Source organism: Vicia villosa, linkage group LG4 (assembly GCF_029867415.1).
Source record: "Vicia villosa cultivar HV-30 ecotype Madison, WI linkage group LG4, Vvil1.0, whole genome shotgun sequence".
Lineage (NCBI taxonomy): Eukaryota > Viridiplantae > Streptophyta > Magnoliopsida > Fabales > Fabaceae > Vicia > Vicia villosa.
The window spans coordinates 71,596,649-71,740,827 of NC_081183.1; the positions used below are offsets into that span (position 1 = coordinate 71,596,649).

Below are 144,179 nucleotides of genomic sequence, written 5' to 3' on the forward strand. Positions count from 1 at the left end.
CTCAGGTCCATCAATGTTTTCAAATTAGGGTTTTGACCAAAGTCAACCTTGTTGACTTTTTGGTCAAAATTTAATTAGGAGATGATTTTTTAGTATGAAAATATGGTTGCCTCGAAGAAATATTCAGTGGATTTGTGTTGGTGGAAAACTAATTGAGAATTGGATCGGAAACTGATTAATCGAAAAAATTCCTCTGGAATCAGGAAATCAGGAAAAATTGGCTTTTTGGTCAAAGTCAAAGTCAGCTGTCAAATATTGACTTTTGGTGGAAAATCAGGAAAAGAAATAAATAAAATCAAGAGATAGCCAAAACTTTCCAAATGTGGAAAGTAGCTAAAATGTGAAAATGCCAAAAATGGAAAGGGAAATAACGTGAGAATTTTTGGATATATTGAGAATTGGTTGATCAGCCCACTTCAGATCCATTTTTCACAAACTTCGAGGCCCCAATTCAAGACAAGGTCAACACCAAATATGTTCATCTCATGGTCTTCAATAATGTTGTAGTTGGGAGTTTTTTCATATGAGGCATGGATCAAGAGATATAAAAGTTCAAAGTTGGAAGATTATCACTGAATCAGGTCAAGCTTCCAGGCAGTTTTTTTCGCTAGCGCAGGAAAATGATCAAGCAGATGGTGTGCCACTTTCAGAAGCCGTTATGGAGCATTACAAGAGTCCTACAAATGCAAACTTGGTATCAGTCTGTCATACCCCAAAATTTGCCCATATTATTTCTCCTATTCAAATTCAAATCAAGGTACAAAGCTCAATGACACCCTCTCCTAAACAAGACTCAAAGATTTAGGGTTTTGTTTGTTCTGAAGAAAAATCAATGGATCAAAAGATTATAGGTCCTTTTTGAAAGTCAACCAAAAGCAGTTTTTGTCAAAGCCAATATCATCAAGATAAATTCTTCAAATGGAAAAAAGCTTCCAAAGTGGATTGTAGAGGACATCTTGAGGTTTCTAAAAAGTCCTAGTGTAACTCCCCGAATTTAATTAATTATTTAATTAAATTGATCGATTTCATTGGAATTAGTTGAAGTCGGGGTTTATCGGTATTATTCTAAAGGCGTAATTTGGATTAATATGTTAATTTGATCAGTTAAGTTTATGGTCGGATTAATTAGTCGGAGAGATACAATTGCGAGTTAGTATTGTTAAAGTTATGGATCGATGGTAAATGTGGAATATTTTTGGAAATAATATTCGGTTACGTTGTGTGGTTAATTAATTATGTGTGTTATTTGGCTTAATTGAGTAATTAGAGGAATATTATGAATTGGGCCAAAGTGGAAGAAATATAACAATGAGATTGGATTGTGGGTTAAGCCCAATTAAGAAAAGAAGGATAGTAATAGAGTTAGGGTTTTAGAGACATAACTCTCATTTGGTGAAAGAAGAGAAAGAATAGAAAGAAGAGAAAGAAGAGAAAGAAGAGAGGAAGAGAAGAAAGTTATGGCATGAAGAGGAAGAGCTCCATTGAAGGAAGTGAAGATTTTGCTAAGGTAAGGGTGGGGTTCTTACCTTCTAAGGGTTGGCATGATGATGTATATGGTGGGTTAGATTGTATGTTATTCTCCATGGAAGTTGTGTGTAGAGATGTTATGGTTTATGAACAAATGTGTAAATTTATGATTTGAAATGTGTTTTAATTGATGTTTGATGATGTTATGATGTTAGAAGATCCATAATAGGTGTTATAATTGTGTTTATAACATGTATCCTATTGTTGTCCGTGATGTTTGGTGTTTTCCAACTTGATTGGGTTGAGTTTAGGGGTTTTGGGATGAGTTTCGTATGCTGTTTTCTGTGTTTTGGGGGTTTCTGAAATCGCCAGTTTGCGCCGCGAACCTCTGTTGGCGCCGCGAACTGCTTGGCAGAAAGTTAGAAATTTTTGAATTCGCTCAGTTCGCGCCGCGAACCCTGTTGGCGCCGCGAACCCTGTTTTGCAGAACTTTTTCTAAATTTTGAAATGATGTAACTTTTGATCCGTAACTCCGTTTTAGGCGCCGTTCGAAGCGTTGGAAAGCTAACGTAATGAACTATACCATGATGCAATAAAATGATCCATATGATATAGTTTCCTATTATGTTTATTTGGATTAAGTGATGAACTATGTTGTGTTAACAAATGAAGTATGCTCTTTGTGATGAATTGACATAATTGTGTTGTAGTATAACTTGACGTATGTTTTCTTATGATGATGCAATGTTATTGAGATGATGATAAGTACCTTCCTTATGATGAATGATATAATGAAGTATTTGATGATATGCATGATTAACAAAGATGATGTATGCTATATGCGATTAATTGTGCGTATTTGATATGTATGAGTCGACGAAGATTGTCATGCGATGACTTAACAATATATATGAGATTGAGTATAACGTATTATGATGATTACTTGAATTAAGGAATATGATGAATGTGTTGATGTTGTTGTGCAATATAATGAATTGTTATTGTTATAACATGATGAATTGTTGTTATTGTTGTAACATGTTGGTGTTTGTTGTTGTTGTGCAATATGTTGAATTGTTATTGTTGCTATGACATGATGAATTTGTCGTTGTTGTTGTAGACCCTATGGTCACTATTGATAAGTTGTATTATGTTGATAAGAATGAAGTTGAATAGATGTTGTATGTCGATATGATGTGATGATGTGATTGAGATGTGGTAAATTACTATGATACGGTTATTGCCATAGAACCTTGGCATTGAGTTGATGTTGTTTAGTTGATGTGGTTATGTTGTTTAAGTTGATTATGTCGTTCAAGTTGATTATGTCGTTTAAGTTGATTAAGTGGTTTAAGTTGTGTTTGTGGATGTGCATCATTTGAGTCGCATCCATTGCATTGTTTGAGACGGCCCTTGTGGCAAATGTTTGAGACGGCCCAATGGAAAACTGTTTGAGATGGGAGTTTTACTCCAATGGTACCACATGCATATGCATAAGTTTGAGTCACATTCAGTTACATTTGAATAGCATTTGAATTGTGTTTGGATTGTTGAGATGACGAGGTGTTTGTTGTGACGTGATAATGATATGTTTGTTGTGACGTATTTGATATCATACTTGTATATTTGAATATGTAATTAATGACATCGTTGCGGTGAAACGTGTTGTAAGATGTATGTGATGCAAAGTGGTGAAATTATGTATGATCTATATCTCCTATATTATTTATCATGCATTCCTTTATATTGTAAGATATCTCACCCATTTTCTGATATTTCCCCTACCATGGGAAATAGGCAGGTACTCAAGATTAGTCGTGGATGTCCGAGGTTATCTATGTGAAGTCTTTATGTTTCTTTATGGCTAGTCGAATTGGTGTCCGTTGCTCTGATACGTAGCACTCGGGGGGATTAGTTGTTATTATATGATTATTGTATTCCATGACGGCATTTGTGTTAAATTGAATTGAAAGGTGTTAATAAGTTTAAGTTGTAAATGGTGAATAAAGTTTTGTTCCGAATGCTATGTTTTTTTTAATAAATGAAATATAAGTATGTTTGTTTGGTTAAGTCGAATTATGACATCCCATCGTTTGATGAAGATTTTAAATGCACTCTGATTTTCGCTTATAATTGCGGGGTAGTTTTGGGGTGTTAGACCTAGAACTCCTCCATACCTTAAAAATTGAGGGAGATGTTCCTTGTCAAAGTTGGACAAATTTGGATGAAAAACGTGAAACAAAAGAGGTCCAAAATAAGTTTTCTTGCAAATGGGCCCAAGTTCTTAAGATCCAATATTCTTCCTTGTGGTATCCAAGGCCCCAAATTCAATTGCCATGATTTATTGATTAATATTGGATTTTTATTGAATTTTATTCATTAAAAATATAATTTAATCAAGTAAATTGAAGAAAATGTGAAAGGTTAAATGGAGCAATTTTTGAGTAAATAGGCCCAATTAGTGGGGTGTGAACATGAATATGACATAGCAAGAGATCTCCAAGCCCATTTGTGCATGATCTTGATTTTAGTTCTATTTTGTTTTTTTATTTTTATTTAATCTAAGTCAAAATAAATCCGAATAAATTAAAACAAATCAAATGAAACATGAAGTATGATGCACGTGAATCTTTTTTTTTAAGCTTGCTTGATACATGATTGAGCTAAAAATAGCAAGATTCAAATCTCTTCCAAATCAAATCTCCAATTATTCAATCTCAAGGATTCAATCAAGATTTCCTAACCTAAATAATTCTATTATAAATGCATAAGTATTCCAGACCTACGAGGGAGTTTTTTTGGGGACAAGGTTTGCAGCTCAAACAAAACCGTGATAAAAGCTTCAACAAATTAAAAAAACGGTTCTGGAGATTGAGAAAAGCCACACATAGTCTAAAGGATGGCTATTTAGATCATTAATTTACTCGCATTCGCAATTTCTTTCCTGTTTGTTTAAACATTCGTCTTATGTCAGACTCTATTTATTTTATCATAATCATTAATGCATTGCATATGTTTGTCTTGATTTATTTCTCTTCCTATTGATGTATTAAACTTTGTTTTTACTTGGTTTTCTTTATGATATTTAATTCTCGCTAAAGCTGTAAGCCTTTTGAGGGAGGATGACGAAAACGATACCGCAACCTCATACAATATGCTTTTGACCGGACTATGCGGACGATGTACAGGCATTGTTTCAATTCCTAAACAGTGGAGATATAAGGATGTTAATCCCTCGTCAACCCTTTCGAGCCTAAGAAGTAGACGTTTTCTTTCTCATACAGATTAAAACCTTTAATCATAACCTAGGGCAGGGTAGTTACTCAGTTACCTCAATTATACCAGGTGCTTTACACAAGTGATGGATTCTCGTAATTCTCAAGTCAGGCGGTCAATATCCATAAAAGAAAAAGAAAACTGTTAAGTCAAAACCTATGAAGGAGACTTATCAAAAATCAGAACATCCCGCTAACTGTAATCTCAAAATAAACAGTTCAGGCAAAAGTTAGGGATAATAAAGTCAAAAAAAAGAGGTTACTACAAATCCTCGACAAAAAGAAAAAAAATTACAAAAAGGATGACTGGGATGACTGCCTTTTCAAATAAACTTACAGTGCTTCAATCATCATCAAATGTCAACATTACGACTTCAAGACCTGCTAAAACTTAAATGCAAATTTAATTGACCATAAGATCGAAGAACATCACGAAGATTGGGATGGGTACAAATAAATTTTGAGCCTTTATCCTTTGTTTCTTAAACCGTGAACCAAGCCACGTTACAACCCTTGAAAGTCCTAACTGAAGCATGGTTAGTTCAAAAGCGTACTGTCACAAAAAGGGTATCCTGACTCCTTAAGGTTTACCAAAAATCCTAAGTAGATATCATGTTTTTACAAACATTTCTTTCTTACATCTTTTGTTTTACTAAAAACCATTTTTTAAACTTCAAGACAGACATATGCATTGCATTTTACGAATGTCATTATAAAACAATTTTGTCTACGTAATTTCAAATGTTTGACAGCAGGAAGAATCTGCATGGGGCATAATTACTGACTAAGAGTCCTCCCGACAAATAAATTTTTAGAGACATCTCATATGCATGACTCGATCAGCTAAAAGCTTGTTTATACAAGGGGCATGGCATACTATTATCCCATCTACTGGGGGGAAAGCTGGTCACGATTCATAGAATCTCTCAGAGGCACTGAACAACCAGAGAAGCTAGTCCATCACTGGGGGCATGTCACATCAGTCACAAATCTCAACAAATGCAATTTAGCTACTAGCATCAGACGATGTCAGTATCTGTCTCTCCTTTGAAGTTCTAATTCCAAACTCTAGTATCAAGCATATTAGGCCACTGATTCCAGGGGCAGGTATATGCACGCAAGCAAAAGACCATATGTGGTTAAAAGTGTTTTCCAACAGCAAGCACTCAAAGACATGGGTCAATAAAAAGATGAAATCTATGGGAATCTGTCCTACAGAGCAGTTTTCATAATATATCCCCCACAAAGTAATCCTCGAAAAGTCATCGAAAAAAAATATATTCCCAATATGGATTTAGTTCCACAACGGATTTTATACCTCTGATACTGCCGGTTCTCCCACACAATCTTCTTTTCTAGCATGGTTTATTCCAAATCGCTATTTCCATTTAATTTGAAGCTTAGAAATCTGGTATCTCTTGTCCCTAGGATACATCAGGATCATATCATTCAAGTCACTCTCATCTCCAAGCGAAGATTAAAAATCCCCAGCTGGATATCATCGAACGAAAGACAGGAATTCTCTTGTCATTATCTCCAACAGCATACAAGGATTTATTTTCTCAGTCAGCAGTTATCAATATGCTTCAACTTTATAGTCCATCCCTGCATCATTCATAAATGCATAACATACAGTACTATCGTTTATTTTGAGAATCTCAATACACGCATCATGACCTTGCATAAAACTAATCTTTCCTTTTCAGGATATTTCATAATCAAAAGAATATTTTCATCCAAGTGCGGTGTGTAACACCCCAATTCTACCCAAAGCATTTAGGCAAGAAAATATCAGAGTATTAAAATTTCATACAATACAATTAGGATGTTACACTAAGTAACCAAACAAACACCTAGAAAACAAACGGACATCAGCGATGCCAAAAGCATACACACCTGCCAATAAAATGATACATAACACACGGAAGATATGAACATAAATATATACGTATAGTTCTCACTCCCAAAGAGGAGTTTTCCAAAATAAAGCGTTTACTATACACATCAGCACATCATCACATATACATGTTCAAAGAGTCATATACAATTAAATAACAACAGAATCCCGACTCCCCGGTGTTACGTATCAGAGCGACCGACAAGACCAACTGGAGAACTACCTCTTCCAAAAGACTCCCAAAGCGGCTAATCTGCAGGACGCCACTCAAGCATCAAATCAGCAGAAGGGTGGGAATATAATTCATAATGAAAGCATGACAATTATAGTAATGCCAACAAGTATCATCAAGAATCATACAACAAGGTAATTCACTAAGTCAACCACAAACAATATATAAGTAATGCGACACATGAATGATAACATAAATTATACAGACAGACAATGATGAATGAGACTCGACTATGCATATGCATGTGGTACCAAATCCGGAGTAAAACTCCTCCTTGTCATTATGACAAATACACCTGCCGAGCATTATGTTGGGACTTTATTCCACTCAGGAAGCCCGCAGGCTGTCGTCGTCGAGCACGCAGCTCCCACTGATGACCTCTTGCAACTCAGGCTAATATACCGTTACCGAGCATTAAGCTCCTACTGGTAACCAATGCCCGCAGGCCATCTGTTAATAACATTCCGCCATTAACGTATTGAAATGTTATGTTGTGCAAATATACGACTCTATTACACGACAACAACATCATCAACAATATAACACGATCATACACTCACGTTACATCGTTTATATTCTATCCAAAAGGATACATCACCGATTAATAGCATCGTTATCAAATACATCACACCATAATTACCACACAGGCATTAACAAGCACACAGCACACATTCACCGTCAAAACATACTGGCCACATCGGCATAAATGATCGCATAATTGCATCACCTCAAATTAATATTGGCCATTGGCCCACAACTCCATCAATACATCATCAACAAGTTGTAATAACAACAATTCAACAATGATAATACATCATTCTCATAACAACAATTACTTGCCATAAGGCCACACATCATGTTAATAACAAACAACCAAACATTGTCACATATCAAGAATGAACATTCATTAATACATAACACATATGAACATGATCTCATGTTATCGACAACTAATCACATACCTCGTACCAATACGATAACATTCACACAACACATCATCATGATTTATCATGCACTAGTTCACAAAACCATTTATGAAAATCAACCAACCACTACTACATCCAACATCATTAACAATTACAACCAAGCACTATGATTATTTACCAATCATATCGCGCATATAAACAATTATGTGTTTTCATCAACAACACCTCATAACTAATTAATAACAAGCTAACCAAGCCTATACTATCATATAGAACATCCAACTAGCTTCCTAACACTTTGAACGGCGTACGACACAGAGCTACGGATCAAAAGTTACAAGGTTTCAAAGTTTGGAAAAACAGAAAATGCTGTTGTCCGCTTCAGCTCCGCTCAGCGGACCATCACAGAGATTTTTCTGCAAAAGAACCTCCGCTCAGCGGACCCACCTCCGCTCAGCGGACCTGCGTAAACCCAGAAAAAAACCAGAACGAACCAGAACGGTTCCAAACCCCTCATACTCACCAAAACCACTCCAAAACATATTTATAACACCAATACAACACATACAAACCATAGAAACAACCTAACATCAAACTTTTCATGGTTGATTCATCAATCTATCTCAAACCTAACTTTTTAGTCAAACTCAATCAAGCCATGGAAAAGGAAAACAAACATGATCAATCACCATAACACAACAAGGATATCATTTAATCATCATACAATCATTCTCAAACAAACTTAGATCTAACAAAGACCACACAAGAAAATTGTGGAAATTGGAACAAAAAGAACAAGAACAAGAACAAGACTATAAGAATCATACATCCAAGATAAATTAGATTCACCCCCTTACCTTGCTATTGTGACGATCGGCAATCGATTCGGTTGAGAATCCTCCACTTTCTCTTGTTTTTCCCCTTTGCTCTTCTTCTTCCTCTCTTCTCTTTCTTTCTCTTCTTTTTCTTTCCATCCCTTTCTCCTTTCTCACAATATTTCTTTTTTATAAAGAAAATATCTATCCCGCGGAAAAGACCAAAATGCCCCTACGCTCAAATATCGTTCAAACGCCCCAAAACGCGGAATATTACCTTACTAATATTTCTAGTACCAAAAATATGAAAACCTTCAATTAAATATTAGTCCGCCATCCCGAACTAATACCGACTGAAACGACTCCAAAAATGGTAAAATTCCAATAAACGTCACAAACGTCCAAATCAAGTATATACTTATTTTTCCGGGCGTTACAACTCTCCCCCCACTTAGAACATTTCCGTCCTCGGAAATATCCCAAACACAAACAAACCTGGATACGCTCTCGCCTCCGACTAACCAACTATCAAGCCACGAAAGCAACGACACAATCAGCGCCAAACAACGAACCACTCTAGCTAAAAGCAAAACAACCAAAACACAACAACGACAACGAGATGCGCAGCCCATACAATGCACTCATCGACTAACACCAAAACACAAGAAATAACCAAGACACAACCAACAAGAACAAGATGCAATGCCCATACAATGCACTTGTCAACCAAACCGCAACCATATTGTTACCGTCATCAAAGGCAACACACCTCTAATCCCCCATCCAAGGAATTAGCTACATGTACTCGAACCATCACCATGGAAACGAGACATCATCTTAGATAAGGACATAAAGCTCCACGACATATACAACTTCTGAACATCCTCAGCAAAACTAGAATACCAACAACCCGGTCGCACAACATCCAAACACATCCTTGTTTCACAACACAAGCCCTCATAGATCCTTAAGTGACCAAATAGTCCTCTCAGTCTGACCATCCGCTTGAGGACGAGACGCCAAACTCAACGCAACTTTGTACCCAAAGTACTTTGTGAACCTTCTCCAAATTTCAGAAATAAACCTCGGATCTCAATCTAAACAATACATTTCGAAACACCATGCAAACAAACAAACCAACAAACAATTTTATCAACATACCACTCGCCAGTACTCCCATCGGTTAATCCATTCTTATCGAAATAACGTGAGCAGACTTCGTCAATATATCCACAATAACCCAAATCACCTCACAATTACTCGACGTCCTCGGCAAACCAGAAACAAAATCCATAGAAATGCTACTCCACTTCTACTCAGGAATGGATAACAGTTACATGAAACCAGACGACTCCTGACAAGTCAAACACAAATAAACAAATCCCTTCATATCCTTCTTCATTACCTTGCCACAAAAATGACCTTCTCAAATCTTGATACCTCTTAGTAGCATCAGGATGAATACTCAAATCACTACGACGCACCACATCCAAAGTCCTCTTTTCAAATCCGAACATTAGGAATACAAACTTGATCATGACATCCCATGACATTGTTCTTATCAATCCGAAGATCACCATATTTATCTTTGACTAATAAATGTCATCTTATCAACCCATTCAAATCTGATTCCTGGCCTTTTTCTAATCTCATCAAGAATACCATAAGTAAGCTTTCACATAAAAGCTCAACACTTGAAGAAGTCGCTTTACGAACCAAACTCAAATCTCACAACTGTTTCAACAATCACAATACTCGAATCATCAACATAGACGTATGCAATGGTTTCTCATATTCAACTCGTTATGATCAAACGAATACTTCAAACTCTTGTAGTCACTTACACACACAAATCTTGATCCAAATAATTAGTGCCTTCAAGTTTCCCAAACAGAAATAACAACTGCCAACTCTAAATTTTGTGACAGATAAATCCTTTCAAAAATCTTAACTTGCATAAAAGCATAAACTACCACTTACCCCTTGAACATTCACTTCACTCGACCAAAAACTCACATAAGGAGACTTAGCAAACAACTTCTTCTTCCCAACACGGACAAAACAATTCTCAAATACTTAGCATGATCATCTTCACATTGATGATACCTATACCTCAAATCAAACTTGCAAAACAAACAAGCTCAAACCAACTTGATCCATCAAAATATCAATCCTCGAAAGTGGATACTTTTCCTTAATTGTAACTTTTCTCAATTGTCTAAAATCGACACAAAGCCTCATAGAACCTTCCTTCTTAACCAACAAAGCACGTGCACCCTACGGCAACATGCTCGAACGAACAAACCTCTTCTCAAGAAAATCCTTAAGTTGACTCCTCAACTCTTCCAACTCAGAAGTTGGCATCCGATACGGAACCCTCGACACCACAATAGTTCTAGGAACTAAATCCGTCAAAACAGAACTCCAAGACAAAATTCCTCTTTTCGACGATGAATCAATTAAACCTTCAAGAAACACTTATACAAATGCGCAACTATCCGCAATCCCAACAATTGCTATTCCTCAAGAACATCCAAAGTCGTCGACAACATAAACAACGTCGTACCACCTTGCACCAACTCATTCACATCCAATATTATCAAACTAGCCAGATAAGCCTATCACGTCCAATACGATTTCGTCTACTATCAACAAGAGATTAAGGGTGATCAAGTCCTCAATTTGTCAATAGGTAGCCGACAATCATAATAGATTATAAACTATCAGTACCAACATTAATAATATTCTTTTCCAACTTTTGCTCATAGCATAGAAGCACTATGATTCCATAATTCACAAATCTCTCAATATCATCTGAACCAGCCAACACCGACGTCTTGTAGCTACGTACCAAAACACTTCTAATAATATCTCAAAACAAAATACCTGAGATCCTATTCATCTCTTCATATTCCTAATTCTTACTCGAGTTTCAGAACATTTCTAACAACGTCAATAACTCCTACAACAAAGTCTACCATAATAATTTCCTTAATCATTGATCCAACAACGACACCTCACACAAGGCTACTCAAACAACAACTTCATAGTCCATCAGTAGCGTTAGAGCATCATAACTCTCTAAATTCCATTCTTTAGAATTAACCAACATCTACTCCGTGACACTCCAACTTGATTAACAACCAAAGTCTTAAGTCCAAGTCGCCTTCACTTCAGAAAACAACAAATTCCAACAACACTAGTACTGCTGCCCTCAGTAGCATACTAACATCTTGCAACTGAAACATATCCGAGAAGCATATGTTCTCCCCCACTTAGCTTCAAACCATTCCTGCATACAACTGACTAGAGGCACAACAAGTACTGACAGTGCTCCACACACTTATCACATACTGAGGAATTAAACAACATTAGACAACACTGGCCGGACAGACCGACCTTCTCTGATACCACTAATGTAACACCCCAATTCTACCCAAAGCATTTAGGCAAGAAAATATCAGAGTATTAAAATTTCATACAACACAATTAGGATGTTACACTAAGTAACCAAACAAACACCTAGAAAACAAACGGACATCAGCGATGCCAAAAGCATACACACCTGCCAATAAAATGATACATAACACACGGAAGATATGAACATAAATATATACGTATAGTTCTCACTCCCAAAGAGGAGTTTTCCAAAATAAAGCGTTTACTATACACATCAGCACATCATCACATATACATGTTCAAAGAGTCATATACAATTAAATAACAACAGAATCCCGACTCCCCGGTGTTACGTATCAGAGCGACCGACAAGACCAACTGGAGAACTACCTCTTCCAAAAGACTCCCAAAGCGGCTAATCTGCAGGACGCCACTCAAGCATCAAATCAGCAGAAGGGTGAGAATATAATTCATAATGAAAGCATGACAATTATAGTAATGCCAACAAGTATCATCAAGAATCATACAACAAGGTAATTCACTAAGTCAACCACAAACAATATATAAGTAATGTGACACATGAATGATAACATAAATTATACAGACAGACAATGATGAATGAGACTCGACTATGCATATGCATGTGGTACCAAATCCGGAGTAAAACTCCTCCTTGTCATTATGACAAATACACCTGCAGAGCATTATGCTGGGACTTTATTCCACTCAGGAAGCCCGCAGGCTGTCGTCATCGAGCACGCAGCTCCCACTGATGACCTCTTGCCACTCAGGTTAATATACCGTTACCGAGCATTAAGCTCCTACTGGTAACCAATGCCCGCAAGCCATCTGTTAACAACATTCCGCCATTAACGTATTGAAATGTTATGCTGTGCAAATATATGACTCTATTACACGACAACAACATCATCAACAATATAACACGATCATACACTCACGTTACATCGTTTATATTCTATCCAAAAGGATACATCACCGATTAATAACATCGTTATCAATTACATCACACCATAATTACCACACAGGCATTAACAAGCACACAGCACACATTCACCGTCAAAACATACTGGCCACATCGGCATAAATGATCGCATAATTGCATCACCTCAAATTAATATTGGCCATTGGCCCACAACTCCATCAATACATCATCAACAAGTTGTAATAACAACAATTCAACAATGATAATACATCATTCTCATAACAACAATTACTTGCCATAAGGCCACACATCATGTTAATAACAAGCAACCAAACATTGTCACATATCAAGAATGAACATTCATTAATACATAACACATATGAACATGATCTCATGTTATCGACAACTAATCACATACCTCGTACCAATACGATAACATTCACACAACACATCATCATGATTTATCATGCACTAGTTCACAAAACCATTTATGAAAATCAACCAACCACTACTACATCCTACATCATTAACAATTACAACCAAGCACTATGATTATTTACCAATCATATCGCGCATATAAATAATTATGTGTTTTCATCAACAACACCTCATAACCAATTAATAACAAGCTAACCAAGCCTATACTATCATATAGAACATCCAACTAGCTTCCTAACACTTCGAACGGCGTACGAAACGGAGCTACGGATCAAAAGTTACAAGGTTTCAAAGTTTGGAAAAACAGAAAATGCTGTTGTCCGCTTCAGCTCCGCTCAGCGGACCATCACAGAGATTTTTCTGCAAAAGAACCTCCGCTCAGCGGACCCACCTCCGCTCAGCGGACCTGCGTAAACCCAGAAAAAAACCAGAACGAACCAGAACGGTTCCAAACCCCTCATACTCACCAAAACCACTCCAAAACATATTTATAACACCAATACAACACATACAAACCATAGAAACAACCTAACATCAAACTTTTCATGGTTGATTCATCAATCTATCTCAAACCTAACTTTTTAGTCAAACTCAATCAAGCCATGGAAAAGGAAAACAAACATGATCAATCACCATAACACAAAAAGGATATCATTTAATCATCATACAATCATTCTCAAACAAACTTAGATCAAACAAAGACCACACAAGAAAATTGTGGAAATTGGAACAAAAAGAACAAGAACAAGAACAAGACTATAAGAATCATACATCCAAGATAAATTAGATTCACCCCCTTACCTTGCTATTGTGACGATCGGCAATCGATTCGGTTGAGAATCCTCCACTTTCTCTTGTTTTTCCCCTTTGATCTTCTTCTTCCTCTCTTCTCTTTCTTTCTCTTCTTTTTCTTTCCATCCCTTTCTCCTTTCTCACAATATTTCTTTCTTATAAAGAAAATATCTATCCTGCGGATAAGACCAAAATGCCCCTACGCTCAAATATCGTTCAAACGCCCCAAAACACGGAATATTACCTTACTAATATTTCTAGTACCAAAAATATGAAAACCTTCAATTAAATATTAGTCCGCCATCCCGAACTAATACCGACTGAAACGACTCTAAAAACGGTAAAATTCCAATAAACGTCACAAACGTCCAAATCAAGTATATACTTATTTTTCCGGGCGTTACACGGTGCAAATACAATCGTATCAACGATTCAATCTCAACACTCATTCAATACAAATACAATTCTGACACTTCATTCCGGGTCTTTCTTCAAAGATAATTCAGAAGCAATCAAAGAACTACTCATCCTTTATAGGAACCTTTCTAGGTAATCATTTCTAAGATGTATCACAACCTTTCTAGGTAGTCTTTTCTAAGACATCTATCATCCTTTCTAGGAACCTCTCTAGGTAATCTTTTCTAAGATGTTTCATCCCTTCTAGGAACCTTTCTAGGTAATCTTTTCTAAGATGATTCATATCCTTTCTAGGAGCCTTTCTAGGTAGTCTTGTTTAAGACGTATTATATCCTTTCTAGGAGCCTTTCTAGGTAGTCTTGTTTAAGACGTATCATACCCCTTCTAGGAACCTTTCTAGGTTAGTCTTGTTTAATACATATCTCATCCTATTTAGGTAATCTTCCTTTAAATATTTATCCAACATTTTCTAAGACATCTACTGCCCTTTCAAGGAGCCTCTCAGTTAATCTTCTACAAGACAGTTCTTCCCGAACATTGGTTAAAGCCTAAACTCCTTTGCACCAGCCAAGGATCTACCCTATTCAAGAACCTCTTCAGGTAGTCTTATGTAAGACATTACTTCATTTTATTGAATATCCTTCAAATACAATCAATGCATATGATCCAGTCTGAAAAACATCTGCTTTAGACGAACAACTTTTCAAATATCTGATGGCATCTTTAAGCCCGTCTCACACATCTTTTCTAACACTTGGACGGCATCTTTAAGCCCGTCTCCGGCAAAAGTCCCTGCTTCAGCTAGGGAAAATTCCTGGGTATTCTAGTGTTCAATCCTTTTCTACCTTCAGATACCGACTGGCATACAAACCACTCTACATCTTCAGGTTCAAGAAAATTGAACAGGGGCAGCTGTCATACCCCAAAATTTTCCCATACTATTTCTCCTATTCAAATTCAAATCAAGGTACAAAGCTCAAAGACACCCTCTCCTAAACAAGACTCAAAGATTTAGGGTTTTGGTTGTTCTGAAGAAAAATCAATGGATCAAAAGATTATAGGTCCTTTTTGAAAGTCAACCAAAAGCAGTTTTTGTCAAAGCCAATATCATCAAGATAAATTCTTCAAATGGAAAAAAGCTTCCAAAGTGGCTTGTAGAAGATATCTTGAGGTTTCTAAAAAGTCCTAGAACTCCTCCATACCTTAAAAATTGAGGGAGATGTTCCTTGTCAAAGTTGGACAAATTTGGATGAAAAATGTGAAACAAAAGAGGTCCAAAATGAGTTTTCTTGCAAATGGGCCCAAGTTCTTAAGATCCAATATTCATCCTTGTGGTATCCAAGGCCCCAAATTCAATTGCCATGATTTATTGATTAATATTGGATTTTTATTGAATTTTATTCATTAAAAATATAATTTAATCAAGTAAATTGAAGAAAATTTGAAATGTTAAATGGAGCAATTTTTGAGTAAATAGGCCCAATTAGTGGGGTGTGAACATGAATATGACATAGCAAGAGATCTCCAAGCCCATTTGTGCATGATCTTGATTTTAGTTCTATTTTGTTTTTTTATTTTTATTTAATCTAAGTCAAAATAAATCAGAATAAATTAAAACAAATCTAATGAAACATGAAGTATGATGCACGTGAATCTTTTTTTTTTAAGCTTGTTTGATACATGATTGAGCTAAAAACATCAAGATTCAAATATCTTCCAAATCAACTCTCCAATTATTCAATCTCAAGGATTCAATCAAGATTTCCTAACCTAAATAATCCTATTATAAATGCATAAGTATTCCAGACCTACGAGGGAGTTTTTTTGGGGACAAGGTTTGCAGCTCAAACAAAACCGTGATAAAAGCTTCAACAAATTAAAAAAATGGTTCTGGAGATTGAGAAAAGTGTAGAGGGTTTTGAAGGTTCAGAGATGATCATTGAAGGTCCGGGAGGCTCTTCCAATCACCTTCGACGCGTGGGGAATCCGAATCCGTGTTCACGTTCTTACGGTTTGTTAATATATTTATGGATTCAATTTCACGATTTCATGCATTATAAATTGAATTTGGTTGCATATTTGTGTTTAGATTGATGTTTATGGTATTGCTGGAGGGTTAACTCGATTTTGATGCTTGCTTGAAAGAATCACCGTGGATAGGGTTTCAAGTTTTTGATTTGGGGTTGCACAATTAGAGAGCCAATTAACCAAAATTAACAATGTTTTCTCGCTTAGGGGTTAGTTCTTGATTGATCTGGGCTATTAGTTGTTATTTTTTGGCAAGGATTCGCAGGTTGATTGAAGCTGGGTTGTAGCCATGGGGAGAAAATGTAGCGTTCTTGCGAAGAAGAAGACACTGGCTGGCGCGTTCAGCTCTTTTTTTTTTATTTTGAATTGTTTTGTTTTTTCCTATATTATTTGTCTCAGGTGTTCCCTAAACAACGAGTGAAAGATGGTTCAGTGGTAAGCTGAAGGAGTTTAAAGGTCATGGTATGTAAAGGGGCGCGGGTTCAAGTCAGCCATGCTGCATTATTTTTATGAAATAACCTTCTTATTAATTAGATACGCATGGCCTAAAGGGAGATATGATGCACCCTCATTCCAGGCCATCCGATTCTCATCTCTTTCAATCCAACGCGTGTGAACCCGCGTCCTCACCATAGTCCTTCACAGGCAGCCCACACTCAATCACAGCTAAGTGGTTTACAATTTTTTTTATTTTATTTATATTCTCTTGTTCCCTTTTTTATTTTATTAATAAAATTTCCTTTTAATTCACATACTTTTAATCTTTTTACAAAAAAAAAAAACATTTATCTTAATATAAATATATTTGTTTAATTATTGATAATATTTTTTATTAAATGTTTAATAAAATTGTTTATTTGTTTAATTAATCATTAAATTTTTATTAATTGATTAAAAATATTTTAATGCTAGATATTTAATCGATTTTTTTTCACCGATTTAATTAATTAGGTTGATAAACCAATAATTAATTAAATTGAATTTATTTATTCTATTAATCACGGTTAACTTGCGTCCGAATCAGGGTTTGCGAGAATTAGCCATACACTGAAAAATATTTTTGTGTATTTTTTTTAGGGTTAGCAGCAGGGTTTCTTCCGACTACGTGCCACGCCTTTTACGAAGCTAAGTCCCGATTCAACTTTCTTTATTATTTATTTTTCCTTTTCTCTTTATATTTAATACAATATGATTTTTGCCTCTTAATTTTCTAATTATGCATTTTGCCTTGCTAATTTAAAAGAACTTTCATACACTCACTTCCTATTATTTTCCTGTTAATTCTCAGATGTTCAGAGTCAATTCTCGAGGCTATCTCCGACTACAAATCATATCAGATCAAATAAAAACCTAAGTCCTATTTCATATTTTATTTTTAATTTTCTTTTGCCATTTTTATCAGATTAGGGTTAGTTTTAACCGTTAATGAATTGATAATGCACTCACCCCATTATTTTCTGTTAATTCTCAAATGATCAGAGTCAATCAAGGGTTCGAGGAAGATCAAGCCTCAAGATCAAGATAAAACTAATTGTTGATTCCTCTTATTCTTCCGCCTTTTAATTTCCCCCATCCCCGCAGGTGTTTGTTGTAATAGCGTAGGACATTTAAACTGCTTTACTTTTCTGCTGTGGTTAGTAATCTTAGGGAGTGCAAGCCTTGAATTAACATAGCTCACTAATTACAAGATAAATAACTAAATTGAATCACGTGATTGTCGCACCCACACACCTTTAGGGTAATCCCTCTCGTTGCCTTGTTGCCTTATTTATCTGTTGCCTGTTGCCTCTAAGTATACTAAATAGTCAAGTCCTTCGATTCCGAGGATACCTAAAGCAATGTTGCCTGTTGCCTTTGAAGTTATTGAAACTCCCTCGAGGTTGCCTTATAAAGGATAATTGTCCCAATTGCTAAGGTATCCTCGCATGATGCCTTAAATGACTATTATATCCTTCCCTAAGACTACCTGCCCTCTTTATGGCAAGGGACAGTCTTGTGGCGAACGATAATTTCTCGATGACCCTTCAAACATCCAATTGAAAGACTTTCTGCCCTCTTATGGTATGGATAGACTCTTTCGCCCTGAAAAGCTAAAAGAACAAATTTCTAAACTTAGGGTAGTTGCTATTAATTGCTTACTTTTTTTTCGAATTCAAATTCAAAATATTTTCCCACTTCTTTTCAAAGAAAATTTTCAAAAAGACTACGCTTATTAACAAGCTAAAGTTCTTATTCAAATTTCTATTCACACCCTACTTTTCAAACAAATCAAACATTTTGAAAACAAAGTGAGCGAAGCAATTAAGAGCCCATGGATAACCATGGATGCAAAGGGTGCTTTACACATTCCCTTTGTATAACTTACCCCCCGAACTCCAAATCTTTTTAAAAAGGTCTTTTCCTGTTCTTTTAGCCTTTCCTAATTGGATAAAATAAAAGTCGGGGGCGACTCTTGCTTACCGCGACATTTCTTTAAAAGTCAGTTCACCATATTACAGAACTGGCGACTCTGCTGGGGACGCTTTCAAATAAAAGAGGGGTTACCTTAAAGTTTAGGATCACTTTAATTGTTTGCTTGGTTTGCTTTATTTTTAAAGGCTGTTTTGGGTATTCTGCTGTGTGAAAGATCCTACACCCAGATCTAGTGTACCTTAGGTATGTGGCAAGAGACCAAGGAGACTGTACGACATGTATCGTTATGGTTGAACTGGTGGCCACCGTCAGTGCGACGCTTTGGTTTGTCCTGATGTCCCTTGAATATGATCGAGGAGACATTTGGCTACCGCGTGGTATCATAAGCACTAATTCGCCCTTAGAACCCTAGTTGAACTTGACTTTGGCCTATAGGAAGTAGCGAGATAGCTGGCTTTGGATTCCTGACTGAAGCCGGTTGATACTCGATGCTACACTCATTGAGATTGGACTCTAGGGATGCTTTTGGCTGGCCGATCGAGTGCCATGTTGAGACAATGTCCGCGAGAAAGATCATGGATATGAGCACCATAGAACTCGGTTACTATTCTAGGACAGGTTGAACCAACTTAACTTCAGTGGGGAGGGTACTTACCTACGAACTTCACGCAAGCCTTTAAACCTAAGGACACTTGTGTGACTTGTCTGTGCTTGCTACTAACCCTTTGGTTTTCTTGCAGGTTTTTCTTGTAGGACTTGTTTGTCCTTATTACCCTATGTTTTGCTTGATGCATTGCATTCGCATAACATGACATCATGACATCATAAGCATAACATGATTTAACTAACCCTTTCAAGGATCTTAGGAATTTAGGGCGCATAATTTCAGGTGCTCTTATCAAGGACTGAACTCTTATCAAGGGGCAAGAGGATTTACTTTCCTCTCGCCACATACCTTCCAATTCAGAGACGCTGTACCTATCAAGGGGCAAGAGGATTTATTTTCCTCTAGCCATGTACCTTCAAATTCAAAAGATCCTGAATCAGAGGCTATGACCCACTGGATATGGTGAGCTTGATTCCCATAGAAGAACATCCAAAAATCAGAGTTCTTCAAACGAAGAAGCGACCAAATCATTTTTTGACATTGCTAACTAAATTTCCAGAGATCCTTGAAAATATTGCATCTGCATTCATAACATTGCATCATAGGTTTCCACAACAGGTTTCTCACCTCCTCGCTATTTATTTCAGCATCATGAATCTCGAGCAATCAGTCAAAGACCTTCAAGCTCAGAATGCCCAGTTTCAAAATATGACCCTGAACTTGTCCAAGGGGCAAGATGAACTGAAAGCACTCCTTACCAAGAATAAGAAGAAGAAAGGCAAGAAGATTCTAAGGAAAAGGCTTAGACCGATCTTACAACTCAGGGATGCCGAAGCCTCTGAAGACAGTGACGAAGATGAGCAAGATGATGATATTAGTATCAAGACTGAGGAAAAAAGTAACCATGATGCTACCAAGACTTTTGAAGAAGAAGAAGATTATTACCATGAGAACGAACATCCTGGTGACAAATACAAGTTGTTGGAAGAACGTATGAAAGCTATGGAAATTCAGAAGGTACCCGGTCTAGATTTTGAGGAGCTAGGACTCATCTCTGGAGTTGTTATCCCTCCGAAATTCAAGATTCCAACTATCGCAAAAATACGATGGAGTCTCTTGTCCTAAATTGCACTTGAGGTCTTATGTAAGGAAGATTCAACCTCATATCGCCGATAAGAAGCTATGGATCCACTTTTTCCAAGAGAGCCTATTTGGAATTCAACACGAATGGTACTATCAACTGGAGGATGCTAACATCCATACATGGGAAGACTTGGCTGTTGCTTTCTACACGCAATACCAATACAATGCTGATCTTGCGCCAACTCGTACAAAATTACAAAGCATGTCCATGGGACCTAATGAAAACTTCAAAGAATATGCTCAGAAGTGGAGAGACTTGGTTGGCAGAGTCCAACCTCCCATGGCTGACCGAGAGTTAGTTGACATGTTCATGAATACACTAACTGGTCCTTTCTACAGCCATTTACTTGGTAGCTTCTCGTCTGGTTTCACCGACCTCATACTGACTGGAGAACATGTTGAAAGTGGTATCCGAAGCGGAAAAATTCAGGCGGCTACTTCTTCTGGTACTGCAAAAAAGCCATACAATGGAAAGAATGAATCCAACACTGTTGGGGCAGTCCTGGTCTCTAGTCAGGCTCCAACACAACAACAATAGAAAGATCAACGTAAACAACAAGGTGGCCAACGTACTTGGAAATCAAAACCCAAGAGGTCATTTACCCCACTACACATGTCATTGGCTCAAGCTTTGCAAAAATTGCTCGATCGAAGTCTGATAACTCTACTACCTCCATACTCAACTCCTGCTAGTCCAGCCCCTAGGTACAAGCATCATGCGAGATGTGGTTACCATTCAATTAGTCCTGGTCACGATACAGAAGATTGTGGGCCATTTAAACATAAAATTCAAGACTTGATTGAAGAAGGGATCGTTGAATTTGGCCAACCAGAAAAGCCACACATATTCTAAAGGATAGCTATTTAGATCATTAATTTACTCGCATTCGCAATTTCTTTCCTGTTTGTTTAAACATTCGTCTTATGTCAGACTCTATTTATTTTATTATAATCATTAATGCATTGCATATGTTTGTCTTGATTTATTTCTCTTCCTATTGTTGTATTAAACTTTGTTTTTACTTGGTTTTCTTTGTTATATTTAATTCTCGCTAAAGCTGTAAGCCTTTTGAGGGAGGATGACGAAAACGAAACCGCAACCTCATACAGTATTCTTTTGAACGGACTATGCTGACGATGTACAGGCATTGTTTCAATTCCTAAACAGTGGAGATATAAGGATGTTAATCCCTCGTCAACCCCTTCGAGCCGAAGAAGTAGAAGTTTTCTTTCTCATACAGATTAAAACCTTTAATCATAACGTGGGGCAGGGTAGTTACTCAGTTACCTCAATTATACCAGGTGCTTTACACAAGTGATGGATTCCCGTAATTCTCAAGTCAGGCAGTCAATATCCATAAAAGAAAAAGAAAACTGTTAAGTCAAAACCTATGAAGGAGACTTATCAAAAATCGGAACATCCCGCTAACTGTAATCTCAAAATAAACAGTTCAGGCAAAAGTTAGGGATAATAAAGTCAAAAAAAAAGAGGTTACTACAAATCCTCGACAAAAAGAAAAAAAATTACAAAAAGGATGACTGCCTTTTCAAATAAACTTGCAGTGCTTCAATCATCATCAAATGTCAACATTACGACTTCAAGACCTGCTAAAACTTAAATGCAAAGTTAACTGACCATAAGATCGAAGAACATCACGAAGATTGGGATGGGTACAAATAAACTTTGAGCCTTTATCCTTTGTTTCATAAACAGTGAACCAAGCCACGTTACAACCCTTGAAAGTCCTAACTGAAGCATGGTTAGTTCAAAAGCGTACTGTCACAAAAAGGGTATCCTGACTCCTTAAGGTTTACCAAAAATCCTGAGTAGATATCATGTTTTTAGAAACATTTCTTTCTTACATCTTTTGTTTTACTAAAAACCATTTTTTAAACTTCAAGACAGACATATGCATTGCATTTTATGAATGTCATTATAAAACAATTTTGTCTACGTAATTTCAAATGTTTGACAGCAGGAAGAATCTGCATGGGGCATAATTACTGACTAAGAGTCCTCCCGACAGATAAATTTTTAGAGACATCTCATATGCATGACTCGATCAGCTAAAAGGTTGTTTATACAAGGGGCATGGCATACTATTATCCCATCTACTGGGGGGAAAGCTGGTCACGATTCATAGAATCTCTCAGAGGCACTGAACAACCAGAGAAGCTAGTCCATCACTGGGGCATGTCACATCAGTCACAAATCTCAACAAATGCAATTTAGCTACTAGCATCAAACGATGTCAGTATCTGTCTCTCCTTTGAAGTTCTAATTCCAAACTCAAGTATCAAGCATATAAGGCCACTGATTCCAGGGGCAGGTATATGCCCGCAAGCAAAAGACCATATGTGGTTAAAAGTGTTTTCCAACAGCAAGCACTCAGACATGGGTCAATAAAAAGATGAAATCTCTGGGAATCTGCCCCATAGAGCAGTTTTCATAATATATCCCCCACAAAGTAATCCTCGAAAAGTCATCAACAAACAATATATTCCCAATAGGGATTTGGTTCCCCAACGGAGTTTTTACCTCTGATACTGTCGGTTCTACGACACAATCTTCTACTCTAGCATGGTTTAATCCAAATCGCTATTACCATTTAATTTGAAGCTTAGAAATCTGGTATCTCTTGTCCCTAGGATACATCAGGATCATATCATTCAAGTCACTCTCATCTCCAAGCGAAGATTAAAAATCCCCAACTGGATATCATCGAACGAAAGACAGGAATTCTCTTGTCATTATCTCCAACAGCATACAAGGATTTATTTTCTCAGTCAGCAGTAATCAATATGCTTCAACTATATAGTCCATCCCTGCATCATTCATAAATGCATAACATACAGTACTATCGTTTATTTCGAGAATCTCAATACATGCATCATGACCTTGCATAAAACTAATCTTTCCTTTTCAAGACATTTCATAATCAAAAGAATATTTTCATCCAAGTGCGGTGCAAATACAATCGTATCAACGATTCAATCTCACCACTCATTCAAGACAAATACAATTCTGACACTTCATTCCGGATCTTTCTTCAAAGATAATTCAGAAACAATCAAAGAACTACTCATCCATTCTAGGAACCTTTCTAGGTAATCTTTTCTAAGATGTATCACAACCTTTCTATGTAGTGTTTTCTAAGACATCTATCATCCTTTCTATGAATCTCTCTAGGTAATCTTTTCTAAGATGTTTCATCCCTTCTAGGAACCTTTCTAGGTAATCTTTTCTAAGATGATTCATATCCTTTCTAGGAGCCTTTCTAGGTAGTCTTGTTTAAGACGTATTATATCCTTTCTAGGAGCCTTTCTAGGTAGTCTTGTTTAAGACGTATCATACCCCTTCTAGGAACCTTTCTAGGTTAGTCTTGTTTAAGACATATCTCAACCTCTTTAGGTAATCTTCCTTTAAATATTTATCCAACATTTTCTAAGACATCTACTGCCCTTTCAAGGAGCCTCTCAGTTAATCTTCTACAAGACAGTTCTTCCCGAGCATTGGTTAAAGCCTAAACTCCTTTGGATCAGCCAAGGATCTACCCTATTCAAGAACCTCTTCAGGTAGTCTTTTGTAAGACATTACTTCATTTTATTGAATCTCCTTCAAATACAATCAATGCATATGATCCAGTCTGAAAAACATCTGCTTTAGACGAACAACTTTTCAAATATCTGATGGCATCTTAAAGCCCGTCCCACACATCTTTTCTAACACTTGGACGGCATCTTTAAGCCCGTCTCCGGCAAAAGTCCCTGCTTCAGCTAGGGCTAATTCCTGGGTATTCTAGTGTTCAATCCTCTTCTACCTTCAGATACCGACTGGCATACAAACCACTCTACATCTTCAGGTTCAAGAAAATTGAACAGGGGCAGCTGTCATACCCAAAAATTTGCCCATACTATTTCTCCTATTCAAATTCAAATCAAGGTACAAAGCTCAAAGACACCCTCTCCTAAACAAGACTCAAAGATTTAGGGTTTTGTTTGTTCTGAAGAAAAATCAATGGATCAAAAGACTATAGGTCCTTTTTGAAAGTCAACCAAAAGCAGTTTTTGTCAAAGCCAATATCATCAAGATAAACTCTTCAAATGGAAAAAAGCTTCCAAAGTGGCTTGTAGAAGACATCTTAAGGTTTCTAAAAAGTCCTAGAACTCCTCCATACTTTAAAAATTGAGGGAGATGTTCCTTGTCAAAGTTGGACAAATGTGGATGAAAAATGTGAAACAAAAGAGGTCCAAAATGAGTTTTCTTGCAAATGGGCTCAAGTTCTTAAGATCCAATATTCATCCTTGTGGTATCCAAGGCCCCAAATTCAATTGCCATGATTTATTGATTAATATTGGATTTTTATTGAATTTTATTCATTAAACATATAATTTAATCAAGTAAATTGAAGAAAATGTGAAAGGTTAAATGGGGCAATTTTTTAGTAAATAGGCCCAATTAGTGGGGTGTGAACATGAATATGACATAGAAAGAGATCTCCAAGCCTATTTGTGCATGATCTTGATTTTAGTTCTATTTTGTTTTTTTATTTTATTTAATCTAAGTCAAAATAAATCAAAATAAATTAAAACAAATCAAATGAAACATGAAGTATGATGCACGTGAATCTTTTTTTTTAAGCTTGCTTGATACATGATTGAGCTAAAAACTGCAAGATTCAAATCTCTTCCAAATCAAATCTCCAATTATTCAATCTCAAGGATTCAATCAAGATTTCCTAACCTAAATAATTCTATTATAAATGCAAAAGTATTCCAGACCTACGAGGGATTTTTTTGGGGACAAGGTTTGCAGCTCAAACAAAACCGTGATAAAAGCTTCAACAAATTAAAAAAACGGTTCTGGAGATTGAGAAAAGTGCAGAGGGTTTTGAAGGTTCAGAGATGATCATTGAAGGTCCGGGAGGCTCTTCCAATCACCTTCGACGCGTGGGGAATCCGAATTCGTGTTCACGTTCTTACAGTTTGTTTATATATTTATGGATTCAACTTCACGATTTCATGCATTATAAATTGAATTTGGTTGCATATTTGTGTTTAAATTGATGTTTATGGTCTTGCTGGAGGGTTAATTCGATTTTGATGCTTGCTTGAAAGAATCACCATGGATAGGGTTTCAAGTTTTTGATTTGGGGTTGCACAATTAGAGAGCCAATTAACCAAAATTAACAATGTTTTCTCGCTTAGGGGTTAGTTCTTGATTGATCTGGGCTATTAGTTGTTATTTTTTGGCAAGGATTCGCAGGTTGATTGAAGCTGGGTTGTAGCCATGGGGAGAAACCGTAGCGTTCTTGCGAAGAAAAGACACTGGCTGGCGCGTTCAGCTATTTTTTTTATTTTGAATTGTTTTGTTTTTTTCCTATATTATTTGTCTCAGGTGTTCCCTAAACAACGAATGAAAGATGGTTCAGTGGTAAGCTGAAGGAGTTTAAGGCTATGTTTGGGAGTTTGGAAGGAAGGGGAGGGGAGGGTTTTAAAAAATAAGAAGAATTGGGTGAAAAGAATAAAAGGATTTTGAGTAGGAGGGTTTTGGAGGGTTTGGTTTTATTCATAACACCAAAAACCCCATAAAATGGGGAACTCAAAAATTGTATTGAAAATTAGAAATTTTGTAATGATTATGACTCTTTTATCATTCTAAACAAAATCATTTTTTCAAAAAATGTCAAATATTTCTCTATATTTTTTTAAAAATTCATTTTCGGAAGCCTTCCCCTCCCCTCCCCTCCAAACTCCCAAACATAGCCTAAATGTCATGGTATGCAAAGGGGCGCGGGTTCAAGTCAGCCATGCTGCATTATTTTTATGAAATAACCTGCTTATTAATTCCATACGCATGGCCTAAAGGGAGATATGATGCACCCTCATTCCAGGCCATCCGATTCTCATCTCTTTCAATCCAACGCGTGTGAACCCGCGTCCTCACCATAGTCCTTCACAGGCAGCCCACACCCAATCACAGCTAAGTGGTTTACACCTTTTTTATTTTATTTATATTCTCTTGTTCCCTTTTTTATTTTATTAATAAAATTTCCTTTTAATTCACATACTTTTAATCCTTTTACAAAAAAAAACATTTATCTTAAAATAAATATATTTGTTTAATTATTGATAATATTTTTTAATTAAATGTTTAATAAAATTGTTTATTTGTATAATTAATCATTAAATTTCTATTAATTGATTAAAAATATTAATGCTAGATATTTAATCGAATTTTTTTTACCGATTTAATTAATTAGGTTGATAAACCAATAATTAATTAAATTGAATTTATTTATTCTATTAATCACGGTTAACTTGTGTCCGAATTAGGGTTTGCGAGAATTAGCCATACGCTGAAAAATATTTCTGTGTATTTTTTTTTAGGGTTAGCAGCAGGGTTTCTTCCGACTACGTGCCACGCCTTTTACGAAGCTAAGTCCCGATTCAACTTTCTTTATTATTAATTTTTCCTTTTTTCTTTATAGTTAGTACAATATGATTTTTGCCTCTTAATTTTCTAATTATGCATTTTGCCTTGCTAATTTAAAAGAACTTTCATACACTCACTTCCTATTATTTTCCTGTTAATTCTCAGATGTTCAGAGTCAATGCTCGAGGCTATCTCCGACTACGAATCATATCAGATCAAATAAAAACCTAAGTCCTATTTCATATTTTATTTTTAATTTTCTTTTGCCATTTTTATCAGATTAGGGTTAGTTTTAACCGTCAATGAATTGATAATGGACTCACCCCATTATTTTCTGTTAATTCTCAGATGATCAGAGTCAATCAAGGGTTCGAGGAAGATCAAGGCTCAAGATCAAGATAAAAATAATTGTTGATTCCTCTTATTCTTCCGCCTTTTAATTTCCCCCATCCCCGCAGGTGTTTATTGTAATAGCGTAGGACATTTAAACTGCTTTACTTTTCTGCTGTGGTTAGTAATCTTAGGGAGTGCAAGCCTTGAATTAACATAGCTCGCTAATTACAAGATAAATAACTAAATTGAATCACGTAATTGTCGCACCCACACACCTTTAGGGTAATCCCTCTCGTTGCCTTGTTGCCTTATTTATCTGTTGCCTGTTGCCTCTAAGTATACTAAATAGTCAGGTCCTTCGATTCCGAGGATACCTAAAGCAATGTTGCATGTTGCCTTCGAAGTTATTGAAACTCCCTCGAGGTTGCCTTATAAAGGATAATTGTCCTAATTGCTAAGGTATCCTCGCATGATGCCTTAAATGACTATTATATCCTTCCCTAAGACTACCTGCCCTCTTTATGGCAAGGGACAGTCTTGTGGCAAACGATAATTTCTCGATGACCCTTCAAACATCCAATTGAAAGACTTCCTGCCCTCTTATGGTATGGATAGACCCTTTCGCCCTGAAAAGCTAAAATAACAAATTTCTAAACTTAGGGTAGTTGCTATTAATTGCTTGCTTTTTTTTCGAATTCAAATTCAAAATCTTTTCCCACTTCTTTTCAAAGAAAATTTTCAAAAAGACTACGCTTATTTACAAGCTAAAGTTCTTATTCAAATTTCTATTCACACCCTACTTTTCAAACAAATCAAACATTTGGAAAACAAAGTGAGCTAAGCAATTAAGAGCCCATGGATAACCATGGATGCAAAGGGTGCTTTACACCTTCCCTTTGTATAACTTACCCCCCGAACTCAAAATCTTTTTAAAAAAGGTCTTTTCCTGTTCTTTTAGCCTTTCCTAATTGGATAAAATAAAAGTCGGTGGCGACTCTTGCTTACCGCGACATTTCTTTAAAAGTAAGTTCACCGTATTACACAGTCGCTTCCTCTCCGTGTCTGTAGCAACCTGCCCTAAAAATTAAAATTATTAGAGTCGCCACCTATTCTACCAGGGCGAATAGGAAACCCTACGAAGTTATAGCGATCGGGGTAAGATACTATATTCAGGTCAAGGGAAGGTGTTAGGCACCCTAAACCCTTTCCTAAGGCTTGCATTATAAAGTCAAGGTTCATGGCAAAAAATAAAGAAAAGTGACTGTCATACCCCAAATTTGTCCTGCCCTTATTTATCTGGCTTGCAACTCATACACATACATTCATTCAGGTCATATCATTGCATGCATCTGTATCATTGGTCCTTGGTCAGAAGGAGAAACTTGAAGCCTAATGTGGGGTGTCATCATCTTGCCCAAGATCCTTTGAAATCAGGGTTCTCATCTAGTTCATGGCATTAGTGAGGAGGTACAAGTTCAAGAGACATTTGATTGCCCAAATCATCATAATCAGGGTTTCTTTGACCAAAGTCAACCAGCTGACTTTCTGGTCAACATTTAATCAGGAATGGATTCTGTGAGTGAGAAGCTTTCATACTGGCCATGTGGATGTGTTCATTTGACTGGATTTGACTGGAGAAGATTTAATCAAGAATTTCATCAATAATCAGGAAAATCAAAATAGTTGACTTTTGGGTCAAAATCAGAAGAATTATCCAAATATTGATTTTTGGTGGAGAATCAGTCAAGAAAAGTCAAAGAATGGATAAAATAAGGAGTTTGACAAAAAGTTACCAAAAATAGTAAAAATGACAAAAGTGGAAAGTTTTGACACTTAGAAAATTTCCGAAGGCTTTAAATCTTGATGAGCAGTCCACTTCATCCCTGATTTACACGTGGCAAAAGACATTTTTTGGAGAAATTCCCAACATCAAAGTTGTTCCTCTCATGGAGGAGAACAACTTTGTAGTTGGACATTTCTTCATTTGAAGCTTGTATGAAGAGATAAAATGATTTGAAGTTGCTGAAAAGTCATTTGAGCCAAGTCACAATTCAGGTCATGGACCAGGTCATGACCTGGCATTTCATCAAACATGTGGCATGCCAAGTTTCAAGGTGATTTTAGAGGTATACAAGTGTGCTATGAATACAAACTTGGTATGCATCTCTTCTCCTCCATGCCCTCTATGCAATGAAACAAGAATTGAGTAAATTGGGTGGATATTGAATCAATTGTGGATGTTCAAAGTCATGCCCTCACCCTGACCAAGTCAAGCATCTGGCCAAGGCAAAAATCCAGGTCATGCGCAGGCATATCATCAAACACATGGTGTGCCAACTTCAAGTCCATTTTTCTTCCTCCACAAGTCTCTATTTTGAACAAGCTTGACCTTAAAATATTCTTTGCCATGCCCTCTATCCAACGAGATCAAGATCATTAATTTTGGACACATATTGATCTAGTTAGAGACATCCAAAGTCATGCTCCTGGGAAAGTGCATATTAGCAAAGGCATCAGGCATAAAATTCCATGTCACGCGCGCAGGTAGTGTGCAGTGGTATGTCATCACTTTGCAAGCAACTTTTGAACGGGCTACAAGTGTGTTCCTTCAAATTTCTCAACATCAATCTTCTTCTATTATGTATCCTCTTTACATTGGTCTAGAGTTGGAAATAAGGGGTAGCTCACGGAAGAAGATATAAGCTCACAAAGTCATCATCATGATCATGTTGAACCAAGGGAAGGTTGAGCTTTATTTGCAACATACACCAAGTCATTACTTACCACAGAAGCCCATGCATATACTGCACACGTGAAAGGAAATAGAGTGAGATACTACAAATAGCCTAAACTTGCTCATTAAGTCTGAAGAAAGTCCCACTTCTCTCATTCACCAAAGAGGAAGTTCATACACTCCCTATATAAAGCTGTCACACTCACTTGCACTCACACGACTCATTTTCTATTCACGATTCCCTCACTCCATACTCTCTTCTCCCTTCCTCTTACTCTCATTCATTCTCTCCACATTCTCCTTCTCCCTCATTCTCTTTCTCCATTCCTTCCACCACCAACCGCCACCATAACCAACTTCGGCCACCCTAACTGATCACAGTAACCAACTCTGGCCACGTTAACAAACTCCACTGATCCAACTCTGAGCCACAACAGCCATCTCTATCGCTTCCGCATCATCCTTCATCTCCATTGATCATCATCATCATTTTCACTGGCGCTTGGAAGGAACGTGGTGCCAACTTCAAGAGGAGGTGATCGCTACAACTTGTAGATCGATTCTCTCCCTTCATTCAAAGATCATCAACTCAGGTATGCATTTTGATCCTCCTCTGCACGATAAATCATATAGTGAATGCTGGATGTGGATGTGTATATGCTTGTGTTTGTGTGTGCACAGTCTTGAAGTTATTTGAGTTTTTGATTCTGATTTCGCTTTACATGAAAGATATGTCACCTGGACGTTATTTCATATATTTGAATTGAAGACTCGATTCTGAGTAGTTTGAGATGCTTAGGTTTAGTTTTGGTAAGGTTTGTGCAAGTTAGGGTTTATGAGATTGATTCGGTTTGAGATTTTAAGGGAGTGTTGGCAATTTTGGACACCGGATGTGGAGTCTACGTGAAATTCCGAGTCAGATGGTGGTGGTCTTACTCGTTTCAGGATGATGTGGAATTTCGCCGGTGGTAGTGTAAACGGAGAAGACCACCGAAACCGGCATCTCCGTCGCCTGGTTCAAGTCAAGTGCTTCTCTCCGTCCGCATACGTGGCAAGACGGGATTGGATCTTTTTCCAAGCTTTTGGCTCTTTTGTCACATTCATATCATTAGTGGATGACGTTCTTACTTCTGATTGGCCAAGGCTTTGTTTTGTCTTTTGTGACTTAAATTGATCTGCACCAGTTGATATCATGTTTACATGGTTTATTTTGTCACGTTTTAATGCACACTAATGAATACATGCTGCTAACATAATAATAAAAATGTAATAAAAGTAGGATAGTGCAAGGCTGGGCCATGCGCCCTTGGGCCTCCCTCCATTTTCTGAATCATACTCCCTATTTGCTAATGTACACGCGCCAGACTACTATTCCCACACCCTCATTTTAAGCCCAGTTTTCGGCTTTAACTAGTTTTAGTTCATTTTAAAATTACTGTTGCACCCCCTTAGCTGTTAACAAAATAAATAAAAATAGTTTTCTTTTATTCTTTTTGCTTGTTAATTCTTTTTTTTAAAATAAAAGGGATGAAAATTGTTTTTTCACTCAATTAGACTTTTTAGAATTTTATTTTCTTTTAATTGAATTTTAATTGATTGTTTTCTTTGACTTGTGATTGGTTGATTAACCATAAATAAATAGTTTTCTTTGTTAATTCAAAAATAGTTTCTAACATGAATAAAATGCAATTATTTGTATATATTTTTTCATGAATAGTTTAGATTTTAATTCTTTTATTTTTGTGAATATTTTCTTATATTGTGAAATACCAAATAACTTCTTCCTCATTTCTATTAGAAGTAATCAACAATTAGGCTTAGAGATTAGGCTAGTCCCCCACCTTTTCATCCCTTTTCTTTTACAACACTAAAACATCTAAAAATATTCAAAATAAAATCCCTTTAAAAAATACAAAGAAAACACTTAAAAAACATTATTAAAAAAGTGAAAATCATTAAAAAGGGAATGGAAGCGTGAATCTCCCTTGCTTTAGGGAATCATTCGAGTGCTTGGATCTCCCTTGCTTTAGGGAACCATTCGGGCGTAAGTTCCCAAATTCAAGAAGTCCTCTATAAGCCACTTTGGGACATATTTTACATTTGGAGATATTATCTTGATAATATGCCCTTTGACAAAAAACTGTCTTTGGTTGACTTTTTAAAAGGACCTATAATCTTTTGTGCTATATCTTCCAAATGAAGCATTTCTAGCCTTGGCTTGTGAGAGACAAAGTTTTAGAGAATCCTATTTCCTTCAAAATAGGCTTTGAGTGAGGAATATCTGATGTTCCATGTGAAAGTTATGGCCAGTCAAAGTTGAGTTAACTTTCTCCTATAAAAACCCTAATTTGAAACTTTTTGCATTTGTTCATTTCTGAGTTTTTATTGATGAATCATGATCAATCTTTGATCCAATGATGGATATATTCTTCCATACTTGATGTTGACCAAGAGACAGGAGCTTTGATTGTACTTTGACCATGGTTGACTTTTAGGCCAAACCAGTTGAATGTGAATCATTTGAGCTATTGAATGAGTAATCTTTGAAATTGGGCTTTGACTTTTAACATGGAGGTGTCTTGAAACATAATGGACCATGGAGAACTTCATTGAAGACCTTATTTTGTTACTTTCCTTAGGGAGGTACTAAACCCTAGCTTTAGGAGATTCTTGCTTAGGAGAATGTCTTAATGAGACTCTTGGGCTTTGAATCATTGTGAATGAAATGTGGAAGGAAAATTTTGGGGTATGACAGTTGCCCCTATTTAATTACCTTTGATTGAATGGCGTGAGGATGTGCAGTTCTCACGTCTTTGGATTGAAGAGTTATTAAATAATGGAAGACCCCTTGAATTTGCCTTGTACCTGGTAGTGAAGAAAGGAATGCCTTGCTAACGCCTGAGACTTACATAGCAAGGACTCGTAGTTTGCTGCGTAGAAAGTAGTTACCTTGCTATGGTGCTAGCAAGGGTTTGCAGTTCGTAGGTAACCCACTTACTATAGTCCTAGTAAGTCGTCGCGGTTGGTATACCCACTCCCTATCGTAGTTTGAGTAAGCTTATCGTAGATGGTAGGGCAACTTACTATAGTTCTAGTAAGTCGTCGCGGTCGTCCGTACTTGCTCACTATCGTAGTTTCAGCAAGTTTATCGTAGATGGTGTGGCCCACTTACTATAGCTCTAGTAAGTCGTCGCGGTTAGCCATACCTACTTGCTATCATAGTTGGAGTAAGTTTATCGTAGATGGTGTGGCCCACTTACCATAGCTATGGTAAGTCGTCGCGGTCGGTCGTACCTACTTACTATCGTAGCTAGAGTGAGTTTATCGTAGATGGTATGACCCACTTACTATAGTTCTAGTAAGTCGTCGCAGTTAGTCATACCTACTCACTATCGTAGTTGGAGTAAGCTTATCGTAGATGGTGTGGCCCACTTACTATTGTGCTAGTAAGTCGTCGCAGTTAGCCGTACCTGCTTACTATCGTAGTTGGCGTAAGCTTATCGTAGATGGTGTGGCTCACTTACTATTATGCTAGTAAGTCGTCGCAGTTAGCCATACCTGCTTACTATCGTAGTTTTGATTAGTCCCAAAAGGATTACCTGCCATAACCCTAACAAGCTCACCTGAACCATTGGGATCCATTTGCCCCGGTGCGTACAAGTTTACCTGCATAGAAGATTGTTTGGCAAACGTGTATTCTTATGATTTTGTTGATTGCATAATGAGGCGTATGTATGTTTGCGTGTGAAAGTTGCATGTACGAATGTTTGTGTGCAAATGTTGCGTGTATGAATGCTGGTGTGTAAATGAATATGTATGTGTGATGACTTCAATGTTTTATCTCTTTGTCGCCCATTGGATTTGTTTAACCCTTTCAAGCTGTTTGCAAATCCTGGTTTGGATTGTTATGGGATGATCTACTTGGTAAGAGAGATCGTGGTGGATCAGAATGATTGCAGCGTGAGGCGTATACTGCCTACCAGAGATGTCATGGTTTTATTCCCATTACTTTTGTTTTGCCAATTTGTAAGTTTCTCATTTTGAGTCCAATGCTAAAGTTTATGAGAATAATTTATCCTTTGCACATGGTATTGAGATGACGAGAAAGCGTGGTATGAATGAAAAAGGAAAACTTTTATTGATATTGCCTTAAATCGGCGAATGTACAAAATGCGAAAAAAGGAAATGACAAATAGAAATGATATTAATACTGCTGTCGCTCTTTGCTATCAAGGGCCCTAGTAATCTTCTGACTTCAGAAATTGACGATTGCACGACTCCTTATCCTTTGTGAATTGTCTTGGATTCATGGCTTAGGATCTTGCCTTTGCTAAGCATAATACTTCTTGACTGCATCTGAATTGATTAGATGTGGTAGCTCGTCCCCATCCATGGTGGTGAGGACGAGTGCTCCTCCTGAGAACACCGTTTTTATGACATACGGACCTTCGTAGTTGGGCGTCCACTTTCCGCGAGCGTCAAGTCGAGGTAGTAAGATTTTCTTGATAGAGTTGCCCGTGACACAAAGCTGCCAGTCGCTTTTCTTCAACGAGATTAAGCTGATCAAAACGAGTTTTTACCCATTCCGATTCTTCTAACTTCGTGTCAGCCAGGACTCTTAGTGACGGAATCTCTACTTCGATAGGGAGAACTGCTTCCATACCATAAACTAAAGAGAAAGGTGTTGCTCCTATGGATGTGCGTACCGAGGTTCTGTAACCGTGTAGGGCGAAGGGAAGCATTTCGTGCCAATCCTTGTATGTTTTCACCATCTTTTGTATTATCTTTTTGATTTTCTTATTCGCAGCTTTGACAGCACCATTCATCTTAGGCCTGTATGGTGAAGAATTGTGGTGTTCGATTTTGAACTCCTCGCACAGCTCCCCTCATCATGTTGTTGTTTAAGTTCGACCCATTGTTAGTGATGATCCTATTTGGGACCCCGTACCGGCATATGATGTTATGCTTGATGAACCGGGTGACCACTTGTCTTGTCACGTTGTTGTAGGAAGTGGCTTCCACCCATTTGGTGAAATAATCTATGGCAACCAATATGAATCGGTGTCCATTAGAGGCTTTTGGTTCGATCATCCCTATCATGTCAATCCCCCACATTGAAAATGGCCACGGTGAACTCAGTACATTCAACGGATTTGGCGGTACGTGTACTTTGTCGGCGTATATTTCGCATTTGTGACATGTTCTCGCGTATTGGAAGTAATCAGCCTCCATTGTTAGCCAGTAGTACCCTGCTCGTAATATTTTTCTCGCCATTGAATGTCCATTTGCATGAGTTCCGAAGGTCCCTTCGTGTACTTCTCTGATAATCTCCTTGGCCTCGTTTTTATCTACACACCTTAGTAACACCGAGTCGTAATTCCGCTTGAACAGGATGTTTCCACTTAGGAAGAACTTGGATGCCAACCTCCTTAGTGTCTTTTTGTCAATTGTAGAGGCGTTCTCTGGGTATTCTTGTTTTTCCAGGTACTCTTGATATCATGATACCAGGGTTTGTCATCAGGTTGCTCCTCGATTATTAGACAATAAGCAGGCTCATCAAAGTGTCTAACCGTTATCTGTGGTTCGTGGTTTGACCAATTACTTTGAACATAGAGGAGAGTGTTGCTAATGCATCTGCCATTTGATTCTCTTCCCTCGGGATATGAGTGAAAGTGATTGTCTTGAATTCGTCCATTAAATCCAGTATGAGGTCTCTATACGAAATAAGCTTTGCATCTCGAGTATCCCATTCTTTAGTGACTTGGTGGATCACTAGTGCTGAATCCCCATACACCTCGAGTAGTTTGATCCTTAGATCGATTGCCGCTTCTAACCCCAATATGCATGCTTCGTATTCTGCAATGTTGTTGGTGCAGTCGAAACATAGTCTTGCAGTGAAGGGTATGTGCCTATTGTCAGGAGATGTCAAGACTGCCCCTATACCATGCCCTAGTGCATTTGAGGCCTCATCGAACATAAGCGTCCATATTGCCCCTGGCTCGGGTGCTTCGTCGGGTCCTGGTATTTCGTAGTCTCTTACCAACATAATGTCCTCGTCAAGAAAGTCGAACTTCATAGACTGGTATTCTTCGATGGGTTGGTGAGCTAGATGTTCTGCCACTACACTCCCTTTTATTACTTTTTGAGTGACGTACTGTATGTCGTATTCTGACAGTAACATTTGCCATCTAGCGATTCTTCCCGTGAAAGCCTGTTTTTCGAACACGTATTTCAAAGGATCCATCCTCGATATTAACCACGTGGAATGGTTCAGCATATATTGGCGTAGACGTTTGGAGGCCCATGCTAGGACACAACATGTCTTTTCCAATGGTGAATACCGGGATTCGCAATTCGTGAATTTCATGCTAAGATAGTAAATAGCGTGCTTTTTTCTGCCTGTTTCATCTTGTTGTCCCAACACACATCCCATAGATCTTTCGAGGACGGTGAGATACATGATCAGCTGCTTTCCCGGGACGGGAGGTACGAGTATTGGTGGTTCTTGTAAGTAGCTCTTTATGGTTTCTAAGGCTACCTGACAATCGTCATTCCACTTGATCGGCTGATCTTTTCTTAGTAGTTTGAATATGGGCTCGCACGTGGCTGTAAGATGTGAGATGAACCTTGAGATGTAGTTCAAACGACCCAAGAATCCACGAACCTCTTTTTCTGTCCTTGGAACGGGCATTTCTTGCATAGCTTTGACTTTATCGGGATCTACCTCTATGCCTCGTTGGCTCATGATGAATACCAACAGCTTTCCTGACCTTACACCAAATGTGCACTTGTTTTGGTTCAACCTCAGCTTGAACTTCTTTAAGCGTTTGAATAACTTTTGTAAGTTCGTAATGTGTTCCTCTTCACTACAGGACTTAGCGATCATGTCATCCACATAAACTTCAACTTCCTTGTGGATCATGTCATGGAACAGTGTGACCATGGCTCGTTGATATGTTGCCCCAGCATTTCGTAATCCAAAAGGCATTACCTTGTAACAGAAGGTGCCCCAAGATGTCATGAAGGTGGTTTTCTCCATGTCTTCGGGAGCCATTTTGATTTGATTATACCCAGAGAACCCATCCATGAAGGAGAAAACCGAACCTTGTGCCGTATTGTCCACCAGTATATCTATGTAGGGTAGTGGAAAGTCGTCTTTCGGACTTGCTCTGTTTAGATCCCTGTAATCCACGCACATGCGTACCTTCCCGTCCTTCTTAGGAACTGTCACTATGTTGGCAATCCATGGTGGTTAGTTAACCACGGCATAAAATCCTGCGTCGAATTGTTTGAGTACCTCTTCTCGGATTTTGTTATCCATATCAGGTCGAACTCTTCTGCGCTTTTGTCTGACGGGTGCACAACCTTCTTTGAGTGGTAACCTGTGCACGAAGATATCTGTATCCAACCCTGGAATGTCACGATATGACCAAGCAAATATCTCTGCATAGTCGTGGAGAAGTTTGACAAGCGTTGCTTTTACGTCCTCATTCATCGTTGCCCCAATCTTGATTTCCTTAGGTTCTTTGTTTGTACCCAAGTTTATGATTTCAATGGCTCCTCGAGTAGGGAGCATGCTTTTGGATTCCTTATCCATTAACCTCGACAGTTCCTCCAGAAGTTCGTCGTCTTCCTCATCCTCTTCTTCGGACTGATTAGAGAGAGCCTCGAGTTTATATTGAGTTTTAGCAGTATTATTATCGGTAGTGTTTGGAAGTGATCTGCACATGTTTATGTTTTTCTTTTAGTATGCAGATATGGTTGTGCTTTTTTCTTATGCAAGAAAGTTATTTTTCATTTTAAAAGAGTAAATGCAAGAAAGAACAATGTTTTCAATACCAAATGCAAATGACAATTTTATTAATAAACTTGAACTTTTGAAAACAAATGGGGCCCTTACAAACCAACTCCATGCTTCGGGCAAGGCATGAGCGAGATTGTTTTTTCTTTATTGAAGGGAAATAAAACACACAACAAAAGCAAATTACTTCGAAATAGAAACTATCTCCGGTATCTCCAGGCTTGTCCAATTCTAGAGCTGCTCTCCTAGTCTGATCATTCGGATGAAGTTGGACGTTCCCCCCTTAGGATCCATGCTAGATATCACAGCCACGTGTTCATATCCGCCCATCACGAAAGTCTGCATAATCGGGGGGAATTGTTGTTCCTCCTTCGCAGCGCTTGTGATCTTTGTCGGTTGATATCCTAGCCCCATGCGATCTTTCTTCTCTCGGATTTCTGGTACTTTGCCCCAGCCTTCTGCACTCAAGTCTTGCAGGTCTCTCCAGGATGTTACCGCCCTTCGTATCTTCTCTACAGGTAATGTGATAGAAGTTGCAATTTCTAGCGCTTGGAATGCAGTTTCTAATGCCCCTTCTCCAGCCTCGATGTATTTGTATGAATCCAGGTTACTAACAAATATATCATCTTCCCCATTGACGGTTACTATAGAGTTTCCGTCCACGAATTTTATTTTCTGATGAAGGATGGAAGTGACTGCCCCAGCGGCGTGAATCCAGGGACGTCCTAATAAGCAAGTATAAGCTGGTTCAATCTCCATCACTTGGAAATTGATGCAGAAGGTATGAGGACCGACTACAACAGGGAGGTCTACTTCTCCGAGCACTGGACTTTGCGATCCATCGAAGGCTTTAACCACCAAACGACTTGGTCTAACTACTAGACCTTCCAAATCTATTTTATCAAGGGTAGCTTTTGGCATCACGTTTAGTGACGAACTTGTATCGATCAGAACCCTAGATAGATGAGCTTTCCCACATTGTATCGAGATGTGCAAGGCTTTGTTGTGCTCCTTTCCTTGTGGAGGTAGCTCATGATCACTGAACCCTAGACATGCCCCAGCAGTGAGATTAGCCACCATTCCATCGAACTGATTTACGGTGATGTCTTTAGTCACATGGGCAGCATTCAGGATCTTCATCAAGGCGTCTCGATGCTTCTCAGAGTGTACCAATAGTGAGAGGAGCGATATTTTAGATGGTGTATGTTGTAACTGGTCCACCACTCTATAATCACTCTTCTTGATTAACGCCAAGAACTCCTCAGCATCATTATTGGTGACTTCCTTGTCTTTAGGATGCCCTCTTCAGTTAAGATTGTAGTAGTTTGATTACTTGCTTGCGCCAAGTTTTCCTTAGGTTGTGTAGTCTTGAATATGTGACCGCTACGGGTCATGCCCCTAGGCCCAACAATGTTTGTCACGGCAGTGTTAGTTCCAGAACTGTATTCCCAAGGGACTACTTTCATTTTTTCCACAGGGTATGGAGTTCTGATCGGGATGATCCTTGTGTGCCCTTGTGTGGGTATCAGCATTGGTGCCTTAGAATAGGGGATAATTAATGGCTTCCTTGCCCCTTGACTGGGTATCATTAGTGGCTCGTTCCTATCTAGCATAGCCACATACTCTCCTCAGGATGTTCTTTCAACTGAATTACTCCTTGGTTCACGAGTCGCTGCAAGGTGTCCTTAAAAGCTTCGTTGTGTTCTAGGATGAACCCCTTTGCGAGTATATACCTCTTAAGGGCATCTATGGGGGAGCTCCGTTGTTGAACTAACTCTTGCTCAATAACGAACTCGATTGTATTGACTGTGCAATCATGATGAGGCATGGGATTCGTCTTCACATTAGGTTTGTCAAAGGCGATTTCCCCTGACTCTATCAAGTTCTGAACCTTATGTCTGAAAGCCCAGCATTTTTCCAATGTGTGACCGGGAGAATTAGCATGATATTCGCACCTTTCGTTAGGGTTGAATCTGGGCGAAGCCTTTCCGGGAAGAGGAGGTGGCATTGGTTTGAGCTCCACTAATGATTCGATCATCAAATATTTTAGTATCTCGCTTCTAGAAGTGGGTAAAGGATCAAATCTCCTTTGAGGACCTTGGAATCTGTTTTGTTGAGGTGGAAACGACATAGGAGGTCTAGATTCTTGATGCACTACTCCATTGGTCTCCCCTTCCTTCTTCTTAGCGAAGGTTGAGGTGGGCCTCTTTGAGTGATAAGAATTAGATGATGCTCCTTGTATCTTCCCATTCTTTATCCTATTCTCGATCCTTTCTCCGATGACAACTAGATCTGAGAATCCTGAGGATACACTTCCAATCATTTTATCGTAGTATGGTCCTTGCAAAGTACTCATAAACATGTCTACCAACTCCTTTTCCAACAGAGGAGGTTGGACTCGGGATGCCATCTCTCGCCACCTTTGGGCATTGTCATACCCCAAAATTTGCCCATACTATTTCTCTTATACAAATTCAAATCAATACAAAAAGCTCCTAGACACATTCTTCTACATAAGGCTCTAAAACTAGGGTTTGGCTTATTCAAAGGAAAATCAGTGGATCAATGGCTCCAAGGCATCTCATATGGCTCGGTATATCTCACATCATCTCCATGACAAGTATCAAGTCTCATCTCAAAAGATTGGTCACTCAATTGTTCAGAAAGTCAACAGTCGACTAAGTTAACCTAGAAGTCAACTGTGGTCAAAGTAAAGTCAAAACTCTTGATTTTTTGTCAAGATCCTCATATTTAAGTATCATTCACCATTTGATCAAGAATTGATCATGGTTCATCAAGGGAAGATCAAAAATCAACAAATCAAAAGGTTTCCAAATTAGGGTTTTTATAGGAAAAGTCAACTGAACTTTGACCAGCCATAACTCTCACATGGAACATCCAAAATTTTCCATCCAAAGCTCATTTAGAAGGAAATTTGATTCTCAACAAATTTGTCTCTCACATGCCAAGTCTAGAAATGCTTCATTTGAGAGATATGGACTAAAACATTATAGTCCCTTTCAAAAGTCAACAAAAAGACATTTTTTTTAAAAGGACGCACAAGGAGCATGGAAAATCATTTTGATGTGAGACCAAAGAAAATGGTTATAGGACTCTTTAAGGTTTCTAGAAAGTCCTAGAACTCTTCCATACCTCAAAAAATTGAGGGAGATATGCTTTGTCAAAGTTGACTAATTTTGAAAAAAATGTGAAGCAAATAAGTTTCAAAATGGACTTTCTTGCAAATGGGCCATAAGTTTTGGGCTATCCACGTGAGTTTTATATCATTTAAGGCCAAAAGATCATTTGATAATTATTTTGTGATTTTTATTGTATTTATCTTGGATTTATTTATTTAAATTCAATATAAATCAAATAAAATCAAAAATAAAATAAAATAAAATCAAATCAAATATACCATTAATCTATTCAGGTCCAAATAATCACCACAAAGGCAAAGGAAACGTGAGCATATGTTATGAAGGGATTTGGTCCATATTTAGAAAGAAAAATATGATTTTTCACTCAAGTTTCTTTCTCTCCAATTATCAAGTATCCAAGCCCACAAATTAGACCTAATAGGCTCATATATATTCTTAACAACATCACAAGGGTTGGGAGGATAAAAAAAAAAGGGGAAAGGAGCAGCTAGGGTTCTATGAAAGAAAAATTTCAAAGGAGTTGCAATTTGGATACATAGATTGAATCGAGTTTCAAGCCTAACCAGCGATCCTATCCAACTTGTGACAGTCCTAGGAGTTCGTTCTCGTCTTCGTTGAAGCCCAGAACGCGTGGAGAAGCTTCATACGAAATCACGGTTTGTGTGTAAACTTTCAAAAATTCAAACTCATTACTCATGCAATATAAATTAATCTCATGTGTGCGTTCATCTTCCTGACGATATTTAGGATAGTTTTGAGTAATTGTTTCTGAGTTTGAGCGCAGGATTCGGTTAATGCCATTGTTAGGGCACGCCGTTTTGGAAGCTTCGAAACCGGTGATACAGCGACTTTCAGTCCAAAATAATGATTCCAATGGACTCAGAGGCCTTGAATTAGGGGGATAAGGTCCTCCTCATATTTTTATTTGACGTGTTTTGCGATTTGAGAGTTGACAGGTTTAGCTACCAAAATAAATTGCAGAACTTGCAGCAAAAGTGCTGCTAAACCGTAGCAAATCCTAGGCTGCACGGTGAAGAAGATGAAAATGTTCTCTTGGTCCCACCCGTGACACGCGCACGGCCTTCATTCGCCGGTCGACAAAGCTTCTGTCTCTCTCTCCTTCTGATTGGTCGCAGTGTGTACTGTGGGGGCCAGTCTGACTCTCGGTTTGAATATTGACCATTTGGGAGTACATTTTAATGTTTTTTTATTTGTTGTATTGTATATTTATCAGCAAGTTTAAGCAGGAGAAGTGGCCAATCTAGTCACTAGTGACTATTGGGATAGGGGTTCGAACCCCATGTGAGACGTTTGGTATTTTTTCAATTGTATGTCCCAGTTTGCTCATAGATCCGGTGCGCCTCCCATACAAAGACTCACGATATACCCCCTCCATCTACCATCAGATGCGCACCTAGGTTGATCCAACGTACCAGAACGCAGCGCTCCATGGTGGACCTCCACGACTCAGCCACACAGGATCCAACGCCCCAGGTTTTATCTTTCTTTGTTGTTTGTGTTTTTTTTATTATTTTTTTGTTTTGTTTGTTTAATCCTTTTTTTTTTAAACTATCAATTAATCAAGAATTAATAATTCAATTTAGGTTAATGATTTAACTTAAATTTTTATTATTATTTAATTTAGGTTTTTAAAATCAATAATTTAAAATAGGGTTTTATTTTTACTAATTAGGATTAAAAATAATATAACTTTAATTTAGGTTTTCTTTTAGGTTAATAATTTTAGGTTTAATTAATTAATTAATTTTTAGATAATAATTTAGTTTTAGACTAATTTATTTTATGCCTTAAACTCTAATTTTATCATGATCACTAATCACACCTATTTGGTAGGTGTTATTCATTAACGTATTTTTAGCCTTACGAACTCTTTAGGTCACAATAAGTTTTCTTAAACCTTTAGGGTTTGTAAACTTTTTAGGGTTTATAGATCGTTCATGCACTAACGCTTCTTTTCTTCATGTCAATTCTTTTCAGGGTTAATCGAAAATCTTCCGACTACGCGCCAGGGCATCCAAAGGCTAAGTTCTGATCCCTTTATTGTTATTTAAATTATTTTTACCTTCTATTTTAATTTTTGCCTTATGGCTTGAATTATGACTGGCTTTAACTGTCAATGAATTACTCATACACTTACCGCTATCATTTTTCGTTTAATTCTCAGATGATCTGGGTTAATCAAAGGTCAAGGCTGAAGACGTGCAATTTAAATTTATGTTTTATTTTAATTCCCCATCCCCGCAGGTGTTTATTGTAATAGCCTAGGCTTTAATTTCTGCCTTTAATTTCCGCTCATTTTAAACTGCGTGGTTAGTAATCTTAGGGAGTGCAAGCCTTTAACAGAAGTAGATAACTAATTACAAGATAAATATCTGAATTAACCACCTGATTGTGCCACACACGCACCTTTAGGGTAATCCCTCTGGTTGCCTTGTTGTCTTACACTGTTGCCTTGTTGCTTATTGTTGCCTGTTGCCTCTAAACGTATTAATAGTCAAAGTCCCTCGATTCCGAGGATACCTAAAGCAAATGTTACCCTTAGTTCATTCATCATAACTTTTGTCCCTTGATGTTGCCTCGGTAAATGATGATTTGTCCCCATTGCTAAGGTATCCTCGCAGGATGCCTAAAAAGATTAATGACTATTTTATCCTTCCCTCAGACTACCTGCCCTCTTTATGGCAAGGGACAGTCTTATGGCGAACGATAACTCGATGACCCTTAAAACATCCAATTGAAAGACTTCCTGCCCCATTATGGTATGGATAGACCCTTTCGCCTAGAAAAGCTAAAAGAAATTTTTTTCAAACTTAGGGTAAGTAGCTTTTAATTGCTTGCTCGATTCAAATTCAAATCAAAAATACTTTACCCACTCATTTTTCAAATACTTTCAAAACAAGGCTACGCTTCAAACTTTTCAAACAAACAAAGTGAGCTAAGCAATTAAGAGCCCATGGATAACCATGGATGCAAAGGGTGCCTTACACCTTCCCTTTGTATAACTTACCCCCCAAACTCAAAATCTTTTTTAAAGGTCTTTTCCTGTTCTTTTAGCCTTTCCTAAAATTGGATAAAAATAAAAGTCGATGGCGACTCTTGATTACCGCGACATTTCGAAAAAGTCAGTTCACCGTATTACAGGCATACTCCTTGAACGATTCCTCCTTTTTCTGTAACAGATTTTACAATTGCATCCGATTAGGGGCCATATCCAGGTTATACTTGTATTGCTTTAGGAATTTGTTAGCAAGGTCGTTCCAGCTCCGGATGTTTGCCTTCTCTAATTGCATATACCAGTCGACAGATGCCCCACTTAGACTGTCTTGGAACAAATGCATCATCAGCTTTTGATCGTGGGCATGAGCAGCCATTTTCATGACGTATATGCGTAGATGACTTCTTGGGCATGTAAGTCCTTTGTACTTTTCAAAGTTAGGTACCTTGAACTTATGGGGAATAGTCAAGTCTGGTACCAAGCTCATCTCATAAGTATCCACATCAAAGACGTCGTACCCTTCTTCTGCTTTTAGCCTCTCTTCTAGCGCTTTGATCTGTCCGCTATTCTTAGAATTCTCTTCGGAATCAAGGCGAGTCTGCCTATATTGAGGCACTTGATTAGTATCATCCACGTCCCCATATTGCAAATCCACATAGTCCTCGTCCTTAGGCGGATTGTTAGCAGGGATGCGAACAATGCGAGGTTTTCCCTCTTTCTGAGTTGTGGGAATGAATCCTTCATGGGAAGCTTCTCCCCCTTCATGGGTTCTGATAACTCTCTTAGAGGAGTGGGCATTTGACTTGTGAGGGTCTAAGCCTCAAAAAAATCCTAACAGCGGGTCGCCATCGTCTGGTATTTCTTCATACTGACCTTGAACTTCCTTAGCCTTTTCTTGTTTGTCCATGAGGTATTTCATGAAACTTAGCATCTGAGTCATTCCTCCCTTAATTTCCTCCAAAGTACCCTTCAGTTGGGTTACTTCTTCACGAAGGGCGGCTTGATTCTGCTCTAGCTGTTCCATTGCTTTATTTTTCAGAGACCGGGTTTGATATGGCGGTGCAGTTGTTTGGTTGTATTCTCCAATGGTGTGACTGGAGATAAAGATAGTTTTTTTTCTTAATGTTTTGAAAATAAATATGGCATGCATGCTATGAATGTTATGCTTATGCTATGTTCATGTCTTATCCACATTATTACATTTTTTTATATACACTATATATATATATATATATATATATATATATATATATATATATATATATATATATATATATATATATATATATATATATATATATATATATATATATATATATATATATTAAAAAAAAAAATCCTTTGGTGAATATTATAGGAACAATGAGTAATGCGGAAATTAACACACTTTATTAATTTAGAAAAAGAAATACCACTTCATTGTTGGTTTACAAATAGAAACTGAAAATTAAAATACTTAAAATAATGCAACAAGGAAACAGAATAAAATCTAAGAACGCCTTTGGATATCCGCTTTGAACTTGTCCACCATATCTCTACAAAGCTCCATGAACTCTTTTACCGCTTCGGGAAGGATGATGGGAGAAGATTCTGCTTTTTCCAAACTCTTTGGAATGTCTTGGATCAAATCATTACACAAGAAGACTAACTTATCATAATTATCGCGACATTTTTCATAGTCTTCAAGCATCTTAGGAACCATGCTCACATGTTCACTTGCCGTAGAAATAATTGTAAATTGTCTCCTCCAATAATCTCTTTCATCCATTGTTTCCTCATATATTTGTCTTTTCCTTTTGAATACTTGTCTAAGTGAGGCCATAGCTATAAGTGCTCTATTGTGCTCATTGGTGCGCTGTAAAAGTGCCTCTACCGTGGTCAATCTTCTTGTGCTCTTTTCTTGTCCGAATTGGCGAGCTTCTTGAAGATCAAACACGAGATTCCTTATTTCCACCTCTTGATCTTTAGTTCTATCAGTTAATTCAAAGACTACAACTTCTAGATTTTTCTCGGATTTTGCTTTGTCATGGGAAGCTTTTTCATAACGCCTTCTCCACCTTGCAATTTCCACACTCGCTTGTTCCAACCGTTCATTATGTGCTTCTAAATTATCATTAGCACTTAGGACTCCTCCGGTTGCACGCTTTCTTTTACTCCTTTGTCTATCATTCTCTTCCTTCATTGCTTGAAGTTCTTGGTTCTTCTCTTTAAGGTCAAAGCGTAGTTGGCTCCTTTTCTTTTTGCTTTCGTGACGCCTCTAGGGCAGCCCTGATCCCTTCTATCTCTTCGATGGATAGAGGAACAGGATTAGGAGAATCAGGCTTGTATGTGGGATCCACAACAAAAGGAAGCAAAATTTTTCCAACTCTTTCTTGAACCTATTTAGTGTAAGGCTCTCTAGCAATCACATTCTTTGGCCCAAAATCCTTTGCTTGAACATGTTTACAAGCTTGAATTATCTTCTTCAACGTTCTTGGGTGACCTTTTCCGTTGTCATGCAAATGTAATTCTTCCACTTGTTGTTTGGAAGGCTGACAATCCATAAAATGACCCAATTGGCGCAATGCTAACACGGGGTTAAAATAAATACAACCTAAAGTCCCCATTAAAGGCACATTGTTGAATTATCCACATTTGTAAATAATCTTTTCAGAATTTAATTTCATTGCATACCATAAGATAGAATCTGCTTTGAGAGCCCTCAATTTTTGAGACCAATCATACCTAGTCAAATCTTTAATCAAACAACTAGCCTTGTAAAGATGAGAAGTCAACCAAGAGTATAATAAGTGAACACAACAAAATAGCATCCCTCTTTTCTTTTCACACCGAGTATGGATAGCATAGTAAATATTAGCAAGGATGGTAGGAGTTGGATCCTTCTTAAAAATCCTAAAAGAAGTGAAAGCATGAATTGCAGCGGGATCAACATAATCAACATTTTTAGGCAATAAGACAACACCAAAAATTAAAAAAGCCAGAAAATGTCCACAAGTGTCCCATTGTTTCCTTTGAGCATAACTTAAAGCTTCAGTTTCTAAATAAGATCTTTTGATCCCATGTACATCACCATCAGTCTTATATTTAGATTTCAAATCCATAGCGGATACTCCCAAAGCTTTTGACAAATCTGAAAAGTCCACTTCTTTACCAACCCCTGTGTAAAATTCCCTTTTAGTCCTTGAAAATCCTAACATAGCATCCATCTCCTCCAAAGTTGGAGCCAACTGAAAATCCTGAAAAGTGAAACATCTAAGCGGAGGATCATAGAATTGAACCAAAGCGGTGATAGCTTCCTCTTGCACTTTTACCCTTAGCAAACCCAAGATATTTCCATAGCGGATCACAAACCTATCCAAAGCACTTGATGGTAATTTTTCTTTGATTATTTTCAATTTCTTGATGTCTGGAGTAGAAACGGCAAAGTGGATAATAGGCTTCTTAGTACTCATCCTTCCTACATATTCACCAATAGAATATATTTTTATATATATATATTTTTTTATATTTTTTTCTGTGGATAAGACATGATAAAAATGCATATGAAGAATGATGCATGCAAACACAAAAAATATAATAGTAACAAGAAAAACAAAAATAACAAAAATGATAATACAAATTAAATCACATAATCACATAAATCCTAGGTTCATAGGTTCGACGTAACGGCTCTAGGGAGCCAACCCTTTTCCATGGGAATGTTCTAGAAGGTCTCATGGGGTCGTTCGTAGCCTCCGAGACTTTTTGTCTCATTGGATTTTAGAACAACTCATTTTATCCACGAGGTTCGAATTTTTTGGGTAGGTTCTCAGAGAGATCAGTTAAATACCCAGTCCTTCCTTCAACAAAGTCAAGCCTCGTTTTGGAAATTTCTGAATATTCAACCCACTCCGAGTGGAGTTATCAATAAGACTCGTAGGCGATTCAAGTCCCCTCTAGTCTCAAGGATAACTCCCACACTTAGGTTTTAACACAACATAATATACCCAGCAGTGCATATAATATAACAGTTATGCAATTAAATACAAATATATAAACATAAACAAATAAGATATCTTCAGGATAAAATTAATAAATAAACAAATTAAATAAAAATAAATAAAAAATAAAAACATAAACCCTAAAAATGGGGAATTAGCCAAACCCTAAAAATTTGCCAAACCTAAACACTGCCAAAACCTATAGGAGCATAGTATTCACCATTAAGTGTGTCCCTAGCAGTGTCACCAGCTGTAGCAACCTGCCCTAAAAATTAAAATTATTAGAGTCGCCACCTATTCTACCAGGGCGAATAGGAAACCCTACGAAGTTATCGAGATCGTGGTAAGATACTATATTCAGGTCGAGGGAAGGTGTTTGGCACCCTAAACCCTTTCCTAAGGCTTGCATTATAAAGTCAAGGTTTGTGGCAAAAAATAAAGAAAAGTGACAGATAGTTAATAGGGTTAAAGGCTAATTATATTGAACATGATTAGAGTTTGGAGGAGGGGGACTCGCCTTGTTGCCAAGTGCCTACGTATCTCCTTAGGGAGAATCAGAGTCAACGTAGTTCGGGATAAGGGTTGTACGCCATTTTAATTTGATCTGATATGGTTTGAAGGCTATTTGAGTTGCCTTATCGTAGTTATGATAAATCGTAGTTTTGAAAAGGTTTTGGAAAGTGTTTTAAGGTTGGGCGTACAACCCTGATTTTTAATTTGTACTATTAACGGCAATGATCAATAGATTTGATCACCATAGTTAAAAGGTTAGTAGTGTATTATTACCAATTTTAATTGATGGATTCAATTATCACTAATAATAAATAAAGGTATTTTTTAGAATTTTTTATTGTTTAATTTGTATCATTATCCCTCATAATCGATCGATTCGATTATAAATAATAATGAATTTTATGGACAAAATAGGCTAATCATCGCAACCAATAAAAATGGTTGAAACTCTTTAACCAAATATAACTTTTTATTTTAATCAAATAAATATTTAAGAAAATCGATTATTACTCATCGCGATTAATGGATTTAATCGGAACGAATAATAAATTAAAGTTTAATATTTATAATATATATACTAATTTATTTAGGAAAATAATTTATTATTATATAATTAAACATGAAAAGTAATTAAGAAAATATTTAAATGATAATAATAATTAAAATTAATAGGTTATTAGAGGTTTTGATTCAGTGTAGTTGTCACTAGGGTACATTGTATAGGGACCAAATTCTAGGCATTGGATCTAGGTTGGTGGTGATTTAAAGGCGAGATCAGAAGGGTGCATGGTAGGGCGTACAGGCAAGGGCGTATAGAATCATACAGAGAAATTCAGAAAAATATATATGAAGGGCCAGGGATCGAATCCTGGACCCTTGGGTAACCAATAGCCACACACGCCAACTCAGCCAGAAAGGCTGTGTGTCATAAAAACATATCCAATTAAACATATAAAAAAACCTACGCAACCCCAAGAGAACGCGCGCAAAAATTCAAACGGGCGAATCAAATGAGGATAACTCATCGTCTTCCCCAAACACCCTGTAAAATACCTGTGTTTTTAGCTGCGATTTTGCTACGAACTTGTTCGTAGCCTTTGTACTTGGATAATAACGAATAGAGCATAGATACACATAAATATTTCGCACCACCCTTATTCCCTTCGTCTAAACCATACGAACTCAACCATGCATTTGTTTCAACCTAATTTTAACTCTAACAAGGAACCCCCAAATTGAATTCAAAAACCCTAGTTCGTTCAACAATGGTGACTCATATCAAACGTGTCCAAAAATTCAATTAACGATTCACAAATGTTCACAGCATCAATAACAATCAGAATATACGATTAAAAAACTATGAGGATGCATGAAACAGTCCAATCGATCCAAGTTTTAAAGTCACATACCTCGGCCAATTGGAGATTGTTCTGGGGGTGTTGAAGTCGTGCAATGATCCAGATAGATTCAGAGTGATCCCACGAACGTGTAGCAATGCTCAAATCCTTTTGAAACACTCCCAATCTCTAAAACCGAGTTTGAGTTTTCTTGAAGAAATTTTGTTCTTGAATATATGCTTCTGACCAGAATGTCCAACCCTTATTCGTATGCCTTATGTTCTCTACTTATAACGAGTGAATTAGGTTTACAAAATAGTCCAAATATCTCTTGCATCCAATCTTGAAGTTTTTGAGAAAATTTGATTTTATTCACTTTTTATTTTGATCCAATCTTGCACCAATATTTCCCAATCATTTATGCACGAAAATTATATTGTAATGTGGTGTAAATGCTGATTGATATTGGTTATTATGTGGCCTTTTACAAATATTTGATTTCCTTTGATTTATATAATTTTAAATCATCATTTAAATGAAATAAAAATTGTATAAAATCAAATAAAAGGCTAAAATTCGTGGCACATGGTTTGGATAACATAGGTAACTTGTGAACCAAGGTCAAGTCTTAAAAAGATAGGCCCATTTGCAAAAAATTCCAATTTGAACCTCTTTTATTTCACATTTTACCTCCAAAATTACCCAACTTTGACAAGGCATATCTCTCTCAATTTTTAAGATATGAAGGAGTTCTAGGACTTTTTGGAAACCTCAAGAAGTCTTCTATAAGCCACTTTCGGACATATTTTTCATATGGAGATATTATCTGGATGATATGCCCTTTCACAAAAAACCGTCTTTGGTTCACTTTTGAAAATGACCTATAATCTTTTGTGTTATATCTTCCAAATGAAGCATTTCTGGCCTTGGCTTGTGAGAGACAAAGTTGTAGAGAATTCAATTTCCTTCAAAATAGGCTTTGAGTGAGGAATTTATGATGTTCCATGTAAAAGTTATGGCCAGTAAAAGTTGAGTTGACTTTCTCCTAGAAAAACCCCAATTTGAACCTTTTTGCATTTGTTCATTTCTGAGTTTCTATTGATGAATCATGATCAACCTTTGATCCAATGATGGATATATTCTTCCATACTTGATGTTGACCAAAAGTCAGGAGCTTTGATTGTACTTTGACCATGGTTGACTTTTAGGCCAAACTAGTTGATTGTGGATCATCTGAGCTATTGAATGAGTAATCTTTGAAATTGGGCTTTGACTTTTGACATGGAGGTGTCTAGAAACATAATGGACCATGGAGAACTTCATTGAAGACCTTATTTTGTTACTTTCCTCAGGGAGGTACCAAACCCTAGCTTTAGAAGATTCTTGCTTAGGAGAATGTCTCGATGAGAATCTTGAGCTTTGAATCATTGTGAATGAAACGTGAAAGGAAAATTTTGGGGTATGACAGTTTCCACTATCCAACAAGACAAAGATCATGGAATTTGGTTAAGTATTGAACAAATTAGAGAAGCCCCGAGTCATGCCCTGACCAAGTTGCAATTTGACGAGGACCTGGCCATGGACTTAAAGCGCGCGCGCAACATTTCTACAAACAGGTGGTGGGCACTTTTCAAATCCAATTTTAAGGAGCTAAAAGCATCTGTTATGTTCCATTCCAATTGCAATGGCTTCTCCTCCATGTCCTCTATATATTGATCGAATAACCACAACATTTGGTTGAACGTGAAGAAAGATATAGAACGTTAAAGTCATGCTCTCGCTAGTACGCGTTCCGTCAAGGATATCAGGTCAGGCCCCGGTCTGCATGCACGAGCATGAGGTCACGGCGTACCAACAAGTTGGTGATCATTTTACATACACCTACAATAACTATCTCAATAGTTTTCCAACATCAAACTTCTTCTATTATATGCCCTCTTCACATTTACCTTGAGCACGAAATAAATGGTGACTCATAGAAAGAAACATGAGCACACAAAGTTGGCTTCATATGTGTTTGTACAGAAAAATGACGAGCCAATAAACCTTGCATCTGAGCATGTGTGAGATCCAAACATCATCATATTTCTTCATTAAGCCATGCACGGTTCTGAATTTAAAAAAGCGTGTATAAGAAGTACCGCATGTGCTTATCCTTGTCCATTAAGTTTAAATAGAAACTACTCTACATGCAACTCCACCATACAACAATATACTAGCTCGCCATATAAATAGAAGAAAACTCATCATTTTCGTTTTACACGCTCTACAATTTTTTTCTCAGTTTCACAACCCTCTCTCATCATTCTGCTCTCTCTCATCACTCTCCCATTTTCTCTTCTCCCTTCTCTTTCACCTCCCTAACCACCACCTAACCAACTCTTTGAACCACCACCAACTGCCATAACAGAACCCGACAACTAACTCCGACCACCACCAATCTCAATAAAAAAACCTCTACCAACCTTCAATCACTACCAAAAAGCTCTCATCACTCTCTCATCTTGAACAACAATCTCACTGCAAGCTTCATCTCCTCTCCATATTACTAGGTCATCATCCTCATCCGTTCATCATCATCTTGTATGGTTTCATCACCACGTAGCAAGTAAAGTTCTGAGCTCAAGATCTCCACGAGATTTCTGAGTTTATTTCTCAAAAATCGGTTGAAGTTGTTGATATTAGCAAGCACTCATCACTGCCATCTCCTTCAAGAAAGCATAGAGTTCTCTGCAATTTTCGATTCAATAACGTGATCAAGTAAGTTACTGAAACTTCTCAGCATGTGTAGAATTGTATGACTAGGTTCATGTGCATCTGGCGCGCTCCTCACACCAAGGAGGTTGGAGAATTAGGCTCGCATGTTTTCGGTGTTGTATGTTGCATCTTGTATGTGAATCTAGCCTTGTGATTTTATGGTTAATACTTGGATTTCCATGGACTTAAAGCTTGTTCTTGAATTCAACACGAGCATCTGAGTGTTTTGTTACCGTTTTTGTATGCATTAGTGGATCTATTAAATGTTAGGGTTTACAAGTTTGTGCTCGGTTTACACGATAGAGATAGAACTAGAGAAAACTAATGCTAGATCCGTGATCTACACGAAAAACCGAGTGGAAAGGTGTTTCCTTTTTGAATTTCTGGACGAATCAGTGCAACTCCTCCGTAGAGTAGGCCGGAGAAGACGATCGGAGAAGGAATCTCCGGCGTCTGTGTTTTTCTTCTTCCCAACTCCGTTTGCATAGGTGGCAGCCCGTGATTTGTCCGATTTCCATTTTATTTCACTTTTGTTTTTATCCATATGATTGGGAAATTAGGTGTTAGCGCGTGATTGTCCTTTCTGATTTAAGTTGAAGCTTGACGTATTGATGCCATGTTACATACAGGTCATGTTTTAATAACAATAAGTATATACTAATACCAAATGAAATAAATGTTGAAACAAATGAAATAAAAAATGAGTTTGTAGTGAAGATTGGGCCACCCTCCATCTCACATTTGGCTTGATACCTTCGCTTTCCAAACCCCCCATATAATAGGCCCACGCACTTTGTAACTAGGAATTAGTTCATATCTCAATTGCTTTTTCACCCCCTGCTTGTTAGAATTCTGTTTTACTTAAAATTGTTTACTTTCCCATTTCTGTTTAATAAATCCTTTTCCTTTAAATTTGGAATAAAAAGTAAATAAAAATGTGTTTTAGATATAATTTGATGTTTAGATAATTTTAGTATTTTTTATAGATTTTTAGAAATTGTTTCACTATTTTTAACAAATATTTTCCTCACATGTGTTCATTTTCTTTTTATGTGTGCTATGTTTTACAAATTAATTTGGCTAAATGCGTTAGGAATAGAATTTAATTGTCATTCTTTTTGTGGAGTCAGTAGACTCATATGCCATAATGTGTGTAAAAATTAAAAGTCCAATTCCATGTTTTGGTTAGGTTTTCATTAGGTTTTCTATACCCAATTTATGTGTGTTTCTAATAGATGATTGTGTTGTTTTTCTCATAATATGGAATGCATTTTATGAAATTGACTTAAATTATTTTTTTACATATAATTAGAGATGTATAGAGGTCCTAAGACCTGGAATTGGAATTTTTAAAACATTTCTTCTTATTTTACTTGAATTTTCCTTTCCATGTGTAAATACTTGCTATTTTGTTAACGATTGTGTCGTGACTTTTGCATTTGAATTGTAATCTTTGTGTGAACCTTTGGGTATGATTCCATGATTGTTTGGACACCTCTTAGAGGTTGTTTGCTACTGATTGTTATCTTGTGTTCACAATATTCTAACTTCATCCATGATTTGAACTTTGTTTGGGTTAGTTTAACATAGTTTTGTTCGTTTCTTTTGCTAAATACTCATGTATGCTTTCTTATCCCGTCTTGTTGGAGTTGTAACTCCATTCCACGTCGTCTCTCATTTTCCATGTTCCCTTAGACTCTTCCTTCTTTGTTAAGAGGAATTGAGGTTGGTTAGGATTGTTATCCTCGACCTTAGGGTCATTCTTATTTGTTAGCATTAGGTTAGAAATGTATGTTCCCCTCTTGCATAAAGACAAATCAATGAAAACACAGTAAAACATTAATAAATAGTGGAAATAATAAAAAGGAATGGAAACTCTCGTCCCTCTTGGTTAAGGGGATCACTTGAGTGGAAATTCCTAAACTTAAAAAACACAAACCCAGAGTTGATTGAGTCTTCCTTGTTTAAGGTTCACTCGAGATGCTCGACATACTTTTGTTTTGCTTTTCAGAGCATGTTACTTCCGCTCCAATCCCAGCGTAAGTCTCCAAAGGTCGAGCGGCGGAGTGTGATGTAACTGTTCACTAAAAACACCAACAAATCCTAAAAAACATAGAAAATCTTGAGCAGAACTACGGCGCTCTGATTCTTCTTAAGAGGATACGTAGGCATAGAGGCAACTCTAGCGAGCACAATAATTATTAAAAAAACTTTATTTTAAGCATGCATTGAATTAGTGATAGATGCACCCTTTAGATAGAAACAAACATAGGTGGATACCATCGAGTACGATGGGCGTGAGGGGTGCTAGCACCTTCCCCTTGCGTAATCGACTCCCGTACCTTGTTCTCTGGTCGAAAGATCTTGTTCTTGTTCGAGTTAGGTTTCCTGGTATTCCTTTCCCGCGATGGGATAAATATATTAGTGGCGACTCTGATACATTTTTCGCGGTAGCGACAACGTGGTCAAGAGAGCTTTCTCGGGAGGAGCCTTAATACTCACGACTATGGATGAAGAAGAATTCACCCATCCTGTGAACGTCGACGCAGTCAAGAAATACTTCGCCTAAATAATTAAAAGAACAACTCGCTAAGTTGAAAACTTGCAAAGAGCGACTTAGGCAAAAAAGAGCGTCTCGGTGAATTGAAAACCCGAAAGGGCGATTCAGGCAAAAGTTAGAGACATAAAAAATAAAATCTATCCCGGTAGACTTAAAACCCGAAAGGGGTAGTCTACGCAAAAGTTAGGGATATATGGCAAGTAACTGCGTTCAGGACAAACTTGATCATTCAGAAAATCCATAGCGGAGTATTCATCATTAGTAGGTCATCTTCTACGAAGCACGAATACAGCGTAACTCGGAGTGGAAGGGGAAGATAACGGTCGTCACGTTTCATCGTAGCCCTTTTCCCAAAATAATTACCAATTTCTGACTTTGTAAATACTCCATGGAATCAAGCCTTTGGCTGATTACTATTCCATAAATAATAATTCGAGCCTTGTGCCTTTTCTTTACAATCGTGTCTTGTTCAGTTTCTTAAAATGCATTTTTTTAAAGTCTGATAGTCATTGTTCTTGAAACAAACGTTTTCAAAAATAAAATGAATTTACTTACAAAATAAAGGTGAAATTTCTTTTTGAGGTTTACCAACAATAGGAAGAATGCAAACAGTTGCTCCGAGAACGGTTGAGACTCTGAGAGCAAAATTTTCCCACGAGGTCGCTTTGCGAACATCTCCCGATGACAGATCTTCACTTCAAACCATTTCACTTCACTTCAAACAGTGGACAACCAGTAACCAGGTATCCCAAACAGAGTGCAAACTGCAAGAAGAAGACATCTTCTGATCAACAAAAATTCAAGTCATAGGATTTCATAACATTCATACATACTTTACGCATCATATCATATGTCTGCATTATCAATATTGCCGATTTAGACTTTGACCATAGTCCCCGCCCGAGTCACTTGGACCCCAATTCAAGTTTCCCCGAAAGGTCGACAAAAGGCAGCCTTCCTCAGGAAGATGGTCTATTTAATTTTTGGAATTCCCCAGCAAGTCAGCAAGCGGTAATCTCCCTCAAAGAGATAGTTTATTCACTACCATTGTTGTTCCCGAGCAAAGTCGACAGACGGTAGTCTTCCTCATGAAGATAATTTGTTCACTTTTGGGATTCCCCAACGAAGATTCTCTGACAGATCGATATTTGGTAATCTTCTCGGGAAGATAGTTTATCCGCTTTCAAATTTCCCCACAAGAGTCAACAAATGGCAATCTTCTTCAAGAAGATAGTTTGTTTCACTGTTTTCTCCAGCAATTGACAAATGGCAGTTTTTCCTCCTGGAAAACAGTTTGTTAACTCCCTAGCGGAGTCAATGAATGGCAGTCCTCGTCAAGAAGATAGTTCAGATTCCCGGGCAGAATTGACAAATGGCAGTTTTTCCTCCTGGAAAACAGTTTGTTAACTCCCCAGCGGAGTCAATGAATGGCAGTCTTTGTCAAGAAGATAGTTTAGATTTTCCAGCAGTCGACGAATGGTAGTCTTCCTCCGGAAGATAGTTTGTCCTCATGGATTTGACAAATGGTAGTCTTCCTCCGGAAGATAGTTTGTCCTCATGGATTTGACAAATGGTAGTCTTCCTATGGAAGATAGTTTGTCCTCATGGATTTGGCAAGTGGTAGTCTTCCTTCGGAAGATAGTTTGTCCACTTTTGGAATCGACAGATGGTAGTCTTCCTCCAGAAGACAGTTTGTTCACTTCCAAGACTTCCTCAGCATAAGTCGATGAATGGTAGTTTTCTTCCCGAAAACAGTTCGTCCACTTTCAAGCAAAGTCATTAGCTCCTCAAAAGGATGCATGATCATATGGTATTCCTTCGAAGATGTCAAGTTGAAGGAAAAGATGATGAAGTTTCTTAGTTTCCATCAAATGGTATCTCTCCAACAAGTACTTGTGAGAAGTTTGATGAGGAAACAAACCCTTGGAGATTTTCTCTTTATCTGAGATATCATCCAAAAAATGATGAAGTTTCTTAGTTGCCATCAAATGGTATCTCTCCAACAAGTACTGGTGAGAAGTTTGATGAGGAAACAAACCCTTGGAGATTTTCTCTTTATCTGAGATATCGTCCAAAAAATGATGAAGTTTATTAGTTGCCATCAAATGGTATCTCTCCAACAAGTACTGGTGAGAAGTTTGATAAGGAAACAAACCCTTGGAGCTTTTCTCTTTATCTGAGATATCGTCCAAAAAATGATGAACTTTCTTAGTTTCCATCAAATGGTATCTCTCCAACAAGTACTGGTGAGAAGTTTGATGAGGAAACAAACCCTTGGAGATTTTCTCTTTATCTAAGATATCGTCCAAAATCACAACTGAGACCAGTTTCGCGATTTAGACATCCGAAACGAGGGGAGGTTTTTACCTTTTTCTAAGTAGTAAACACTTAGTTAAAGAAGATGGATCGCGCATTTTGCATTGCCGACCATTCACCAGAATCCGCATAACACATCTCTACCGGAGTTTGTCTCCCTATCCCCCGCCGAGTGCGACTACGGGATCAAGTCTTGCACGAGGATTTTATTATCGCTGCAACATCTCATGGACGCCCAAAAGTCGGGCATTCTTTGATATTTAAGTTTCTTTCACGCAGGAGAGATCAAGATGTCAATCTTTCTCCCTCCGGATGAAAGAAACTTAAATAGGGGCATCTGTCATACCCTAATTTTGACCCCCTGAATATCACACCTCCAGGCATTTCATCAAATCCAAGACAGGTACTCAGAGCAGTCACTTGTCCATTTGGTACTAAATCGAGGGTGCTCAAGGACAAGAGAGTTCAGGCAAAGGACTAATCAATATAAGAATAATCTCTAATACAATTACAAGACTCAAATGATTCATTCATTCACCTATGATTGATTAGCCACCAATCATCAAAATTCATATAGACTCAGATCACAAAACTAGGGTTTTGAGCCCATCAAGGACTGAAATCAGGGACCACATTTGGGAAACCCTAAAAAGCTCCAGGACATCATTCAAAGGTTTCAATCATCTTCAAATGATTCATATAACGATATCCACTAAGCATTGTACTTCAATTCAAGATCTACAGTCATCAAACTCATTTGGTTGACAATTAGGGTTTTTTGACCTAATTCACTTGGACAGTTGACTTTTAATCAGGACATGGGTCCATAACTCAAAACATGGCTCAAGAACTTATATTACCTCAATTTAATCCAGTTATACCATTCATTTGAGGAGGAGAGCTTGATTCAACACAAAAGTCCAAGATTTCACTTCATCTAGAAAAAGTCAACTATACAAGATCACCTTTGACTTTTACGATTTTGAGTCAAGCTATGACTTTTAAGGATCAATATCATCAATGTATTATTATTGAAGTCTTTGGACCAAAGAAAATCAAGAAAAATCATCAAAGATCAAAAAGTCAACAAAAAGTCAAACTAGTGCATTTTGACCTAGTTCATGGATCTCAAAATTTCACCAACACAACTCAAAAAACTTCCAACATGAAAGTTGTAGATCTCACCAAATAAAACAACTTCTTACATTGCAACTCTTTTCAAGAGATCAATAATTTAAGAGATTTGAGCTTTGGAAGTTATAGGTCATAAAAACTTAGAAAATTTTATAAGTGTTTTTAACCTAGTTTTCTTCCAACTTCAGGCCCATTTTTCACAAATTTCCCAAATGATTTTAAAGAAACTCCAAACTAATGAATTGAAGTACATTTTAAGGGATTTTCAAATTATGCTCAACCTTCTCCAAATTCATTTTGAGCTAGGAGTTATGATGATTCAAAGTTGGTCTCATGAAGTAAAATTATAGGTCATGTATCATTTTGAAATTTTGCAAATTTGTGCAAATGACTCCACTAATTGATGCTACACGACCCATAACACATAAGTGAAGATGCCATGCATTCATTTTCATCATTGCATAAGGATTGAAGAATATTCCCAAAACAAGAACATGTGATTATGTAATGATTACATTTGAGAATATATGGCAAATGGATGAATCACCAAAGGAATCTTCTCACCAACCAATTGGAACACTCCTCTGAATCAGAAATGTTCCCTAAGATCAGATAAGATCAATGGATAGGGAGCTAGCTCGGTTTGGCCATCATTGCATTTTGGAGATTCTTTGAATTTCTTCATGGCCAAGAAACCAAAACTCCCTCACTAAGCAAGCTCCTTCCTCCAATTCGTACTGAATCATTTGCCTAAAAATACAAGTGCATACCTCAGTAATAATCACACCAAATAAACTCTAATTCTTGCTTTCTCCTTCTCTCCCTCATGCTTATGGTTTTCAAAAGTTCTTTGGCAAGAAGAACCGAATTCTTCAAACCAGAGCCATTCTTTTGAAAGCAAGCCTTCTAACATCTCAAGGAGGTTCATTAGAGGTGATCCAAGCACTTGGATCACTTCTATAAGTGCAAGAACACCATCTTCACTTTCACTTTGGAGCAAAGTCAGTTGGAGGCCTGTAGATGAATTCAGGGGGTATCAAACAAATTCAAGCATTCATACACGTTCCTAAGGGTGTAGTGAAGCTATCCAGATGGTCACAGCTCATCTGTAGGTGCAGAATCATCATCTTCAATTCCTACTTGAAGCTCAAGCAAGAGGGGTTGAGTAGATCATTTCAGAGGTTTTCAAAGCAATACAAGTGCCCAGATAGCATCAACAAGGTCCTAGGAAGCTTTTGCAATCATTCACTCAAAGCCAGAAGCTCTCCATCATCGTCACGACCTTCAGTTTCAGAGGTAAGTTTTTGAACTCCACCTCTTTAATTTACACACTCTTTGTGATAAAAATCAACACCATTTCATTCAGCATCATCAGAGGATTGAAAACCCTCTATCATCATCTATATATCTTACAGTATAGCCATTTAATTTCATTTTCAATTTTTAGGGTTCTTCACGTCTTTTATATAATTCTTTAGTTATAGTTAATTATAGCTTGTGTTAGTTACATATTTGAAACTGTGAGAGAATTTAGAACAAGTTTGATGTTTACATCTTTGCAAATGGTTGAGAATTGAGAGTGTTCAGAAATTCAAAAATGTTTGAGCTGGAGGTTGAAGACGAAGATGGTGATGGCGCCATTCTTTTGAATATCAGGGTTTAATTCTAAAATATATTTAGTTGAATCTGTTTACTAAACGAATTCATCGTTTGCCCTAGTGGCCTCACATGCGCTCTTAGCACTCTTTTGCCCATAGGTTTGGGGTTCGAATCCCCCTCGCCCCAGACCTTTTGATTTTATTTTTTTTCTTTTTACCTTATACACTTGATACCCAATATATTGCCTTGGGGTCACTACTCTGTCACCAAGCGCGCGTTGGCCCAATGGTGTTATTTTGAGTTGGTGAATTTAATAGCGTGAGTTCAAGCCTTGGTGGAGACAAACCTATTTTTTTACCACTAATTTCCTTCATTTTCTTCACAACTCCACACAATTAATTCACCTATCAAATTAAATCATTTTCACTTGATTTTTCACACACTTCTCATTTAATATATATATTTTGTGAATATCCAAAAAAATCACAAAAATAATATTTATTTGATATTCTTTTATTAGTTTTAAATGACTTATTTTTAAGTTTCTTTTTAATACTTTAAGCATAGTTTTTCATTTGATCTTCAAAAACCTAATCCCTTGTACATATTTTTGTGATAAAACCCTATTCATTTAGGGATTAATTAGATATAGGCTTTGCCTCTATCATAATTAAGTTGACTATTGTCAATTTTCAAAACTGTTTTAAATCTCCGATTAAACAGACGATAAAGGTTTTCAGACAACAAAACCTTGTATCATTTCAAATCACTATCCAACTATTTATCATAAACAGTTAATCATTTCTTTCGGCTTCTATTAGAGTATAAGACCCAACACCTTTTTCTTTTCATAGTTTGTTTTCAAAACTGTATTTACAAAATCTTCTCATCTATTTTGAAAACATTCTTCTGGTATTTGAAGGGCATTATTCCCGGTGAAACTCTTCAGATACCTATGTAACCTAATGTCCATCTTCACTTCTTCTGTTTTCAAAAACCTTTAATTGTTCATAATAAATATTCAACTGTTATCAATAAACAACCAAGCTACTGGTAAGGCTTTGTACATACATCTTCAAAGGCCTCCACTCCGTCCATGTTAGGCTTTATAGCTTTCAATTTATAAGCTTTCATTTAAATTACAGTCAAATATAAATTGTTTATATATTAGGACTACGTCTGAGTGTAAACCTTAGGACAGTTAAGCTATAGATATATATATTATAGGACTATGGCCTAGGATTGAGAATGTCTTCCCGGTGGAGGCTCTTTCCTAATTAGAGATCTTTAGTTCAAACCCTCAAGATGAATTATTCCCGGGGAAACTGAAGGATAAAAAAACACTTAGAAAGAGGGGGTTTGATTAAGTGTAACTTTAAAAACTCTTAAGATAAAAACAATTGCCCAATGATTTTTATCCTAGTTCGTTGTTAACGAAACTACTCCAGTCCACCCCCTTAGAGTGATTTACCTCAACTGAGGATTTAATCCACTAATCACACTTGATTACAATGGTTATCCACTTAGATACCCTCTAAGTCTTCTAGAGTATTCTGATCACAACCTGATCACTCTAGGAACACAATGCTTAGATACCCTCTAAGACTCTAGAGAATCCGATCACAACTTGATCTCCTCTAGTTCTTTACAAATGAATGTAAACAAATTCTTACAAGAGTATTACAATGCTTCTTAAAAGCTATAATCACAACTGTGATATTTCTCTTAAAGTTTAAGCTTAATCTCACTAAGATATTACAACAGTAATGAAGTGAGGTTGAAGATGAAGTTTGAGAGCTTTTGAATTTGACAGCGTTTCTGTATGTTTTTTGCAAAGTGTTATATTCAGCTTCTCATCAGAACTTCTATTTATAGGCATTTGAGAAGATGACCATTGGGAGCATTTAATGCGTTGCGTGATTCGTAGAGCATTGCATTTAATGTTTCACTCTTTTGTCAACTACCTCGAGCCTTGCTTTTCCTGCTTTAACTGACGTTGCCTTTAATAGCTTCTAACATTCCTTTTGTCAGTCAGCGTAGCCTGCTATCTTGTACTTGCTTCTGATCTGATCTTTGTAGATACAACGTTTGAATATATCAGAGTCAAACAGCTTGGTGCAGAGCATCTTCTTGTCTTCTGACCTTGAAGTGCTTCTAGCGTGATACCATGAGAACTTCAGTGCTTCTGCTTCTAATCTCAAGTTCTTCTGATGCTTCAATAGACCATGTTCTGATTCTGCTTGAACATCTTCTGATGTCTTGCGAGAGCATGTTCTGATGTTGCATACTTGAACCTTCTGAGTCAGTGCTTCTTACGCTGATTATGTGCATACTCTTTTTATATTTCCTGAAATGGAAATTGCATAGGATTAGAGTACCACATAGTCTCAAACAAAATTCATATACTTGTTATCATCAAAACTAAGAATATTGATCAGAACAAATCTTGTTCTAACAATCTCCCCCTTTTTGATGATGACAAAAACATATATAAATGATATGAATTTGCAATCAGAATATCAGACGGCTAAAGACAATTACATAGTTATAGCATACACATATAAACATAGTGTGTGAATATGTCTCTCCCTGAGATTAACAATCTACCCCTGAGATGAATAATCTCCCCCTGAAATAAATACTGGAAGAAACTTATAACTAAAGGACTTCCCTGAGTATTTTCCATTTCAGTTGAGACGTTCACATATGCTTAGAATTTCAGAACATTCAGAGCTTCTGCTTCTTGCTCCCATAGGACAACTTCAGAGCTTTGAATTTCTTCTTGAATCATTGCATGCTAGATTGTATCAGAACATTTGTTGAATGTACCAGAGCATCATCAGAGCATCTCTACATCCTGTAATGTTTCAGAACAAACTAAATGACAAAAGTCAGAGCATGAATGAATCAGAACATAAGATATGTATCAGAGCATATAGTACGTATCAGAATCACATAAAATGCATCAGAACATATAAGGAATAAGAATGTGTTAGAGCATATTCTGCCACGATAATATCATAACATTCTTCCTTCTTGCTTCTGATCTTGAAGCTTCACAACGCTAAGCTTGCTTCAGATTCCATGATCATGTTTCCATATAGAATTGCTTTTCCCATGTCTTTGCTTCTAATGTTGAGCTTTTTCAGAGTGTCTTCAATCCTTCAAAAATCTCAAGTATAGAACTTGCAAATTCTGTTAGAAATGTAGAGACTTAATCCCAGCAACTGATAATATAAATCAAATCATTTATCATATTTTCTCTCCCTTTTTGTCATAACATCAAAAAGCATAAAAGATTCAGATGAAAAATAAACAATATGAGAGAAGAAGATAATATTCATTAATTTCATCAGAAGAATTATCAGAAGATACAAAAGGAGATGCAGAGAAAACAGATGCAAGAACAAAAAGACAACTAAGACCAAAAGACTACGACTAGCCTAGTTTGGAAACTATCTTGGCCAGAAGGTCATGAATCCCAGCATTGCTTTCATTTTGTGTCTTCATGAAGGCTCTGAACTCTTCATGTGCTACATCATGCTTAAACAGGCGAGAAGCAAGAACCTCTTGATTATTTTAAAGAGCCTTGATAGCGGTCACCAGAACGGAGGGTTCAGCAGAAGAAGATGCACAACTATCATTCGGAGGGATAGCATTACCAGCAGCAGCATCCAAAGTGAGAACATCATCTTGATTTTCCTGAACAGGACTTTTCTCAGAAGGATGATTCTCAGCATCTTCCATCTCAACATCAGAATCTGATTCAGAAGCATCTTCAGCATATTCTGGATCAGGGATCACAGAGTCTTCATTCTCCAGAGCTTGAAGAATCTCATCCAGATTCTTTAGAGGAATGGGAGCAGCAACTTCTGAAGGGTAGAAAACTTCAGGAATGACCATATCTGGTGCTTCCTCGGAAAGATTCACCCTTAGCCAGTTGAATAACCATTGAAAATCTCCAGCCAGAACCGGATATTAAGGCTTCCATACAACCATTGTTAGACATGGTTCATCTTCCAACTCATCAACGAACTTCTTCTCCTCAAGAGATCTCCAATTTTTGATTGAATGATAATACTTGCCATCATCAAAATCCAAGCAGTAACTAGAAGATCCAGATGCTTCAACAACACATCTCCTCTGGATGTTCAGTGCATCATTCTGAAATTCCTTTCTGAAGCGATTCCATAAGCCTCGAGTAGCAATATGATCCAGCTTGGAATCATAAGCAGCTCTCAGAACTTCCATCCTCTTGCTAAACTTTATATTGAACAAGGAAAGATCAATAGGAATGGTAGGTTCAGGAGGGTTAAAGGTGAAGCAATAGTCAGGGTAAAGAAGATAATAAGGGTTGGATTCTTTGGATGGTAAATAATGGATTAAAGAATGTGGAGACTACAGAAAAAAAGGTCTCCAGCCACGCCCAGGAAACCGAGGCTATATGCAAAATAACCGTGGCGTAATGCTGAGGCCACGGTTTGGCCACGGAAATCCAACTGTGGAGTATGCGGCCGTGGCCTAAAGTAAAGTCCACGGTTTTTTGGTATAGGCCACGCCTTTTTTACAACCGTGGCTTTTTTAGGCCACGGTTTAGGTAGCTTGATTAAGGCCGCGGTTTATATTTGCCATGATTACAAAACTGTGGCAATATGGTAAAGCCAAGCTTTCAATTTAACGTTTAGATTACAGTTTTGGTTCAAGATGTAGCTTTTTTATAAAATTAACAATAATATTATTGATGATTAGAATCTAATTAATTACAAGCAAATTAACATTAACGTCAAAAGTAAGTTTTTTTTTGTAGTGCCACTAATAAGTTGGATACTAAGTTTTGTTGTCATCCCAAATTCAAAACAACCATGGGATTCAAAACAAGAGCTAAATTAAACACAAGTTTCTTTCAAAGAGTCATCTCAAAATAACAACAAAAGTTCTAAGAACTAGCTAGCTATATAATATAAAACACAACTTAATTTTCTTCTTGATCATCTCCTTGTTCTTCTTCCACATCTTCAGGACACACTTGTGGTATATATATTTAACAGCATGACATAAATATGTGTTCTTTTCAGTATCTTGAACTTCCTTATGGCAATGCTTTTCTCTCTCTATTCTCTTCTAACAAAATACCAACATCAGAAAATACCAACAAGACTATTGTTAACAATGTGACGATTTTCGATCAAGTAAATTCGACCGATGAACTTGCCATTGAGAATGCTAATGCAATAACTAGTTTTGTATTGGAACCAGAATGGCCACAAAACAAATCTCAAGGATTTCATGATTCTGCAACAAATGTGAGGGCCAAATATAACAACTGCAGCTTTATCAAATAATGATAACATGTTACTATCCCAAAAAGACAATGTAATTAGTTCTATAAAGAAAGAGAGATTTAGGCCATCACCACCAGAAGCAAAAGTTCTGGTGAGCCCAAATATACAAAGCAAAAGTTCTTCTATCTGCAATGTGCCTAAGGAGAAACAAGAATTTCATACACCTATTTCAGAAAATGAAGCTAACTGAACAAACTTAAAGTTTAGCTAGAATTTCATTCTAACAAACATGTCATTTGGAAGTACAATAGTTTTATTAAAAGTTTGAAATTAATACCTTGATGAAGCATAGAAATGATCCAATTAAAGATCTAAAAACCCAATAACTTGATGGCGGAGGATTCAAGGATTCACATCTGATGAAGAAACAACAGCTCCTAAACTATTGCTGCACATAAAATCTTGAAATCTCCAGCCTGTATACCCCAAGACAGGTTTTCAATTCACTTCAAGAATCATCTTTCAATTCACTTGAAAGTAAAACAATAATATATACTATAAAACAACTTTCGAACACACAAACAAAAACAGATAATGAAACTTATAATTATTCCTAAAAAAAAACTTACATGGTTAGATGGGTCCTCTCGCTCTATGAAATGTTCCATCTGTCAAAATCAAAACAACCAAAAATAATATCAGAAAACAATAATTTATTTAGTCCAAATCAAAACAACAAATAACAATATCCAAAAACTATCATTTATTTAGGATCAACCATGTTTTATAAATACAATTCTAGCATTAGATTATGCGATCATGAAAGTATCATAAATGTACTTCTAGTGTGAAGACAAAACCAAATACAAAGCTACTAATAGTTTTACACCATGACTAATGAGTTCAAAGGTATAGTATATGGTTGCGGTTCAGTCTCAAACAGCCAGTGGAAACAGCCAGTGGGTAAAGCCTTCCCTAAATTGATTCTTTTCAAAGATCTCTTCATGGCCAAAGTGGGTTTATAACCTGCAATCACAAGGAAATCGTTACATAATCTATCCAATCCATACAGTTGCATAATATACTCAGTTCAAAAGTAACAAGAGCAGCTAAAATTCATGCTTCAGTGAGCCAAGTACAATTTCAAAACCAATGATGCACCACACAAATCCACGCAGATTCGGAATGGCCCAAAAGCATAACATTTATCATCAAAACCAAACTTACATTTCAACTAATATAACGGTGAAAAAATACTAGAATATATAAGCTTCACATAGATCATTCATATGCTCAAACAAGAATATATGAGCCTTACATAGATCATCCAAATGAACAAATTGATCTTGCTTTATAATTGAATAATGAGCCTCATTTCCTGCCAATTCATATACAAAAATTAGGATATTTCTCACCGTGAAAATACATAAATTTCGTTATATGTTTGTAAGTTTATAAAATTATTATGTTCATATAATGTAATGTACCTGTAATAGAAGAAAGGGCAGTGATTAAGCTAGGTGGCATTGATGGACTAAGAAAGGGGCCAACAACAAGAGGTGGAGTAATTGTGATGAAATTCATGTTTTTTTCCTTAGCAAATTTCCATGCTTCTTGTTCAGCAAGTGTCTTAGAAACAAAATACATCTAAATAAACAAAAAAAAATAGAATCAAGATTAAATCATTGTTAATTGAAAGTGATTATGATATAACCTAAATATAAAAATCTTAAAGCTAAAATAGTGAAAGAAAATGTATTGAAGTAAATAAATATCTATGTACTGAAGAAAATCTTAAACCTAAATATACAGAAAATTACTCTCTTAGTGAACCGGATGTGAACATTTATGTATAAACTATTTTTACCATTTTCATAACGTATTCAAAAGAGCTTATTTTCACAAGCTATTCATCAACATACCAAATCAGAAACTGCATCATCAAGAGAATGTACATAATCATGCAGCCCATCACTTCCACAATGGCCAAAAAGTTAAGTGAATACACATCACATTAGTAAAAACAAAATCAGATTCGACTTAATAAGAAAAGTGATTGAGTCAAAAGTCAGAAGTCAAAATCATCCCGCTGCACGTATCTTCCTGATCACACCCGTCTTGATGAAGATGTGAGTCAGAAGTCTTCCATAGGGAATGAAAAGGACTCCACCTTGGAGTTAGTCCATGATCTTTTCCTTAAGATAGTTGAAAATAGCATGAGGCGTGTTGATTTTCTCCATGTGAAGAAGAGGGTATAAGAACCTGAGATCTTCAAGCATTATTCTATATTGATCTTCCATCCTTGGACGGAAGTTGAAGACAAGAACTAGATGCCAGATCCTGTCTATAAAGGCAGTGAATGCCCTGTTGGGGTTGTTAAATACCACCATCTGGATGTCAGAAACAAGCATGCTGTCATGTTCAGCAATGCGAACTCCATGGGCTTCACACTTAATCACTTTTGAAATTAGTTTCACAGTTATGGTGATAGGGAAACCAAAGATGTTGGAGTGGATAGTTTCTCAACCTTCTCGATCTCTGTGAACGGTTGTATTTCTCCAAAAGTTGGTAAGAACAGATGGATTGATAGGTCCATCCAAGATTGTGAGATAATATTCTAGTTGGTGTTTTTCCGAACATGCGAGGAAGATCAACCCCGTATTCTTCAAAATCAGTGGGAGAAAGGATTATTTCCTTAATAATATGGGGAATGATTTCTTTGTTGAAAGAATACATGTTGAGGAAAATGAAAAGTTGTTTTTGCTTAAGAGAGTGAAGTTGTCGTTGGTTTGGAATGACAAAAATAAGAGAGATTGAGGGGTTTATATAAGAGAAACCCACATTGGGGTTGGTTACGCAATAGTAGTGGTAGTGGACCATGTGTTAGATCCCTAGAGGGGAGTTGTATGGTCCACCGTGTTTGTACCTTGGAAGTTGAAACTAAATCATCACACAACCGACACACTTGAGGATTGAATAGACGTTTAGGAAAATGTGTCATGATTAATTGACGGTTACTTGCTTGGGGAACCCAAAAGTCTAATCGAAATTCAGTTACGATAGGGAATACCTAACGTTATGATTGTTCATAATATAGAGGTAATTATTGCAATTAAGAGCAATGATTAAATGGAGATATTCAGAATTGCCAAAATTATAAGTCTTGTCTTAAACTGAATTACAAACAAAAGTAATTGAAAGACTGAAAACACTAAAAGGGAACAGAGGCCTTCATTCGTTGATATTTGATCTTTGCCAAACCCATTTTGTATGGGCAGCTACTTGGGTCTCCTTTAGTTGAGCAACCTCTGTGTCCATAGAAGTGGCTTTTTCAACGTGTTCGACGCATTGTTTAGCCAACTTGTCTGCCTCTGTACTATCCAAACCTTGAATAGCGGCCTGTTCTAATTTTGCTTTGGAAATTTTCCGCTTCAACTCTTTGATTTGAGTTTCCCAGACTTTGATGGAAGAAGCATAATTGTTGAAGTTAGTTTGTGCGAATTGCTTGGCAACAAGCAATTTCTCAAAAGCTTCGTAGGCAATGAGTGCTTTGTCAAATTCATAAGATTTGGCGCGTTCGATTGAGCTTATAAGTGTAGCAGCGTCTATTTCTCTGTTTTGTTCTGCCTGGACTTGTTCAATTAGATTTTGGATATCAATAAGGGTTTAACCTACATCAGTGGGGCAAGCGGTAATGTTGATCTTGCCTATCAGTTTTTTAATATTCGAACCAGCACCTGTTTCTGTCCTTAATTTCTCAAGGAGGTCAACTTCGAAAGCGGACTCTTTCACTTGCTTCAAAAGATCATCATAAGATTCTTCAGATGGACTAGTTCCAGAAGGAGTCGAAGCCCCAGACATGCTTTTATCAAAAGAAGTTTCCCTCTGAGCCATCATCAGTGTCACGTACTTGAGAGGTTCTTTATGCTTCAGAGTAGTCATCTCCTCTTCAGTGAGAGGCAAATTTGGGTGTTGGGCAGCAGCAGTTCGAACAGGATTGGGTTGTGAAGTGTTTGCAGCGGCAGTCTCAACAAGGGGAGCTTTGTACTTTTCAGGCGCCGTTTCTTCCCCAATCATGCTTTCGTTGTGGTCGAAAGTTGGTTCAGCGTCCCCAGTAGAGAGATTATCATCATAATCTCTGGGAAATTCGGTATGAAGAGAAAGGTTGTTAGGAGTCTCTTCAGAGTCTTCACCTCCTAAATTGGCCTCTTTAGCATGTGCCAAATCTTTTTCCAGGTCTTCGATAGGAGAAGAAATCTCTTGCTCTTGTTGAGCGTCAATCTGTTCAAGCAACGGTGCTCTAGTCGAAGATCCTTTTTTTTTGGCAACATTTCTTTGGGGTAGAGATTGGTTTCCTTCATCTGAGGGATCACCTTGGTTGGTAGCTATAGGAGTCATGGTTTTTTCCTAAAAAGAAGAGTTTTAGTATAGAGAAGAAATTCATCCTTTCGTCAAACGAAGAATAGTGAGAAATGCATACCAGCTGAGTGTCAGGTCTAGAAGCATTGCTCACAATGTTCTCTAAAACCAAGTTGCCATAAGGTTGAGGTTGAGTTTCTCTGGGAGGAGGAGGAACGGTTTTGAGTTTGACATTAGCAAGGTTCGTATCTTGGTAAGAAGAGATAGTTGCCTTGTGTTTCTTTTGTTTCTTCTCTTTTGGTTTGGGAGAAGCAATCTCCTCATGTTCTTCGACAGCGGCAGCATCACCACTGGATTTTTTCCTTTTGTTTGGTCTCAAAGGAGGTTTGCCATTACCTTGAAAAAGAAAAAGACAAAGGTTGTTAGAAATGGGAAAGAAAAAAAAGATTGTATCATTAAATACCTTTGATTTTTTCATTGTTTTGTGAGCAACCTCGACAACTGGAACGCCTTGACTCGAAGAAGTGGTCATGCCCGAAGCAGTTTTAGCCGCGGGTTTATCCTTTCTTGGCGTTTTCCTTTTGATGGCTGAAAAGAAAATAATATGGTCGAAACATGCTATATGATAAAGATTAGTAGGTTGAAAGGGTGTAAAGCCGAGAAATCCAAACATTCCACACCTTAACCCATTGGAGAGGTAATCCTCACGGCATCTAAGTCTAAGTGAAGGAAGCCTTTGAAACTGTCTAAGGTATGTTTGGTTGCAACTACTCTTTTAGCAGGTTTTTGTCGATCATTCGTCAACTCTTTAAAGAGATCCCCACATACAAACCAATCTGGGTAAGGGGGAAAGAATGATAAAGCAAAATCTGCACTAGGTAAACTTGGAAATTGCGGTGGTTCAAACTCAAAAGCCAAGTCATATCTAAACTCGGGTTTCACGACTTGGAGAGTCTTTCTTTTGGAAATTTTTTTTTCAAACTTTTCTTTGAGAATAGAGGCTGCATCACAAACCGTTCGAAGAATCTGGGTAGGATTATAGATAGTTTCAAAGTACTTTTGGAATGCTTGGATTTCTTCGCAATGTGTGATTTTACCTTTATAAGATTGGTCCTGCAAAGATGAAAAAGCTTTTGTTAGATTAGCTTCAATTTCATCCCTAGCTTATAGGGATTTTACTTCGTCTAATATCGTCCTTAGATAGGTTGTGTTCCGCATAGAGAACCTTCCCACGAGGGACAACTTCATTGGTACACGTCGAACGGCCTCTCGATGGCCATGAGACTTGGTGACTGTCTTGAACGGTCATCAGCTGCTACTCTTTGCGTACTCCCTAATCTAAGGGATTCCCATTGGCACGTCATAACATCTAGCTTGCAGGGATCTCACTAGGGTCTAATGTCGTCCCTAAATCCGCATAGGCTATCCTTAGGATTATATATGTCGCACGCCTGCGTTGCATGTAAGGAGTCATCATATACGCAAAAAAAAAGAGGGAGTCTTTTGCATATGCATGCATTTGCATTTTCATGCATTGATACATTTACATTTGCATCTTCACCCGCATCCATACTTACCATGCTAGCCGGTTTCCCGAAACTCACATAGAAATCGAAAAGGATCACAAACTATGGAGAAAGAAGAATAAAAGATCTTGGTCTTGCTAATAAAAAAAGGATGTCTTCCGCCATGCCAGCCACATGTTCAGATCTTGTCGTAACAGGATTGGAAATACAACATAGGTTATCATCGAGCAAGGATTAGTTCAACAACGAAGTTCCCTCATAGATACACTCAAGGGGTATCTAGTCATAAAGGGGTTCATCTACGAACATATCAAACTTACAAAGACGCTCTACGATAACTTGGGGGCAAGGGTTAGTCCAACTGGGGCAATATCCGGAACAAAGATGCATAACTACGATGGAGGGAAGGCGACATATGCTAAATCCCTACCAAGGGGAAAAAGGGTCTTAAGTCTTCTTCATTAATCTACGAACTCCGAAGATTGCGAATGGTGTAATACTATCCTTAGAAAAAGCAAAAGAGGTTCAGTCAAAGGAAACTCATGACGTTCCGATACGACGAATACCCCTCGCTAACAATTTATTCCCGATAGGTTTGACGTGGCCAAAGAAAGTTCGAGATTACCCTTTACTTCTACAAGTCCACGAACTAAGGAGTAAAACAAGGTCAACGGATTCACAAAGGAGATTGTCCCTAGGATCAATAGGTTTTACCATTTCAAGTTGTACCTTCTATGATCACAAAGTGTTATTGGATGTAAAACGTTGTACCTTTCAAATAATAATTCAATAAAATAATCATGCATGTTTTGAAATCAATTCTTTCGCTCTGCTCTTGCATTACTACGACCTTCCATTTCAAATTATCACTCCCAATCATTAACAAACTTGAGGGAGAATAACGAATACAAATAACTAAGTCCAGCTAAATATATGCTTTCAAGGTAAGACCGAGCCGACGATGTACAGGCATTGTTTCAATTCCTAAACAGTGGAGATATAAGGATGTTAATCCCTCGTTACCCCCCTCGAGCCAGGAGTTGGAATTTGTTTCTACCTTTTCAAATAAACCTTGATTTTAACCGGGGCAGAGTAGATTTCGATTAATTCAATGGTGCATTTTGGTTGTCAAGAAAATCAGTCAATCCAAGCAAGGATTTGTCATACCCCAATTTTTGCCCCATACATTTCATTCCACTAGATCATTTGCATATCATTCATTCACTCACTAAGGCATGAGTTCAAATAATCGACAATTGTACAAAATCGAGGTTTCTGCATGGTTCAAACTGGGTATGTCGATTGAGCGTGATTCAAGTGTTATTTCTAGGGGAAAGAAATTAGGGTTTTCTATTTCATCAATATGTTGATCCAATTTATCGATTCAAGAGTCATTTTTGGTCATGATTATTGGTTTAGGGTGAAGTTGTGTTTCTTGGAGTTTGAGAATTCATGATTAAGCACCAATTTCACATAAGAGCGGCGAACGTTTGATTCAAAGGTTCGGGAATTAAAGATTGTACGCTTTTGACAATATTATAAGTTAACTTATAAGATAATTTCTTTAAGTTATAAAGAATACTTGTCATCTAAATACAAAGTCCATGAATCTAAACATGAGGGCAAGTTCATTCAAAATCCCAAGGTTACATTCCATTTAATTTCAAATGGCATTGCATCTTACAAAGAAAAAAGAAAGATCACATTTTAATTCCATTTTGAACATTTCAACAACAATTGGTATTCAAATGCAATTACTTCTCACAAAAGGGTAGAATCTTCATTTCAAAATTTCATTTGAAAAATTACAAGGAAGTCATTTGAAAAGTTACAAATAAGTGTACAAAAGTTGTTACATAAAATCAGTCCTAAACCTAAACTTTAAAAAAGGGCCCTAAGTTGTTGCTGCTAAGCCCACTGTGGCTGCTGAAATTATGTCCAAAACCTTCTGTCCAAAACCAGCCAAAGACCTGCTGCCTGCTGTGTGCACCAAGCCAAAAGTTACTTGAAATTGGTCAAAACCAAAACCTGCAATAGAAAGAGCAAGAAACAGATACCATATTAGAAAAGCTTGCAGCAAGATAACAAAGTTTGCATCAAAATGTAAGAAAAAGGGAAGCAGTAGCAACACAGAAGAAAGCATTGTTCAGAACTACCTAAATTTTAATCTTTGTTTAAACCTTTATTCCGTCCAATTCTTGGAGTCTGACCACTATAAATACTGATAAACCCTAGAAAACTGAAGAAAGAATCGGCAGCCACCCTTTGTCACAGAAAAACCCTAAACTCATCACTTAAAGCTCAGCAAAAGATACAAGGAAATACTTAGAGTATTCACATTGAAACTCTGAGATATTTGAGCACAGCCCCTGCACACAAGCTAAGCTACTTGGTCCCAGTTCAGATTCAATAAGAAAGCTCTTGACAGAAAGATATAGAGAAAGCTACTGGATGCTTAATAATATCTAAAGTTTTCTATCACTCCTATTCTCAGATTAAGGTATTTGTTCAAACCTTTGTATAAACTCTGAAATGTTGAGAATGTTTTGTATCTAAGTGATCCATTATGTGATTCTGTCTGTGTATTTTGAATCCATTTGATGCCATGCTTCAAACTCAAGTAAATCATCGAAGAAAAGCCCTAATGGAAAAGCCTTTTGCTGAAATTCCATGGTGCTGAGATGATATTGCAATGCTGAATAATTGTTGTTGTCTTTTTGAGCCACTGGTGTTATGTTATTTACCTCTGTTTATTTTGTTTCTCTGCTCTCTCTGCAATAACCATACACATCACACAATAAAAATTCTAGAATCCAAACTAGTAACATAAGATCTTGAGAACACAACCCTGACAAAATCTATGCTCAATAAAAAATGATAATGATGAAATAAAGGTAGAAATCGAGCTCACCGTGAGAACTGGGCCTTTGTTCCACTTCTTTTATCAATAAATACCCAAACGAGTAATAGGAAACCCCCTGTTATTACTGTACCCTTCGTTAGGTTTGAAGCTCTTTGAATTTCAGAGTTGCGTCGCGTTGATGTTTCAAATTTGTTGGGGTTTCAAACTCTGAATTCGTGCTCAGAGAGGAGATCAGATTAGGGGTTAGGGTTTTGTTTGTGTGTGGATTTCATTTTCTGTTTATTCTGAACCAAGTTTTGTGAGAAAACGAGAGAGTTTGGGGACGATAACGTTGAGGGAGGTGAGGTTCATGTTTGCTTTTGTTGATCCGCAAAGAGAGATAATCGCGAGATGAGAGAGCTGAGAGAGATTGAGGGCTCTTTCACCATTTTTGTTCTTCAGATAAGAGTGAGGATCGATTGATTCCATGAGAGAGATTAGGCCGAGCTTGATTTGTTTTATTGTTCCATGTTGAATTTTCATAGAGGAACAGAGAATCATGTGAGAGAGGAAGATTTCTTTTTTTATTTTTTTTGCGTTTGAGAACTAACCGAAGAGGAAGACAAGGGTTGGTCCAACCCGGTTTGGCATGGGGAAGAGTTTCAGGTCATGAATAACCCGGTCCAGCCCATTAGCCTATTTTTTTTCTGCAATCTTTGTTTATGGGCTTTCACTAATCCCATTCTGGCCCAACCGACTTTCTTTTGACACCCCATTTTACTGTTTGCTCTTAATAATTTTTAATCTAATTGCTTGATTGTTTGGTTTATTTTAATTGTTGATAAAAAATATAAAAAATATGTTTTCCAATTTTAGATCTTATTAAAAAAATACAACAAAAAAATGTTTTAATTAGAATTTTTTTTTTCTCTTTTATTATTTAAAAATGCCAAAATATTAGAATAGTCTCAATCCAAAAGTTAATAAACCTTGGTCCAACGCCAAGTCGTTCCAATTAATTTCTCGATCCAATGTCGAGTCTCTTTTTTTACAAAATCTTTTTAAACCATACCGAAAGATCGAGTGACAACAAGTGTACACCTCTTGAATACCTCGATTCTTTTGGGTTAAAACATTTTTCTTAAAACCTTTCTCAATCAAATCAAAGTGATCAAGTGACAAGAAGTGAACACCTCTTGAATACCTTTGATCCTTTGGACCAAACTTTAAAAATTCTTTCTTAATCAAATCGAAGTGATCGAGTGACAAGAAGAGCACACCTCTTGAATACCTTTGATCCTTTGAATCAAACTTAAAAAGTTCTTTCTTAATTAAATCAAAGTGATCAAGTGACAAGAAGTGCACACCTCTTGAATACCTTGATCCCTTATGTCAAAATACGTTAATTAACTTGGATAACAAGTGATAATTGGAAGCACATACTTTTGAATATCTTGGGTGAAAAACGCGCTAGGTACACACCTATGCTCAAAATGTTTACTAAACATCCTTCATAAAATTAACCAACAAACTCGTAGTTTTTTATTCGAACTACGGTTGCTCTGACTTTCCCATTGCACGAGGGAATACGTAGGCACAAGATACAAACGTCTTGGCGAGCACAATAATAAAAAAATAAAAATCCTTTTTTTCTCTTTTATCGATTAATAAACTAAAGAACGCAAACATCACGCAAACACTCATTCATAAAACTAACTAAATGGGTCCCATCGAGTACGATGGAGGTGAGGGGTGCTAATACCTTCCCCTTGCTTAACCGACTCCCGAACCCTAATTTGGTTGCGATGACCATCTTATCCATTTGTTTTTATTCATGGGTTTTATTCGACATTTTCCCTTTCCTCTTTGGAATAAATAAAGATTGGTGGCGACTCTGTTCTTTTTCGAGTGTGTATACACCTCGAGTATTTTTTAGCGCTACAGAATTGGCGACTCTGCTGGGGACTTATGAAAAATTCTTAAGAGAGTCAACCCTAGTTTAGTTTGTTTTATGTTTAAATGTTTGCCTTTGTTTGTTTACTCTTGTGTTCTTTATGTTTATTCTTATGTTCTTTATGCTTATTCTTGTGCTCATGTGTTATTTATGTTTACTCTTGTATTATTTATGTTTCTTTACTCTTGCTTTACTGCTTTTTATTTATCTTTGTATATACTCAATTGTGGGTATGGGAATGATACTTGAGTGAAGCTCTCCACCCGAGCTTTTGAAAAACAAGAGAAAAAACATAAGTTAGGAGGTGGTTGTGTAGTGCTAGTCCCCAGGGTGAACACCTTGAATGGCTAATACGAAAACCCCACTTGGAGGAGGCCCATTCATGAGATTTGTCATAAGACGGTTCGCCCGTCGCATGGCGAAAATCTGATTTGGCCGTTAACTCCAAGGACCTTTAGAACCCGTTTCATCTATAGAGGTTATGTATTGATCCCCAAGGTGCACTCCTTGTATGATTGGTACAATAACCTCGCCTAGAGGATGCATATTCATGAATTTGTCATAAGATGGCTCGCCTGTCGCATGGCGATATTCTGACTATGCTTGGATGCCTCTGGGAACCACTCTATCAAAAACCTTTAGAACTAACCCTGTGAGGGGAATTGTTGGGTAGGTGTCAATCTGGCCATCTTATAACCTTGAACCTATCATATGAGAATTGTTACTTGTGAGTTGTGCCTAAGCATAGCATTGCATTACATTTTTTGCATGCGTCAACGTGCATCTCATCAGAGACTCATTTCATCTCCCTTGTTTGAGAAATCAAATTTATTACCCGACACACGCTCAGAAATTGAAGCATATGTCAAGAGATTAGGGAACTTCATCAAAGTCATAAATTATTGAGAAAGAAGTTAGTCTGCTGAAAAGTTAGATGAGCTTGGCCAAGGAAATCCTGCAGGCTTTATTAAAGAAGGAGGGTTACCCTACACCGATCACTACAACAGCAATAGATACTCACGTATCTCTTTGTGATCATACTCCAGTCCAAGGGAAATATTATCCAGTGAGTACTCAAGTACCAATGTGTGGCCTATCTCCCAAGGATCTTTCTTAACTTTTATTCTTAAAGTTTCCTGATCAACAATCTACGCCTGTCCCTCGACAAGGTCAAAAATGCCAGCTGCAAGATAAGAATTAGAACAAATTCTCAAGGAATCTGTAGAAAGAGGATCTCACATTGATCCAATTCCAATGACATATGCTTAGTTGTGGCCTTATCTGATTGAGAGGAAAGCGGTAGCTCCCATGCCTGCTCAACCTGCAAAGTTTCCATTTTCCAAAAAGTACAATCCAAATTCCAAGTGTGACTTTCACTATGGGATATCATCGAAGATTGCAATGTTCTTAAGGAGAAGGTTCGAGATCTGATTGACAAAAAGATACTCTCTTTCAAGGATATCAGTCCTAATATGGTCATCAATCCTATGCCATGATCAGTGTGATGACTTCCTGAATCGTCTCCTCAAAGCCAATCAAAGAAGATCATTGAGCCACTTTTATCATTTGCATTTGTAGTTTCTTCCTTGATTGCTAAGTGTTTATTTGCTTTTAAAAAAACATTGTTAATCTTAATGGTAATATTAATGAAATGAATGCAAGTTTTGAGTAAATCCATTCGTTTCACTCTGTTTTTTTTTCTTTCTTACAAAAAAAAACAAAAAAAAAATCTTTGTTTCTCCCATTTCCTTTTCTTTATCGTACTTTTGTTTAAGCAAGTATTGGAGGGAGAATGATGAAAACGAAATACCCAATTGAAATAGTATGCTTTTAAATAAAACTTTGTTGATGATGTACAGGCATTGTTTCAAATCCCCAAACACTGGAGTTATAAGGAAGATAATCCCTCGTTAACCCCTTTGAGCCTAGGAGTTGGAGTTTATTTCTACAAGAAATTAAAAACCTTAATCTTAAACCTGGGGCCGGGTAGGCATTCAGTTACAATTACTAACTCATTTGATTTCCAAGAGAATCATTCATTTATGAAGGAACCATCCCAAAAGAGGTTCAACTGTGTCCTCTCTTCTTACACAATGTCGAAGAAGTAGTGAAAATCCAAGGCTTGCGACGATTATGCTCTCTTGAACCATAACGTGGCAGTCACAATCTATAAATTCTCAAATCAAATGGAAAAACGTCACACAAGTTATTCCAAAAAAAAAGAAGAAAAAAATAGAAAGGCCCGCTAAGTCAAAACCTAAAAAGGAGACTTGGGCAAAAATCAGGGCATCCCGCTGGATTGAAAGATCATAAAAGATAATTGTCAAAAGAAAAGCAATAACACGATTGTGTGGCTTCCAAATAAGAATAGGTGACTGTCGCCTCAAAGGAAATTGGTTCTCAAACCAGCATTTGCAAATCCTCTTGGAAGTTGAATTTATGTGTCAAATAACTGAACATAGGACTGGAGAATATCACGAAGAATGGGGTGGGTCAAAATCAAAATTTTGAGCCTATATCTTTTGTTTCGTAAACTGTGAACCTGACCACATTACAACCCTAAAAAGACCTAATTGAAGCAAGGTTTCTTTTGAAAGCATACTACTGCAAGGTTGTGTTAACCTGACTCCTAATTTGTTTGCTAATCATTTGTGTTGACATCATGATGTCACGTTTTCTTTCACAAATAGAATTTCAAAAAAATTTCCTCATAAGGATTCACCTTTTGTTATACCTTTATCATCCAATAAATGATTTGTTTTCGAAATTTCCATATACGTTGCATTAAAATTACCATTTTGAATAAACTGTTTTATTTGCAAGTCAGCACTTAGCATTAAAGGAATTGCATATGTGTGAAATTAGGTATTTGCAAGTGATTCAATCAGGGGCACATTCTTCCCAAGCATAGTCAACTTGGGGCAAGTTATTTCAAGATACAGTTGATTTGGGGCAGTTACCTCGAGACAAAGTCTCTCAAAGGCTCACATTGGAGCATGTTACCTTACTGAAATAGTGAAGCCAATTACTTAAAGGGCTCATCATTTAGGGGCAATCTCCTTCCAAGTGCCAGGCATAGGGGCATAAGATCTCAAGTCCTCATTTACAACAGTGCATAAGATTCTTTAGTGATTTGTGAATCATGATCGGTTTGCTTAATGGTGGTTCTCCTCCGGCCGGTTTATTTGCTGCAGTATTTAGAGTGTTTGAAACCTTAATAATTTTGGGGGGTTATCCATGTGATCTTTGATTTCTCTAATAAAGTAAGCAGATTATGTTTTCTCCTAAGTGGTGATCCTAATTCCCTAAGCAATTCTAAAGTTTCTCCAACAATTGATATTTGCAGTTTCGCTTTGGGTTATCTCAGTAAGCATGGTTCCGCCGCTAGTAAGATTCTCTGACAAGTGTGGTTTCCCTCTAGGGTTTATTTCCCATCAAATTTTTCTCATCTCCAGCATAAATTTATTTCTTCTAGAAGATGTTATAAAAGAAAGGCTCTATGTAGAAGTCTCCATCCAATTGAGATTAGTTGAGTATCCCATTGTACTATAATGTTTTGAAGATCTCCTGTTTATCTGTTGTGTTCGTTTTGTCAGCATATGCATGGCATTCATACATTCATACTTACACCATTCATGCACATTTGCATTTCCTAATGATCCTAAATCCATTTTGGTTGTGTTTATCTACAAGTAGTGTACTCCCTCTCTCCAATAGTGTGTCAGCCCTAAGCAGAAAAGTGTGTATCCTTTCTAAATTCCCCACTGAGTTTATCCCTCGTGGGAGTGTTTTGTTTTATCTCTCCTTTCCATTTTGGATAAGATAAATCCATAGATGAGCTTATTCCTCACTAGGAAGAGTCTTGATTGACCGTTTCTCTCCAAGTTACCCCTGGGTTGAGTTTTGTCTCCTACAACTTGGATCAAGAGTGTATCACTTGGATCAAGAGTATATCTATTTTTCACTTTTGATAACATTATTCCTACAGCTTCAGTAAACGTTGGTGTATCTTTTGTTTCCCTACCTTCAGTAAAAGTTGGTAGTCCACCTTTAGTAAACGTCGGTGATTCTCTTGTTTCTCTACCTTCAATAAAAGTTGGTAGTTCACCTTCAATAAACGTCGGTGATTCTCTTGTTTCTCTACCTTCAGTAAAAGTTGGTAGTTCACCTCCAGTAAACTTCGGTGATTCTTTTATTTCTCTACCTTCAGTAAAAGTTGGTAGTTCACCTTCAGTAAACGTCGGTGATTCTTTTGTTTCCCTACCTTCAGTAAAAGTAGGTAGTTCGCCTTCAGTAAACGTCGGTGTATCCTTGTTATCCTACCTTCAGTAAAAGTTGGTAGTTCACCTTCAGTAAACGTCGGTGATTCTTTTGTTTCTCTACCTTCAGTAAAAGTTGGTAGTTCACCTTCAGTAAACGTCGGTGATTCTTTTGTTCCCCTACCTTCAGTAAAAGTTGGTAGTTCACCTTCAGTAAACGTCGGTGTATCTTTTTGTTTCTCTACCTTCAGTAAAAGTTGGTATTTCACCTTCAGTAAACGTCGGTGTATCTCTTGTTTCTCTACTTTCACTAAAAGTCGGTAGTTCTCCTTCAGTAAACGTTGGTGTATCTCTTATTTCTCTACCTTCAGTAAAAGTCGGTAGTTCACCTTCAGTAAACGTCGGTGTATATTTCATTTTTCTACCTACAGTAAAAGTCGGTAGTTCACCTTCAGTAAACGTTGGTGTATCTCTTGTTTCTCTATCTTCAGTAAAAGTTGGTAGTTCACCTTCAGTAAACGTCGGTGTATTATTTTGTTTCTCTACCTTTATTAAAAGTTGGTAGTTCACCTTCAGTAAACGTCGGTGATTATTTTGTTTCCCTACCTTCAGTAAAAGTCGGTAGTTAACCTTCAGTAAACGTCGGTGATTCTTTTGTTTCTCTAGCTTCAGTAAAAGTCGGTAGTTCACCTTCAGTAAACGTCGGTGATTCTTTTGTTTCTCTACCTTCAGTAAAAGTCAGTAGTTCACCTTTAGTAAACGTTGGTGTATCTTTTGTTTCCCTACCTTCAGTAAAAGTTGGTAGTTCACCTTCAGTAAAAGTCGGTGCATCCTCTTGTTTCTCTACCTTCAGTAAAAGTTGGTAGTTCACCTTCAGTAAACGTCGGTGATTCTTTTGTTTCTCTACCTTCATTAAAAGTCGGTAGTTCACCTTCAGTAAACGTTGGTGTATCTTTTGTTTCTATACCTTCAGTAAAAGTTGGTAGTTCACCTTCAATAAACGTCGGTGTATCTTTTGTTTCTCTACCTTCAGTAAAAGTTGGTAGTTCACCTTCAGTAAAAGTCGGTGCATCCTTTGTTTCTCTATCACCAGTAAAAATTGGTAGCTCACCTTCAGTAAACGTTGGTGTATCCTTTGTTTCTCTGCCAGTGAGGTATTTTCCCCTGTAGATTTGTAACCTCTTCTCTATTGGAGTTGGATTCCATTCCCTAGTGGACTTGGATATCCCTTTGTTGCAATCCCTTCCCCAGTTGGGTCGCTTTGTCGATTTTCCCTTGTGGAGTTCATTTGTCTTTTACTTTGTTTCTCTAGTGGTAGTTTGTCTCTTGTGACACCTTGTACCATTAATTTCCCTCATATGCATTCATACATATCATATCATATGCATATTTGCAGTTCTTAGGGCCAAAAATTGTGTATTTTTGTATTTAAGTCCCTTCAATCACGTCGAGACAAAGATTTCAATCTTCATACCTCTAGATTGAAGACACTTAAATAGGGGCATCTGTCATACCCCAATTTTTGCCCCATACATTTCATTCCACTAGATCATTTGCATATCATTCATTCACTCACTAAGGCATGAGTTCAAATAATCGACAATTGTACAAAATTGAGGTTTTTGCATGGTTCAAACTGGGTATGTCGATTGAGCGTGATTCAAGTGTTATTTCTAGGGGAAAGAAATTAGGGTTTTCTATTTCATCAATATGTTGATCCAATTTATCGATTCAAGAGTCATTTTTGGTCATGATTATTGGTTTAGGGTAAAGTTATGTTTCTTTGAGTTTAAGAATTTAAGCACCAATTTCACATAAGAGCGGCGAACGTTTGATTCAAAGGTTCGGGAAATAAAGATTGTACGCTTTTGACAATATTATAAGTTAACTTATAAGATAATTTCCTTAAGTTATAAAGAATACTTGTCATCTAAATACAAAGTCCATGAATCTAAACATGAGGGCAAGTTCATTCAAAATCCCAAGGTTACATTCCATTCAATTTCAAATGGCATTGCATCTTACAAAGAAAAAAGAAAGATCACATTTTAATTCCATTTTGAACATTTCAACAACAATTGGTATTCAAATGCCATTACTTCTCACAAAAGGGTAGAATCTTCATTTCAAAATTTCATTTGAAAAATTACAAGGAAGTCATTTGAAAAGTTACAAATAAGTGTACAAGTTGTTACATAAAATCAGCCCTAAACCTAAACTTTAAAAAAGGGCCCTAAGTTGTTGCTGCTAAGCCCACTGTGGCTGCTGAAACTATGTCCAAAACCTTCTGTCCAAAACCAGCCAAAGACCTGCTGCCTGCTGTGTGCACCAAGCCAAAAGTTACTTGAAATTGGTCAAAACCAAAACCTGCAATAGAAAGAGCAAGAAACAGATACCATATTAGAAAAGCTTGCAGCAAGATAACAAAGTTTGCATCAAAATGTAAGGAAAAGGGAAGCAGTAGCAACACAGAAGAAAGCATTGTTCAGAACTACCTAAATTTTAATCTTTGTTTAAACCTTTATTCCGTCCAATTCTTGGAGTCTGACCACTATAAATACTGATAAACCCTAGAAAACTGAAGAAAGAATCGGCAGCCACCCTTTGTCACAGAAAAAACCCTAAACTCATCACTTAAAGCTCAGCAAAAGATACAAAGAAATACTCAGAGTTTTCACATTGAAACTCTGAGATATTTGAGCACAGCCCCTGCACACAAGCTAAGCTACTTGGTCCCAGTTCAGATTCAATAAGAAAGCTCTTGACAGAAAGATATAGAGAAAGCTACTGGATGCTTAATAATATCTAAAGTTTTCTATCACTCCTATTCTCAGATTAAGGTATTTGTTCAAACCTTTGTATAAACTCTGAAATGTTGAGAATGTTTTGTATCTAAGTGATCCATTATGTGATTCTGTCTGTGTATTTTGAATCCATTTGATGCCATGCTTCAAACTCAAGTAAATCATCGATGAAAAGCCCTAATGGAAAAGCCTTTTGCTGAAATTCCATGGTGCTGAGATGATATTGCAATGCTGAATAATTGTTGTTGTCTTTTTGCGCCACTGGTGTTATGTTATTTGCCTCTGTTTATTTTGTTTCTCTGCTCTCTCTGCAATAACCATACACATCACACAATAAAAAGTCTAGAATCCAAACTAGTAACATAAGATCTTGAGAACACAACCCTGACAAAATCTATGCTCAATAAAAAATGATAATGATTAAATAAAGGTAGAAATCGAGCTCACTGTGAGAACTGGGCCTTTGTTCCACTTCTTTTATCAATAAATACCCAAACGAGTAATAGGAATCCCCCTGTTATTACTGTACCCTTCGTTAGGTTTGAAGCTCTTTGAATTTCAGAGTTGCGTCACATTGATGTTTCAAATTTGTTGGGGGTTTCAAACTCCGAATTCGTGCTCAGAGAGGAGATCAGATTAGGGGTTAGGGTTTTGTTTGTGTGTGGATTTCATTTTCTGTTTATTCTGAACCAAGTTTTGTGAGAAAACGAGAGAGTTTGGGGACGATAACGTTGAGGGAGGTGAGGTTCATGTTTGCTTTTGTTGATCCGCCGAGAGAGATAATCGCGAGATGAGAGAGCTGAGAGAGATTGAGTGCTCTTTCACCATTTTTGTTCTTCAGAGAAGAGAGAGGATCAATTGATTCCATGAGAGAGATTAGGCCGAGCTTGATTTGTTTTATTGTTCCATGTTGAATTTTCATAGAGGAACAGAGAATCGTGTGAGAGAGGAAGATTTTTTTTTTTTTTTTGCGTTTGAGCACTAACCGAAGAGGAAGACAAGGGTTGGTCCAACCCGGTTTGGCATGGGGAAGAGTTTCAGGTCATGAATAACCCGGTCCAGCCCATTAGCCTATTTTTTTTCTGCAATCTTTGTTTATGGGCTTTCACTCATCCCATTCTGGCCCAACCGACTTTCTTTTGACACCCCATTTTACTGTTTGCTCTTAATAATTTTTAATCTAATTGCTTGATTGTTTGGTTTATTTTAATTTTTGATAAAAAATATAAAAAATATGTTTTCCAATTTTAGATCTTATTAAAAAAATACAAAAAAAAATGTTTTAATTAGAATTTTTTTTTTCTCTTTTATTATTTAGAAATGCCAAAATATTAGAATAATCTCAATCCAAAAGTTAATAAACCTTTGTCCAACGCCAAGTCGTTCCAATTAATTTCTCGATCCAATGTCGAGTCTCTTTTATTACAAAATCTTTTTAAACCATACCGAAAGATCGAGTGACAAGAAGTGTACACCTCTTGAATACCTCGACATTTTACTTGAATTATGCTACCACAAGATCCCATGTAGTTAAGCGCTGCGTGCATACCATACACCCTCGTTGCCAGCCGCATGATCTCTTACAGTCCCAATCTAACATACACAGAAGCTGCACCTCTACCATACACCTTCCAAGGCTGCCACATAGGATAAAAGCCAGGTTTATCTATATTTTTATTTATTCTATTACTTAATATCAATTAATTGTATTTAATTTAATTTATTTATTTAGGATTAGGTTATAAAATTAGGATTAGTTAAAAATTAGGGTTAGTATTTTTCCCGATTATCTCGATTAGTCGATTTAATTTATTTTTAATGTAACTTTAATTTTAAATCCAAAAGCCATAGGAGATTATTATCAATACATTAGGGTTTGCCCCAATCCCATTGGCCATTTGGCCAAAATATTAGGTTCAATTTATTATTCGTTTCGACCGAATTAATCGGTCGCGATGGTTAATAGTAGATCATTCAATTAATTAAAACAAAAATGAAATATATTTTGCTAAAAGGTTGTAACTATCTTATTGGTTATGATGATTAACATTTCTTTGTCAATTCCTTATTATTTATAATCGAATCTATCGATTACGAGGGATAACGATAAAAATTAAATAATCAATTCTATAAAACATATTTATTTGTTATTAGTGATAATCGAATCAATCGATTAGAATTGGTAACAACCCTTTCAATCCGTTAACTATAGTGATCAAACCTATCGGTCATCACAACTAACGGTAGCATATTAAACCAGGGTTGTACGCCCAAATCCTAAAACACTTCCCAAAATCTTTTCAAACTACGAATTATCACAACTACGTTAGGCCACTCAAAAAGCCTTCGAAACCATATTAAATCAAATTCTAATTCTAAGGGCATACAACCCTTGCCCGAACTACGTTGACTTTGATTCTCCCTAAGGAGATACGTAGGCATTTCGATAACCAAGGAGAGTCCCCTTCCCTCTAAATCTCATTTTTTTCCCGATTTGTTTCCCTTAATTGTTAATCCTTGAAAGCATGAACCTTGCCTTAATAATTTTAGCCATAAAACTGTTACCTTAGATTCAAAGTCATAGGAAAGGGTTGAGGGTGCCTAACACCTTCCCTCGACCTGATTATAATATTCTTACCCCGATCTCTAAACTGTGTAGGGTTTCCTATTCGCCCTTCAGAATAGGTGGCGACTCTAAATTTTTAATTTTTAGGGCAAGTTGCTACACAATCCACTGCAGGATTCTATCAAGTATGTTTAGTAAACCTATGGTAGCTGTCCAAGGGAACAAATTGCTTTGAACGATATGGTTAGCATGAGGGCGCCTCAACATGTTGTTCAGTGCAACATTGTAGTCAAACTGAGTCAATATGTTGGTGTCAGTTACCGTGACAACATTCTCAATTAACGAAAACAAGCCAACATGCCTCCAAGTGTTGTCGGTAATGGCGTACGTGGTTGTACCCATATGAAAGTTGAACGAACTACCTTGGAATGGTCCTTCCATCCCATTATAGAAAATCCGAACTAAATCCTCATTGTAATCATGACTCAGTTCAAGAAAAGCACCTAGTTTTTGAACTTCAAGCAAATCGATTACATGTTGAAGATGAAGTCTTCGCAAGGTTCCCGTGAATAACATGAATTGCTTGATGACCTTTCTTTTGCTGAAGTGGGCTGAGTAGGATTCAAAAAGAGCATCAGGAATAAGAGATAGGGCATCCTCTATTTCAGGTTGTGGTTGAGAAGAGGAGTCCCCTCTGCTTGCTCTCTTTCTTGAGGATTTGTGGGAAGACATTGATGAGTGAGAAGGAGGAGATGGATGGTGTTAGGGTTTTCTGTGAGCAGGTCGACGGTGCAAGGAGAAGAAGAGAATAATTTGCCTTGACCCCCCTTTTTAAATGTAACCTAATTTTGAAATTCTGCGAATGATGCGTCGACCTATGCAGGTGATGCGTCGACGCATTAGCCTCAGATTTTTGAAAAATTTCTTTAAGTAGGTCGACTCACAAAAAGAGTAGGTCGACCTATGCTTTGCAAATTTCAAAATTTGGTTAGATGCAATGAATGTATGTATGTCACAACCAAATTATGCATAAAACAAACGCACTTATGAACAAATTTCAAATTTACCATAGTGATATATTGGCATGACGTGAATCTCAGGTTGAAACGATATTACCTTTACGCATGGGAGATGGAGAAACATGCCCTCACATATCTTTGAATAAACACTTCAATACATTTGTGAGAACATAGATAATAATAATAAATAAAGCATATGCAACTACTCATAGTTGCAACCTATCCGATATATCAAGGACGCCAAGTTCCCTACGAATGTGAAAGAAGGGCTCGGTAGCTAGTGGTTTTGTAAAGATGTCGGCAAGTTTATTTTTGCTATCAACGTGCTCAAACACTACACCACCCTTCTCAACATGATCTTTAAGGAAATGGTGTCGAATTTCTATGTGTTTAGCGCGAGAGTGCAAGACCGGATTTTTGGTTAGATTTATAGCACTTGTGTTATCACAAAAGATAGGAATATGATCAAGCTTGACATTGAAGTCAAGTAATTGTTGCTTGAGCCTCAGAATTTGAGCACAACAATTACCGGCCGCCACATATTCCGCCTCGGTGGTTGACAAAGCAACGGACACTTGTTTCTTGCTATGCCAACTAACCAAGGAATTTGAAAAGAAGTGACATGTTCCACTAGTGCCTTTCCTATCCAATTTGCCCCGGGAAAAGTCGGAATCAGAATATCCAACCAAAAAGCAATCACTACCTTTGGAGAACCATAAGCCATGCTTAGTTGTACCGACAAGATACCTAAGTATGCGCTTAACGGCTTTTAAGTGAGACTCCTTAGGACATGATTGGTATCTTGCACACATACAGACACTAAACATAATATCGGGACAAGAAGCAGTAAGGTAAAGTAGGGAACCGATCATACCTCTATACCTTTTTACATCAACCGGCTTACATGTTCATCCCGATCAAGATTTACCGCGATAGGCATAGGAGTGTCAATGGCCTTGGACTTTGCCATGTCAAAACGTTTGATGAGCTCTTGACAATACTTAGTTTGTCTCACAAACGTGCCTTCTTTTAGTTGCTTTATTTGGAGTCCAAGGGAGTATTTTAGTTCACCCATCATGCTCATCTCAAATTCTCCCTACATACGCTTAGAAAACTCCTTTACAAGAGTCATATTAGTAGACCCAAAGATAATATCATCAACATACACTCGAACTAATATGGAATGATTTTCATGTCTCTTAATGAAAAGGGTGGTATCAACTTTCCCTCTTGAGAAACCTTGATTAATCAAAAAATTACTAAGCCGCTCGTACCAAGCTCTAGGAGCTTGTTTTAGACCATACAAGGCACGCTTAAGTTTGTAAACATAATCAGGATAATCAACGTTTTAAAATCCGGGAGGTTGAGATACATAGACCTCTTCATTAATGAACCCATTTAGATACGCACTCTTAACATCCATTTGATAAATCTTAAAGTTTTGCAAACATGCGAATGCAATTAACAAGCGTATTGCCTAAAGTCGGGCGACCGGAGCATAGGTCTCCTCATAGTCGATCCCTTCCTCTTGGCTATACCCTTGAGCAACAAGACGGGCCTTTTTGCGAGTGATGATACCTTTTTCGTCTAGTTTGTTCCTAAACACCCATTTAGTGCCAATTACTCGATGGTCTCGCGGAGGAGGGACAGGGTCCCAGACCTCATTTCTCTTAAATTGGTTTAGCTCTTCTTGCGTGGCTAAATACCAATGCTCATCGACTAATGCATATTTGGAGTTTTTAGGCTTAATTTGATAGACAAAAGAATAATAAAAACAAAAGTTACTTATCTTTGATAGAATGTTCTCCATAGGATGGTCCTTAGAGGATTTCCATGCAAGGGGAAGATCACTCTTCTCACTTGGTTGGTCTTCCACTTTCTCCTTAGGTGTTTGATCCACTTCCTCTTCATTATTCTCGGCTAAGAGGGATTCTTTATCTTTCTCAAGCTTGGCATCCGGATCTTTAAGTAAACTCTTAGTTGAGATACCTGCACCATTAAAAGAACACTACCTTTTCCGACAACTTTCGGACGAGACTCATCAAAAGAGACATGTACGGACTCTTCAACAATATGTAACCTTTTGTTGTAAACTCTATAAGCTTTACTAGATTGAGAGTATCCTAGAAAGATACCCTCATCCGCTTTTGCATCAAACTTACCAAGATTCTCCTTCCCATTATTTAGAACGAAGCACTTACATCCAAATACATGAAGGTGGGAAATGTTTGGTTTTCTTCCTTTCAAGAGTTCATACAGTGTTTTGTTTAGAATAGGTCGTATCAAGATCCTTTTTAAAACATAACAAGCCGTATTTATGGCATCGGCCCAAAAGTGTTTTGGAAGCCCATGTTCATTAATCATAGTTCTCCCAAGTTCTTCCAACACACGATTTTTACGTTCCACAACTCCATTTTGTTGGGGAGTTCGTGGTGCGGAGAAATTATGATTAATGCCATGATTCCCACAAAACTCTTCAAAAAGATGATTTTTAAACTCACCCCCATGATCACTTCGGATGGATACTATGTTAGTATTCAATTTATTTTGAAATAACTTGGCAAATTTCTCAAACGCGGAGAAGGTGTCGCTTTTGCTTGCTAAGAAAATCGTCCAACAATACCTAGAGAAATCATCAACTATGATAAACCCATAATAGTTTCCACCTAGACTTTTTATTCTAGATGGTTCAAAGAGGTCCATATGAAGCAGTTCTAGAGGTCTCGTAGTTGAAACAATGTTTTTAGATTTAAAAGAGATCCTCGTTTGCTTCCCCATTTGGCACGCATCATATAAGTGATCTTTGGAAAACTTTATCTCAGGTAGGCCAGATACTAGATCTTTTGAGACGATTTTATTGAGCAAATCAAAGTTGACATGAGCTAAACGTCTATGCCAAAGCCATGAGTCTACACTCATAGTTGCTAGACATCTGGCCTCAATCAAGGATACTTCATTTAGGTCAAGCATGTATACATTATTTACCCTCAGGCCTTTGAACACATCATCTTTCTTTTCATCACTTCTAATTATGCAACTTTCTTTAGAAAATGATACCGAGTATCCTTTGTCGCATAATTGACTGATGCTAATAAGATTGTGTTTTAGGCCCTCAACTAGAAGGACGTCATAGATAGTAGTAGAAGAGGGATTACCTACACTACCTTTACCGAGTATTGCTCCCTTGTTGTTATCACCATAGGTCACAAATCCTTTCTTCTTAGCCACAAAGTCATAGAATAAAGATAAGTCACCCGTCATATGTCTTGAGCATCCGCTATCTAGATACCATATTCTCTCGGATGGCTCAAGACATTCCACCTACAAATTTAAACAAGGGAAATAGGTACCCAATTTTCATTGGGTCCTTGTGTGTGAGTGAAACAAAGGTTTCTCTTGGGAGTCCATTTGAAAATGCCTTTGGGAACCAAAAATCTCCTAAAGCGACATTTTTTAATTGTATGCCCCCTTTTGCAACAATATTGACATCTTGAGTTTGAATGGTCATCACATTTGCTAGATTGATCTTTTATCACATAAGTGTATCGTTGATACGGATTTATCATACTATTTTTGAAATGTGATCGATCAATAGCATATGTGATTTTTGGTTGTGAAGCCTTGTCTAATTTGGCTTTGATAGTTTTAACTTCTTTTTGCCGAATGTGACAAGTTTCACATCCTCCCCATCTAAACCAAGGACTCTCGTCAACAAAGCTTGTGTCTTTGACAACTTTGATCATAGATTCCTTGAGAGTTTCTAATTCTTTTTCAGAATCGGAAGCTTTCTTCTCAAGGTATTTGAAAATTCTTTTATTTGAAGCTAAGCGTTGAAATTCTTCCTTAGCTTCATGATGCAAAGTATCAAAGGCATGCTTTAATTCAAAATAAGACATATCATCAACATTATTGTATTTGTCATGACTTACAATTTTTTTCTTCTTTTGATGTGCCATGAGACATAGGTTGACGGTTTCCTCTACATCGCTTGAGCTTTCTTTACTAGATGAGTCACTATCACTTTCCCAAGCGATATAAGCTCTTCTTCCTTTTGTTTGCTTCTTTTGAGGTTTTCTTTTTGTCTTATCTTTCTTAAGCGAGGGACAATCCGGCTTGTAGTGACCCGGTTTACCATAATTGTAACAGACCCTTTAGGTTTAGTCTTCTTATACTCATCTTGCTTGTTAGGCTTTGATTGACGTCTATAGTCAACTAGATTGTTGTCCGAGTGCTTAATTTCATTCTTTCGAAGATATTTATTGTATCTTCTTACGAATAATCCCATATCTTCATCCGGACTATCAACTTCGTCACTATATTCACTATCACACGTATCTTTGGTGGATGACTTAGAACTTGAAGCCTTTAGAGCAATAGACTTCTTACTTTAACTTCTCTTTCTTTTCTTTCTTTTCGTGTTTGTTTAGATTCATGAGATCTTGCTCATGTTCTTCAAGCTTTCCAAATAGAGCCGTGAGATCCAATGTAGAGAGATCGTTGGCTTCTTTGATTGCCGTGACCTTAGGTTGCCATTCCCTACTAAGACATCTCAAAACTTTGTTAGTAGCTACGGCATTGGGAGTAATATGTCCCAAAGTGTGTAAACGATTGATAATGTGAGAAAATCTCTTTTGCATTTCCGCAATGGTTTCACCTTGCTTCATATGAAAGAGATCAAACTCTTGCGTTAAGGTATTGATTCTAGCTATCTTAACATCATTAGTTCCTTCATGGGCGACTTGTAATGCATCCCACATTGCCTTTGCCGTTTGGCAATGCGATACACGAAAGTACTCATCAACCCCTAAGGAAGCAGTAATCATGTTTCTAGCTTTCCAATTATACCTGTAATTCTTTTCATCTTTTTCATCCCATTGTGCTTGAGGTTTAGGTCTGGTGATGCCTGCATCGTTGGTTATGGTGATAGCCATAGGACCATTGACGATGACATCCCATATTTTTCTATCAACGGAGTTGATATGAATGCACATACAGTCTTTCCAATTACTATAGTTTTCTCCGGTGAAAACAGGCGCTTTATTATACGCCCCTTTTTGACCGCTCTCCTTTTTCTAAAAAGTTATATCAAGCACTAGAATGAACCGGAGCTCGTGATACCACTTGTTAGACGATAGGAATGGTCTAGAGGGGGGTGAATAGACCACCTTTTTCCGACTTAAGAAAATTTTAGCTTTTGAAACGTGACTTTCCTGAATCACTTAACCGTCTAAGAGCGATTGCGTTATCGGGGACCGCATATATGCACTAAACCGAACGGATGAAAAATGGCGAATAATGAATTACGTTTTAACGAATTTATCAATTACTTCAATTGCACACTTGATAGTATATTACTCACAATGAACGTTTACACTAAAATTTGAACAAAAATTGATTGAGTAATTTTATCGAACACTTGGTGATCGATATTTACCAAACCTTGGTTTTTGCTCAACAATTGAAATATAACGAAACAAATAGAAACAAGATAGAAGTAAGAACGATAAAGAACACGAGATTTCTTAAGGCAGTTCCTCTATCGTCCTCGCAGGAGTACGTCTGCCCCTAATTTCAAATGAAATTAGGAAAGTTTTGTTTGATTGCAAAATGTTTAACAAGGATAGAATTTACCAATCACCAACTACACACATTCAGTAAAATTGAATACAATTCGATCCTCCCCTTGATTCAAGTTGAATCAAGTCAATGTCAATGATCTTCACCAATCAAGACCGCGATCGTTCCTTTCTCAATCCTCCGGTTGTAGCAAATTTGTTGAGCGAATCTTCAATCCCTCAATCCCTTATGCACGGCTGAATTGATTACCAAAGCGAATCGATCGTCAAAAACCTTCGTACCAAATCCTTGATGAAGAAGGAAAAACCCTAAGGTTTTATACAAGAAACACCCTCAACAATCTTCACTCGAACAACATAAATGTCTACCGTTGAATCTCGAACAAGATAAATGTCTACCGTCGAACCTTATCAACACATGTTCCTTGCTCCGATCGAAAAAGATGATTATGTGTGATTTTCGATCATTAAGCGAAAGGTTGAAGATGAGAAGAAGCTTGAGTATATCTTTCACGTTTCTTGTTAAAATGCTTGAGAATGATCAATTGGATATTTATACCACACACATTGCATGGGCCAATTAGAACACATCAAAAAACTAGTTTGAGAAACGATAGGTCGACCTGCTCCTCTGAATAGGTCGACCTGTTGAGAGTTTTGCACCTGAAAATGAGTTAAGTGTGACACTTGCGTCGACCTGAAGGGTTGGCATGCGCATTACCGTGAGTTCCTCAAAATACCATGCGTCGACCTAAGCCATCAATGCATCGACGCATATTGTTCTTGCACTTGATTCACCCTAAATTTGATGCGTCGACCTGAAGGGTCGGCGTGCGCATACCCGAGATTGCTCCAAAGTCCCAAGCGTCGACCGGAAGAGGTAATGCGTCGACGCATTCAGCCCTTATATGAAATCTTTCATAAAATGCTTGCAGTAGGTCGACCTATAGTGTTTATGAATCGACCTATTGATGTCTTGTAGCCAAAAATGCTTTCCTTTGTTGCATTCACTTGACTTCTACGATTCCACTCTAATTGTAGTTAATTCACAATGTTTTGAAATCATGAAAACTACACCATTGCCCTCACAATATTTGCCTATAAATACAAGTGCCCTCCTCAGTATTAGACACACCAAAGCAACTCCAGTTCTTGTTTTCTGCTTCTCCCTCTCATACTTAGGTTTTTCAAAGGTTATATGGCAAGAAGACTCGGATTCTTCAAACCATAGCTCTTCCTTTGAAACTAAGTATTCAAACATCTCAAAGGGGTTCATTAGAAGTGATCCAAGTACTTGGAACACTTCTGTAAGTGCAAGAACACCATCTTCACTTTCAATTTGGAGCAAAGTCAGTTGGAGGTCTGTAGAACAATTTAGAAGGTATCAAGCAAGTCCAAGCATTCAGACACATTCCTTAGGGTGTAGTGAAGCTATCCAGATGGTCGCAGCTCATCTGTAAGTGCAGAGTCACTATCTTCCATTTCTACTTGAAGCTCAAGCAGAGGGGTCGAGTAGGTTAATTCAGAGGTATTCAAAGCAATCCAAGTGCCCATGTAGCATCAACAAGATCCCAAGAAGCTTTTGCAATCATTCATTCATAGTCAGAAGCTCTCCACCATCACCACGACCTTCAATTTCAGAGGTAAGTTTTAGAACTTCACCTCTTTAATTCGTGTACTTTTTGTGTTAAAACTCAATACCATTTCATTCAGCATCATCAGAGGATTAAAAACCCTCTATCATCATCCATTTATCCTTCAATATAGTCATTTAATTTCATTTTCAAATTTTATGGTTCACGTATTTTAGATAATTCAGTAGCTATAGAAAATTATAGTTTATGATAGTTACATATTTTAAATTGTGAGAGAATTTACAGCAAGTTTGATCTTTACATCATCTGATTTGGTTGAGAAACGAGTGAGACGGAAATTCAAATCCATGGAAGCTTGAGGTTGAAGATGAAGATGGTGTTCGCGCGCCATTTTCAAATATTTAGAGGCCAGTCAAAAATATATTTATTGCAAGGTGTATTCTAAACGAATACATCGTTTAGCTCACTTGGTCACATGCGCTTCCACTCTCTCTTGCCACAAGGTCTGGGGTTCGATCCCCCCTCAGACCTTTTGCTATTTTTTTTCCATTTTATCATGCCTGTTTCACATATAATCAAATGAACTCCTTCCTTTGACAAGCCACGCGCGTGGCTCTGTTGGCTTTTTTTATGGTGGTGACTGCAAGGGCGTGAGTTTAAGCCTTGGGGGAGACAAAACCAATTCTTTTACCACTTTTCCTATTTAATTTTCTTCACAACTTTAACCAATTAATTCACCTATCAAATTAAATCATTTTTATCTGATTTTTTCACATATTTCTCATTTAATATATCTATTTTGAGAATATCCAAAAAATCACAAAAAAAATATATTATTTTAATATATTTTAATTAGGTTAAAAACCATATGCTTTAATACTTTAAAACATGCTTTCTCTTTTAATTTTCAAAAACCTAATCATTTTGTAAATAATTTTGTGATAAAACCCTAATCATTTAGGTCTTAATTAGGTATAGACTTTGTCTTTACCCTAATTAAGTTGACTTTTGTCAATTTTCAAACTGTTTTCAAGCCTTTGATTAAACAGACGATCAGGGTTTTCAGACAACAAAACCTTGCATCTTTCAAATTTATCAACTGTTTTTCATAAACAGTAATCAAATCCTTTTGGGCCTCTAATAGAGTGTAAGACCCAACACTTTTTTCTTTTCATAGTTTGTTTTTCAAAACTGTATTTCTTTACAAAATCTTCTCATCTGTTTTCAAAACATTCTTCTGGTATTTGAAGGGCATTATTCCCGGTGAAACTCTTCAGATACCTATATGACCTAGTGTCTATCTTCACTTCTTCTGTTTTCAAAATAAAAACATTTCAAAACTGTTTTCAATAAACATTCAACTGTTTTCAATCAAACTCTCAAACTATTTATCAAACAACTTAAACTTCAAATCAATTGCACTTGGGCCTTTCTTTGATTCTAAGACCCAGTCCCTTGTACATACATCTTTCAAAGGCCTCCACTCCATCCAGGTTAGGCTTTATAGCTTTCAATTTACACCTTTCATTTAAATTCCTGTCAAATATAAACTGTATATATATATTGTTTAGAACTCCGTCTGTGTACAACCTTAGGACAAATAAACTGTAAATATTATAGGACTATGGCCTAGGATTGAGAATGTCTTCCCGGTGAAGGCTCTTTCCTAATTATAATTCCTTAGTTCAAACCTCAAGATGAATTATTCCCGGTGAAACATCTTGAAAAAAGCCTTAGAACAAAAATAGGACACATCCCCTCAAGAGGAATTATTCCCGGTGAAACCTCTTACCCATTTGCTTAGAGCCAAACTAAGTTCAAAACCACATAGCTTTCTCTTGTGCTATAACAAGGACCCTCGATTAGCCTCCTCTTGGGCTTACAATACAAGGACTCACAGGCTTCTTAAAAGCATCTTCCCAGCTTTCTCTTGAGCTTGTATACAAGGACCCATCAGGTTTCTTATAAATATAGGAACAGGTCTTTAGTCACCTTTTAGCCTACCCTAGTGAGATTCTTCTACTCTTTAAACCAGACTTCAATAAGCCAAGAATGTCTCAATCTTAGTATTGAGTTCACCTTTTGAAATGAGAGACATGGATAATCTCTGTCACCCTTTCTTTTCAAATCGCCAATAAATCTTCTCCTTAGTAGAGTCTAGGTTCTCCATCTGAAATATCCTCAGAGTCAACCTTAATCTTGGGCTTTAAACAAGAAGTCTAAATCAATCGTTTCATCCTTTCATCCTTTCATATCAATGGAGTGCTACCCAAGCAATCATTTCAATCAAAACCCCTGAAAAGGGTCAGCCTCGAAAACAATTCCTTCATTTAATAAAATCACTCCTTCATAATCCAAAATCCCTGGAAAGGGTTAGCTTCCATCATCTTTTAGTCAAACCTTCAAAACTCCCTAGTTGAGTCTACCCTAGGTCAGTCTCAATCAATAAAACCAATTGCCCGGTAGAGTCTACCATAGGTCAATTAAACAAATTCCCCAGTTAGAGTCAACCTTCAAACCTGGGTCTTTCATTCATCAATTCCTGCTTAATAAAAAGCATATTCCCCAGAAGGGTCAACCTTTAGTCTTTAAACAACAGAGTAATCCTCAGTAGAGTCAAAAGTCCCCTTTGAGTCAAAAGATCCCACACTGGTAGATCTTTTCCCCCATTAAGAGTCAAAAACCCTACTCATAGGTATTCCCCTAATCCAGAGTCAGCCATGTAAGTATCAGATATGCCTAAGAGGGGGGGTGAATTAGGTACTTTATAACTTTTTCGGTTTTATGGTGTAAAGTGATTATTTTTCTGGTTTATGGTAATGTTACTAAGAGATGTAAAGTGCAGAAAAATAAATGACGCAAGGATATATCCTGGTTCCCCTCACAAACCGAGAGTACTCCAGTCCCCTTACGCAGTAAGAGATTTCAATATAGTTGGTATCTTGTACAAGCCTAACCAAACACCAAGAACAATCCTCTTGGACCAAGAACAATCCTCTTGGATTTTTCACTAAGACCACTTATGAGAACAATCCTCTCAAAGTGTCTAACTTGTTTCCAACAATCCTGGATAACAAGAATACAACAAGTATTTGATTTTGTATAAGAGTTTGAATAGTAGAACAATGTATCAATCACTTGATTGATCTTCTCTTTCACATAAAACAATTCACAAGGATAAGTTAGTGCTCAATGTATATGAATGTATGAGAATATTTTTCTAAAAAGATATGTAGCAATGCAGAAAATTTCTCAATGAAATTTGAACAAAATGGAACACTTTGTTTGAAAATATTTGAGAGATAAAGGTTGTGAATATTATGAAAGAGGTAAAGAATAAAATCTGAAAAGTATAGAATATATAGGTGACTTTACACCTTTTAGAATGGTTGCATATTAATGAAACAATGCAATGATTAAAGACTTGAAAGACAAATTCGTTTGGATTCAAAACAGCCTGAAAAAGTGCCACTGGTTCAGATGTAACCGGTTACCTAAAGCATGTAACCGGTTACATGATTACGTTATGCCCAGAAAATTCAAATTCACGACCATGTAACCGGTTACCTAAATGATGTAACCGGTTACATCATGTTGAAAAACATTAATAACAAATGTGAAACGCTACTGCCAGCAATGTAACCGGTTACATGTTTTTGGTAACCGGTTACATCATACTAAAGATGTTTAAAAACATATTTTAAAAGGGCTAAGACTTTATGGTATGCATTTGTATGAATCTTTGATAATGCATTTGTATGAAAGTATATATTTTGAGCACTAAACGATATCAATGTAAAAAAGTTTTAGTTTTGTACCAACATTTTAAGATCACTCAAACCAAGTCTTTAATCTTCATGAAATTTGTAAGTCTTGATGTTCTATCCATTTATCTTTGCTCATCCTTTTTGAAATATGTTGTCTTCGTCAAAACTAAGTCTTTAAGTAATTATGGAGAAGCTTGAAAATACATTCTCCCCCTTTTTGATGATGACAACCAATGTGTTTTGACAACCAATGTGTATTTGAACTTTGTATATTTTTTGTCATTTGTACAAGCTCCCCCTATTTTGATAGCTCCCCCTATCTTGATAGCTCTTGATAGCCTTCTTTTATATAGGGCTGCATAATTTTATGAATACAAACAATATACAACAAATACAATATGTCTCTTCTCCCCCTTTGGAATTATCAAAAAGGATGGGGAAAAAGATCAAAGTGAAGAGATAATTATATAGAGAACACAAAGAAAACACACAACTATTTGATATAGAAAAGAGATAATTATATAGAAAAACACACAGCTTATAAAGCAAGACAAGGTCATACATAGGAAGCAAGAGTACTATATTGTTTTTGAACATAAAAACTTAAAGATAGATATACGACATAAAACATAATACGAAACATAATATAAGACACAAAGAAATTTTCCTAAGCTTGATCTTCATCCATTTCTTCTTCATTGTCTTCCTCATTTTCTCCTTGGTTTTGGTTTTGGTTGGCAAGAGCGGCAAGGAATTCGGAACGGAGATTGTCAAAGCGAGTGTTGAGGTTGAGGTTGATGCGTTCTTCCATACTACGCATAGAATGGTAAAGAAACTCATTTGTGTAACCACCTTCCGGAATAGGATTTGGATTTGGAACCATGTTAGGAGGAGGAGGAGGAGGTTGCTCAATGTGCTTATAGATTCCATCAATATCCTTAAAAATTCTCATTTTCTTGTTTGCGGCCTTGACACTTATTTCACAAGCTCTAGTGGTCATCTCAACAAAAGGTTCTCGATTCAATGGAACCTCACAATATTCCAAAATGCGGGAAATAAGATGAGCATACGGAAGACTACCTCGAAGATTTCGTTGATGAAGCATGTAATGCATAACCACATACGCCCAATTAACTTTGATGCGGTTTTTAATTGCAAAGATGAGCTGCATATCAATATCACTAATTTGGGAATGGTTAGAGTGTTTTGGGAGCAGAATATAGGCAATCAAGTAGTGTAGCATACGGTCACTAACGGAAAGTGTAGCGGAATAAAGATGAACACGGTCCGAGGACGCGTTCCGACTTGCTAGTTCCTGCTCAGAGACACGACTAATGGTGAAATAGTAAGCATACTTTTCATAATTTTCAAACCCTGCTTCATCACATACAACATTATGTCGAATACGGACACCTTCGGTGGGTAAGCCTAGACAATTTCCAAATTCCTCTAAGCTTAAAACAATGTCAGTTTTCTTAACAATAGCAGTTAAAGTGCAGTCCCTAGAGATTGAAAGTTTAGCATAAAAGTCCTTGGCTAGGTCAGGATACACAACAGCAGAGGTTTCAATAAAGTCCTTAATGCCTTGAAACCTTAGTAAAGGATGAAAATGGAAGCTATTGGAAGGAAAGGATTCAAGGTTACCGTATTTTACAGAGGTGAGAGCTCTATTCCGGAATGGAAATTGGATCCTCCTTTGCATCAAAGTGGGTTGAGGAGCTTCTTCATCCGAATTGATTGGAGGGTTTGAAGTACCTTCTCCCATTTTTGCTTTGCCTTTGGAGTCTCTTTTTGAAGGTGCCATTGATGGAGCTTGGAGGAGTTAGGGTTTTGGAAGGAGGGAGAGATGTTTCACGTTTTGTGTTGAAGAGGTGTGAAAAAGTGATTATAATTGGCTTATTTGGTAAAGGAGTAAATAAAAGTGATTATATAGTAGATAAATATAAGTGGGTAATTTAAGAGTGATGTGGGTATTTGGTGAAATGTGAGTGGGTATTAAAGATATGTTGAATATTTGACCAATGAAGAGGAGATGAATGTAAGACCAAGCAATAAATGTATTTAAACTAAAATTAAAAAAGCAATTAATAAAATACATGAATTCTGCAGAACAAGGAAAACAAAAACGCAGTGATGTAACCGGTTACCTACTTCATGTAACCGGTTACATGATGTCAAACATGAATAAAAATAAAAAGAAAAGAAAGTTTCAGTAATGTAACCGGTTACCTATTTCATGTAACCGGTTACATGATGCAAAAATGTGTAAACAGAAACGAGAAGGAGTAAACATTCAGTAATGTAACCGGTTACTTACCTGAGGTAACCGGTTACATGAGCAAAAAGGCTAAAAAATTCTAATTTTGAAATTAGTTTAACACATGTAACACATATTTAAATCATGTAATATTTTCACATAATGTATTTGTGAAACTTTTTAAAAGTAGAGAGAGTTGGTAGCATGCACCTTTAATGATGATCTTGATTTTAAAAATTTTCAAATGTCATTTTCGTCTAAAATGCCTAGATCCCTTTGAATCTTGAAGAACGATTCTTTTGCAAGTGGTTTCGTAAAGATGTCTGCTAATTGATTATGAGTATCAACAAACGTGACTTCAACATCTCCTTTAAGCACATGATCGCGAAGAAAATGATGTCGAATGTCTATGTGTTTGGTTCTTGAATGCATGACCGGATTCTTTGTAATATTGATAGCACTTGTATTGTCGCATCGAAGAGGAATGCATTCGAGATCAAGTCCGTAGTCACGAAGTTGTTGCTTAAGCCAAAGAATTTGTGCACAACAACTACCCGCTGCTATGTATTCTGCTTCGGCCGTGCTAAGAGCAACACATGCTTGCTTTTTACAAGCCCATGATACTAATGCATTTCCAAGAATGTGACAAGTGCCACTTGTGCTTTTACGATCAGTTTTACAACCTGCATAATCTGCGTCAGAATAACCAATTAAATCGCAGACACTACCTTTAGGATACCATAAGCCAATGTTGGTCGTTCCTTTGAGATACTTCATGATCCTTTTAACCGCCATAAGATGTGATTCCTTTGGATTTGCTTGAAAGCGAGCACAAAGACAAACACTAAACATTATGTCAGGACGGCTTGCCGTCAAATATAATAAAGAACCAATCATACCTCGATACTTGGTAATATCAATTGGAGTACCGGATTCATCTTGATCAACATATGTACCGGATCCCATTGGAGTATTCATTGCTTTACAATTGTCCATATCAAACTTCTTCAATAGTTCTTTACAATATTTGGATTGATTGATAAAGATTCCATCTTTGAGTTGCTTAATTTGTAGTCCAAGAAAGTAGTTCATCTTTCCCATCATAGACATCTCGAATTCTCCTTGCATCATCAATGAGAATTCCTCACACATTTCTTTGTTAGTTGATCCAAAAATGATATCATCAACATAGACTTGAACCAATAAAGTGTTACTCTTGATTTTCTTAATGAACAAAGTTTTATCAACCTTACCCTTTTCGAAACCCTTTTCACACAAAAAATTGCTAAGTCTATCATACCATGCTCTTGGTGCTTGCTTTAAGCCATAAAGAGCCTTTCTCAACTTAAAGACATGTGTAGGATTCTTGAAGTCTTCAAATCCCGGGGGTTGTTTGACATAGACTTCTTTATTGATGTAGCCATTCAAGAATGCGCTCTTGACGTCCATTTGATAAAGCTGAAAATTTAATGAACATGCATAAGCAAGTAAAAGACGAATAGCTTCTAACCTTGCAACCGGAGCAAATGTTTCTTCAAAGTCGATTCCTTCTTCTTGATTGTAACCTTGGGCCACCAATCTTGCTTTGTTTCGAACAATTATACCATTCTCATCAAGTTTGTTCTTAAACACCCATCGAGTACCTATGATATGTTTATTACTTGGTCTAGGAACAAGTTCCCAAACTTGATTTCTCTCGAATTGATTTAATTCTTCTTGCATTGCATTTATCCATTGATCGTCTCCTAAGGCTTCATCAACTTTGGAAGGTTCAATTTGAGAAACAAAAGCCATGTGTAAGCAAGCATCTTTGAGATTTAATCTTGTTGCAACTCCTTGACTAATATCACCAATAACTTTATCAATAGGATGATCTCTATGAGTTCTCCATTCTTTTGGTAGATTATTGGTGTTTGATTCTTGTTGTACACTTTCTTGTTGAACACTTTCTTGTTGTACTTCCGGTGCCTTCACAATTGTATCATTTGAAAGTTCTTCCGGTGCCTTCACAATTGTATCATTTGAAGGTTCTTCTGGGGGTAAATCTAAAGGATCATCATCATCACAAACAACTATTTCCTCTTTGGAAGTGTTAGTCTCATCAAAAGATACATGCATAGATTCTTCAATAGTTAAAGTTCTTTTATTATAAATTCTATATGCTTTACTAGAAAGAGAATAACCAAGAAATATACCTTCGTCGGATTTCTCATCAAACTTACCAAGATTGTCTTTGTCATTGTTTAGAACAAAGCACTTGCATCCAAAAATGTGAAAGTGAGCAATGTTTGGCTTTCTTCCTTTGAAGAGTTCATATGGAGTCTTCTTTAAGATAGGTCTAATGATTACTCGATTTCCAACATAACATGCCGTACTAACCGCATCCGCCCAAAAATATTTAGGAAGATTTGCATCACTAAGCATTGTTCTTGCAAGTTCCACTAGAAACCTATTTTTCCTTTCGACTACTCCATTTTGTTGTGGAGTTCTTGGTGCTGAAAAATTATGAGAGATACCATGTTCTTCACAAAATTCTTCAAACGATGCATTTTGAAACTCTCCACCATGATCACTTCTTATGGATACAATCTTTAGTGATTTTTCATTTTGGATTTGTTTTGCATACTTCTTAAAGGCTCTAAAAGCATCACTTTTCTGCACAAGAAACAAAGTCCAAGAATATCTAGAATAATCATCAACAATAACTAAAGCGTATACATTACCTCCGAAGCTTCTTGTCCTTGATGGACCAAATAGATCCATATGCAACAATTGAAGTGGTCTTGTTGTAGTCACCACATTCTTTGGTTTGAAAGATGATTTGGTTTGCTTTCCCTTTTGACATGCATCACATAATTTATCTTTGACAAACTTTATCTTAGGTAGGCCAATAACAAGATCATGTTTGGTTAATTTATTTAAATGATCCATATGAATATGGGCTGCTCTCTTATGCCATAACCATGATTCATTATTGTTTACCAAAAGACATTTTACTTTCAAAGATAAATCATTTAAAGAAATCATAAAAATGTTATTTAATTCTTGTACCTTTGAGTTTTACCTCATTGGTGACTTCATCGATGATCAAGCATTCTTCCTTAGTGAATTTGATCTTGAAGCCTTTGTCACAAAGTTGGCTAATGCTTAGAAGATTATGCTTTAGTCCTTCAACATAAAGGACATCTTCAATGGATGTGAAAGGTGGTGCACCAACTTTGCCTTTGCCAAGAATTCTTCCCTTATTGTTGTCTCCATAAGTGACAAAACCCTTGGCCTTTAACCTTAGATCTGAAAATTGGTTTAAGTCACCCGTCATATGCTTTGAACAACCACTATCTAGATACCATAGGTTTGAAGTGGTCTTCAAGCATACCTACAAAACAAATTAAGTTTTGTTAGGTACCCAAATGGCTTTGGGTCCATCATAGTTAGTTCCTTTCTTCACCCATACATAATGTCCACTAGGAACACTAAAGTTCCTTACATAACAAGCATTGGGTGTGTGACCAATAATACCACAATAAAAACAAGTAGGTTCAAAGTTACTTCTATATCTATGAGGATAAGATTTCTTCTTAATAAGGTTCTTCCTTTTAGGATAATGTTGCATTACTTTAGGCTTGATCACTTTCTCTTGAATTGGTTGGTTACTAGCTTTGACAAAGATAGTTTTGTTGGATGTTGGTTTATCAAATTTAGAGAAACCAAGTCCGCTCTTATCATTGGAGTATCTTTGTGTGCTAAGAACATTTTCCAATCCAATTTGCCCTTTTTCATATCTTTCTAAAACACGTTTTAATTGGACAATTTGGAAGGAAAGTGATTCACAATTCTTGCATGCAACATTATCTTCTTGAACACTAATCATTTTTTCTTTGTCATCTTTATGTTCTTCTTCAATTATCTTAACCTTCTCTTCTAAAGATGATATTATCTTCTTTTGAGATGAGATAGTTTTATAGAGAATTTTACACTCATTTAACAATTCATTTATTGCATCTTGTGCACCATTATTAAAAAGAGAATCATCGTAACTAACCTCGCCTTCTTCATCATCGGAGTGGTGTGATGCCATCAATGCTAGATTTGCACTTTCGTCACTATCGGAGTCCGATGAAGAACTTACTTCATTATCTTCCCATGCTATGTAGGCCCTTTTCTTTTTGAATTCCTTCTTGCCTTTGAATCCATTCTTCTTAGAAAGTTTTGGACACTCCGGCTTTATGTGTCCTTGTTTCCCACATTCATAGCATGTTACTTCTTGTGATGAAGTGGATGCTTCTTTATCCTTATGCTTTGAGAATTTCTTCCTTTTGACAAAGTTAGCATTATCAATATTATTTTTATTACCAAAAAATTTGCCTAACCTTTTTACAAGAAGCAAGAAGTTTTCATCTTCATCCGATGCATCTTTCATTTTGCTTTCTTTTGAATCTACTTTTAATGCAATGCCTTTGGATTTCTTCTCTAAGTTCTCATGCTTTTCCAATCTTCCAAGTTCTGTCTCATATTCTTGAAGTTTTCCAAATAGTGTTGCGGAAGTAAGTTTTGATAAATTCTTCTTTTCGGATATCGCCGTCACTTTTGGTTGCCACTCCCTTGTCAAAGATCTGAGCACTTTAAGATTAAATTCTTCGGTAGTAAGAGTCTTACCAAGTGCCTTCAAGTGATTTGTCAAATGTACGAATCGTTTTTGCAAATCGAGAATAGTTTCTCCAGGCTTCATTCTAAACAGTTCGCACTCTTGGCTTAAAGTATTCAATCTTGATCTTTTAACTTCAGCGGTACCTTCATGAGTTTCTACAAGAGTATCCCAAATTTCCTTTGATGTTGTACATGTTGATACTCGGAAGAATTCATCCATACTAAGAGCACCATGAAGAAGACTGATCGCCTTTTTGTCAGCAAGAACCCTTTTTCTATCATTATCATCCCATGACGCTTTAGGTTTCTCCGATCCAACACCATTAACGACCATTGTAGGAACATGAGGACCTTGTAGGACAGCCTCCCAAACTTCTTCTCCTTGTGCTTCTAGATGAGCCTTCATTTGGATTTTCCAAAAGTCAAAATATTCACCACAAAACAATGGAGGCTTGTTGTTAGAACCACCATCTTTGAAAACCGGTCTTTGATTTGCGGAAGCCATTCTGGATCTTTAGGAACAAGTTACCTATAACTTGCTCTGATGCCAATTGTAAGTATCAGATATGCCTAAGAGGGGGGGTGAATTAGGTACTTTATAACTTTTTCGGTTTTATGGTGTAAAGTGATTATTTTTCTGGTTTATGGTAATGTTACTAAGAGATGTAAAGTGCAGAAAAATAAATGACACAAGGATATATCCTGGTTCCCCTCACAAACCGAGAGTACTCCAGTCCCCTTACGCAGTAAGAGATTTCAATATAGTTGGTATCTTGTACAAGCCTAACCAAATACCAAGAACAATCCTCTTGGACCAAGAACAATCCTCTTGGATTTTTCACTAAGACCACTTATGAGAACAATCCTCTCAAAGTGTCTAACTTGTTTCCAACAATCCTGGATAACAAGAATACAACAAGTATTTGATTTTGTATAAGAGTTTGAATAGTAGAACAATGTATCAATCACTTGATTGATCTTCTCTTTCACATAAAACAATTCACAAGGATAAGTTAGTGCTCAATGTATATGAATGTATGAGAATATTTTTCTGAAAAGATATGTAGCAATGCAGAAAATTTCTCAATGAAATTTGAACAAAATGGAACACTTTGTTTGAAAATATTTGAGAGATAAAGGTTGTGAATATTATGAAAGAGGTAAAGAATAAAATCTGAAAAGTATAGAATATATAGGTGACTTTACACCTTTTAGAATGGTTGCATATTAATGAAACAATGCAATGATTAAAGACTTGAAAGACAAATTCGTTTGGATTCAAAACAGCCTGAAAAAGTGCCACTGGTTCAGATGTAACCGGTTACCTAAAGCATGTAACCGGTTACATGATTACGTTATGCCCAGAAAATTCAAATTCACGACCATGTAACCGGTTACCTAAATGATGTAACCGGTTACATCATGTTGAAAAACATTAATAACAAATGTGAAACGCTACTGCCAGCAATGTAACCGGTTACATATTTTGGTAACCGGTTACATCATACTAAAGATGTTTAAAAACATATTTTAAAAGGGCTAAGACTTTATGGTATGCATTTGTATGAATCTTTGATAATGCATTTGTATGAAAGTATATATTTTGAGCACTAAACGATATCAATGTAAAAAAGTTTTAGTTTTGTACCAACATTTTAAGATCAATCAAACCAAGTCTTTAATCTTCATGAAATTTGTAAGTCTTGATGTTCTATCCATTTATCTTTGCTCATCCTTTTTGAAATATGTTGTCTTCATCAAAACTAAGTCTTTAAGTAATTATGGAGAAGCTTGAAAATACAAGCCACAACCTTGAGTTTTGTACAAGGCAGATAATAGACTCTCCATAGTAAGTCTTTCCCTCACTAAGTCAGCCACAACCTTGGGCTTTGTACAAGGCAGATAAACATCCTCTTCTATGTAAAAAGATTCATATCCTTTGAGTCTTTTCCCTAGAAAGTTAGCCACAATCTTGGGCTTTGTACAAGGCACAAAATAGAGTCATCCATAGGTAGAGTGAGCCACAATTCTGAGCTTTGTACAAAACACTAAAATAAACCTTTCAATCAAAACAAAATAAACACTCTTCAACTAGAGTCAGCCTCAATTTTGGGCTTCGTACAGAACACAAAATTCCTTTAGTCAAAAGTCAATATCCAGTGGAGTCATCTCTTAGAGTCAATAAAAAAGCCTCAAGCTTGGGCCTCATACAAGCCAACTAAAATCAAATCTTTCATATAGTAGATAGACATAACTTATCTCTATAGAGAGATATTTCTCCTATCTCGCCATATTCAAACAAACAAACAAACAAACAAACATTTCAATTTCAAACATTCTCCTATTTAGGACTCTGAAAGGCATGCTCTGGCATATCCCCAGACTTGTACAACTTTCCCTAATTTGGTCGAGAATCTTTCTCTCATTCAAGAGACACGCAACTGGCATACTTGCACACAACCAAGTAAGGTCCCTCTCTTAATGAAACAAACTCATATTTTCTGTCACTTTAAATGTTTCTGGTGGAATAGTAGAAATACCTCTCTATAAAGACGACTTCATGTCTCTTTCCTGTAAACAGAGATTTAATTCAAGCTTCAACCTTGAGCTTCAAACAAGGCACCCAAAAACAATTAATTTCCCTAATTAGTTCCCCGAACTACAAAAAGCTATGACTTCCATTAGGGATATGTAGGCATGAGATTCACAAGGAATCTCAGCGAGCTAATCAAAAACCAAAAACAGTCTGTCTTTCAAATCAATTTAATTCTCTCTCCTAACACAAAGGAGAAACTTTCCCAATAAATTAGCTAACACAAACACATAGACACAGAGAAGGTTCCCGTAGAGTACTACGGATATGTAGGGTGCTTAAAACCTTCTCTGTGTATAACCGACCTCCCGGACTCCAGAATTTCTAGTATAGGTGAATCCCCACACTTAGCAAACTCCTAGGGTTTATTTGAGATATTTTTCCCTTTCCTCCTCGTAGGATAATTAAAAAGTTCGTGTGCTATCTTAGGAAGAACTAAAATAAAATTCATCCCACAAGGGGGCTTCTCTCCTTCCAAATTTCGCGTGAAGGGTTTAGCGTGCCGTCCTCCCAAGTAAAACGGGGAGGTAAAAAAAATGACACCACAGAGGCCTAATTCCTCTCTTATATCAATGGACTTAGGGCGTCGATAGGATGAGAATCTAAATCCATAATATTAAGTGATTAAAATTATGGATGGAAGGAGCTTTTGAATGTGGTTCCATCTTTTACTTCTTTTTATTTTGATCAATGAAAGTCTTTGATACCTTGAGAATTTTTATGAATTCTTTGTAAAGACGAGATCGTTACCTATTTTCTTTTCGTGCGGTATTGCTTTCGGAGAGTGATCTATATATCACTTCTCTCGCATGCATTAGCACATAAACTGTTGAGCGATCTCGTTGTAGGGTGATTTCTACATAAATCACTTGGCGATCTGCTGAACATAGCGCAACATTTCGTGTTCCGAATAAAAAGATCAAATATGGAAGAGAATTGTATGCGGTTGATTTAAGACTTATGGAAGTTTATCGTGTAGTCGCTATGATTTTATCAAGCTTCTGATAAACTTTCATTGAATTTAAATCCGAGAACATCCTTCACTCACCATCGATCTTCATTACTAACTTTGATGATATACTTGACAAGTTTCAAGATGGTCATCTTTAACAACTAACATTTAACTTTAATTTCCGCACTTTATTATATTATCCTTTATATTTCTTGCTTTATGCTTTATTTTATCATTTCATCATGTTTATGTTTCCGCTATTTTCTCTTTGTCCATTTGGACGTTTCGTTTATATTCCGCCATTTTCTCTTTGTCTATTTGGACGTTTATATTCCGCTATTTTCTCTTTGTCCATTTGGACCATGCTCTATTTTGTGCTGAAACATTGATAATCAACTAAAAATCTAAAAAACACATAAGGCTCTCTATAGATTATTGGTTACTATCCCGAGCATTTTGGAGACTTGGACTTTTAGACTTAGTACCTCTGGACCCTGTTATTCTGTTGTTATTTTGTCTTTCTGGTGTCATACCCCAAAATATGCCCTCATATATTTGCAAATGTTATTTTATTTCGAATAATTGACATAGCACATTTGGTAAGGATTTGAGGTTAAAAGGTACAAGAGCGAGAGGTCCCGGGCTCGAATCCCACTTCTAACATTTTCTCTTTTACTTGCTTTTTAATTTTAGTTCTAACTTTATTTCCATTTATTCAAAAATAACAAAAATTGCATTTTTTTATCATTTTAATTTTAATTTTCGTACTAATTAAATAGACATTTTTTAAAGTAGTCAATTTTTACTTTTATGTATTTTTTAGTCAAAAAATTACCAAAAATTATAAAATATAAAAAAAAGTATTTTTTCATCATTTAATTATTATTTTCGTATTTGTTTACTAGGCATTTTTAAAATATTATTTTTTTCATTAAAATCTTTATTTTTTGTAATTTTAGTCCAAAAATCATTAAAAAAAAAGATTTGCAACGATTTTGTTCATATTTTTTATTATTGCATAATTGTATAGTTTAGGAAAGAATCAACATAATTAGTTAAATATTTCAGAAATCAAAATCAAATTATATTTGATTTAGAGTTATGATTTATTAATTAATTAATTGGTTCTTTTAATATTTTTACTAACCTAAATTTTATGTATAAATAGCACTACGTTCTACACTTTGAAGAGACCAACAACTTTCTAGCCCTCATTCTAACAATTATCAACAATTCTCATTCTCATTCTCTCCCAACCAACTATTTTCTAAAATTTTCTCCATCAACAATTTTCTAAAGATCAAAGATTTTCACAAACCCTGTCACAAACTTTTTCAACTTTTTTTTATATCTTTTCAAAAGCTTTCAATATCTCTTATTTTGGCCAATGATGACACTTGAGGCATTCCTTTTTTTCAAAAGATTTTACTATATTTAAGAAGACTTCGGTTTGTGGTTTTTGGCCAATGATAATACTTGAGGCCACCTTTTATCAAAATTACTATGTTTTTTGACCTCCTCTTTATTTTTTGAAACACTTTCTTTCAACCTTTTTTAAAAAACCTCTTTCAAATACTTTGTCTAGAATTACAATATTTTTGACCAATGATGATACCTGAGACCTATTTTTTAAAAACCATTGTTTTGGTCATTGTTGCTACAGTTTAGTTTAAATGTATGTTTTTACAATCATAATTTTTTTTAAACCCTTGGGGATTTTTGCCCTTTAGCCCTGATGTAACTTTCTGAACCATTCTTTATTTCTTAGTGAAATTGTAGATTATATGAGGCCAAACCCTTTTCATAATATTTTTTTATTTTTTTTATTATTATAATTATTATCATTACTAAACTTTTTTTTATTATAATAATAATTATTAGTAATATTTTTGTTAATTGCTTTTATTATTATTATTATATTATTGTTATTATTACTATTATACTATTATTATTTTTATTATATTATTATTATTCTTATTCTTATTATTATCCTGTTTTTGCAGGTATTTCCTTTGGCTAAAGAGGAGCGCTGCAGGAATATGAGTTTACCATTATTATTTAAATTTTCACTAAAACCTTAATCTTTTTTTTTTCTCAAACCATAAAATTCATGTTATTTTCATAAATCACTCAAAAATCTTTTTTTATAAAATTAGTTTGTTTTTTTAATTTAAATTAATAATTTAGAGTAATATCTATTTTTAGGTTTAAATAATTAATTTTTTAAATTTAGGTTAATTCAACAATAACATTTTTAGACTTAGGTTAATTTAATCAAATTAGGATTTTTAGGCTAATTTATTTTTAGGTTTTCTAACCTTGATTTTATTTTTTGGCTAACTATTTTTCATCATGACTATTAATCACTGTTTTCCCTAACCCTTTTAATTTTCGATCTGTTACCTTTTATAATTGTTGAGATTTTTTATGCGTGAATTCTTTCCTCACCCCATACTCTGTAAATGTCGAATGCCTTCTGTTAAAAATTTTGCCCCTTTTAATTTAGCCTTTTTACTTTTGCCTTTTTATTTTATTATCTGCCTTTATTTGAATTATTTAATTTTCTGTCTTTTAAATATTAGAAAATATGTATAGGTTGCAATAAGTTTTCTTGTAATAGTTGTAGATTTTATTTCCTGCCTTTATTTTTCTGCCCTACAGGTGTTTATTGTAATAGCGTAGGAACTTTTATTTCTGCCTTTATTTTAATTGCGTGGTTAGTAATCTTAGAGAGTGCAAGCCTTGTTAAAATGAATTAGCCCACTTATCTACAAGATAAATATATGAATTTAACCACATGATTATGCCACACACACACCTTTAGGGTAACCCTTCTTATGCTGCCTGTGCTTTTTAATTACGATTCTAAAATAGTCAAGTCCCTCGATTCCGAGGATACCTAAAGCAAATGCTGCCTTAATTCATTGAAATCATCATAAGATTTTGTCCCTCGATGCCGCCTCGGAAATAAGATGATTGTCCCATTGCTAAGGTATCCTCGCCTGTTGCCTAAATGACTATTCTATCCTTCCCTAAAGACTACCTGCCCTCTTTATGGTAGGGACAGTCTTATGGCGAACGATAATTTCGATGACCCTTTTTAAATCCAATGAATGGACTACATGCCCTCCTTATGGTATAGATAGCCCTTTCCCATTAAAGTCTAAAAGAAAAAAAATTCTAAACTTAAAAATTGCTTTTTAATTGCTTGCTCTTTTTCAAATTCATATTCAAAATTTAAAATCTTTTCTCACTTCTTTTCAAAGAATCTTTTCAAAAAGACTACGCTTATTTACAAGCTAAAGTTCTTATTCAAATTCTTTTTACTATTCACACACTACACTTCAAACATTTTGAAAATAAAGCGAGCTAAGCAATTAAGAGCCCATGGATAACCATGGATACAAAGGGTGCTTACACCTTCTCTTTGTATAACTTACCCCCTGAACTCAAAGTCTTTTAAAAAGGTTTTTTTCTGTTCTTTTAGCCTTTCCAATTGGATAAAATAAAAGTCGGTGGCGACTCTTGCTATCCGCACATTTCTAAATAGTCAGTTCTCCCACCGTGTTACATCTGACATTGGATTGTTGTTTGTTTGTGTGTGTAGGTATTTCCTCGAAAGCCCTTGATGGTTAATTCCAAGGCGTCGTGATAAGGATTTTACCCAAAAACAGCTGCTACTCTGCCCGATTTTCGTCAGAATTTTAATGTGCTTAATGCAAAGTGGTGCTAAAGATAATAAGTTTATCTAGATCCCCAAGTGGTAATGTGTTGATAGTCCAAAGGTTGGGAAATCTACCTTGACTCTTAATGTTAAGTGTTGGCTTCTTTTTTGTTAGATCTTTATCTCCTTAGCTTTTATTTTATGCACTCGAATAGCCTCTTCATCTCCTCCCCTTCTTAGATTTTCAAAATCTTCTCCCTTTTTCAAAAACCTTCTTATTTTTGTAAAACTTTTTAAAACCTTTTTTCTTTAAAAAATATCTTTTACCCTTAGTGGCTTTTCTTCAAAAGTTTAGACACGATTAATTGCTGTAGTGAGTTGCGATACCCCACGATTTTGAAATTGATTGATATAATGAGATCTTTTCCACGTGAGAGAGCTAGTGGCATACTCGTTGATTTTATTCAAGTTGGAGCCCTTATTTCATTTGTGATGAAAAGAACTCATTTGTTCTCATGCTCAAGATCAATAGCTGAGTATTTCTCTCTGACGATGATAAAGTTTTATTCCTTTTAAAAAAACCTTATTCACTTTTAAGTGGAACTACATTAGCTTTGACTTCTCCATTGCACCGAGGAGGTATGTAGGCACAAGGCTTAATGTCTTGTCGAGCTTATTTTAAAAATTCAAACAAACTATTCATTTGCACACACAACACAGATTTTCAAAAAGGTTCCTGTGGAGCACCACAGATATGAGGGGTGCTTAAAACCTTCCTCTTGTAATCAACACCCGTACCTAAGATCTTTTTCTTGTTTTAAAAACAAACTTTGGGTTTTATTTCGTTCTTTTCCCTTTTCCTTTGGAAACAATAAAGCGCGGTGGCGACTTTCACTAAAATAATGAGTCAAGTCAATCCAATGGCTTTGATTTCAGATTTTCCTCGCTACACTATCATTAAACTAGAAAGACGGTCTTTTTTTGGAAAGGTGAACGAAGATGCAAATAAACATCTTCAGAGGTTTTTGACTATGAGTACCACTCTGAAGATAGATGGGCATAGTGAGGAAGCAAAGAGGTTATGTATGTTCCCTTTCACTTTAACTGATGAGGCTGAAGAATACTTCCATTCCCTACTTGCAGGGAGTATTACTACTTGGGAAGAGATGGAGAAGGCTTTTCTGAATGAATACTTTCCTGCATCAGTATCATTGAGAAAAAGATATGAAATTCCTAATTTCAAGCCGAAAGAGGGTGAGTCTCTAGGGGATACTTATAAAAGATTCAAAAGACTCCTAGTGGCTTGTCCTACTCACAATATGGATGATACTGAGCAGATGTAGATGTTCATTAATGGTCTCAGACTCAAGACAAGGCAAATTCTAGATTCAGCTGTCGGTGGCTCATCTAACTTTGTAACAACCACTAATATGAAAAAGATCATTGAAGCAATTGCCGTAAACGAGCATTTGGAACTATATGACAGGGTTACAAGAAAACCAAAATGAGTGATTGATTTGAAGTAGGAATCTAACAAGCAAGTGAAAATTTAAGAGACATTTGCTGTAGAGGTGGAAAAGAGGTTAAAGGCGGTGAACATAGGTACTCAGAAAGTGGCTAAAGTCCAACAGACACCAAGCGAAATGAAATTCCGGTAAGACAGAACTTAGATGTCATATATGGATGTCGTGACATCTGATCTGACATTATAAAACAGACAAGGTAGGCAAAATAAAACAGTGCAGAAAATAAAGAACATAACAGAATTGTTCACCAAGTTCTGTTCAATCAACCTACTCTAGGGCATACCAAGCCAGGGATGAAGTCCACTATTAGCAGTATCAATTCAGAGCTAAACTCCCAATTTACAACTACTTACTTAATCACTACCCAATGATCCATCTACCTAGGTTCTCCCTAGATATGGAATATCTCCATTCCACTCCCAATCATAACAATGATGTCTAGCAGTCTACAACTCAGCCACTGCATCGACGGCCTAATCACCAACAATCTAAATATACATAATGGAGTCGTTCCAAGAACACAATATTCACTCATTGCTTCATAGCTTCTGAGTGAATACAATAAACCTCTTACCTACAGGCTTCGAGGCACAAATCAGTGACCTTCCCACAAACCGGGAGGTTCACTTACACGGCTAACCCTAATGGTTACATCTTTCTAAATTTCGGCTAGATTGATAACCTAGGTTATAAAGCTTCCTATTTATAACCTATTCTCAACTGGACTTGGGCTTACAATCACATCATTATTTGCTGTTACAACTCACAGGAAACTTTATGTTAAAAACAAGGTCTTCAATCATAAGTTTCCTAATTTGTCTCCATAATTAGAAACTGCATAATCTTCAATATTCTGACTTGATTCTCTTAACCTTTAACCTTGCGCCACTTAGGATTGCATAATATTCCATAGAATATTCTGCATCTGTTGAGTACTTACTGGATCTTTATATTCCAGCTCAATAGGCGCGTGACAGTTAAATATAACATCAACTACTGTCAAATATTGATGTCATGACATCCAACATGACATCCAACGGAAAACCTGTATTAGCTTAAACACATATGCTGAATGTATAACACAATATCAACCAGATATGTTTTACCAAAACATGCAGCCAACTTAAAAACATCTACAATCTCCCCCTTTGGCAAATTTTTGGCTAAAACATTTTTGTCGCCATATCTGGGAAACACAAAAGCAGGAAACGACTAGCAAACTACCAGATATGCAGAAATTCTAATACACATCACATCACCAGGCCTGCTGAATAAGTTGCTGAACAAGTTCCACAAACTACACTATTACATAACATGCTTGTTCTGAAAACAACAAAAACATAATCTGGGGTGAGAATCACTTCTCCCCCTGCTTGGCCATAAATGTTGCCAAAGGAACTGACATCTCCCCCTTAAAAGTTGCTCTTCATGACATGACCACTTCTCCTTCTGTCATGCACACCAATAAAACACCATTTGATAATCTTCAAATACCACTGCACCACCAGCTAGATCAGTCACACACATTTGGAGACCTACATCCTTATCCCATTACAAGATATAATCTTCTATAGATATCTCAGAACTTATACCACAAGCTCCAAGAGATGAATAGAAAACATCTCCTTTTTGTCTTCAACTTATTACTCTTCTGCCCAAAAGTAATCTGTCTAAGACTATCCTCAAGAATAATCAGCTGCACATGTTGATAATCTTGATTCTTTGAAATCACTTCTGAGATAAACCAAATGCCACTGTTTGATTACCTCCTTCTCGAATCCTCGTATGAAAAAGTCAAATGCCACTTTTTGACTTCTCCATGTTTATCAGATTTCTCTCAAAGACATTTTGACCCTTCAAGTGAAACTTGAACTTCAAGCTACATGTTATATAGAAACAAGCTTAGATTTTCTAAGACAAGAACATGTAACATATTCTCTACCCAGCAATTCCAAAGAACTTTATTGAGAGCGATCTTTTTGAAGTATCCAATCTTCAACTCTATAGATCTTCTTATCTTAAGTTGATGTGCCACTTCACCAACTAAGATTCTGATGTTGAACCAAATGTCAAAGCATTGTGTTTTAACATCTAGCTGTTGAATTCAGTTCATTCTTCTGCCACTTGAAAGAACTTCCTCCCTTCACTGAACCAGAGTTTAATGCTCTCGTAGACTTGATTGTGAAACCAAGTTTGAGTAAGCAACCTCCATCATGCAGTTATGCAGTTAAATCATCCAAGCTCACACTTTGATGAATCCCTGCGTCTTTTCCAACGACATCAGACACTCCAATGCATGAGTCATCAGAAGGAATAGTTAGAGACTAACCCTCTAGTTGTACCAAGGATGCCACTTCCTTGAGCAAAGTTGTTTCCATGATGTCAGGACTACTGCCACTTGTTCTTGACTCCACAGTGTGCATTAGCCAATGCACTTCCTTACCTAGATCATAATCTGATCCAAGTAACCACCATTAAGATTATGATGTCTTCTTCTTCTTGTACACTCTGAACATGTTTCTTGCCAGGAAACCTTTTTTAGAGAACATATGCTTCTGCTGCCACCAAAGAGATATATCTTAAAACAAATGCACTATCCTTACTATACAGGGTCTTGAAGAAGAGATTTTCCAACATCTTTAAGAGCATTATTTGTCTTGAACTCCAAGGATAATCAATTAAATACTTGTGCTTGGCATAAATAGAAATTGATCTTAAATCCTTTCCCAATTAGATTCACCTTGAGAGAGATGAATCTTTACTTACACATGTGTCATACAACAACCAGAACCCATGTGACACAGGTCAACATCAACTAAACACTAGGATTATCCATTTACAAACATAGAGAACCAGACCCCTATTTTTGATAATTCAGAACACAAGACAGTCAGTGTTCATGACTTTAGAATGATGGACTATCCATAGAGACAATAGACCTCTATAGAATTACTTAGAACACAAGAAATAAAATGTGTTCATGACTCGAAACAAGACTCTAAAAATGAAAAGAATATCTTAGAAAAACAACTGCAAAGAATGACCTCAGACTTAACAATGTCTGAACATTACCCTTAAACCCTATGATTGTCACAATTTGACAACCATAACCTAGACTCTATGCTTTTCTCATATTCAAAAGAGGAACATGAGGGACTCAAACAAGACTCAAACAAAACGAAAAGACTCTATAAACCTGAGCAATTTAAACAACATACATGGACTTTAACTAAAGTCTCAATCAAGAGATGTTATTTGAATAAGAACTGCATCAGGTGGATATGTGCATAGGTTGGAACATGCACTTTGTCAAAACAAGTGATACACACCATCAACAAATATTTCTAGATGATAATCCAAAGAATGATCCTTGCTGGTTTTCAAGGATAAACCATGTCTTGAGTTATGTTCTGACATCTTGAATGGCATTGTTATTCTAGCTTAAAGATTAGTCTTTGAGAGACTCTCCATTAGATTATAAGCAGGATAACATTGTCTTTACTGACCTTCTCCTCTCTTACTCCCCCTGAGTTATACAAATTTAGGACATCTTTGATGTTCGTCCTTGAAGCATCCTCTATTTGGAATTTTTCACAGTTTCCAAATTTAGAATCTTCAGTTTGCTTGCTCCATAAGATTCAGATTGCCACACTCTGCAACTTGAAGTAGAAGAAACTATAAGTGTATAACCAAAAATCAATCTTCAGCAGATAAGTTTGAACCTTATCTCTCTGGTGTCTTCAACAGTAGTGATGATGTATTTTCCTGTAGATCTTTTTCTTCATCAAGACATTCAACAATAACAGTATGCTTCACCAGATACCATTGCCTCACTTCCTAAACTTAAGAAGATAATAGTGAACATTAACAATTAGTTCATACTAGTCCATGAATTCTTCATACAAATACTCAGCTCCCGACAGAGTATAAGAATCTTGCATTCAGGCTACACATCTAATAAGTACTAAGTCTCCCGTCAAAGAACCTATCAGTTAGTCAGTTAGAATTGACTACCCACACTAGATCATTATGACTGATTACCTCTTCACATTTATATATTTTCTCTTAGCAAACATAATACGAAGAAACTGAAGATCTTGAGATGATGTTGTAACATCTGTCGTGACATCATCCTTCATGGTTCTTGGTTAACATCTTTGACATCTAATTCATAGCACTTGGGGTGGAAACAGAAGAGTGCAATTATCTGCAACATCCAGACATATCAAGGATTATAATAGCCAACATCTCAATAATCTTTTCTTCAGACTTTCGTTCTGATTTTGAGATGGTGGACGCCATAGTCTGTACCTATAGAGGAGATTCCCTCAGTTAGGTTTCTGGAACAGACTTAGCTATGACATAACACTGAATTTAGTCAGATTCTTCTGAGCCATCTGACTTCCTTGATTTCAAACAACACTACCCTTTCTGGATAACTCCAAGGGCATTAAACATTCTTGACCATATTTCACTGTGGTTGAAACACAGTATTCAGCTCCAACAACTGCTCTATGTTAATATTGAAAATACACATATATGGTTCCTTTGATCAGAAGAAGATACCAGATATAAGCTCATCTTGATTTAAACATAAAGGATAAAAAAGAATACCTTCACGAGTCTTCTTTAGCACAGAGCTTTTACTTCTAACCTCCCATACATTAAGATTTGGAGTAGAAGTACATGTTGATCGTGTCCTGATCAACTTATAATCAGATGTCTCCTCTTCCAGACAGGGAGTAGGTTCCAAACCAATGTTCTCACACAACATTAGCTTAGCACCAGAACATTTGTTCTTCAACTGATAGCTGCATACCAGTACTACATTAGTTCCATCTCCTTGGAACACATCATCCTTGAAACTCTTCAAGGTTTACATATGCAGATAGATATGGGAATCATTGATCAAGTGATGCCCATCAACTATAATAAACTATGCCTTTATGAGTGGACTTGAGAGAGAACTCAAATATCTTTGACACTGTTACTATAGCTGTAAAGTTCTGCCATGTATTTTGTTGAATATACATAACCCTAGACTCCTTCTAATGCAAGTTAGTTGTATCAGAGACTATGCAGCGGAAAACAATCATATTTCAACAAAACTTACACAATTCTTACTCCATGAATCTATGGTAAGCATGACATCCAAAGATTGAATGTAATTCAACCCAACACACTGCTTGCTTCTACACCAAGCAACAGACTTAACCAAGTTTCCTGACCATAAGGAGCTTTGGGCACAAAGGTAACCTTATCAATGTCTTCACTCCCGCATGAACATTTTGACAATACTCCTCTTCTATGCTGAATATAGGCTGAACAATGCCCTCCAAAGTCTTCACTCCCGCATGAATTCTTTGAATTTTTGTTGTTCTAGCTTCTTCCTCTCCTTTGGCCGGGTTGGTCTAGTCGTACACAAATAGGACCATCCTCCACTTCAAGGGACCATACAATATGAACACTCCTTATTCAAACAATCTTCTACCTTGTACATAACCAGAAAGTATCTCCCATGGATCTCATCCAGAAATAGACAGGATGCCTACTCTGATACCAATTGAAATTCCGGTATGACAGAACTCAGATGTCATATATGGATGTCGTGACATCTGATTTGACATTATAAAATAGACAAGGTAGGCAAAACAAAACAATGCAGAACTCCCAGCCAGGGATGAAGTCCACTACTAGCAGTATCAATTCAGAGCTAAACTCCCAGTTTACAACTCCTCACTAAATTACTACCCAATGACCCCTCTACCTAGGTTCTCCCTAGATATGGAATATCTCCATTCCACTCCCAATCATAGCAATAATGTCTAGCAGTCAACAACTCACCCACTGCATCGACGGCCTAATCACCAACAATCTAAATATACATATGTCGCGGGGAAAAATCGTATCTTTTTCGGGATGAGACACCTGATGCCTTCTTTGGGCTCGAGTGCTCAAAAAAATGATTTTTCTTTTGTTTCGACCAAACTTTTTATTGTTTCCAAAGTAGGAAAAGGAAAAAAGCTGCAATAACCTTAAAAGTGGGGGGAGAGATCTTTGGGTAAGAGGGTTGGTTATACAAAGGGAAGGTATTAGCACCCAACGTATCAATAGTACTCTATAGGTTTCTTTGTTATGTTCATTTCATTCTACGCTATTGGGGTTCTGTTGTGAGATAGGTGGGAAACTAAGGTGTTTGTTTGATTATGCTCGCAAAGATCATCGCGATCCTCTGCATACATATCCCTTAGAGGGAATCAGAGCATCTGTAGCTCGGGGTCTACGGGTACTAAGGTTTGAATGGTTTGAGGGAGAAGTTTTGCTCGCCAAGGATATGACCTTGTGCCTACGTATTCTCAAAGGGGTGTTGAGAAAGTCAGAGCAATCGTAGTTCCCACTTATGCTAGTGGAAGCAAAGGAAAAGAGACAAATGTCATCTCAATGTTTGATGTATCTAATCTATATCATCACATACATCAGTTTGATTTTTGTTTGAAATCTTTTCATTATAAGCCCTGGGCTGTGCCACTTATGGCGCTTAGAATGATAAAGATGTTTTTTAGCCAGCCTTGTGGCAAAAACTTTAAATGAAGTCAACCTTGTGACAAAAAGTTTTGATTAATCAGCCAGCCTTGTGGCAAAAGTTTGAATGAAGTCAGCCTTGTGACAAAAACTTTGATTAATCAGCCAGTATGGTGGCAAAAAGGTTTGATTGATTAGCCAGCCTTGTGGCAAAAAGAGTTATTTGATTGAGTGATTGTTTGTGATGATATAGAAGAGATACTCCTATCATAGAGATGATAAATGTCTAATCTCCTAGGGTATTTGATTTGGATATTAGGGATGCTTATAAGAAGCCCGTGGGTCCTTGTACGAAGCCCAAGAGGAGGCTATCCGAGGGTCCTTGCATTGTAAGCCCGAGAGGAGGCTATGGGAGGGACAATCGAGGGTCCTTGCATTGTAAGCCAAAGAGGAGGCTATGGGAGGGACAAGTCGTTTGTATGAAGCCCAAGAGGGGGCGTGGTATAGTTGGTTTGAGCTCTTAGAGTGATTTCACCGGGAAACCATACTCTATGTCCTAACCTAAACTAGGGAGATTCTTTGCACGAAGCCCAATAGGAGGCTATGGGGAACCTAGTGTTGTACTAAGTTGAACAAGTATATATAACACAATCACAGATATGAACAAGTACGAACAAATATGAACAAGTACATGAACAAATATGAACAGTTATATGTGATAAGATGTGTGTATATAATGGAGTTTATGAAGGAAATATACCTGTAAGCATGATCCATTTGTATACACGGGGCTCGGGACTTATACTAGGGGAGAGGCCCATTGAGTTTATTCAAAAGCTATGTAAACAAATATTTACAAAAGGCTTGGGACTTATACCTATGTGGAGGCCCATGGTATTTTTGGGAAGATTTAAAGAAAACCTTCATTTTTGATTAGTTATTCAAAATTAAAAATCAAATTGATCGAGGTATGTACAAAAAGGTGTACAATGAAATACCTAATTTCATGTACGGGAATGGGACTTATACCTATGTGGAGGCCCATGTTTTATTTTATAAAACATGGTTGATTGTTTTGTTAAAAACGCGAGGTTTCATCGTTTTGAAAACAGTTCGAAAGTTTTGTTTTGAAAAACGTTTTCTGTTTAAAGAAAAATTGTACAAAGAAAAAGGAAAGGGACTTACACTCTCTAATATTCGAGAGGCCCAAATTGATTGAAGAAAAACCCTAATTTTGATCTTGTTATTTGAGGGTTTAAATCAATTCGATCGAAGAATAAAAGATAGGTATATATACAATGAAAAATCTAAATTTATACAAAGGAATGGGGCTTATACCATAAGGGATGCCCATGTTGTTTTTGAAAATCAATTGATCAATCCAAAAAGATTTAATCAAGAGTTTTTTAAAAAGAAAACTAAAAAGAAATGCTTTTGAAAATGATTTGTTTTTAAAAACAACGATCGTTTGTTTTAAAATGGTTTGAAATTTTGAAAGAAATCAACTTAATTAAAATAAACACAAAGATTATACTTAATTAATACCTAAATGATTAGGGTTTGATCACAAAATATTTACAAGTGATTAGTCAAATGAAAAACAATTTTTAAAGTATTTAAAAACACTTAAAAACATGTCATTTTAAACCTATTTAAAAATGTATTAAATAAATATTTTTTTGGAATTTTTTTGGATGTTCATAAAATATGTATATTAAATAAAGAGTGTGCAAAAAATGAAGTGAAATGATGAATTTTGATTGGTTAAATCAATTGGTGAAGTTGTGTAAAAAATTAAAGAAAACAAGTGATAAAAAATTGGTTTTGTCTCCACTACGGCTTGAACCCACGCCCTCTCTCTCACACACCAAAACACTTGCCAACTGAGCTGCGCGCGCAGCTTGTAATACACACGCTTCCAATTAATTATATTTAAAATGTATCATTTGAATTTTCTGAATCAAAAATGGCGCCAAGAACACACCTTCAACTGAAATTTGATAATCTCTAAAGTTGTGTTGTTTTGATCAAGTAAAGGGTCTATCTCACTCGGTTTTTTACGAGGAACATGATGGTGCCCTCATAATTCATTTATTCTTGCTCTAAGGTGATCAATTTTGTGATGAACACGAAGAACCCTAATTCTGAATTTAAACATGAAATCGTGTATGATTGATGAATTGTGAAATTGATTGAGGGCTATTGATCAGTGATAGTGCAGAAACAAGATGGCAACTCAATTTTTCATTTATGATGCATGTATGTATGAGTTTGAAGTTCATGAGGCTTACCTTCAAAAACGGCAAAACTGGAGATCGAATTCTTCAATAGAGGTGTTACAGATGCTTTGCAATGATCTGGATAGCTTCAATGATGATTATGGAACATGTCTGGATGCTTGGAGTGAACTGAATTCATCTGAGCATAGCCATGGGACCCGATCTGCAGTTGCTTGGAGTGAGGATCGAATTTGATGATGGAGGTGTTTCAGATCATGAATGATGGTTGGGATAGTTCACATATGGTATATGGAATGTGTTTGGATGATTAGCTTGGACAGAATTGGCCTGGAATTGATTTTGGCATGGTAAGGCTAGTGTTATGCATATTTGGAGGTTGAAGAGTGATTCTGAGATTTGAGATGTTTTGGGGTGTGTGAATGGATCAAGCACATCCCATATGATGTTTATGAGTTGTGGGAAGCATTATTTTGGCCAGAACTTCAAGGGTTTGAAGGTTGAAGTTTCTACCCCTTTGAAACTCATGAAACTTGCAACTTAGGAAAGAAGAGAGAAAACCTATGATTGTGAGGTTTTGGTGTGATTTGAAGAGTGATTTGACCCTCTATTTATAGGCCAAGGATTCTGAATGCAGAGCTTTGCAAGTTGATCAAAGAATGGTGATTTGGCATTTGGAGATAAAATGGAATCTTTACATTAAATGCAAATGGTTAAAAGTGACTTAACCATGGTTAATCTTCCAAGCTTCTTATCCTCTTCCATTCTGATCTTCAAATCAGAAAATATCTCTAAATTATTTCATTGATGCATCATTACTTGCATTATAGGTCATATAGTATTGAAACTTAGTGAAAATGGTTTGGAATTTCAAGTGAAAATGATCACTAAATGCATAATTCAAAGCCATAGCTATGCTCCATATTTTTTCATGCTCTTGGACATTTTGGAAAGCTCATGTTACACACTTCAAAACCCTAGTTGAAAGTTTCTTCAAGACCTTTAAGGAAATGGGTGAAAAAGATCCATGAACTTTGAAGAAAATGAGGTTTTAAGTGAAATTTTCAAAAGATACCAACTTTGAAGCTCCATATCTCTTAAATGGTTAATCTTTTGGAAAATCATTTTATCTGACAAAGTTGTTTATTGGATCAAAATCTACAAATTTAATGTTGGAAGTTTTTTCAGCTTGTAGGTGAAATTTTGAGTTATTCCCTTCCAAAGTTTTGGAAAAAACCATTGAAAAACACTTAGAAATTTTTCTAAGTATAAAAGTCAAACTTTTGACTTTTTGATTCTTGATTGATTTTCTTGATTTTTCTTGATCAAATGACTTCATATATCATATATTGATGATTCAAAACTTCAAAAGTCATGGTTGACCAAAATTCCCCAAAAGTCAATGGTGATCTTGTGCAGTTGACTTTTTCAGACGAATCGCGTTTTTGGAGATTTCAAATGAACCAGGCTATCCTCACCAAATGAGTGGTATGAATGGATCACATTGAGTTATTGGAGGAACTTGAGAAAAAGTTTAAGTTGTGGCATCATGTTCTGATTAAAAAGTCAGTTGTTCAAATGAATTAGGTCAAAAACCCTAATTGTCGACCTGATGAGATTGATGACTGTGGATCTTGAATTGAGATGTAATTTCCATTGGATGTTGTCATAGGGATTATTTGAAGATGATTGAAACCTTTGAGTGATCCCCTGGGGCTTTTTAGGGTTTCCCAAATGTGATCCCTGATTTTAGTCCCTGAGAGTTCAAAACCCTAATCTGATGATTTGTAATTTCACTGTTGATCAATCCTTGTGTAGGAGATGTCCTGAGCCAATGGATTAGGTCAAAATGATGCACTTGGGGTCTTGAGGTCATGTCCCAAGTCATTAGGTAAAATCCTGAGCAAAAGTCAGGAGTATGCTATCTTCAGTCAAAACCCTAATCTGATTGATTCAGAGCCTTTGAGCTTGTTGAAATGGATTTTTGAGGACCAAATGTTGATTGTTGATAAAGATAGTTCCTTTGAGATGAAGGGAGAACAAAACCCTGATTGATTGTTACTTGAACTGATGAGTGATTTGTTGATTAAACCCTGCTGAGCACAAGTAGCAAACACAAGCTATGCAGTTTGTTAGAGATGCAAATGATGCATATGCAATGATATGAGGTGGTATCTTAGGTCAAAAATTGGGGTATGACAGATGCCCCTATTTAAGTTTCTTCAACCTGAGATACGAAGATTGAAAATCTTCGTTTTGATAGGGTGGAAGAGACTTAAATATCAGAAACGCGAATTTTGGACCTAAGATACCAAAATTGCGAATGATGCAAGGATATCTTTACCGAGGGATATCAAAACTGACTCCACTAGGGACAAGAGATCGGGAAGGATGTCTCAATCTGTTTTAGGAAGAGAATCCGTTTTTTTCTTTTCGGGAAAGCAAGTGTATGCTCCACCGGGGAATAATAGGTTTGTAAGAAAAACTTACCTATCGACATTACCGACTATCAGCACAGGGATAGACTTGTTAATAATGCGAAGGTAAAAGGTATGAAACTATATTACCGACTACCAGCATGGTGATAGACTTGACATGGTAAAAAAAGTTTCAAAGGTTCGGTTAATATTACCGACTATCAGCATGGTGATAGACATGTTAAATAATATAACTAGAACAAAAAGGTTACCGACTACCAGCCTCGTGATAGTGGTTCTGAAGACATGATCAATTATCAGCCGAGTGATAAAATGATCCTGGAAACTTTGTTAGGGAAATTACCGGCTATTCAGCCTTGTGAACAGTAATAAGGCCCTGATTGTCAAATGGTCTTCATGATTGATTTCCTTGAGAGGAAAAATCTTTTGAAAGAAACATAAATTGCTCAGATGATGAGGCTATTGTTTATGGTTCAACTTTTCTCGACTCTATTTGAGGAATCGGAATTTGAATCTCTGGTAAAGACAAGGTTCTATCCATGAATGATTTGGAAAGAAACAGTCAAACAAGACTTTGTACCCGTGAGGAATGAACTCAACGGGGATTTTCTCCTTTGTTTTGAGAGGAGAAACTGAAGAAACCTTCTTCCACGAGGAATGATCTCAGTGGGGAACTAGAGAAAGAAGATGTTCTTTTTGCTTATGGGTGACAATCTATTTGGAGAGATGACGCGCCCATACCTGTTTCTTTTTTCTTTTTCTCTTTTTCTTTTTTTTCTCTTTTTTTTTGGGATAGATATATCCTAAACAAGTGCTTTCGAAGCAAACATTGAAAAATGCAAGAATGCATAAATGATGCAAATATGTATGAATGATGAATGTCATGAATGTTGCATGCATGCTAACAATACTGACAGACAATGAAGTATGTACTGGAGAAGGACCGACGTCGCAATTCAACCAGATACTTGGCAAATGTTCTTCAACACGGTGTAGATAAACACGAGTGATGAATGGTGCTGCATGTTTTAAACTTCTCTGGGGAAGACAAGCATCTTTTCTTCTTCACTGGAGATGAAAGAACTTCTTCATTGGGGATAAAAGAACTTCTTCACTGGGGATAAAAGAACTTTTCCTATCATAATCTTTGATTCATCCTATGGAGATAGCTGTTGATGTTTCTTCTGTTGTTCACAAATCAAAGGAAAATTTCGCTTTTATTTTGAAAAAGAAAAGTAAATTCATTTAAAACTTTTTTTCCTTTTTTCTTTCAAAAGTGAATAACACAATTAAAGCGTCATTTTGCAAGCTAAAAGAAATTAGAGATTGCAAACAAATGGGCACAAGGCTCAAATTTATTTAATAGGATGGTAATCAGCTAAAGGCGTGATTCCACGGAGTATTTACAAAAGTTGGAAATGGTAATTATGCGGAAAAGGCTACATTGAAAGCAATAACCACTATTCTCCCTAACAACTTTGAGTTCCAACTGTGCTTGTCGCTTCAGATTGGCGATGATTTGATTGAAGATCCTTTGATGAAAAAGACTCCTCAGGTGACGAAGTATGGACTGATGCAGTTACTTTGTCATTATTCCTTAATTTTTGCCTAGATTGCCCTTTCAGGTTTTCAATCTACCAGGATGAATTTTTTCTGTTTATTGTCTCTAATTTTTGCCTGGACCGCCCTTTCGGGTTTTCAGTCCACCGAGACGCTCATTTTTGCCTAAGTCGCCCTTTGCGGGTTTTCGACTTACCGAGCTGTTCTTTTGTTCTATTTTAGACAAAGTATTTCTTGACTGCATCAGCATTCACAGGATGTGGGAGTTCATCACCATCCATGGTTGCAAGAGTCATGGCGCCGCCAGAAAATGTTCTTTTGACAACATACGGGCCTTCGTAATTAGGAGACCATTTGCCCCTAGAATCCGGTTGAAAAGACAAGATCTTTTTAAGCACGAGATCGCCTTCTCGAAATTCACGAGGTCGAACCTTTTTGTTGAAAGCTTGTTTCATCCTTGCTTGGTATAATTGTCCATGGCATAGAGCAGTCATACGTTTTTCTTCGATTAAGTTCAACCGATCGTATCTGCTTTGACACCATTCAGCCTCTGATAACTTAGTCTCCATGAGGACTCTCATTGATGGTATTTCAACTTCTACGGGGAGTACAGCTTCCATGCCGTATACTAGAGAAAAGGGAGTTGCCCCTGTTGAAGTACACATTGAAGTACGGTACCCATGCAAAGCAAATGGCAGCATTTCATGTAACACCCGTATTTAGTTAATTATTTAATTATATACATTCAAACTACTTAGAATTTAATTATTGAATTTGTGGAGTGTTGAGAATTGTTGACATGGGTTTTTATGATTAATTAGTTGATTAATTAATTGATTAAGTTGTAGAAATAATATTGAAGAAATACTAGATTTATTATATGGACTTAATTAAGTGATGGTGGTAGTAAAAGGTGGGGTGTGAATGTTAGTCCCAATAGGTTTAATGAAATTAGATTAAGATAAGGATTAGGCTAATTAGAAGAGAAAAAGTCTTGGGGAATTGGTCATGGGAAGTTGTAGAGAAGAGAGAAAATAGGAGAGAAATTCATTCCCGTTTTTCTTGCAGCATTCTCACTAAATCGAAGATCCCCGATTCGTTAACCGTTGGATCGTCACCAAATTTTGTGGGTAGGTTCGTAACACCTATATCTAACTTTTGACCGTTGGGATCTTCAAAATAAGGTCTGAGTTGTGAGATATGATCATCGCACTGTAGCTGCATATTTGGGAAAATTTTCAACTTTTGATTCTGATTAAAAGAGGCAATGGTTGGGAGCTAAGGCTAGATGGCTTCGATCGGTAGAATTGTAGAACGGACTCCAAATACAAGGTAAGGGGTGGGGTTCTAACTCTATAACCGGACTCATGATGAATGATATGTGGGGGTTAAATTCGTAGGAAATTATTCCTGATTATTTGTTGTGATTCTGTCGTGTTGATTCGATGAAATTAGTTATTGTTGTGGTGATAATTGTTGTTGTTTTATGCGATGTTGAAGGATGTTTCAGTGACGATGTATACCTCTATTTATTAGTATAGCGACGGTATAGGCTTATGCCTTGTGACGATGATGTTGTTTGTTGTGTGTGTTTGTTGCATTCATATACATATGCATTTTTGGCGACGGCCTAGATTGGCAAATTAGTGACGAAGGCTTATGCCTTGATGCCTCTGTTTAACTGGCAATTGGCGATGGGGGCTGAAGCCCTGGGTACCACATGCATGTGCAGTTGTAGAGTCTCATTGTATGTGGCATGAGTGTGATTTAATTGTGATGTGATGTGACTTGAGTTGTTAAATTGTGATAATATGGAGTTGTAATTATAAATTGTTATACTAATGACGTGTTGTGACAGGTATTGTATGGAAGATGAGAAATAGTTGTTATAACTATTAATATGTTGTTGTTATTTATTTTGTTAATTATAACTGTTCAGGTTAATTGTTATTATAAATGTAGTCTGAAAACTGTAACGTGATAATTTCGTATGATTAAATTCTAATATATTGTTTATCATGCGTTTGTTTATATTGGTAGATATCTCACCCTTTCTGAATGATGTTTCCCTACCATGGGAAATTGACAGGTACTCAAGATAGCGGTGAAAGTTTGAAGTGATTTTATGAAGTCTTTAGTTGCTGTTATTCGAGTTGGTGTCTTGCTCTGATACGTAGCACTCGGGGGGAATAAAACGATTGTTTTATTTATTATTTTGTTTGCTGAATTTTTAAGTGAATTATGTTTTAAATTGCAACTTAAAGTTACTGTGCAATGATGCTACGATTTGATTAGAATATTTATGAAGTTTGATGATTCCGCTGCGAGTTAACTATTTAATTTGAAACAAAGTGATTTTTTAATAATGATTTAATTGTCCGTTTTAAGTTACGTGCTATGTATCTATATGAAGGCAATTAAGCCATAATTGTTTTTGAATGACGAATATGTGATACCTCAAATGAATGTTGTTTGCAATTTATACTCTGATTTTTATTATAATTACCGGGTAGATTTGGGGTGTTACATTTCATGCCAGTCTTTGTAAGTGACGACCATTTTCTGGACGATTTTCTTAATGTTCTTGTTAGCAGCTTCAACGGCGCCGTTCATTTTTGGTCTGTAAGGAGAAGAGTTATGATGCTCAATCTTGAATTCCTCACATAATTCTTTCATCATCTTGTTGTTCAAGTTTGAACCATTGTCAGTAATGATCTTACTTGGAATACCATATCGGCAAATGATGTTATTCTTGATAAACCTCACAACCACTTGTCTTGTAACATTGGCATAAGATGCTGCTTCGACCCATTTGGTGAAGTAATCAATAGCCACTAAGATGAAACGATGACCGTTTGAAGCTTTCGGTTCGATCATTCCAATAATGTCGATACCCCACATGGAAAAAGGCCATGGAGATGAGAGAACGTTGAGTAGAGTCGGTGGCACATGGAACTTGTCTGCGTAGATCTGGCACTTTGTCATACCCTAATTTTTGACCCCCCCTGAGATGACATATCTTTAGGATTTTCATCAGGTCAAAGCAAGTGCCCAGAGCAGTCATCCCTTCATCTGGCATTTAATCGAGGATGTTCAAAGACAAGAAAACTCAGACAAAAGATCAATCAATAGAAAGATTAGTCTCTAATATAATCATAAGACTCAAGAGCTTCATTATTTCACCTATGATTGATTAGACACCCAGTCATCTGAGTACAGGTTTACTCAGGTCACCAGACTAGGTTTTTTTTTTAGCCTATCAAGGACTAAAATCAGGGATCACCTTTGGGAAACCCTAAAAAGCCCTAGGGGATCATTCAAAGACATCAATCATCTTCAAATAGCTCATATGACAAGATCCACTGGACATCACACCTCAATGCAAGGTCTACAGTCATTATTTTCATGTGGTCGACAATTAGGGTTTTTGACCTGATTCACCAGGATAGTTGACTTTTAATCAGGGCATGGATTCAAAACTCAAGACATGATTCAAGAACCTCTACTACCTCCATATAATCCATTTACATCACTCATTTGAGGAGAAGATCTTGATTCTACACAAAAGTCCAAATTTTCACTTTATCAGGAAAAAGTCAACTGTATGGATTCACCTTTGACTTTTAAGGTTTTTGGTCAAACCATGACTTTCAAGGATCAATATCATCAATATATGGATATTAAAGTCATTTGACCAAAGAAATTCAAAGAGATTCACCAAGGAGCAAAAAGTCGGGAATTAGGGTTTTTGAGGGCATTGTGGGAACTCAAAATTTCACCTACACAACTCAAAAAACTTCCAACATGAAAGTTGTAGATCTTGCAAAATAAAACAACATCTCACAATGGAACTTTTTTCAAAAGATCATTCATGTAAGAGTTTTGGAAATTTTGGAGTTTTAGGTCATAAACACTTAGAAAATTTTCTAAGTGTTTTAACCTAGTTTTCTTCCAACTTTGGCCTCATTTTTCACAAATTTGCCAAAGGATTCTGAAGAAACTCCAAACTAATGATTTGAAGTAGATGTTTAGGGCTTTCCAAATTGTGTTCAACCTTCTCCAAATTCATTTTGAGCTAAGAGTTATGCTTGTTCAAAGTTGGCCTCATGAAGTGAAATTATAGGTCATGTACAATTTGAAACTTTGCAATTTTGTGCATTTTGCTTCACTAAGTGATGCTACACTACCTCTAATGCATCTGAAAACATGCCATGCATCCAAATTCATCATTGCATAAGGATTAGAGAAGATTCCCAAAAACAAAGGCATGTGATTATGTAATGATTGCATTTTTGAATTTATGGCAAATGATGAATCATCAAGGAATCTTGTTCTAAGCCAATTAGAACTCTCCTATGAATCAGAAATGTTCCCTTAGATCATACAAGATCAATGGTTGGGGAAGCTAGCCCGAAAATGCATCATTGCATTTAGGATCTTTTCAAATTTTCTTCTTGGCTAAGAAACCAAACTCACTACACTAAGCAAGCTTGCTATGTTCAATTGCTCTAAGCCAATTGCCTATAAATAGAGGCCTCTTTCTCATTCAGAAAACACACCAAAGCAACCATATTCCTTGCTTTCTCTTTCTCTTCTCATGCTTATTGTTTTTCAAAGTTCTTTGGCAAGAAGAATCGTTTTCTTCAAACCAGAGCTTATCTTTGGAAAGTAAGCATTCTAACATCTCAAGGGAGATCATTTGAGGTGATCCAAGCACCTGGATCACTTCTGTAAGTGGAGGAACGCCATTGTTGCTCTCACTTTGGAGCTGTTGCAGTTGGAGGTCCATAGAGCAATTCAGAAGGTTTCCAATAAAGCCAAGCATCCAGGCACGTTCCATAGGAGGTAGTGAAGCTGTTCAGATGGCTGCAGCTCATCTGTAACTCAAGAATCATCACTATCCATGTTCACTTGAAGCTCAAATCGAGGGAGGTCCATAGAACAACTCAGAAGGATTCAGGCCACAATAAGCATCCAGTTAGCATCACTGAGTTCCAAGGAAGCTTTTAGGATCATCCACGCAAGCCCAGGTGCTCTCCATCATCCTCACGACCTTCAGTTTCAGAGGTAAGTTTCTGAACTCCACCCCTTTAATTTAAGCACTCTTTGTGATAAAACTCGATTCTATTCTATTCAGCATCATAAGAGGATTAAAAACCCTCTATCATCAGTCATTTATGCTTCAGTATAGTCATTTAATTTGAATTTCAAATTTTAGGGTTCTTCACGTATTTTAGATAATTCAGTAGATATAGTTAATATAAATTCATAATAGTTACATATCTAGAATCGTGAGGGAATTTAGAGCAAGTTTGGTTTTTATATCGTTGCAAATGGTTGAGAATTGAGGGAGTTCAGAAATTCAAATTGTTGGAGCTTGAGGAAGAAGATGACAATGGTGGTGGCGCGCAAATTTCAAACCTTAGGGTAGAGTTTATTTTATATTTAATGATAGGTGTTTCATAAATGACTGAACAACTTGCCCCAGTGGCCACACATGCGCTCTTAGTCTCCTCATGCCCAAAGTCTGGGGTTCGAATCCCCCTCGCCCCAGACTTTTTGTTTCTTTTATTTTTTTCATGATTTAACACTTGTCTGAAAATATAATGAGTTGGATGTGTATCATAAACACCAAGCGCGCGTTGGCCCAGTGGTGTTGTTTTGAGTTGTTGACTTCAAGGGCGTGGGTTCAAACCATGGTGAGGCCAAAATGTTATTTTTTATCACTTTTCCTCTTCATTTTCTTTACAACTTCACACCATTAATTCACCTATCAAATTAAATCATTTTCACTCCATTTTTCACACACTTGTTATTTAATATACCTATTTTATGAATAATCAAAAAAATCATAAAAATATTATTTATTTCATGTATTTTAATTAGGTTTAAAATAGTATGTTTTAAATGTTATCTTAAACACTTTAAAATATATATTTTCATTTTGTTTTAACCTAACTACTTTGTGAATAATTTTATGATAAAACCCTAATTATTTAGGTCTTAATTGGGTATAGATTTCATCTTTGCCTTAATTAAGTTGACTTTTGTCAATATTCAAAACTGTTTTCAATCTCTGATAAAACAGACGATTAAGGTTTTCAAACAACAAAACCTTATATCATTTCAATCATTTTCAACTGTTTCTCATAAACAATAAATCATTTTTCATATGGGCCTCTAATAGAGTGTAAGTCCCAAACACCTTCTCTTCTTAGCTTGTTTTCAAAACTGTATTTTCAAAATCTTCTTTCTGTTTTCAAAACATTCTTCTGGTATTTGAAGGGCATTATTCCCGGTGAAACTCTTCAGATACCTATGTGACCTTTGTCCATCTTCACTTCTTCTGTTTTCAAAAACCATTAACTGTTTATCATATATATTCAACTATTATCCACCAATTACTGTTGAGGCTCTGTACATACTTCTTCAAAGGCCTCCACTCCATCCAGGTTAGGCTTTACAAGCTTTCAATTTACAGTCTTTATTTAAATTACTGTCAAATATAAACTGTACATATATTAGTTTAGAACTACGTTTGAGTATAAACCCTAGGACAGTTAAACTATATATATATTATAGGAATATGGCCTAGGATTGAGAATGTCTTCCCGGTGAAGGCTCTTTCCTAATTAGAGATCTGTAGTTCAAACCCTCAAGATGAATTATTCCCGGTGAAACATCTTGGCAAAAACCTTAGAATCCAAAAAAATAGGACACATCCACCCAAAGAGGAATTATTCCCGGTGAAACCTCTTACCCATTTGCTTAGAGCCAAAATAAGTTCAAAACTACATAGCTTTCTCTTGTGCTATAACAAGGACCCTCGATTAGCCTCCTCTTGGGCTTTGTACAAGGACCCACAGGCTTCTTAAAAGCATTTCCAGCTTCCTCTTGAGCTTGTATACAAGGACCCATCAGGTTTCTTACAAACATAGGAACAGGTCTTTAGTCACCTTTTAACATACCCTGGTGAGTTTCTTCTAATTTAAAACCAGACTTTAAACAAGCTAAGATTGTCTCAATTTTACATTGAGTACACCTTTTGGAATGAGAGACATGGATAGTCTCTGTCACCCTTATCTTCATCAATCTTCCTTAGCAGAGTCTAGGATCCATGTTTGATCATCCTCAGCAAGTGTCAACCTTCATCTTGGGCTTTAAACAAGAAGTCTCCTCTAGATAACCTTTCTGCCATTCATTTTAATCAAAACCCCTGGAAAGGGTTAGCCTCCACACATTCTATCATTTTAACAAAAATCCCTGGAAAGGGTTAGCCTCCAACACATTTTATCATTTTAACAAAAATCCCTGGAAAGGGTTAGCCTCCAAATCATTCAATCATTTTAATAAAAACCCCTGGAAAGGGTTAGCCTCCACACATTCCTTCATTTCAATAAAAACCCCTGGAAAGGGTTAGCCTCCAAACATTCCTTCATTTTAATAAAAATCCCTGGAAATGGTTAGCCTCCAAATCATTTTATCATTTTAACCAAAACCCCTGGAAAGGGTTAGCCTCCAACACATTCTTTCATTTTAATCAAAATCCCTGGAAAGGGTTAGCTTCCAAAATCAGTCCTTCAAAAAACCAAAGATTCATTCTCTTAGGAGATAATTTCCCCAAGAGTCAAAACCCCTGGAAAGGGTCAGCCTCCAAAAACATGACAAAAATCAGTCTTTTAACAGACAATTTCTCCAGCTAAGTCATAATCCCTGGAAAGGGTTAGCTTCCAAAGAAAAACAGTCTTTTAATAAATAAACCCTCCAGTAAAGTCAAAATCAACAAAAACAGTTAGCCTCAACCTTGGGCTTCATACAAGGCACCAAAACAATAAAACTCCCCTGTCAAGAGTCAGCCTCAACCTTGGGCATTGTACAAGGCAGATAATAGAGTCTCCCCTAGTGAGTCCTTCATTGTTCAGTAGCCACAACCTTGGGCTTTGTACAAGGCAGATAAACCATGTTGTGTGTCAAAGATTCCTAACACCTAGGATCTTTTCCCCATAGAGTCATCCATACTCAGTTTATTTAAGAGTCAGCCACAACCTTGGGCTTTGTACAAGGCAGAAAATAATGTTTTCCCTAGCTAGAGTCAGCCTCAATTCTAGGCTTTGTACAGAACACCAAATAAAAATCCATCAAATAAACACTCTCCAAATAAAGTCAGCCTCAATTCTGGGCTTTGTACAGAACACAAAAATACCCTGTAATTAATCCCCAGTAGAGTCATCTCCCAAAGTCAAATAATATTAATAAATCAATCAAAAAGCCTCAAGCTTGGGCCTCATGCAAGCCAACTAAAGTCAAATCTTTCATACAGTAGATAGACATAGCTTATCTCTATAGAGAGATATTTTTACTACTCTACCACATTCAAACAAACATTACATTTCATTTCAATTTTTAATCAAGTCTCCCATTTAGGATTTTGAAAGGCATGAGCTGGCAGTAAAACCCAGACATGTGGTAACTTTCCCTAATTTGGATGAGCATCTTTCTTTCATTTAAGAGGCATTTGACTGGTATACTTGCACATACACAAGTAAGGTCCCCTCTTGAATGAAATGAATTCAGTTATTCTGTCACTCTTTTAAATGTTTGTGGTAGAATAGTACAAATACCTCTCTGTAAAGATGATTTCATGTCTCTTTACTGTAAACAGAGATTTAATTCAAAGCTTCAACCTTGAGTTTCAAGCAAGGCACCAAAAATAATTAATAATTAATTAGTTCCCCGAACTACATTAAGCTCTGACTTCCATTAGGGATATGTAGGCATGAGGTTCACAAGGAACCTCAGCGAGCTAATAAAATACCAAAAATAGTCAGTTTGTCTATCTGTGTGTCTTTCTTTAATCAATTCAATTCTTTCTCCTAATACAAAGGAGAAACTTTCCCAATCATTAGCAATAAACACAATCACAATGACACAGAGATGGTTCCTGTAGAGTACTACAGATATGTAGGGTGTTTAAACACTTCCCTATGTATAACCGACCCCCCGCACTCCAGAATTTCTAGTCTAGGTAAAATCCCCACACTTAGCAAACTCTTAGGGTTTAGTTGAGATCTTTTTTTCCCTCTCCTACTCGTAGGACAAATAAGAAAGTTCGTGTGATATCGTAGGAAGAACTGAAACAAAATTCATCCCACCACGGGCGCATTCTCCTTCCAAATTTCGCGTGAAGGGTCTAGCGTGCCGTCCTCCCAAGTGAAACGGGGAGGTAAAAAAAAACGACACCACAGTAAAAATGGCGACTCTGCTGGGGATATAAGTGTTAAAAACCTTGGTATTTCATCCAAACCAATGGTTGACCTGTTGCTGGTCCAGCCCCAATGAGGAATTAGGGATGCCAAATTCCCCCTCAAACAAGAGAGGTCCTGCCTAACCTCTGTGTCATATCATGTGATTGTTGCATATATATTCGTTTATTTTGTTTATTCTGTATCGGGAAAGGGCTTGATTCCCCCTTGTGGTGAGAAATCCAATACCCGGATTTGAGTGCAACATAAGATAGGATGGAGGATGTCTTCCCGGTGAAGGCCCTCTAATCTTGGTTTCCAAGTCTACTCTTGGGATTTGCCTGGCTGGTTGTGATTAACTGCGCCACTGCATTCCGAGACTGATTTGTACCAGGAGGACCTAGAAACACATTAACCCCACTTAAAGCCTTTTTTTAGGACGTAGAGCGGTGATTACGGAAGTAATTGTCACGCAGATACTACACTCAGAGAAAACTCTCTTATAGATACCAATCAACGTATCTTTAAGGTTGAGCAAAAACTCTGAGACCCCTAGAACCCGTTCTACAAGTACAAAAATCCTTAACCTTAGTTTACCATTGGGGCGGGGATTGCGTTTTGACTTCATGACCACTATACCCTTCAACGCCATGTTTGTTTAAAACTCTTGTGTGTGCATTCATGCATTCATGCATCATTCATTAATAACAACTAAAAACAAAAGAGTCTTTTTTCGAGTCGTTTTTCAAGGAAACTAAATAATGAACGTTTTGAACTTCATAGAAAGAGAGAAACGGAGAAAGGACTTAAGGATCTATACCATGGATTACGGAAGAAAGAGAGCTAGGAAATACACCTTCAAGATTCCCCTGGTCGAGGAACTGGGAAAGCTCGGAAAACTGGTGGTCAACCCCCAGGCTTTCAAGGAGAAGTATGGAAAACTTCTGCCTTTGCTCAATACCAACATGGTGGATGGGATCCTTCCCACCTTGGTACAGTTTTACGATCCAACGTATCACTGCTTCACCTTTCCAGATTATCAGCTCATGCCTACGTTAGAGGAGTACTCTCGTCTGATTGGAATACCCGTGTACGCGCAAGATCCGTACTCCGGTTTGGAAAAGAATCCTGACGACATTATCATTGCTGCAACTACTCCTTTGAACGTAGTCGACATCAGAACTCATATGGTGAGTAGAGGAGGAATTCAAGGATTGCCCTCCAAATTCCTGTTTGATCAAGCTCGGTACTTCGTTAGCATCCAAGATATGAGCGCTTTTGAGGAAATCTTGGCTCTGCTTATCTACGGATTGTTTTTGTTCCCTAACATTAACAATTTCGTCGACATCAACGCAATTAAGAAATCCAGTTCCAACCTTGCTTGCGGATGCTTATCACTCTGTGCATTCAAGAAACCTGCAGCAAGGAGGATTAATCACATGCTGCGTACCGTTGTTATACGAATGGTTCGTTTCGCACCTGCCGAAGTCTAGCACATTCTGGAATATGAGGGATGGCCTTTACTGGTCACAGAAAATCATGTCTCTCACTCATACGGACATTGAGTGGTGTAGTCCTGACAACGACGAAACCAAGATCATCTTCAGTTGCGGAAGTTTTCCCAACGTACCCCTTATTGGAACTAAGGGAGGAATCAGTTACAATCCAGCTTTAGCCCGTCGTCAATACGGTTATCCCATGAAAAATATACCAAGTAACATCCAATTGGAGGGTCTGTTCTTCAAGAACATCGACGATCATAACAACATGCTGAAGAAGGAAATTGTCCAAGCCTGGCGTCTTGTACACAGCAAAGGGAGAAGATTGTTAGGAAACATCTTTGCATCTCCCTGGATCCTTACCTTCAATGGGTACGCGTCAGAGCATTCAAACTCAGGATGCCATATCAACATCAAGAACCTATTCCCCTAAGGGAACCAATTTACCTTTTCTCCACCGATGTTGAAAAACTGCAAGAGGCATTAAACAAGGTATGCCAAGAAAGGAATGCTTGGAGGAACAAGTATCGAATTGTCAACACGGAAAATGTTGAGATTCAAAACATCCTAAGAAGGAAGGATGAGTTACTTGAAGTACTCGATCGACAAGTGACACAATCATCACTTTCTCATCATATCCCTCCTGCTTCCTGGATCATCGATCAGCTCACATCAGAGAACGCTCAGCTCAAGAAACAAAAGAAGATGCTAGAACGTGAAGTCGGCTCATCATCAAAATTTTAGAGTCCTTTCTCTCAGTTTCTCTGTATTTCCCTTTTCAAAGTGTGTAAAAACGGAGTTTTCGCTTAATTAATAAAAGTTTGATGTTTCATAACGTAATTATGGTGTTTCCTTGAAAAATATTAACTTAATTGCATATCATACATCGCTTTAGTTGTACGCACTGACACGAGAATTGTCGCGGATCTAATAGTCACTTTCCTTTCTCCAGAAAGAGAGGAGGAGAAGGAGGTGAACCAAGACTTTCAAGTTGTCTCATCCATACAACACTCGTTCAAGTCGCAAGAAGAGAATGGAAGACTTTGAGCAAGAGAATGAAGAACTCAGAGAAGAGATTAATACTCTCAAAGGTACTGTTGAAAGACTCAATAGTATGGTAGAAGCCCTGGTAGTTGCGCAGAATCGACCAACGCCAGAAGAACCGCAAAGGACTGTGGTTTCCGAGATTGTTTCTACTCCCATTCCTCAGTATACCATGCCGCCTGATCGACCTTGGGGCATGCCGTATAACTTTATTCCAGAAGGGTACATACCCCCAGTTTCTGAAGTTCCAAGAGCTACCATGGATATGCGTCCACCGGAGGGTTACAAACCTCTGGAAATTAAAGTTCCAAGAGCAACGGCAATGGGTTTCGCACAACAGACTGCAGAGATTCCAAGATCTGCTGTCATGGCTTCTCCACAGCCCATTATGCATACTTTTCCTCCACAGGGCGGACAAGTATATCATCACGCTCCAAGTGAGGATGCTGGCGTGTATGAAAGATTGGACGAGTTCCAAGAACAGTTTCTGCAAATGCAGAAGGAACTCAAGACTCTTCGAGGACAAGATCTATTTGGAAAGAATGCTGCAGACCTCTGTTTGGTTCCAAATGTTAAGATTCCTCACAAATTCAAAGTACCAGATTTCGAGAAGTACAAAGGGAATTCATGCCCACAAAGTCATCTCGTAATGTACGCTCGAAGAATGTCAACTCAGACTGATAATCAACAACTATTCATTCATTATTTTCAAGACAGCCTGACTGGTGCTGCACTCAAATGGTACATGAACTTGGACAGTTCAGAGATTCGTACTTTTCGAGACCTCGGAGAGGCCTTCGTCAAACAGTATAAGTACAATCTGGATATGGCTCCCGACAGAGATCAACTCCGGGCCATGACTCAAAAGGATAGAGAAAGCTTCAAGGAATACGCTCAGAGATGGCGTGAAGTTGCTGCTCAAATTTGTCCACCACTTGAAGAGAAAGAAATGACAAAAATCTATCTCAAAACTTTGAGTCCATTTTACTACGGACGAATGGTTGCAAGTGGACCAAGTGACTTTACTGAGATGGTAAACATGGGTGTACGTTTAGAAGAAGCAGTTCGGGAAGGACGTTTGAACAAAGAACCAGAATCTTCTATTGGTCCAAGGAAGTATGGAAGTTCTTTCCAGAAGAAAAAAGATCAAGATGTCAGCAATGTCTTGCACAAAATCAAGAAGAAATTTCAACCTCAAGTTGCAACAATAACTCCGGTTGTTAACTCAGCGCCAGCTTATCAACCTCAGGTTTCGCAACAACAAATTCAACAAAGGTCGCAGCAACCTCAGCAGCAGGTTCGACCTCCAAATTACAACAATCGGGCTCCAAGGTATCCTGCCTTTGACCCCGTACCAATGCCGTATGCAGAATTGTTTCCAACGTTACTGGCAAAAGGACTCATTCAGACAAGAAGTCCTCCAAATCCTACAAACAGTTCCTCACCATGGTATAAGGCTGACCAATCTTGTCCCTATCATCAGGGGGCACCAGGTCACAATATTGAGAATTGTTTCCCTTTCAAGATTGACGTCCAACGATTAGTGAAGAGCGGAATGCTATCCTTCAAAGATACTAGTCCAAACGTCCAAGCAAATCCTTTGCCGCAGCATAAAAAAGCTTCAGTAAATTTGATAGATCAACACCCTAACGTCATTCAAATCTACGACATTCGTCAGATAGGGGAAAATCTTGTCAAGATGCACGCTAAACAAGCTGGGTACGGCCATGTACCACCTCACAACTACTTCACATGCGATATTTGTCCAAAGAATAATCAAGGATGTGCCGTAGTTCAAGCTGCATTACAAGAACAAATGGACTTGGGATGGATTCAACATATCCAAGTCAGAACTGAACATGACATCAACATGGTTCAAGGGTGTCCAAGAGAATACAAAATCTACAAAGTTGAAGATCTTGAAGGATCGGTAGTCAGGTTCCATAAAACTTTAAATGGACTTGCCTACTTTGGAACAGATTTCCACGCTTACAGTAGATGCAGAATTTGTCGAAGAAATTCACGAGGATGTTTGCGTGTTCGCAACGACATTCAAAAGCTGGTGGATGACCATACCATTACTGTTCTTGCCAACAGAGAAGATGATGAAGTCTTTACCGTATCTCCTCAAATTAATCAAGTTGAGCCAATGCAAGTTAAGTATGATAGCAGGAAGACAGCAGTTGCGCCACTAGCCATCTACTTACCAGGTCCTGTACCGTATAAGTCCAGCAAAGCTATACCATACAAGTACAATGCTGCGTACATTGAAAATGGTAAGGAAACACCATTACCGTCTGTTGTCAACATTGCTGATGTTAGTCGAGTCACCAGAAGTGGACGAGTCTTCAACAGAACAACAGAAAATGTGGAGAAACCTTCGGAGGAAGTACCACATAGGCAAGACAATCATCCGACCAATGCTGTTCAAGCGAAAGAAAATGATGAGATCTTGAAGTTAATCCAGAGGAGTGAATACAACATTGTAGATCAATTACTACATACTCCGTCTAGGATTTCTGTTCTTTCCCTGCTATTGAGTTCTGAAGCTCATAGGGAAGCTCTACAGAAAGTTTTGGAACAAGCTTTTGTAGAACCTAGCGTCACAATAAGCCAATTCAACAACATCGTTGCCAACATCTCCGCCGGAACTAACCTAAGTTTCTGTGACGAAGATCTTCCTGAAGAAGGAGTGGACCATAATCTTCCACTTCACATCTCAGTTGGCTGCATGGGTGATATACTCACAGGAGTCCTAATAGACAACGGATCCTCTCTCAACGTCATGCCTAAATCAACATTGTCAAGATTATCTTTCGAAGATTACCCTCTAAGAAAAAGTCATGTCATCGTCAAAGCATTTGATGGATCAAGGAAGTCAGTTTTCGGAGAAGTGGATTTTCCCATAACTATTGGACCTCAGATGTTCAAAATCACTTTCCAAGTTATGGATATTCCAGCACAATACAGTTGTTTGCTAGGTCGGCCATGGATTCATGAGGCTGGGGCAATCACTTCAACACTTCATCAGAAACTGAAGTTCATAAGAAATGACAATTTGGTAACCGTATGTGGAGAACGAGCTCCGATCGTCAGCAACCTGTCATCATTCTCCGACATAGAACCAAAAGAAGTTGTTTGAACTAAATTCCAAGCCCTTTCCTTGGACAAAGGAAAGGAGAAAGCAGCGTCTATCTCTTCATACAAAGATGCAATCCAAGTTGTAAAGGATGGCACTACCAGTGGTTGGGGGCACATTAATATTCCTACCAACAACAAGAACATAACAGGAATTGGATTCTTTCCGACATCATCAAAAGCTATCCCAAGGATTGAGGTAGTTCTCCCTATTCAAGAAACTTTCTGCAGTGGAGGTTTTCTTCAACCTGTTCAACAAACAGTCAATACCATCGGTACGGAAAACACCGATGAAGAGGAATGGTTATCCTATCTTAACAAAGCAGGATATATCTCCCTATCAGAGTCTGATTCACCTTGCTGTTATCCGACTAAAGGATCTGAAAGTAAGACTCAACCAATCAGTGATGAAGTTACAGACAACTTCACCACCAGAAGTCATGGTTCATCAGAAGAAGTTCCTCCTATCCCCGAAGAGACTTGGGATACATTAGGAGAACCAAGCGGAAAATTCGACTACATGGTGAAATACTCCGATCCTGGAAGTTCAAGAATCTCTCTTGAAGATATTGTTCCAACTGGATGGAACAGTGATTTTGAGTACCTCTCTCAGCCAAAAGAGATGAATAACCCTTGCTATTCATCATCATCGACTGGTGAAATCATCATTGAGGATTATATCCCCAAGTCACCTTCCGAGGCTACGGATCTAGAGTTCACATATCTAGTCAATGCCATCTTGGGAGAAGAGCAAGACCAAAATACAGAAGAGGATGATCTCGAAAGTGTCTCCGACAACGAGTCTCTCCATTCAGAAGATTGGAAGTTTCCTCAAAAGAAAAACCGACATACTCCACTTGGAAATAGGTATGCTCACACCGCTCAGTCTGCTGAAGTAGAAGAAGATCGTCTGAGTGTTGCAAAGACAGTGGTTGGTAAATCAAGACCTACCACAGGCCAGCTTAAGCCTAAGGTTCCAGATTACTTAGTGCACAATGGGGTTTGCCACTACTGGACAGATGTTGAAGTTTCAACTGTTGTTCGCACTCCTAAGTAGGAACTTTCACCGTTATTTTGTCCTCTCACCATAGCCCAGGGTGAAGAGATGTTTCATAGGGCTTTGCATTTTACTATTTCTTAGGAAAATGTCCCTCTTTGCTTCGCCCAAAGCAATAGAGTTTTGTTTTATAGGGTCTTTGTTTCAAGAAATGACTGTCAATAAATATAAATGTCATTCTGTTCCTTCGTTTAGTTTTTCCTTTTCTTTTTTCGGAAATTGGTAATCCTAAAAAATACCCTTAAAAAACATCAAAAACTGCATACACCGAGTCTTCCCTCGTTGTCTAAATAAAATTTATCACACATATGCAGATTAATCATAAAATACCCCGTTGAAACGTGCGACCGTATGACTTCTCCAAGCTTTGAGTTTCCTGTATTCGAGGCAGAGGAAGAAGAAGACGAAGAAATATCAAAGGAAATTTCACGATTACTTCAACAAAAGGAAGAGGCCATTCAGCCATACAATGAGCCTCTAGAGATCATTAACCTTGGTTCCGATGGAAACAGAAAAGAGGTTAAGATTGGAGCTTCGCTCAGTTCAGAGATCAGAGAGAGTTTGATACAACTGCTCAAAGAATTCTCAGATGTCTTTGCTTGGTCTTATCAAGATATGCCAGGTTTGGATACCAGTATAGTGGAGCATCACTTGCCATTAAAAGCAGAATGCCCTCCAGTCAAGCAAAAATTGAGAAGAACTCATCCGGAGATGGCCATGAAAATCAAAGAGGAAGTTCAAAAGCAGATCAACGCAGGTTTCCTCATCACTTCAGAATACCCTCAGTGGTTAGCTAACATTGTTCCCGTTCCTAAGAAAGACGGAAAAGTCCGCATGTGCGTCGACTACAGAGATTTGAACAAAGCTAGCCCTAAGGATGATTTTCCTTTACCACATATTGATATGTTGGTAGACAGTACAGCAAAATCCAAAGTTTTCTCATTCATGGACGGATTTTCAGGATACAACCAAATCAAAATGGCACCTGAAGACATGGAAAAAACAGCTTTCATCACCCCCTGGGGCACGTTCTGCTATGGTGTTATGCCTTTTGGACTAAAGAACGCAGGGGCAACTTATCAAAGGGCCATGACTATACTTTTCCACGACATGATGCATAAAGAAGTGGAAGTCTATGTGGATGATATGATTGCCAAATCAGAAAATGAAGAAGATCACATACAAAATCTGACAAAGTTATTTCAACGCTTACGGAAGTTTCAGCTTCGCCTGAACCCCAACAAGTGCACCTTTGGTGTCTACTCAGGAAAACTCCTTGGTTTCATTGTCAGCAAACGAGGAATTGAAGTAGATCCAGACAAAGTCAAGGCAATTCAAGAAATGCCTTCACCCAGAACCGAGAAACAAGTTAGAGGATTTCTTGGACGTCTGAATTACATCTAGAGATTCATATATCTCATGACTGCAACTTGCGCTCCTATCTTCAAACTTCTACGGAAAAATCAAAGTTGCGTCTGGACAGACGATTGTCAGAAAGCGTTCGACAGCATTAAGGAATATCTGCTCGAACCACCCATTTTGTCTCCTCCAGTGGAAGGAAGACCTTTGATAATGTACTTAACCGTCTTAGAAGACTCCATGGGTTGTGTCCTTGGACAGCAAGACGAGACAAAGAGAAAAGAGCATGCCATTTACTACCTAAGCAAGAAATTCACTGACTGTGAATCCCGCTACTCCATGCTCGAGAAGACGTGTTGTGCTTTGGCCTGGGCTGCCAAGCGTCTCCGCCAGTACATGATTCGACATACTACTTCTTTGATCTCTC

The 144,179-nt window shown here is 37.0% G+C and overlaps 1 long non-coding RNA gene across 5 annotated transcripts; it reads right to left on the reverse strand.

The window, feature by feature from the left end:
• Positions 1-65,316: 65,316 nt before the first annotated feature.
• LOC131599239 (uncharacterized) lies at positions 65,317-67,804 on the reverse strand. Of its 5 annotated transcripts, none has more exons than XR_009282660.1 (5): positions 67,238-67,804; positions 67,069-67,128; positions 66,380-66,776; positions 66,088-66,226; positions 65,317-65,760 (listed from the first exon to the last, which is right to left on the reverse strand). It is a non-coding gene; the product is annotated as an uncharacterized LOC131599239 (long non-coding RNA). The 5 variants fall into 5 exon arrangements; XR_009282659.1 differs by having other exon boundaries at positions 66,978-67,128; XR_009282656.1 differs by having other exon boundaries at positions 66,380-67,128.
• Positions 67,805-144,179: the final 76,375 nt, after the last annotated feature.